The 144,179-nt window shown below is 31.8% G+C and overlaps 2 protein-coding genes and 1 pseudogene across 2 annotated transcripts; 2 read left to right on the forward strand and 1 right to left on the reverse strand.

Moving 5' to 3' along the window:
• Positions 1-14,529: 14,529 nt before the first annotated feature.
• Positions 14,530-15,660, reverse strand: LOC113560125 (annotated as a pseudogene).
• Positions 15,661-24,842: 9,182 nt separating this feature from the next.
• On the forward strand, positions 24,843-27,010 carry LOC113560126 (52 kDa repressor of the inhibitor of the protein kinase-like). The gene is made up of 5 exons (XM_026965892.1): positions 24,843-24,912; positions 25,077-25,163; positions 25,303-25,704; positions 25,900-26,951; positions 27,005-27,010. Exons 1-5 carry the CDS (start codon positions 24,843-24,845, stop codon positions 27,008-27,010), a joined length of 1,617 nt encoding a protein of 538 aa, XP_026821693.1.
• A 12,569-nt stretch (positions 27,011-39,579) lies between these two features.
• On the forward strand, positions 39,580-107,385 carry LOC113559780 (AF4/FMR2 family member 4-like). The gene is made up of 4 exons (XM_026965532.1): positions 39,580-40,241; positions 89,510-90,236; positions 91,739-91,784; positions 102,862-107,385. Exons 1-4 carry the CDS (start codon positions 39,998-40,000, stop codon positions 104,182-104,184), a joined length of 2,340 nt encoding a protein of 779 aa, XP_026821333.1. The 5' UTR covers positions 39,580-39,997; the 3' UTR covers positions 104,185-107,385.
• Positions 107,386-144,179: the final 36,794 nt, after the last annotated feature.

Here is a 144,179-nt window from a genome sequence, read left to right on the forward strand (position 1 = left end):
ATATAAATATTATATTTGTACATAACAGTGATGTAGCTGAATGAAGGTCATGGATATATTGGAAAATTTTATTGGTGATGTTTTAATCACGGTCATAGCCTATATAGGTAATAAAATAATTGGAAAAAGTTAAATTCTTCATGATATTTTGTGGTGTCTTACAATTTTATTTATAAATAGCCTTAATAGCCCCTCCTCCTAGATTGAGCTCCAGCTCTGCCAGCTACTGGTTTATAATATTATAAGTGTAATAATAAAATATAAAAGGAGGATGACCTTAAAGAGACTTATAGATAATGTAAATAATATGACTATAACAGACTACATACGAGAAGTCAGTGAAAAATCCAAAATTTAAAATAACTAAATACAGTTGTTTTTTTAATAATAGCATTTACATTACTAACATTAATCTACTAACAAATCCTTGTTATTCATATAAAGTATAAACACTTTCATATGTATTTTTTCAAATCAGAAAAAGCATAGGTACTATTCAAAATATTTTAATTTTATCAACAAAGGACAAATTGCAAGGGACAGAGTAAAATAAAAGTTGGTCAACAACAAGAATTTTATGTTCAAACCAAATTTTACTCTAAACCCAGAACAGAGATAAGACTGCTCAACAATAAAATAATAACACAAAATGTTGTAAGTAGGTAGTTTAAGCATTATAAATATTTTCAACACACATTTAAAGTCAATTTCAGACAAAGTATAAATTACATGCTTAAGTATGATGTTTTTAATTTGAAATTAAGGAGGTACACATATTTAACAAGTCACAATAATTAAATATTACAATTAAATTATTCAGTGGATGATTTTATTCACATTACTCCAATAATATATAATTTTGTTTACAGTCAGTTTATAATAATTATGGTTAACTGTAGCCGTTGAATCAAGAAAATAAAATAACATAACATAATTAATTGAATTCGATTTTATAGCAGGCTTAGTTATCGAACAAAATGGTTTTACTCACCAATTCCACTCGTACGGACGGGCTTGAACATGACGATCCGCAAATCTCCTTTAAAGTTCTACAATCACAGTAGTCAACCGCGAACGACAATATTTATTACGGTGGGTAAAATATTATTTTATAAAATAGGTAACAAGTTTCACTGTTGTGTTAAATCACTGACAAAAATTAACTTTTCTAAAATAATATAGTTGTTACTAGTTTAATGTTTATCTGGTTATCTCACACGTATCGTCCTATTTAAATCCACTGTCACACGTAAACTCAATGCTGTATGGATATATAGGTACTTTAGTATACCACTACCACCTGGAGCGCTAACTACCCGATGAGGGCTCAAACATACTAAAGTTTGTATGGCACGTATTATATACATAATGCATTTTAGCATTTATTCTTACTTTAAGCTCATGTCTTCTGCAGTTTTATTCCCTACTGTTTATATATTTTATTTTGTTTCGATAACTCAGAATTACACCAAAGCACAAAACACTTAAAAGAGGCGCATAGGTACCTACTACCTAATACTTATATAAAAAAAAAAAAATAAATATCACACTACATTTGTACAAAAAGAGTATGTTGTGGTTGTGTTGGTACTTAAATTAATAACTATACTGCAAAAATGAAAAGAGTACACTAGGATAATACGATGTAAATACTGTTATTGTACACATAAATTTGATATTTCCATAGAGTAAATTGTAATAATATTTTAAATATAAATAATAGTGTTTTCAATATAATGCTATTCTTAGAATAAGTTCGTGCCTTGACACCGTAGAAGCCACACGCTATCCGCGCACCGTTTTTAATAGCTACCGATAGCAGTAATAGCAGCAATTACGTCGCAATGGTAATGTACAATATCAATATCTTAGGTATAAAGTCTACTAGATAATTACCGTATCGTAAATTAACCCGCGCCTACGGGCGATAAACCCGCTACTTACATTCAATAACTACACACACACTAACAAAATGATTCCAACAAATTCTAAACATGAACGCAAAATACCTCCTATAACTATCAGAAAAAATAAAATAATACGCTCAGATACTGACAATTCTGAACCTCCGACTCCCAACTCCGATACTGAATTTAGATCACCAAGACATACGTCAAAAGCCTTCGACCTGCCAACCTAAAGCCCCATCAAACCCACGCCAAATCGCTATGCTATACTAGTCGAAAACACCGTAATAAATGATCAAGAAATGGCCAACTGCAACAACGATAACACACACACCTCACAAACAGATAATCAAAGCAATTATAACATTCAACCACAAACAAACGATAGCACTCTTAAAAGAACACCACTGCTATTCATAGCTAATATAACAAAATTCACACAGTTTCGACTTGAAATATCAGAAGTCATTATTAATGATTTTACCACCTCGTCCAAGAACGATAAAATAAAAGTTAATGTAGAAACCATAGACGACTTCCACACCTTAACCAAATTCCTCGATGATAAAAAATATGAATACTATACATACAGATTAAAAAACGAAAAAGACATTTCCGCAATAATTAGAAACTTACCCACATCAATAACCGAGTTTGAAATTATGGAAGAACTAAGAAGACTAAATTTTCCCGTTAAATCCGTCTTAAGACTAAACAACAAAAATTATACACCAACCCCACTAATGGCATTACAGCTGGAAAACAACCCTTTATCACAAGACATTTTTAAACTAAAAAAATTGCTAAATTGCATAATAATCACCGAACCACGCCGGAAATCAAAAGATCCTCCACAGTGCACAAACTGTCAGAGATATGGTCACATTCACAAATCGTGCAAACTTCAGTCTCGTTGCGTAAAATGTAACGAACCACACCACTACTCTAACTGTGAAAAATCATCAAATACACCTACCTGTGTCAACTGCAACGAAATGCACCCGGCAAACTATAAAAGCTGTGCCTACTTCAAAACAATCAAAAGCAAAAATCCAAACAACTCCCAAAAACATCCACAAATTGAAAGCCAACCCATAACAAACCCAGCAAGAAACGACAATGCAATTAACTCCACCACAAGAACCCCAAACCCCACATCATATGCAGATATAACTAAAGGGAAAATAAACAGAACAAATTTATTTAATTTAGAACAATTACCAAATGTCCCACTAAACGATAACCTACAAAACACAATTACAGAATTTATTGAAAACATTCTCCAAAATATCCAAAATATCATAAGCTCAATCCTTAACTCGATAACAAATAATGTATCTCTTCAAAACTTAAATGTCTGTAATTAACTTAAATGACATTAATTTAGTTAACTGGAACGCCAACGGCATCAAATCAAAAAAATCATCACTTATAGAATTCTATATAAAAATCATCTCGGCCTACAACCCACCTAACAAAAAAATCCAAAAAGAAGACATTTCAAAAATATTTGATAACCACCCAACAATACTTCTAGGTGATCTAAACTCTAAAAACCAAATATGGGGATGTTTAAAAATAAACCCAAATGGAATTAAACTTCTTCAAATCTCATCCGAACTTAGAATACTAATATCCCCACCATCTAAACCAACCTTCCAACGATCTGGAAGAGTCCCAGACATACTTGATATTGCATTAATATCAAACCAGCCCACCACTCTTCATCACCAAGTCATAAACGAGCTCGACTCCGATCACGTTCCAGTCATCACTACTCTTAATGAGCCTTTAATAATGAACCAGTGCATCCCAAAACTAATAACTGCACCAATTAATTGGCAAACGTTCAGAAAAAAACTAAACACAAACCTAAGCTGCACCAGACAATATGAAAATCCAGAAGACATTAACACTAGCATAGAATACTTAACGAACACAATAAAAGAGTCAATCAACCAAGCAATGATCAAAAATAACAAAACCATCAACCACCCACCCGCAGACTCTCTCCCAACCTCGATCCAAAATTTTATAAAACAAAAACATAAAACGAGAAGAATTTGACAGAATACTAGAAACCTTGCAGTCAAACGAAGGCTCAACCAACTCATCAGAAGAGTTAAATGGGAATTGGACAACCTTAGATACAACTCTTATGGTGCATATCTTAAAAAAATAAATCCTAATGACTCGAGTCTCTGGCTAGCCACCAAACGTCTACTTAAACAACATAACATAATTCCTCCTCTGAAAAACGGACCAGCCAAATTCGAAACAAATGCTGAAAAGACCGAAGTTCTCGCAAACCATTTCGCATCCTGCTTCACCTCCACAGATGAAGATGCCGTCTATAACGATCAAAACACCACGAACCCTGATATTTACCATTTACTACCAAATGATTTCAACGTCGATTCAAATGGCAGCATTTCCCCAACATCTCCCATTGAAATACAAAAAATAATTGTCAAACTAGTAAATAAAAAAAGCCCAGGCCATGACTTAATTACCAACAAAATCTTAAAAAACGTAACACCCAAAGTACTATCCTACCTAGCTAGCCTTTACAATTCAGCCACGCGTTTCGGAACATTCCCGTCATCTTGGAAACATGCCATTATAATTCCAATACATAAACCACTGAAACTGGCCCACTCTCCATCAAGTTTATAATGATAGCCACTCTTCACAGCTAGCTAATACAAGAAGAGTGTCATCATTATGTCCCTCAATATAATATATTATATTATAAAATTGTATAATACGGTCACACAGATGTTTATATTATAATATAAACATCTGTGGTCTTTTATAGTTATGTCCTTACTCCTTTTTTTCACAAGAACCATTAAAAATCTGTGCTCGGATGATACCCTTTGACAACCGGCCAGATCCCCAGAGCTTCACTCTCTCCGCGTTCGCCCTTAGAGGCAGTCTTACTTAATAAATTATATTTTACGTTTTAAATAATAAATATTTCAAAGATATAAGTTGTGTTGTTGATTAAAAATAAATCCAAAGTATTTCAACATTAAGCCCATTTTTTCTTCCTTCGTCCATCTAATATCAAGCGGGTCTCCAATCAAATTAAGGTAAGTCAATTTACTATATAATTAAACCTTATATATATATATATATATATATATCGACAAAGGTGGATATATATACATAAAAGAAGGTAGTAACTTGAGGTGTGTGGTTGTGTGCGCAATATATGCAAATAACGAGTCTTAATTAATAAAGAAAAGGTAAACGCATATATTGCGCGCATAGTCTGATTTATCACTTTACTACAAGTTACAGACCAATTAGCCTTCTTCCTTCTTTATCAAAACTCTACGAAAGGATACTGCTCAATAGACTAAAATCATTCACACAAATCATACCGAAACATCAATTTGGATTCAAAACGCACCACTCGACATGCCATCAAATTCAACGAATCTCGGAGATAATCGAAAGTGGCTTTGAAAACAAACTATATACAACGGCTGTCTTCCTCGATGTAACGCAAGCCTTCGACAAAGTATGGCACCATGGACTTGAACAAAAATTGAATTTTCTAGCTCTTCCCAAATATTTTTTAAAAACCATAATATCTTTCATATCGGATCGAACGTTCCAAGTTAGAATTGGAACATAACTCTCTCAACCTCAAAAAATACAAGCAGGAGTCCCCTAAGGCTCAGTTCTAGGTCCAACCTTATTCAACATCTACTGCCATGACATACCAACTCCTCCAAATTCACAGCTGGCGATGTTTGTGGATGATACAACAATTATAACCCAAAGCAACTCCCTAGAATCTTCAATTCAAAATCTTCAAACAGCCCTAAACACAGTGACCTCCTGGTTCAAAACATGGAAACTAAACCTCAACCCAACAAAAAGCGCAGCAAAAATATTTTCTTTAAAACGATACAAAGATCCCCAACTCATTTATATTGACAACCAACCAATACAATGGAACAAGAAAGATGACTCCGTCAAGTACCTTGGAGTATTCTTAGACGAAAAATTAACATGGAAAATTCATATAAACAAAAAACTCACCCAAGGCTATGCAAGAATGAACACCCTTTATCCTCTAGTTAACTTCAAATCAACCCTCCAAATGAAATCGTCCATCTTACTATACACCTCAATAATCCGGCCATTAGTCACTTATGCCTGCCCAACATGGGCAGCAGCTTCCTCTACAAAAATCAAAAAAATCCAAATTCTTCAAAACAAATTTCTTAGAATATGTCTCAAAGCCCCATGGTTTATGAGAAATAAGCAAATTCATAATGACACAGGAATTCCTCTTCTCCAAGACTGGATAAAAATACAATATAAAAACTTTCACGCAAACCTCAAGACATCCGATGGCGCGCGCTTCTACAACCTGGAAACAAAAACAAAAAATCGGCGTCTAAAACCACGACTACCCCAAGATGTTCTCCTATCACAATCAAGCGAAGACGAGGACCAAATTTAATTTAATTTACCATTAAAAAACAAACATTAACTAACATTCGCATGTATACTTCATATCACTATAACACTAACATATAATATTAGTATTTCGTAATTTGTCATTAATTAAAAACTGTTAACAAACTTGTAATAGCATATACAATATGCTGAAACATTTTAAATTTTGAAAAAATAAAAAAATTCTTAGAATAACTACAATATGTATTTACAAAAATAAACATAATATTATCATGACAAGCAAAAGTTACAAATCAAGGAAATAATTGTGTTTGAACCGGGAACATACAATGATAGGCCGTGCGCCCAGTCACCGAAATACTTCTTCGCGTTACACACCGACCAACCTGTGTATGTTGTGTGCATATCTGTGTGTGTGTGTAAGCTAACTATCGACACATAGGTAATTCTTATAAAAATGGTAACTCATTGTATGTTGTACCAATGGTAAATAATAATTTACGGCCCTTTTGGCCTAACAAATAAAAATGTAAATAATATAATAAGTTGCCGGTTCGGTACGAATAATAATAAATTTAATTGAAATAATAATATAAAAAAATGATAATAATCAGCTATTAGAGCAGTATATAAAAGGGTATGTTGCATTTCTGGCCCAATAGTAAATACAGTAACAATAATATAAATAATAAAATAAATAATTGAAAAAAAGGACACAATTTTGTCAGTGCACGGCTGGCCAATTGCTACCTAACTATGACTAAATTGACTATATTACAAATCGAGACACAAAGCACTAAATGAATATTGTAAAAATGTGGCGATTTGCGAATAGAAGATAATAATGAAAATGTAATAACAAACAGACGGTACCGTTACTGTTCGAACGCGGATCCTCTCGGCGCGCTACGAACGGACCAAAGGTCACGGCGGCGCTAGTGACAGTCTGGGCGTTATAAAGTTATTTTTCCCCCTTCCGGGTGATCATGCTGTGATCGCCGCCGACGTCCCGATCAGTCGGATCGTCGATTTGTGTCGCGTCGTGGTCGTGCCGTTGAAAGTGCATCGGTACCGTTGTCGCCGCCGCGCCGTACCTTTTTGCCCGGTGTGCGCATATCTACCGTATGAAACCACGTGTTTTCGGGCCAAGTCCGTGTCAACATCGTAAGCCGCCGCTATATTATCCTACTGTCGGTTGAATGATATTATATGTATGTCTCTCATGTAATATATTATTTTGTCTAATACATGTATATATGAAAGTGTGTGGTGTATGTGTGTAGATACGCATACGCCTGTATAGACAATATTATATTCGTTACTCGTGTAGCGTGCGAACTCCCGTACTTGTGCGTTATAGTCACCGCACGATCACGTTCAGAGTCTTATTATCGGCCTTTTATTCAGTGTATAGCGTGTCATTTTCTGTTGCATTAACACATAACGCAACCGCGGCGGACGTGTGTTCTATACACAATGTATTTACCGCTACGGGCACTACGTCGACGAGCACGGCCTATTCCGTCAGTATTTTCAATTTGGACCAGTGAACTTACGTTGATACGACCAACCGGAGATCAGGTCTCTCACATTCTCACATTTTATATTATATAATTACCTTTAGCGTTATTTATTGTGAAAACACTTCTGTCTATGTTTTTTTTTTCCTTTTTGTATTATTATTCTGGAGCCCCTTGTTAGCAAGTATACTATTATATTGTATCAGTTTTTGTACATATGCGACAACTGTCGAACTATTATTATGTATATATATTATTGAGGTCAGTGGCTCTCGTATTTTATAATGTTGTACTATTAATTTATATTGAAATATTTATATACCGGGTAACCATCATATCACAGTTATCGGACAAGATAACCGCGAATTCCAGAAGTAGGATTAATTAGTTATTTAATAGCTAAGTGTTTATAATTTTAAAGCCTGGTACATGAGTTTTTATTTTAAAATATATAAAAATATAAATTATTCGTATATATCATTTGGTTTTATATAATCATTATACCTTGATTTTTAATCAAGTAAGTATGGTAATTGAAATGAAAAAAGTCTGAATTTTTAAAACTTCAAGAATTTGTGCTAAATAGGAAAATGATAAAAATATAACTCAATTATAATGTAGCATGAACACTAAAAATTTCTATTTTTTAACTTTTCCAAAACTATATAGGAATTTAGTAGATACAAAATGTGAGATTAAAAATTTTCAAAAAAAATTATTTAATTTTTCACTGTTAAATAAAATAGTTATTTTTTGCTAGATTTTCATTTAGCGTGATGGATTACCGAAACTGGAGAATGGATTTTGTTATTTGGGGTCTTGTTAGATTCACATTGGCTAGGAGAGGTGCAATGAAGATTTTTCAGAACTTTATCTTCAATCATTAACTTGCTACACAGTTATAAAGCTGAAATACATATAAAAAACACGCCTAATAAAATGTATTGATTTTACAATGATGTATGTTTTATTTTTTTTTTTTTTTTTGTGTGTGTATGATGTCATACACTTTTTGTGTCATCACGATTTGGAGTAGAAATAATGCTTTGATTTTTGACTTCAGCCTCTCTTTGAAAAGGAAAATTCAACTATTTGGTTCTTTGGGAGGGGGAGGGGATCAAAAGTAAAAAAATTCCAGCAGTTTTCAAAAGTGTAAGGAAAAAACCTAAAAAAGTAATGAAAAATCAGGAATTTTTACGCATAATCAGTTTTTGACAAAATCGATTTTTTTATTTTACTGTGACTTAAAAATGAATCTTTGTTAAACACTTGAAATTTTCACCAAATGTTTATGTAAGCTAATTACGATTAAAATTTCAAAATATTTTGACTTTTTTAAGCTATTTGCAGGCAATTAAAATTTTTGATTTTTCAACAATAGTTTTCTTGAAATTACAATTTAAATATAGATAATAATATAATATATCCTAGACTGACAAATCCCCTCTATTCAGAATTGTTTTTCATGTACAATGATACCTGTCATTGCATTCAAATTTAACACATCCATTATAGCTATAGGACTTACTCAGTACTCTCGTTTTCTACCACTATACAGTAGAGCGATACTCACTTGCTTGCCCCTTTTTTTTATTCTTATTATATGTTTTTATAAGAGAGAATATAAGACCCCAAACAACAAATTCCGATTTCGGAGATCTATCTCACAAAATGAAAATAAAATACATTATACATACATATTGCATACAATTAATAAGTTTTTAAAAATTGAAAATCGAGAAAGTTCACATGCTGATCTCTGACTTTGCAAGCATTTTTTCGTTAAAGATTAATAATTTATTAGGTTAAAAAATGACTAAGGATTATTAATTTAATGCCCAATACCACATAAGTTACGGCTTTAAAAATGTATAAAAATATTTATTTTAAGTTAGTGACATTTTATTTAAAATAAACATTTGGGTCTATTATATTCCAATGCCATTGTTTTTATCGTTGAATATCTGATCAATCTAGTTCATCCTTGTGATTGCGCCATGTTATACTTAGGTATTATTATTATATTAAATACACTAAGTATAAACAATAAAGAAAACATTCATTATCTTTAAATAATACACATTCATTGGAATTATTTCTTTTTTCACTAACTCTTCTAGCTTTAATTTCAACTTTTCTTTAATTTTTATTTTTTATGGGTACCTAGCTACACTAGCTTTTAGCGTTATTCCTTCTTTCAATTTAAGAATACATACATCAGGAAAACAATCTATACCTTCAAATACATCATTGTTTTTTTTAATGAAAAAGTTTTTATATAACTCAATGTTACTTTTTGTTGTTATTTGATCAACCTTTTTTTAATAATTTAAATTCTGTGAGAATTGGTAGTCCTAAAATTTATCTACTTTTATAAGCCTCATTTATAACAATAAACTCGTGTTTCTATACTTTTATTATCTAACGTTACTATAATTTTAACTTGTCCCATAGGTTTCATTTTAAATCCACCAAACACTTCTAATGTAACTTTTGTATCTTAAATTAAATTGTGCATACCCAAATATTTACGATCTTCTGATAATCTCTTTATATCAGCTCCACTATCTAATTTAAACTCAATTTTTTATTTTTTATTTCGAAAGTTTTATACCATAACTTATGTACAGACTTTAATAAGTGTTTGAATATAACCTGCAAATGTCATATAAACATAATATATTACTGATACTAATCTATTACAATAACATTTATATATTGTTTTTTAAAAAAATTAAACAAAAATCATGAAAACTTAAATTTTTTTATAGTGAAAAATTAATAAATTACTGGATTTGAATAGCTAAGAGTCGTTAATTTAATGCCTGGTCATATATAAGTTTATCTGTTATAAATATAAAAATAAATTATAATTTATTAATTTCATTTTATTTAAAAAATAATATTTATACATTGATTTTTTTTTTTAGTTACTAAATTATCAGTTATAAAGTTATCAATATATAATGTTACATGTTTTAAGATTTTAAGCATATTAATGCATATTACATTAATAATGAATCATTGATTTAAATAATTTAATAATAAAGATCCGTATTTTAATTTATAGACATTTGAGGTCCTATTATTTTAATGTATTTTTTTTATTTGTCTAGATACACCCACAGAAGATAATTTAGAGTCAAAAAACAGGATAAACGACAAATCATTATTGTAAGTATAAATTATATTTGTTTTCTTTCTACTATTATTGGTCTATTATAAATTAGAATTTTTTTTATATTATAGAAAATTATTATAAATATTATAAAACTTGACAATAACACAATGATTTTATGTTACAGTGACAATATTAAATTTATCATTGCGGATTTTGAATTCACAATGATAAATCGAAAAGACCTGCTTCTCGTATCAGGGTCTATGACAAGTAATGAAGAAGAATGTATTGCAATAAAACTAGCAGGGACCCCACTAGTTTTAACAACGGATAATAAAATTCAAATTTTAAAAAGTCGTGAAGTTGCTCCACTAGTTAAAAATCTAAACAGAATTTTTAAGAATAAACCAAAAATTTTAAATCCAATATTAGAGCAACTACAATCAAGTTTAACAATTAATGAGGGGTCTAACCTTTCGTCAACGTTTATTAATAATTATCTGCACTCTGATGATAGGGAACCTATTATTGTATTATGGAACGGTACAACAGATAAAGAAATAATAAATCGGTTAAAATTAAGTTCGAAGAAAATATTTAATATCACGTCCTATAGTGATAACAATGATTGTTATTTTAATTTAAAATTACTGGACATGACAGAAAAAACTAATAAATTATTATATTCTTCGAGCATTGGGTACCACATAAAGAATGGGCGAATGTTCAATTTGATGGAAACTCATGACACAATATTGTCGTATAAAACATAAAATAACACATGGTCATGATCTGGTAACGGGTGTTATAGTAACAGAATGTATTTTTAATTATATTATAAAAAAAATGGGCCTTATACAATTATACAAAGCGTGCCAAACAAGTTTATTTTTTTTTTTTCTTTGGCCTTTAAGACCATCCCATCTCTCTGCCCAACATTAGATTTATCCAGTATACATCATCTGCCAGCTGTTTTACATCTTTCAGCTTATATTTTTTATTATCTCAAACATCACATTGAACAAAATCAGCAATAGTGAATCGCCTTGTCTAAGTCCCAAATTCACTGTAATCAGGGCTATAATTGAATTTCTTACTTGAACTTTCACCATAGTCTCCATAATACTGATTGAAATTAGATTAATCAGTTTATGTTGAAATTGAAATTCTTTCAAAATATTCATTTTAAAATTGTTTTGCATATCTTATAAACTTGTATTGGTGCCATTTTACCAATAATGTGATTAAATATACATTTTGATATAATTATGACTGCTACTAGATCATGGTTATGTATTATTTTATGGTCTGTTTTGTATATAATTTGTATGTTTCCATAAGGTTAAGCATTTGCTCATTTGTTTTGTGGTAACCTGTTCCTACAGAGTATAACAATTTATTCTTTTTTTCTGTAACATCGTAAACTTTTAAGTTGAAATTATTGTCATTTTTATCACTATAAAGCGTGATTCTGAACATTGAGTTGATGTAAAAATGTAATCTATTTATTATTCCTTTTTCTACTGTTCCGTTCTGGAACACTATAATATATAATTATGTACATTTTTGTGAACTATTTTTGTAATTATAATTAATATATTGTGAATATTGTGTTTACTATTCTGTATATTATATTAAATTTTGTTAAAAATTTGATCATTTTATTAATAAAATCTTCTTATATATTTTTATACATATGAGCCAGTGGACAAAATGAACATTATAATAATTATAAAATTTTCATTTTTTTTTATTTGATCAGTTTGAAACCTATTCCATAAACATCAGCAGGTTAATTTCAGTAAGCATAACTATACATTGTACAGAATTTAGAAACTAGTGCATCTCAAAATTAACTCTGAAAAATATTAATTTTATTAGGGCATGAAGTCCATAGCCTTTGTAATTCCTAAATATAGTAAATATTAAGCAAAATTAAATGTTAGTATGCATTATGTGCCATACAAACTGTAGTATTTTTGAGCCCTCATCATGTGGTCAGCGCTTCCGGTGGCAGTTACAAGTGGTATACTTTTTTCCGGCCGCTATCATAATGGTACAATATAGAAAGTGTTACACCTCTATATATCCACCTTGGGTATACCCACTGTGATAGATAACAACTAGTTGTTACCTAATGATAGTGCAAATATACAAATTACTTTTTGTAAACCTACGGGTCATTTATTATATATTATTACAATGTAGTGAGATTGTGTGAATAAATATTGTATAAAAAAAAATGGACAATAGAGTAAATAATTTTTAAAAAAAGACCGTTTATGTAGATAAGATAATAGATAAATTATCTAACACTGATCACAGCTATAAAGGTTTACCTAGTGGTGTAAACGAATACTTACGTCCATTTATTAATAAGCTAAATATTCTTTTAAATCTGGTATTAAAATTTAAAATTAATGATAAGCAAATATACTTCAAAGTAGCTCATATTGTAGCTGATGCATCAGCTAAGGCTTTTTTATTAAATGTAAAAAATTTTAATGGCTATTTTAGTTGTAGTTCTTGTGAAGTTGAGATTAAATTGATTATAAAGTTTGCTTTTTAGATTTTTCTGTACCACTAAGAACAAATTATTCATTTAGATTATAACTCCATAAAGTACCATAAATATGGATTTAGTCCATTAGATGATCTTCCAATCGATATAATAAAATGTGTGGTCTAAGATTACTACATGCATTGTGTATGTCAAGGTGTGATGAAAAGATTATTGGAATTGCGGATTAAAGGGAAAAAGCCAGTAACAATTTTGGAAGAAAAAAAAATTCCATTTTTTTAGCCCTTTTTAATTTGAGAAAATTGGTACCGTTTGCTACTGAATTCCCTTTAGTCAAGTTTTGTTATACATAGGAAAATATAAATAATATAATCATTTTCTTCTCCTATTTGTATCTATTAGAATTCTGTGTTCAGGTGAATTTTGTAATAAATGTTAATGATTTGGCCTCAAAATTGTTAAGAGAATTTGTTCAAAATTATTCATCTATACAGTGTGTAAACGGTAATCGAGAACACTCAATATCTTTGCGTAGAGACCTGCTATTTGAATTCTGTTTTTTTGGCAGTTGTTATGACATAAAAATACACATTTTTATGGTCTTTGAATTTTTTTTTACTTAACTAGTCACGCGCATGCGCATGTCAACTTTTTTTTTTAAATGGCAACCCCCTGCCTTAACCACAAATTAATTTTTGCCTATTTTTTTAATGAATTTTGGTAATTGAGTCAACTTTCTAAGTCCAAAATTGACCAAGTTTGACAAGATTGACATTTTTATAACTATTTATTACGGTGATATTCATACGTTATTTTAACTTCAATTACTGAATAATTTTCTCTTTAATCTGTGTAATAAATCATAACTTATTATAGCAGAAAAAACGTAAATTAGTATGTTGTTTATTTCTTTACATTTAATGGATCTATTAGAACGTATTAATAATTAATAACAAATTCAATTCTTATTTAAGTTACCAATTTATTTAATTAATAAAAATCTAAAAATAAAAAAAAAATCTAACGAATAAATTGTTCAAACTGTTCTCCGCCGTGAACAAAACATGCTTCAGCGCGCCGCATAAATTCTTTATTTGTTGCAGCAGTAATTTGTTCATCAGTCAGTCGATTGCATGTTTCTGTTATCTTATCTTTTAAATTTTGAAGATTTATAGGAGGATCAGCATTGTTTTCAAGTGTCCCCATAAAAAAAAATCTAGTGGCGTAAGGTCAGGTGATCGTGGTGGCCACTCAATGGGTCCGTAAGTTCCTAGCCATCGATTTTGAAATTGTGCATTTAAATAGTCGCGAACTATGTGAGCATTGTGAGCTGGAGCACCGTCGTGTTAAAAAATAATATTACCTCTTAGAGCTAAAGGAATATCATCAAGCATCATTGGTAATTCATTTAGTAAAAAATTATAATATCGTCTACCATTGAGTGTTCCATCGTAAAAAAATGGACCAAGCAATTTACCACCAATTAAACCACACCAAACGTTTGTTCCCCAAAAAGTTTGATTGTTGGTTTCAAATGTCCAATGTGGATTTTGATCGTCCCAGTAACGGTTATTCTGCTTATTAATTACACCATTATTAGTAAATTTGGATTCATCTGTCCATAATATTGAGTTTAAAATAAATGGATTTTCGTCTAAACTGGTCATCAACCACGCAACAAAAGCTAGTCTACGAGGTGCATCACCCTGACGCAAATGCTGAACTAAATCTGGTCGATATGGATGCATTTTATATTTTTTTAATATCTTACAAACTGTGGTATGAGATATTCCAAGCTCTCTACCAACGTGCCGTGTTGAACTTCTGGGATTTGCTCGAACATAGGCTAATAGGTTTTCCTCGACCTCTTCACCTAAAGCATCACCTCGTCTTTGTTGTAAATTATTTACCCTTTTAGAAAATGATCCATAGGTTCTTAGATTCCTTTCTAAGTTATAAAAAAAACTATGGACAGGATGTTCTCTATCTGAAGTAAATAAAAATAACGAAACTAACTTAGAAGATTATCTAAAGAAAAATAAAGACAATTATACCTGGGTAACGTTGTGCATATGTTTGTGCCGCAAGACGTGAATTTTTTTGACACTCCCAATAAATAAACAACATATCAACTTTATCTGAATGAGACATATTTGTCACGGAGTAACGCACGGTTTGAACGATGAAAAATATCGAAATGTTCAGTTATTTCATTTATCTCATCGTATTTAATTTTATATCAAATTGTCATACAGATAAAAGTTTACTATAAGGTAAACCTAATGTTTAATCTTATTAATGACCGAAAAATACGATAAGTATTAGATTAGCAGAGGTAATTACCTAATTAATTTGAACAATTTATAAATACATTTATAATTTAACGTTCTAATTGAAAATTATTCAGTAATTGAAGTTAAAATAACGTATGAATATCACCGTAATAAATAGTTATAAAAATGTCAATCTTTAACAATCCTATAATAATTATTTTCAGAGTTACAATCAAAAAGCTGAAAATCGAGTGCATTTATTTTCTATTTTTTTTTTTTTTTTTTAATTGCTGTAACTTGGTCAATTTTGGACTTAGAAAGTTGACTCAACTACCAAAATTCATTAAAAAAATAGGCAAAAATTAATTTGTGGTTAAGGCAGGGGGTTGCCATTTAAAAAAAAAAGTTGACATGCGCATGCGCGTGACTAGTTAAGTAAAAAAAAATTCAAAGACCATAAAAATGTGTATTTTTATGTCATAACAACTGCCAAAAAAACAGAATTCAAATAGCAGGTCTCTACGCAAAGATATTGAGTGTTCTCGATTACCGTTTACACACTGTATATGGACCTCAGTTCATTAATTACAATGTGCACAGTTTAATTCATCTACCTTTTTTTGTTAGTTTATATGGTCCATTGGGCAAATTCAGTGCTTTCAAGTATGAAAATTATCTTCAAACTCTAAAAAAGTCAATTAAATGTTGTAGATATCCACTTTCTGAAATAAAAAATAAAATAATAGCATTTGAATGCGAAGAATTGAAAACTACCACAACAAATAAATGTATTTTAAACTCTTTTAAAATAGATGAAAATCTTTCAAACTTTAAATTTACATTTTACCATCAAATTATTTTTAATTCTAACAACTATATTCTTTGCTGTAAAAATAATAAAAACCAATTTTGTATACTAGAAAATTATGATATAGTGATGAATGATAATTAAACAAATTTATAAAATTAATACAGATAATATGATCAAATGATCAATTTTAAAATTATTAAATAAGTATAAGTGTTCGCCAAAAGGGCTCTTAATATACAGTTAGCCCCAATGACTCGCACTATAAGATGTGGTAATATGTAGATAATATAAAAAGAAAAGAATTTTGTCGAATTATTGTTTTAGTTATATTAAATAATAACAATATTAATAATAATTATAATAAAGGTGGACGTCTCCACAGATTACAATATATAAATAATAAAAGGTTCATACATAACCGTCCAAAAGGACTAGGGTAATAAAATAATAATAATAATAATAATAGTAATACGACCGTGATAGCGTCGACGACGTGATACGACTGTTATCATGATGATGATTGGCCATCGGGTCCGACACCTGGCACGACGACGGCGATTTATCGGCACAGCCGGAGGTCAATGACCGTAAGTGCGACACGGCAAAACGTCGAAATAATCGGGCAGCGAAAACCACGCGGTATATAAATAACAGCGGGCGAACAACACACGTACTGACCGAAAGCAGGTGGCACAACGAACACAGTTCGCAATTCGAAAGGAGGCTCTTCGGTCTGAGTACCACGAGACTCAGGATCCGTAAAATGCGGCGCACGCAAACCGACACGGTCGCTCACAGAGCAAAAAAAACCAAAGGCCGCAAAATGCCAGACGTACGGCGGAGCAACAACTGATGACCACACCAAAGCACGGCGGGCGGCTTGCTCGACGTTAGATAGCCAGACGGACATCGTCGGCTATCGCCGATTATCATCGTTAACGACAATAATAGCACCGATAAATATTAGGCCGTGTGTGAGTCGCGAACAAATTGTATATTCCAGAGTACTATAAATGGAATATAAACGTAACGTACAGTACATACTACATTTATGGTTTATTTACTGTTTCAAACAACATATTGCGTTATCGGATTGATTTTAGAACTCTAATGGAAGTTCCGTTGGAATATTCCTTTTATATAATTGTAACTGTATTTTGCACGGTTGGATATCGTATACGAAAAACGATTCTGAAGGGAGATGATTTTTTTGACAGTCTGGCCAGGTCATCTAGACTCTAGGACAATATGAGTAGGATTATATTATTAGAATATTAACTATATATTTAAATTGTAATATATCGTTATTCTTATTTTACACAATTTCGTAATAAATTAAATTTCATACGCTAATAAAATTTTTTCTTTATTGATGCTAGAATTTTTTTTTATAATTTTATGAAGAACCTTGTGTTGGGTTTTTTAACCTTAGGTATAAATCACAAAAATGTTATGAATTTTAATCGCGATTTTTACATATTTCGTAAACATTTGAACTTTTAATGTTTATAAACAAAAATTGTGAATAACGATTTTTGATTTTTTTTTTTTACTACAATAAGTACAACTTATAATAAACCTTGTATTAAATTTAAAAAAAAAATTTGGATTGCTAAATTTTTTTTATCAGCATTTCAAAAAAAAAAACTTGGAAAAATCGAAAATGTAAATTGCCCATAAATAGCTTTAAAGAAGTCAAAATATTTTAAAAGTTTAATCATAAATAAATAATGCTCAAATAAACATTTGGTTAAAATTTCAAGTATTTACAAGTATTTGTTTTTGAGGTGCAGCAAAATAAAAAAATCTATTTTGTCGAAAACTGATTATGCGTAAAAATTTCTGTTTTTCCGATATTTTTTTAGGGTTTTTCTTGACGCTTTTGAAAACTACTGAACATTTTTTTACTATCGATCCTACTTGGAAAGTACCAACAAGATTCATTTTCCTTTTCAAAAAAGGGCTGAAGTCAAAAATCAAAGCTCTATTTAGACAATAGACGAATTACTACTCCAAAACGTGATGACGGACACAAAAAAAAAATTACTATAAAGCGGCGTGTTGTATAGGCAATTTGCATCATAACACATCCATAGATGTGCCATTAGATTCAGCGATTAATTTTCAGTAAGCATGACTGTACATAATGTTGTGTTTAAGGAAATTGAATAGTCATAAATTTAAAACATCACACATATACTGTTATACGTATGGATCGTAGAACAAAATGTGCATCATAACACAAATAAAACATTTAATTTTTAACTGATGATTTTGAAACCTATTTTACTAGATTGACCGTGTAATTTTCAGTAAGTAGAACTGCTCATAATGTCGAGTTGATCCAAATTGGAATTATTATGAACTTAAAACCTAACATATACTGTAATACATAATATGGGTTATTGGAACGAATCACAACACACATGAAACGTTAAAATGATGCAGCAGTCCAAATTCACGTTTGAAATTATCACTTTCCTTTTCAACAGTGTGTGTTGGTCTAATGAAGGATAGTTATTAAAATCATTTTTTAACGTCAAAATAACCATAATACGGCGCTTAGTATAGGCAATTTAACTAAAAAAGTTTTTAGCCATCTAAATTCACGTAGGAAACAATCACTTGGATTTATTACGGTATGAGTGTGTGTGTGTGTGTGTGTGTGTGTGTGTGTGTGTGTTTGATACACTGAGGTACGTTTTCAAAAAATTATTAATGTAAAAAAATAAAAATTACTATAAAGCGGCGTAGTGTATAGGCAATTCGACTCAGAATTGTAGTTGAACAATTTTTGCATTACACATATAGAACATTCAATATTAATCTGATCAGTTTGAAATCTATATTATTAGATTCAGCATATTATTTTCAGTAAGTTCGACTGCTCATAATGTCGATTCGGTCCAAATTGAAATTATTATAAAAAAGGCTGGGCATTAAAGAGTTAAAAGTTAAAATTAAGTTAATTAACTCGTTATATTTTTTTTTCAAATTAACTATTAATTTAATAAGTATCCTTTTTTCTTAGATTAACATGTTAACTTCAAGTTAATTTTATTCGAAAGTATCTAAATAAAGTAATTTTTGTCTGAAAAATAATGTTAGAATAATTTAAAATTGTAGGGTTTATTTTAGAAAATTGGGGTTTTTGATAGCTAATTGGTACAAAAATGTATCATTTTAAATTTTTCTGGTAATTTTCTTAATCGTATAGAAAAACTATGTAATTAACAAGATCATTTGTCTAGAATTTCTTATTTATGCAAATTAGAAAATTTTAACTTTAAACTAAATAACTTTTTTTTTAAGTTATCTTTTAATTTAATGAGTTACCGAAAAAAATATGAGTAACTTTTAACTTAATTTAACTTGATTTTTTTTAAAATAACTTAGCTTAACGAGTTAAAAAAAATCATTAACTTGACTAGCCTTGATTATAAATATAAAACCTCTCATAAACTGTAATACACACGAGTTGTAGGACAATATTTGCATCATAACACATCTATAGTACATTCATTATTTATCTGATCAGGTTCAAACCTAAACCACCAGATTCAGCAGGTAGTTTTCAGTAAGTATGGTTGCACATAATGTTGAGTTATTTCAAATTGGGTTTATTATAAATTAAAAACCTCACATATACTGTAGTCTGCAATACATATGGGTCATAGGACAAAATCTGCATTATAATATACATATAAAATTCAATTTTTATCTGATCAATTTGAAACTTATGCCATTAGATTTAGCAAGTAATTTTCAGTAAGTATAACTTGTACATAATGTTGAGTTTGTAGAAATTTGGATTAATTAAAACCAAAAACCTCTCAAATACTGTGATACGTATAGGTCATAGGACAAAATTTGCATTATAACACATCTATAAAACATTTAATATTTATCTATTAGATTAAAACTTAAACCACAAGATTCAGCAGCAATGGCGAGGCGTGAGTTTTTGTTTGGGAAGACATTAAAAACAATGACACTAATACGCTTGGATTCACCCCCTTTTTATTTTATATTTTTTTCGTATGAATAATTAATAATTCCATCGTTCAAAATGTTATTAATTAAATCATCATCCATGAGGATTACTTTTTTAGGGTTTTTCCTGACGGTTTTGTAAACTATTGATAACATTTGATCTTACTTGGAAAATACCAACAAGATTCATTTTCCTTTTCAAAGAAAGGCTGAAGTCAAAAATCAAAGCACCAATACTACTCCAAAACTTGATGACAAACATAAAAAAAACACATCATTTTAAAATCAATACATTAATCACTCCGTTCAGAATCTAAAATTACTATAAACCGGCGTGTTGTATAGACAATAGACAATTTTACTCATACTTGTAATTGGACAAAACTTGCATCATAACACATATGAAACATAAAAAAAAATGTGAAGCGGGCCAAATTCACATTTCAAGTAATCACTTTGGTTTTTTGTGTGTGAGTTAATTTTAATTGATTAATTTCCTTGTATTGGATTATTTACATACATAATAAATTTACTTAATCGATCATTATCAAAGATTTCAGTTCCATTGTCAAGAGCATAAATATTACATTCTTACATTCTCAATGAAATACTATTTGAATATGCGAATGAAGCAGTGGTTAAGGAATGAAAACCGGGAAACTATCAAAACAAATGCTAAAAAAAAAAAACTGTCCAAATTGTATACTTCGTAAATTCTGATAAGACTAATTTTATTTTATAACTATATCTTGCTAGGTATAACAATTTTTATTTTACAATTTTATCTATATTATATACAAAAGTATTTAGTAACTAGTAAGTATTAAACTTAAAAATAATTTAAATAGAAATTAAGTACCTACAAGCTACAAATTATTTATATATTATATTTACATTATATATCTACTTGTTATTATTTATTACTAGTTTAAGACCACGCGATTTATAATATAATATGAATTACAATTGATGTGCTTAGTGTGTCATCTAGTTTAGTACAATAAATATATAAGCGAGAGTTGGGTTTAATATTGAATCACTAGAGCGCAGCAAAACGCTAGATCCGGATTTTTAGTGTGATGTCGACTACAGTTTTTTATATAGATAACTCATGAGTTGCATAGAGTTGGACACTTGGACTCAAGGTTTCATCTTATGCCACAGATACATAGAATTATTCTATATAGCCGTGTCCTATGCTACCAGCTGTGTAACGTTTGATCAATATCCATTCTGATTGTCATATTCTGTGATAGTAGATAGAGTAGATAAGTAGATAATATTCTTCAATTAAGAGGGCGTCACACCAATATGTGTGTTTCTGTCTTACAAGTACGTAACATGTCAAATGTATACTCAGCAGATCACGTTTAGCTCCATCAGTTTAAAAATTAGGGTGAATCGATCTATTATGAAACTTGATGGTTAGAAAATTATCTGTATTTGTATGTTGGTTTTTTACGATAGTTCAATTTTTTAGCACGTTATGCGTATATAACATATCGTAAATTCAAAATGCTCATAACTCACTTAAAAACTTAATAATCGTAAAAAACCTACATACAAACACAGATAATGTTTTTACCATCAAGTTCATAATAGGTCAATTCACTCTAATTTTTAAATGGAGCTAAACGTGATCCGTTGAACATAAATTTGCCATGTTACGTACTTGTAAGACGGAGACGACACATGCGGGTGTTACAGCTTCTTAAGAGGACACCATACCCGCATGCGTTGTTTCTGCCTTACTAACGTACATTATAACAAATTTTCGTTCAGCAGAATACATTTTGTGATGTTAGTTTTAATATTAAAGTAAATTTAACTATTATCAAATTTAAAGGTAAGAATACTATCTAAACAATGACATATATACTTTTAATGATATTATTTTAAAGTGAGTTACACCTATGTAAAATATAACAACTTTAAAGTGTTCATAACTCACTTTAAAATGATAATATCAATAAAATCATATGTCATTGTCTAGATAATATTCTCACCTATAATTTGATAATAGGTAAATCTATTCTAATATTAAAATTAAAGTTAACATCACAAAATGTATTCTTCTGAACGAAAATTTGTTATGTGTACGTTAGTAAGACAGAGACAACACATACGGGGCGTCCTCTTAATGTGAAATTTCCAAGTAATGTGAAAACCACAGATATATTATGGCCGACTTCCTATAACAATAAATTCGAATATTAAAGTCAGGAAAACTGCCGACCTTCATATCAAAAATCCCCTTTACATATTTCTGGCTGATAAAGTTTAAATTATAAATTAAAATTTGAAAATGACAAATGACAATAAGTATGATAATATACTAAAACATTAATCCATAGTCTAGTTAATTTATAGATCTGTGGTAAAAACAGTCCAGCCTTCTTGTGGTGATTTAAACCGAAAAAAGTGAATAATATCCAAGTTGTATAGATAAGTTAGGACAGGTAGGACTAACTCAGTAATCTGAAAAACAACATACTTAAGATTTAATAAAATAACAAAATTATATTTTATTTATATTATTTATTATGGACATTAAGTCCAACTACTAATTCAGTATTATATACTAAGTTTATACCTAAAAGTTCCAACAAATAGAAATAAAAGAAAAATTATAACATAGCAAGCTTAAAAATAATAATAAAAACATACCAACAATTGAATTAAAAAATAATATGAATTAAGAAAAAAAATCAAAATCATTATAAATAGATTTACCATTTTGTAATAGATTTATTACAAAAGGGAGTTAAAAATGTAATTAAAGGAAGAATGAGTTATAATAAATAAGCATAAAATAACTTTAATTGATTTACATTTCAAATACATATGGTTATTTCTTTTACTTTTAGGTTTCTAAGTTACCTTTGTATGAATATACCTACTAATATATTATGATTTATGACATTCAAATTGTAAAAATGATTTTCTTATCATTAGAATAACAAGTAGGTATATTCATAATAATGACAATACTAACAGACAAAAATAAAAATATAAGCTTATGTAATTAAATAAACTTACTTGACATTTTGTAATACTAGTTTTAAAGAATGGCAATTGCATTTGTTTACTGGGAGTATTTGAACCTTCAACATGTTGTGATGTCTTTTTGAATAATTTTTTACTGTCTTTAATTTTAGATAGCATTGATGCATGTTTAAACTAAAAATAATATTAATTTCATTAAGAAATAAGTAATGATTTTATAAGTTATTAATAAAAACTTTAGAATTTATTGCATTAATATCTACATATTTAATCAAACCCTAATCTACAGTAAAAAATATTAAATATATAAGTTATTAAGTTAATTTAATTAATTAGATAGATACAACATACCTTAACAAGGGCGCCCATATGGGGGGGCAAGGGAGGGACATGTCCCCCCCCCCTGGAAAATGTAGAAAATATTGGAAAATTGTTTACTATGGTCAGAATCTATTTATTTAGAAAAAAATTAATTAAATATTAAAATATATGAAAATCTATAATTAATTGTTTATGGAAAATAGGTTTATTTACTGTGGCAAATCAAGTTATCAGCTATAAATAACAACAATAAATAAACAATGTTCATTAGATATTATTATAATATATATTTTGTCATGAGTTCGGACGGTTTTACTGCTCGCGAAATAAACATTCATGTTTAAATTTAGACGCGCTATACGTACTGGTTTCACTGTTCGTCGCCGTCGTCGTGTACCGCTTCATGAATTTACTTATAATACTGTAGTGTGGCCCGACCCTTACATTTTATAGTAAAAAATAGAAAAGTGAAAACTATTCAGTATTTCAGTCGTTACACTTTTGTTGTGTCAAGTGTTATATTACTTAAATATATTTAATAATAAAATAATGAGTACTATTAATAAATTAAAAAAGTATGTATTTACTCCGAAACGTCAAAACCCAGAGCCAGAAACAAGTTCTTCACCCATGTATGAAAGTAAGTTTTCAAAAGTAATCCTTATTAGTTATTATAATAATATGTAAGATATATTAGATATTAGATGGATCTAGACAGATTACGTATTTTAATAGTAATTAGTAGCATAGATTTAATATAATTTATTATTTATTAATCAATACTAAATAATTGGAAACTATAATTGAATACCAAATGGTATATGATATCTGGTTTAATTTTATCTCATTACTGTTCTATTTTTTTAGATGATGAAAAAAACTGTAAAAAATCGAAAATTTTAGATTATTTTAAAACAAAAACTGCAAAAATGGACAACAAAATTGTAGAGAAAAATTGTAATAATTCAACCATTTCTGTAGTAGATGTGTTAACTCCGTGTGAGTATACAAATGTTTTAATGTTTTAATATTTAATTACTTACCTATTAGATTTTTTTTTTTTTAATCCATGCAAATAAACATATAAATACAATGATTTAAATAATTATAAATAAAAAAATAACAAAGCTACATTTATTATATAAATTAATATATTTATATAGGTAATGCACAAGTCACATCTACTAATAGTAATACATGTGTCAGTACCATGATTGATCCAGACATATCTGAAGTAGTATCAACACCTTGTAAGTATAGGATTTATTTTATTCATTTAAACATTTTTATTAGAACATATCATATATGTAGGATTAAATATTTATTATAATTAAATATTTTATTTTTTCAATTTTTCTATATAATTATGTAAATTCAATTACTTTTCAGGTGTAAGTAACGATACTAACATTATAATATATAATTCGTCAGATGTTGGAGATTTTATTAATATTCATCCAATACCAGAAGATAAAAAGTACAGTCTACTAACTAATCCATACAAACCAACTATAAATTATAATTTTAAAAATGACATGGCATCAAATTCTAAACGTGCATTTAATTTGAAGTACTTAGAAATGTATGATTGGATGATTTATTCACCTAAACATAAAGGGGTTTTTTGTAAATTTTGTGTTTTGTTCAAAGCTAATGTACACAGAGGTAAACAAGGTTCTTTTATTATTACACCATTCACAAAATTTTATCAGATAATTGAAGAGTCAAAAAAACATGAAAAAACACAGTGGCATAATGATTCAAAAGTTACAGCAAAATTGTTTTTAGACAGTATGAATTCAAAAAAAATAAATGTTATTGAGCAAATTAATGCTACAGTACACAAAGAAGTTGAAAATAATAGAAAAAAATTAAGACCAATTATAAAATCAATATTGTTTTGTGGACAACATGACATTGCCCTTAGAGGAAACACTGCTGATAGAGGTAATTTTGTTGATTTATTAAAATTTCGAGTTGGTTCAGGTGATAATATTTTATCGAACCATTTTGACACGGCCTCTGGGAAATCCAAATATATATCACATAGAATTCAAAATGAAATTATTCAAATTTGTGGTCAAGTAATTCGTAATGATATTGTATCCCAAGTCAATAATTCAGTTGCATTTTCTTTACTGGCTGATGAAACAGCAGATATTGCAGGAAAAGAACAATTATCTATTGGTGTAAAATATATTGATATTAATTATGTAGTGCATGAGGAATTTATTGGATTTAGTGAAATACATATTTTAAATGCAGAAGGTGTATCAAGAAGTATATTAGAATCGACAGAAAAATATGGTTTAAATATGTTGAAACTTGTTGGCTTAGGATTTGATGGTTGTTCAACCATGAGTGGCAAAGAAAATGGTGTACAGGCAATTATCCGAAAAATATATCCAACTGCTTGTTATTTTCATTGTGCTTCACATAAACTCAATTTAGTAGTTAACGATCAAAATTCAATTCCTGAAATCAGAAATACTATTGGTACTGTAAAGGAAATAATTAAGTTTTTTAGAGAAAGTATTTTGAGAAGAAAACTTATTCCAAATATTCCATTATTTTGTGAGACACGTTGGTCAGAAAAGTACAAATGTATACGGTTATTTGATAACAATTTTATTGAAATTAAAAATGTTCTTGAAAAGTTATCTATTAGTTCAGAAGCAAATACTGTTACAAGAAATCGTGCGTTCCAACTTTCATCAGCCACATCAAATAGTACTTTTTTGATTAGTTTAAAAGTAATTGCTTATTACTCTTCTGTTCTAGAACCAGTTGTGACCAAATTACAAGGTACAAGTGTTAATCTTCATTCTGTTCATAAATTTGTTAAAACAGAACTTCTTGGCAAATTGAATAAACATAGAGAAAACAGCATAGAGTATTTTAATACAATTTTTGAGGAAATCACTAAAGCAGCAAATAGCTTAGATTTTGTACTTAAAATACCTCGAAGAACAAATCATCATAGTCAACGATCAAATCATAATTGTTCATCAAATGATTCTATCAAAGATTATTACAGAGTATCCATATATATACCATATTTAGACTCTATTATTAGTTCGTTAAATAATAGATCTAATGAAAACAATGAGACTCCATTTAAATTATGTTGGTTGCTTCCAAATGAAATGATTAAACTACAAAAAAATGAATATTTGAACATACTTCAAGATATTGAAAATCATTTTAAAATACCTAATATAAAAGTTAATGGTTTAATTTGGTATAATTATTGGCAATTAAAATCACAATCATTTATAAATGATACAATGGAAGATTATAAAAAAATATTGGTGGAGTGTGAATTTTTTCCTGCCGTCAAGAAGTGTATAATGATCTATATTACATTACCACCTACAACATGCACTGTAGAACGATCATTTAGTACGTTACGAAGAGTAAAAACATGGACGAGATCTACAATGAGTGAAGATAGACTTGACGGGTTATGTATGATAAGTGTACACAGGGAAAAAATTAATGATAAAAAGAATGAATATATAGAAGTAATAAACATATTTGGTATTAAAAAAAAAAAATTTACAATTTTTATTTGTAAATTAATATTTTAATAAATATAATTAATTGTTTTCAGTGTCCAATTTATGTTTTTAATTAAATAAAAATTCGATTAATGACTTTTATGGTTAATTGGTTAAATAATTATCATTTCATAATCTTCCAGTTTGATTTACATAATATAATGTAATAGCATAATAATTAGCAGTAGACCTCTTCCTATCTCCTATTCCTATTCCTATTTATAAATGTATTGATAAATTAAGATTTTGTCCCCCCCTTGAGAATTTACCTATGGGCGCCCTTGTACCTTAATGTGACTAAGAAAATTTCCTATTGAACCTTTTCGTCTTTGAATTATTTTTTGACATAATTGACATTACGCAGACATTTTTTTATCGGTATCGTTATAAGTTTTTATAATTTTAAAATATTTTCCGTTAAAAAGGTAACGTGGCTTATTATTTACATTTAGTTCGTCCGTGGTCATTATGATATTTTGATCATCGGGATCATTTTCACAATCCGACTGAATCGAATGAGTTAATTTCCATTTATTGCTTGAATTGCTTGAATTAACGGTTGGATATACCAAAAACTTATCCATTTTTATTAATATTAATAATAATATATTATTTATAACATTTAGTGTACTCGTTCGGTTAAAACTAAAACGATCACGTATCACGGCATCACGTTAAATTAATTGAAGAAATAATAAATGACAAAAGATAACGAGTGGGGAAAATTGATTAATTTAAAATATCATTTTTAACAATAAATCCCAAAATAAAACACGAACGCACACTAATATTATTACACTGAAAGATATTTAAGTATATTATGTAAACACTGTAAACAAAATAATGTTTAGTATTATCAGTTTTTATGTAATATGTACGTATTAAAAATCGTTTGCAGATAGACGATAGTTCTCATACAATTATAAGACCTAAAATATATTAATAGCATATCTAACGTGACCATATTTTTTTTTCTTCAAAGCGGGACACCTGTACATTTTAATAAGAAAATCATATCATTTTGCGAAAAATAACAATTTTTTTCGTCGTAAAGAACGTCAACTAACTCGAGGTACAGTACAGCGCGTGCCAAGGCAACGGAACTACTAAGATAAATAATATTCTGTGTAGGTATTCGGCCGTATTCCATTTATTTATTTTTATTTTTTTTTTTTTATCGCCGATTCCCGCAGTTGACGCAGTGGCAGCGACACTAACAATAAGATAGTTATTTTCGTACCATTTTTATCTATGGACTATGGACTATGGGTTTTAGTGTTTTACGTAATACATATATATATATATATTACGTAGTTATACTATACGTCTATACGACTATACAGTATAATAGTATAAATAATGTACGATTGTGATTTGTGATCAATAAACACTTACCACAAGTCGACTTTTCTTAAAGCGGGACATTTTTGGGTTCTTTGGGGACAGCGGGACACTTAGCTCGAAAGCGGGACGTATGGTCACGTTAAGCATATCATGTATTTACTCATCAGATTTATCATGAATACGATTTATTGAGAATTGTGAATAATTTTATACAATATATTTATTTCAGATAATCGTATAGTAAAAGAATAGACAGTTGGTTTATCTTATTTTTCAATAAATATTAAATAGTATTATTTTGTATGGTATACTTGGCGGCGATTATAACTTGTCGTCTGTTTCTATTATTCGTATTTTAATTATTGTTTAAAAATATTTATAAAATTACGGGAAATAACACCCGTCGCGTCAAACAACAGTAACATGGGAACCTTAATATAAATTAATCAGTATATATTTTATTTATATTTATAATTGAATACAGAATAATAATAAATAGGAACAATTCATAATCATAGTCTTTTCACAATAATAATATCATATATTTATAGCACATGATGTTATTTTACGTATAAGCTGCGCCGAGACAGAATTTTTATAAAAAAATTTCGGACAGATCTAGCCCATTTTCATCGAAAAATTTATCTTATGAATTTATCTAGATCGATGGAATTTTTAGCTAAAATAAATACTTAAATAACTTGTATTTATTAATCTAGATAAGACGAAAAATAAATAAATAATTATCTAGATAAGTCCTAACTCTGTTAACGGTCAACCTGTTAGTGCGCGATTTACACACGATTTTAAAATAAAAATTTAAATTATATCGTGGTACAGTACTACAGTCACTAAAACGTATACTGGGTGATGTACACTCGCATTTCAGTAGTGTGTAGTATCGTAGTAATAAGTCCATGAATTTGATGTCCTTGGAGAATAATATTATACCTATCATCAACGTTACCACTGCGACACGAACAACCCGCTCACCAACAAAAATTTAAATTTGATTTTTCGTCCGAGTTGTTCATTACAAGCCTTATTACGTGTTCTTACTAGTTTGCTGTGAATTTTAATATGTCGGCCGTGGAACATATTAAAATTTTAATATATATTATTAAATGTAATATATAATATGGGTTTGTTCGAATCATTGTGACGTGAGAAAAATACGCCACACTCGCAGACGATTGACAGCCGTGGGAAATAATTAATGGGTTTTTTTTTTAAATTATGATAATTATATACTGTGACATCGGCAGAGATATAAGACAGTGTAAAGTTAGCAATTGACTTAACTATTATTAGAAATGTGTACGATGCCTATAAAAGTTCCAAAATACCACCTTCACATATTTATACTAATTATAATAAATAAACAAAATATTGATTAATTTGAACTTCAAAAAGCAATGCTTGTGCTTTGTGGTTAGGTAAATGAGTTAAAATAGAAAGATGAAAAGAAAAAGAAAATTATACATGTAAAACGTATAGATAGTTGATAAAACTATAGATTCTAATTTAAAAATTAATACAATAAATAAAAATTAATAGAATCATAAAAAACTCATCTTTACTTAATTGTTTATTTATTATTTTTTTGTTAATCATTGCTCGAGTAATTCAATTACTAATAGTCCGGAGTATCGTTTTTTATATTATTGCTATAATTTATCAAATTTTGACTCACTAGCCAAATTAAAAGATATATATTTTTTTTGTGTTTATATAATAGTAGTTAGTTTTAAGTTTATACTACTTGTATAATTTTGTCTGTACTTATTATCCCTTGGGGGTTAAAAATTTAATAAATACAATTATGTATATTATAGTTAATTTAATAACCAAATTTTAATGAACTTTTTAATACATACATACCTATATTACTATATTTTAAAGCGGCACAATCAACAATATAATTCTGTAGAGGTAATAAGTTTTAGTTAATTGGACCTAGGTATTAAGCAAATCTCTTTCCAAACTATCTATTTGTGTACCGTACACAATTCTCGATTTAAATTTAAAAACTATAAATATTTTTATTTTATTTTATTTGAAATGAGGATAGTGTAATATATTATAAAATAATATTAATATTTTTTTTATATGACCGTGATAAGTTGAATTAAAATTAAAATTAATTCCACACTATGTCAAGAGAAATAATAAAATATTAGTGTAATATTACTGCTATTGTATAAGAATCAATTACAATTTGTAAATTTTAATAATGTAATATTAATAATTATTATTTAATGAAACCTCATCTAAATACTAGGTCGCTGAAATGTTGTTCAATATTCAGAGTTCAAGTTCGTGGAAAGTTTGTAGCTTGTTCTCAAAAAATCTCCGTTTTTATAAATGTTCGTAAGGGAGGTTACTGTACTATAGTATATTATTAGGTTTAGACACAATAAATAGAAAAGCCAGAAAAGGTTATTTTTGATTTTTAAATTATTGTACAGTTTTGTGCGAAATTCAAACGAGTTACAGATAATATACATTATAATAAATAATAATTTTGTTATTTGCTGTTTAATTGAATCGACTAAGATACATTCGTTAACAGTAAATTGTGTAAATTGTGGCTATGGTATATATTGCGAAATGCTTCCTTCACCGCACTCTACAACAAGGAATTGGAAATTAATATTGCTGTGACGTATAGGTACACTATCGTTCAATACTTCAATTACAAATAAATTTACCAGATCTCTATTTTGTCATCATAAAAATTCAATATTACGACGGCGGCACGAGATCTTTTATCACTGCGGGTCAGCGATCGCCCGCTGCGACCGAAAGAGTGAACGACGATTACCATGTGGATAGCCTATTAATGATTACACACACCACCAACACCGCTTTCCCATCGAACCGCTTGTAACCACTATGACCATCGGCCCTATCGACTGAACCCTACCGCGGCCTATTAAAATGTATAAAAAACCACAAATAATTGTTATTAATCGTGCTTGTTTACATTAATATGAACGCATAATATTATTAATAGGTATTATTTATATTAATGTCTTTACTAAACGCGACGGGTGTGTGTGTAATAATCACATGCGTGGGTGCGTGCGTGTAATTATTAATTAATGTGCATATTATGCCGCTATAGGCTGGTTATTTCAATTATTTGTAAAAATGTTATTACTCATAGCTATTGTCGTTGTAGACTTGTTGGTAAAATTTAAGTACTTAATAATGAAATAGAGTATTTTGCTATCTGTTGTATATTTTGTAAATTTAACTCGTTTTATATGTTAGCTATAGGATAATTGTCAGAGCCGAAGAGAGGGTGGGACAGGAAGGGCTAGCTCCGAGTGGGCCCATGACACTTTTTTTACAAAATTATTTTTTGATTATTTGTCGTAGCATAAGATAATATTTTAGAATATTGTATCTATTTAATTTTAAATTAATCTATTGTAGGCGATCAAATACTATCTCAAGAATAATTTAAGGATATAATTATTTTTATTTTTGTTTACATGTGTTTAACGTTTCGCGTCAATGCTGTTGACTATTTTGTATTTATGTCACTTGCGTAATTTGAAATTTGAATATGATAAGCCCACGCTTGCTTGTGTGTTACAAGTTAATTATTAATTGAAGCTTCTGTTCCCTAACACTCTAACTGCCATGTCAGTCATCTATGACTGACTCTTAGTTATCTACTAGGATTCTCGAATATTTTCCTAATTCGTATCCTCGCGCTTTGTCAGTCATATGTGACTGACATGGATATTAGCATTGTGGCCACGTCAGTCATTTATAACTGACAATCTTTTTTTTTATTTTCAATTTTTTTTATTGATAATTATTCATTTTGAATACTTTTTTTGCCCAAAAATATTCTTGAGAACATTTTAATTCATAATATAATCATTTTCAATGTGTACATACATTATTATGCATGATACAAAAATTGCAAAAAAAATAAATATTAAAATTGGAATATATATAAAATTAAATTTTAAGAAACTTTTTCCTTAGCCATTTTTTTGTTAAAACAATATTTCTCTGACAAAAATTGATTTGAAATATAGATATTTGAGCCAACCGGAAATGATTTATCATTTTATTTTTCATAGCATATATTTATCAAATTAAAATAAACTTAATACAGTTACCCTTACTGAAATAGTTTAAACAAATTGTATGATATATAAAATTTAAAACTTCACAAGCTCATAGTTAAAAATATTCATATTAACAATTTTTATAATATTCAAACAAAACAAATAGTAAGTAAATCTTTTTAGTTCTTACTAAAATAAAGTTCAACAAAGTGAATAGAATATTAAAAACAAAAAAGGTCATTAAAACATTAAAAAGATTATTATTTATGTTTTGAAATGTGACACTCAAAACACATTGTTGGTTTTTTGGACATCCATTGCAAAATGTTTTGACTTTTTTAACCCTTTTCCTTGCTTCATTCCTGCTTAATTTTTTTAATTTTGTTAAGTTTTCATAACATAAAACACACTGTTTTCGATCACTTGTACCACCACCGGTTCTTGACTGAAGAATATGAATCATTGGTTTTGTTGGAGGAAGTCTAGTTTGAGTTTCTATTTGTTTCATTTGTAATGATTTACAAACTTCACGTCGAAAAGAAGCTATAGTTATTTTGGACTTAGTTAATTCTTTAAAAATAATACAAGCGTTTACCATAGCCATTCCAGTAATCAGTTCTAATGCAACTTTTCTGTACCATTTTATGCCTCTTCTATTTACACAAGCATATGAAGCCATTTGATCAGATTTGTCGATACCACATTTTCCTGTATTGTAATCAATGATTACTTTGGGCTTCATTCTTGGAGTTAATGTTATGGAAATACATGAACTATAAAAGCTCTTTTACAACATGGTTCTTATTTAAAAAACTATCAGTAATAATTTAATAATAATAATAATGGTTTATACTTTATTGCTGTTTAACAGTGGCGTACGCAGGGGTAGGGTTCTAGCCCCCCCCCCCCCCCCGAAATTTCTTTCTCCTCTTAATATTTCTTATTTGTTAAATAATATGTCTATTGCCTATGGACCATGGTTTTTGAACAAACAACTTGCCAACTCCAAATTATCACTGAAGTACGTCTGTCATTTGTGACACTTGGCAATGTTTACACCAATACACCACGGTTGTAGATATAACTGATAGAAGGTCTAGGCCTACAACCGGGGCGGACGTTTATACCATAGACGATAAACCTTAGATCATATACTAGTATAAGTGATAAACCTATTAACAATGTTTTTATTTTTATGTTATCAGCGCGACACCGTGTCATAATATTTATATTATCAATTATCATTATTCAAATATTTGATTAGATATTGATAATAAATTATAGTTCAAACTTTGAATTTATTTTGAAAGAATTATTCTGTGTTATGAAATGTTGGTGATGCTTGTTATTTACTAGTTCAGCTATAGTTCGGGGGGGAAGCCCCCCACATGTCTCTAATCAACCTATAGTGAAAACCCTACCCGAACTAAAATCTTGCGTACGCTACTGCCGTTTAATATAACGTTATAAATATAAAATATTATATAATATTTTAATTTATAGTCATAAATATAATAAATGCATATACAAATTAAACAAATTAATATATTAATCAATAAATTTGATATAAATATATGTATATTTTTAATTTTGATGGTTTTAATTTTAAACCATTTCATGCTACAAATTTGGATAAATATTATTTTACTTATTTTTTTATTTCCAACGAGGCTCTTGATTTTTTAATGTATTTGTGTTTATGAGAAGTATTAAATAATGGGTAATACTAAAAAAAAAAAAACTCGCCAAAAAGTTTGATACAAAAATGTATCTATGAGTATAGTTAATATAACTATTGCAACAAAGAATATACCGTACACCCGATACACCGTAAACTAACAGCCTATAATTTAAAAAAATTGTCTCACCATTTTTCCAAGTGTGTTTTCGTCTATTAAATATTTAAATTGAATACCTTGGTATTCTCTGATAATTAACCTAAGAAAATAAATGTTATTATTTATAAGAGTATCACCCGAAAATTAATTTATTAAAAATTAGTTAAAAATGTATGCACATTTAAAATCATCAAAATATGTAGATAATAATATGACTTTATTAAATATATATATCGAATAAAATGGAAGGGGCAAAGTCCCCTTAGCCACCTTAAGATTTGCGCCTATGGTTATCCTCCATGTCTATCGTCCACGAGTCCATTGAATTTTTGGCAAAACAATTTATATATTTATTTAAAATTCGTATGCAATGTAAGATATACTTAGGGAGATTCTTGGGACCGTGTACTGTATAGATATAATTATCGTATCTGTAATCTGTATATGTATATAGATAGATATAAGGATATTGAATTTATTTAAATAACCAGGATTCAACTACAGTCTACAGGTCAGTTATTATTAAGTATAGATTTTATTGTCCATGTATTTATAAAGTATGTAACTTAAGTTGTACAGTAGTAGATTGCTGTATCGTAATCGTTGAAGTTCGGAAGTCTGTAAAGTGCTGATGTCAAATCTCTAATGTGTGTACAATGGCTTATAGCTCTTATACATAGTGTAAGTATATTAATAGCAACAGACCTTATATTAAAAAAAATTGTGATTTTTTTATTTTGAATTTGATCGAATACCAAGGTAAATTGTGATAATATAAAGGATAATGATCAATGTCTATAGCTAGTAACTATGATGATGGTCTTATCTGACCTATTTCGTAAATATTGTTGGCTGCTTTTGAAATTTTGTTGCAGTTAATTCCATTAAAAAGTATGGAAGTATAAAATCTTAACCACTCCTGCTGGCTCTCACACAAAAAAAATCGTTTACGTGTTTGATAATAAAATAATAATACGTATTTCCGTGTTGGTTACTTGGGTATATAATAATTTGTTAGACTAACTAATAATACTTATTAGTTTTTAGTTATTACGCACATAACTTATTAAATAAAGACCAAATTATACAGTTAAGCCGCACTATATTTACCTTATGCTGTATACCTGATACCCTATAAATTATAATATTATGCAGTATTATCTAAACTTGTGTACACCGTGACCATGACGAATTTAATAGATTTCTTGCCTAACTTGTAGAACCTTGCCAGATTTACTAGAATTTGGACAATAGCTGCTATATTTTACGATGCAGTAGATTGTAAATTATAATCGCATAACATATAGCGCAGCCCGCGGTATTGAGCGGATTACAACGCGATCGGTCAAGGAAGTCGATCCAATTAATTGTCTCAACGTGGAGTGAAAATAACACGATATACATATTTAGTCAACAATTAATTTTTATAGTTTATGATTATGATGATTTATGAATGGTTATAAATTCTCCTGTAGTATAAACACTTGTATATGTCGAGTAAAAAAAAAAAAAAATTATGTAGGTAAGTACGACCTCTATTACCTATTATGTTATAATATGCTGTACCTATGTTTTTTTGAAAATGTTTAATAATTAATGTTATATTGTTTGTAATACGTTACATTATGATTTATAAGCTCTACAAGACTACAGGTTAGTATTACTAGAAGTCTAGAAGTGCATTCGCGTAGTACGCGTGCTTAGCCTGCCGATAGGGTTCGGTATTTCGGTAATAATGTAATATAATACCCAAATCGATGTCTCGGATCTCCATTTTAATCTATACTCGTTCACTACACAGTATTCACAAACAATACTATGTCCGATACTATGATATTATGTATGGCATTAATGGGTCTGTTGGTAATTTATCATGATAATGTTTTGATAAACAAAAGGTAATAATGCAGTTTTATTACATACCTTTCGAGTTTATGATTTTTAATTTTTATTTCTTATGCCGTTAAGAATTATTCAATTAATGCGTCAATGGTAAGTAATATGTATATTAAATTAATATTATATATAATAGGTAATAACGTAATATGCATTTTTATTATTTATTTTATGAAAAATTTTAACAGTAATATCACTATATCGAGTTATTACTTCTACAAAACAATATAGGTAGTATGCACACTGTTGTTACACCGTTACATCACATTTAAAACTATATATAGGTATTAGGTACGTAAGTATTAGAAATTTGTTTAATTTTTAAGGAAAATACGTTGTTGTGCTCGTAGTTTTTATTTTTGACTATTGGTTATAGCATTATTAAATTTGTTTCTCTTGACAACATTAGTGGATTGGTGATTTTTTTCGGCCCGGGAAATATGGATTAAACCGGCCGCAAATGTAACTTCCCTCAAAATGGGCATAATTTTATTTAAATTTCAAATTTGTTTAGTTTCATCCCTAAATTATTAAAATAATTTATAATACTTATAATTATAGCTAACAGTTTTGAGTTAGTCAGATGAGGGTAACCTGTTCTAACTTGAACTTGAAGTTTGATCTTATTACATTTTTAAATATACACTGAAAATATCCTTAAATATTTTGTAACTAATTGACATTCAATTCAAACTTTCATTTTAATGTTCTAATCCTTTTATATAAATATTAATACATTTTATTATTTCTCTAACTGTTCTTCATATATTTGCTTGTCTTAACTAATTTACTATATAAAAATAATTGACAATTTTCTCCACAATTATCAATTTTTAGTTTCTTAATTATATGATTAAATTAATAGTAATTACATTTCTAAAACATAAATATATTTTAATTCAAATTAATAATCAGTCATTATTAAGTAGGTACATACACCTTAGTCCTTAATAACTAAGTTCTATAAAAAGCAATTTATTCTTGTTTTTCAATAATTCAATTACTTGGTCACAGGGGTTTGTGTAATGAATAATGATAATAATATAATATTATTATTATTGCAGTACACAAATATTATTTTTTAAATAATATAATTATAACATTAAAACTATGCTATTAGCATTTGATATTAGTATCTTTATTAATGCTATTAGTAAAGTTACACGAAATAATAAAAATAAAGATAACTATACCGTTCTGGATAGAGATACAATTAAAAATATTTTAGGGAAGACAATACATAAAATAATATCTTGATTTATTATCAAAACAGTTTTGCGCCTTTCGTAAACTTACAATACAAAAACTTACCCAATGGGCAAAACCACTCACGACTCGATCTATTTTTATTTATAGCGCTAAATAACATTTTAATTACTTTAGTAAAATATGTTGGTATATTACAGACAAATATGATCGATCATTTTACAGCTTGTATTAATAATATGTGAAAAAATTATTTTATTGTCGATAAGAAAAAATGTAAGATACTATAATAGATAATATATCAATATTCTAACCAGTTTTTTGGTTTAATATACAATAATTGTAAGCTGCATATATTTTAAATATTATACAAACATATTTTACATTTGTTTTTGTCTATAAATTATTAACAATATTAATTGTTTTTTGTAAGAGTATTATTGCCACTAATATACCGTGGCATAAATCGCAAAATCCATAATTTCGCGTATTTTATGAAAAAATCATAATGACAAAAATGACAGTTTATAAGTAAAATTATCTTTCACTTTTATTGTTAATTCGATTTTATCTGATATAAAAAATGAAATAAGCGATCATAATATCTGGATAGTGGATTGCTGTCGATAAGATAATAGATAGGTGGCGAATTTATTGATCGAATTTTCTAGCTCGTTATTTCCTCTTAACAATTATAAGTATGAAGTAGCTCGATTTGTTAATGATGGTTCAAACAGTGATTATAATCAATGATTAAAATTACCGTGGCGCTTGGATGAAAATAATGAAAAATTGTTGTTAATAATGCTTTCGGATGCTGCTCTATATATGTTGAAGACTGGACTGCAGACATTAAAAGTTTTTTTTATCCCAATTTAATTCACGTTACTGACTTACCGTGTAGAAGTCAGAAAAATGTATTATTCAGACGTAAATAAATTATCTAGTAATATAAAAAAAAAGTATTTATAAAAGCTCCGTACCATGTCCAAGTACATATAATATATAAAATATTGCCTGATATTCTATATTTTTTTTTTAAATATTATTTAATTAAATAAAATGTACAACTGTTTTTTTTTTCGAATGACATTATATATTATTATACAGTTAATTCCCGTCAAACGAATACCAATACAACGAAAAAAAAATTCGGTCCCCCGGAGTTCGTTGTAATGGGATTTTATTGTATTCCTATTTATATCAATTTCTTTTTTATTTTGTATTTTTTTTTTTGTTTATAAAAACATATTTTGAATTATTGTTTATAATTACATAATTATATTTACGTGAAAGCATAGTTTTTGCATATTTTACTGCTATTATTAAAGAATCTTGGAAAATTATTTTCAATCCTTTAATACAATATCAGCGTTTTGTTTAGGCTATTCTAAGAGAATATTAATCTAGTCTCTAATTATAATATTATTAATATTTATTATATAGGAGGAATCTTGTAGTCGCCAACGATTGGTCGGTCGGCGTCGCTCCTCCTCCAGACAGACACCATGGTTACCGCCACTGCTACGAGACGTCGACGCTACCACCACTACCGCCTACAACCATGTAACAGCGCAACTACCATGTTGTGACCATGTACCATTAATTGTATACCTTCTCCGGCAGCAGCAGGTTGCTGTGGTTGTGTATACTAATTATTATTATTATTATTACGCGCTCGTGCACGGTGCTTGCTCGCGCAGTAGTGCAGTACAGCGGCAGCAACGGCGACGGTAGTGCGTGCGTATCTCGCTCGTGGCGTACAGTGATTTTTGTAATAATACATCGCGTTATGTAATATTATTTTCATTATACTATAACTGTACTATAACTATATTGTTATTTATTCATAACGTGAATAAAACAGTTTTACACGCATGAGTTAATTGATTTTGCGTAAGTCCGATTTTAATTTAAAAAAATTCTTATCGAACATCTTAGTTTCGGCCGGCTGAAAGCGCCGGAAAGAAAAACTTGTAATTATTTCTTTGCGGTCTGCGTCTCTCGATACCTTTAATATATTGAATACGAATAAAAGTATCAAAAACAGTTTTTGTATACAATCGCGTGCGTTATTTGTGTCGGCGTCGTGCCCGCCATAAATGTCATCGGCACCGTCCGTGTCTACACCATCAGCACCGTCAACGCGATGATTGCTTCGGAGACCCGTAACCACTGCGCCGCCGTAGTCATGGATTTGAGCACGCGGGCCAGTTCCGGCGGTGGAGGCGATTCCAACGACGGCGGCAATCACGGTCGCCGGCGCAGCGGCAGCGGTAGACCGGCCAAGTCGGTGTTTTCCATCAGAAGTTTGGTAGGCGAGGACACCGTTCGCGGCCGTTGCGACCGGGACGTCGACGGCAGCGGCGATGAAGATGACAGAGACGATCACGGTTAGTGTATACCTATTTCAATATTCAATTGATATAATGATATATCTATGATGTATTATCTAATACATCTACCTTTATATTGTGTATTATGTGATGTTCACGTACGCTTGTAAGATATGAATTGTCAACTGTTGGTATATATATATATAATATTATAGTTGGCATTTCCAAATGACACCTATACGTATAAGACTACATTCATTAACCAATTTAACCTGACTAAGAGTATGTAAATGATTTTTTATTCTTCATTATTTTGTATCAATTAAACTACCTATAGATTTTCTCATACAACATGTATATGCGTCATTTCACATCATTCCATTAAATGTTTTTTACATACCTCTATAAACCATTACCATCCAAAATCCCGTAACTTATTCGCTTCGAAAATAATGACGTTTACGTATTTTATATAGTGTATTAGCTATAAGGAGTGTATAAATTAAGTTTTATATCATTTAGGTTACAAATGCAACAGTATAATGACACCTGTGTTGTGTGTATACTGTATGCCTATGTGAATAAATTCGATAAATATATCATGCAGTTTGTTGGTACATTATATTATAATTAATGCGTGAATCGATTAACTGAATAATCTGGTGGTATATTCTTTAATTATGTAAGAAAAAAATTCGCATAAATTATGGTCATATCTCTTGTATATATATATATAAAACGTAAGTAGTGATATGGCAGCAACAGCAATTTCTGCTGCTGCTACGACGATAAGGGCACGAGAGATTGATCGAGAAGGCTAATAAAATAAACCTACAAAAAAAAAAAAATTGAAAACCTCCAAAAAATGTGTTAACAACATCTGCAACTGCAAACAGACGTTGTATATTGACAACAAAAATAAAATGTGTGCGCACGTGGTTGATTCACAGTTTGTTAGTGAAACCTAGATAAAATATTGAGGTATAATTGTATAAATCATTGTTATATGTTATTATGCTTCTTCATTTATAATTTTTTTTATCTTGATCGATTTAGAAAAAAAAATTTAAAAAAATTGAAGGTTAATTTTTGTTAAACACAAAGTCCTATCTATTAAAATTGTATTATTAACAAAATAAGTTAAATAAGTTAAATAAGTTTTACGGTTAACTGTATATAATATACATATGTGTCTTGGTTATTCTGTAGTGTTTATATGCTATGAATCTATAAAGGTTCTGTATATATAGGCGACTAGTATACCTGCATAGTGCATACAATCTATGATGGTAACTATACGTGATTTATGCAATATGTGGTTGAAATCAATAAATTTGTAATATTTTAATTAAACTTTAAAGAGTATAAACATATATCATTACATCAATATAGCTAATAATAATATAATAATAATATCGGTATAATTGTTGTTACGTGATCAACTGACAGATTTTCATTGTTACGTGTGATTATATTATTAATATTATTGGTTGTTATTTGTTAATATTGTATGAAATGCTTATTTTAAAATAAAACATAATTTATTTTAGAATTAATTTTATTTCATTTCAAACATGTATATAGTTAGGACGAACCCGTCAAGACCGCAATAATTATAGACACTGTTCTTATCTTACTCCCCATGCTCGTTACAGTATACTATAATATGTGTTCGACGGGCGACGATGTCCTGAGTCGGGCTGACCTATGGACGACAATAATCGTTGAACGCAGATTAGATTCGTAATGGTTTTAAAATAAACTACAATAATGTTTATTTTAATTATTTTGTATAACAAAAAAATCGAATTTTGTCGATATGTTTATTAATTATTATAATACAACCATAGGTCTTTAACACAATTTCTATAATTTCTGATATTGTTATCATTTTCTAGAACTCTGTTTTTAAATTATAAGTGTCCTCGATTATACTTCGTTTTTTCTGGTATAAAGATTCGTCAATAAATACTATTAATCCAGGATCTCCCATTTTATTTTTTTTAGAAAATGTATCAACAGCCAAATCTCGTCATAAATTAAACCAATATACCATCACATGGATACTACAACTGGTACGAGTACTTGTTTGTTTAGCTGGAATAAAATAACTTCAATATCAAATCAATTCAACTATTTTGGTTAGCGAAGGATTAGGTACTGTGATATTTACCATTGAGATTTGATAGGTATTAATATATGAGAAAAAATTATTGTCAGTGCGCAATAATCGATAATTTGGCAGTCTATTTAAATACATCTTAAAGTCATTATGACCTTATATTCTTGCATCTAAATCTCGTTTTTCCCTTTCAACAAGTTTTATTTCTATTTCCTCTGCAAACAACGTCTTTTGTGTTTATACATCTCATGTTACTTATTTTAGAATTCAAATGGGGAATAATTCTTAAATTTTTAAATAACTTGTACATTTAATTCTGTCACTTATAAATCTTATAATATTTCTGTACAAAAGAGTAATAGAGTTACCCATTATAAAAAACACATTACAAAGAAAACAAAAAATGTAAATAGAAAAATAATAGCGCACGTAACACTAACAATGAGTGAGCAACTGCAGATAATATTGTGATAGTATAACTTTTGAATTTTGGTATATTTTTGTCTAATTGTTTTGATCGATGATTAAATTGTATCAAAGCTTATTCATCTTAATTATACTATAATATTATTTATTAAATAATAATTATATCACCCCTAAATATATTTTTAAAAACAAGTTTTGGTCGAACACCACTACCATCTAATAGCAATGAATAATGATCATAAAAAAAATCATAAATTATAAATAGGTTTATAAGAAAGTTTATTGTTTCAGAGCGTTTTTATACATAATATAATCCCGTATTTATCTGTGAATAGGGGTTTATTACAATAAAATAAGGATTCGTATTCATATACATTCAAATATTATCAAATTTTATAGTAATCATTGATTTTAAAGCGAATTTCACAACAACCCCTAAGTACTCGCATTCACGTTGGTTTTTATCCATTATGAAACTACATCTATCACTCGGTTAAACAAACTTTCTGCTATACCAACTGATCAGAATTTTATAAGCATGTGCTTTATTAGTACTGCGGGGAATGACACATTTGATGTGTAACCATTTCATAATAGGTATTGTATATTAGTGTATGTTTGTATTTATATTATATGCAGTTAGCAGATAGTTGTAGTCAAGTTAGTTATAACTTATAATTTAAATATATTTAATAAATACATAAATATTAAATAGATGATTTATTATATAATAGGTATTTTGTAAATTACAACAAATACACAATTATAATATTGTGAAAGTTAACTATTTATTATAGTGCTGTATTCTATAGTACGTACTCTATGCTTTATTTATGAGAAAAAGAAGACTTAAACGCTTGCATTTTTCGCACTATGCGATACAATAATATAAGTAATATAATAATAAAATAGTTACATGTATATTGTATATGTGTCACATTGTAACTGCAAACACGGAATGGTATCTTTCGGGTTTTTTCAGGTACAACAAAAGTTGTCCCAGTAGTTTTTTGTGTGTTAGAAAATTGTGTCAAGATAAAAAAGTAAGTTTTAGGTACCAAAAGTTGTGTGTCAAGAAACTGAAATCGAGAAATTTGACCTTTATATATTACATAGACTTAACGTAAAATAAAAGATGTTTTGTCATATTTATAATTATAATATATTATATTTATATTTATAATTAGCTAAGAAAAATTTAAATTAAAAAAAAATTACATTTTGAGCAAAAATTCAATTTAAACTATTTTTAAAATTAATTTTTCTTCTGGACATAACTGGTATACCCCTCTTTTTTTAATAAACAATTGGTATACAAATCATTAACTGCGAATGCAGTGGTTTATCCCAAGATAAGTTATTGTGAAAAATAAAATAAAAGCCTCGTTTACAATGGTAAACTTATATCAAAATTGTATAAATAAGAATTTATTTTCTAAAATATTAAAATCTTATGCAAATTAGTAGTTATAGTATCTACTTCTATTTTTTTTAAATTTGAATTATATGTAAAATAAAATTGAATTAGGTTTCTATTACTTACATATCACGAGTAAATCTGGTAGTAATTTTGTTTGCTTGCCTTTTTTTTGTGAAATTATTAATACTTTTTGATTTTTTAATAAATGTACCATCATATTGATAGATCTTTTCCGATAATTAGCATTTCTTGTTTATTTGTACCTACTACCTACAGTTGCGTCATTTGGGGAATGGGTGGGGGCAACTTGGGCATTTGCCCTAATTTAACATTTACATCAACCTTAAGTCGGCACATTTAAAAATTATAAGAAGTCTTATTTTTAACTACTAAAGGCCATTCTTATAAATCATAATATTTAATATTGATATTTTATAAGTAAAGATTTCTCGTTAATTTTTTTGTTATATTTTTTTAAAGAAGTATAAGTATATTGTATTATTAATCAAGATGTTTAGTATTTACATTATGTGACTGTAAATACTGCTAATTACTTGTAAATCTGCAGTATTAAAAGGTACCTATTGGCTGATTTATTTACACATTACTCGATTATTCTATATTTGACTTTTTAATTCTAATAAATATTTGACAAAATTGTTTGTATTTAATACTTTAAAATCCTATATGTGACGTCATATACCTGAAAATTTACCCCCCCCATCAACTATGGCACTATTCTATGTGAACTGCGTGGAAAAAATTTTGAGTCGGCAAATCAGTAGTTGCTCTAGTCAAACAAAAACTGAAATGACGCCACTGACTACCTACCTATTAAATTTGTTTTCAAATACTAGAAACTTTGATTTTCAAAATTCGAACTTCAAAAACATAATTTTTATATTTAATCCATCACTTTGTCTTTAGCAAAAGCCAATATATAATAATTTATATAATTGTATAATATACATATACCTATAGGATACCTAGGTACTTACTTTACCTATTGTTTTCTATATGTTTCCTATGTAACAATTTATGATGGGTAATATCAATGTTTTTTTTTAAATTAAGAACTTTATTTAGTAATTTAGTTATTTCAAATTTTCCACCTATAGGTTATAATTCAATTAAATAGCCCTTCTAGTTACAACAACGTTATTCCTTCTATCTAGGGAGGAGGACTAGATTGTTGTACACCATAAAATATCGTGAGGAATCAGGCTATAATCGTCATTAAAATATCACCAATAAAAAATTTCAAGTGAGGCACCCATGGACTCTCCCTCTGCTACGCTACTGCACCTCGGTCCATATTATAGGTATATTATATATTCGAAGTAGAGATGTATGGACATAAATAAAATATAATGCGGTTTGCCCGTTTATATATATATATATATAAAAATTATAGTTGCGGCAGCGTTGATAGTACTTAATATGTTATTGTGCTCAAATGTGTTCACAGATCAACGTCTGTGTCTGAAATTTTGTGAAAAAACAATTTTTCCGCATTTGCTAATTTGTACATAAACTATACAAGAAATACATTAGTGTTTAAACTGCGTAAAAAAAATATTACAGTGCTAATATCTCAGTCCACTTATTTTTTACATAGGTTTGGACGAACGATTTTTTAATAGTTTGTAATATTATTATTTCTAATCTTGTTTTCGATTTGTCATTTCCTTGAACACTAATAACCGTATAATAATACTTTCTTATTATAAATACTTTATAAATAAATAAATTTACCCTAAATTAAATGTTTTTCTGGGAAAAAATTTACAAAACTACAAGACTTACTGTATATCATTACTTATTTTCTAATACCATCATTCTTTATAATAAAATGAATAGGTTGCCCTTTCTACTTTTTGTTACTGATAAATGTTTTTATGTTGTGTTTTTGAAATAACTATACAGGTAGACTTCCTCATTTGTTTTTGTTTAGTATTCTCCGTTTTCAACAATAGATACGGTGGAGTACTTTTTTTTAAAGATCATTAGTTTCTCCATAATATCAGTAATATCACCTTTTGTTACCGACCACGTTTTGCATCCGTAAGATTTTTCGTATGTATAATTAAGCTTTGAACACGTATTAAATCGATCCATTATAGCCTATACAATGAGGAGAGGTACACACTTAAAACCTACTATGCAACAAAACCAAATTTTGATTTTTTTCTTAATAACATTTTATTTTTTTATTTTATTTATTAAAAAATCGTTCTTTTTATTATGTTAATTTTTAAGTGAATTATTTTTTTGATTGACGCATTTAAGTTTCTGATTTATTAAACTTCAGCAGTTGAACATTAGTACATTATGATGTTACGATGTATCCACATATTGTGTTATCTTACTGCAGTGCAAATTAGCAGTCTGATTGAAACGGACGTCCCGGACTGCAACATGTGGCATTTACAATATTAAAAATAATATGATTTATTGTATACTAATTATTAAGTATCATATTTTTATATTATATATTTACGAACAAGACTAAAATTTCAATCACTAATGATTTATTATTAGTTATTACCATGGTCAATAAAAAGCTGCTTGTCCCTTGCTATTTGCTCTCATATATCGATACATATGGTATGCGCTATTAATTTTAGCCTGTTATGCATATACATATACCTATAGCGGCTATAGTATAGCCCTATAGTGAAATTTGAAAATTTCAAATTATTCTTTTGGGATTAGTATAACACTAAATAATATAATAACAGTTATGTTGAATTTTGTTGTCTAATCACAGAACATAAAAGAAAATTTTAAACACCTGCAGTGGTGCACTAGTGCTAAACGTAAATACGAGTTTTAATCAAATGCGATTTAAAACACAATGTGTAGATAGATTATCAACATCTTGTCAATTTTTTATCGATACCATATAATTATGCAACCTAACAGTTGTCATTTAGCTCCGTGTAAATTCACTATGAATCCTGTATCCAAATGTGTTGCTAATAGCCATAAAATATAATATACGAATATAGTGTAATAACTGTTAGTATATATTACACCTAATAATACGAGTACATTAATATACGTATTAAGTACATTAAAACCGGTGTATATATTTTTATGTGAGTATAATGAGACACCGACACGATTTCGTGTACGTTAAAATCACCAAAATATTCGAAGATATTGTATACCTATATCAACTGTTCTTCGCCACTATATATATATATAATATATAATATGACAACGATGACGTTATAACCGGAGCGACGTCGGTCGGCAGACCAATAATGCTCGTGCGAGCGTTTGTTATCTTAATTACTATTACACGTATATGTCGTGTATATGTGTGCGTTCATTATATATGTATATATTATATTATAAATTATACGACAGTCTCGCCTTTGTGGTCGTCGTGGTGGCGGACGCCTAGTAATCTGGGGTGGTCGACCGCCGCCGAATTCCATCGCGATGACGGCTATAAATTCACTAATAACTATAATAAAACAACAATAATAACATTCATAACAATATATTATTATTATATATTTATTATTTGTTATTATTAAAGCTATTGTAAAATATGATACAGATGTTGCTTCGACAACAAGACAAACGCTAGTCAACAGTCATATTGTAGGTACCAGGTACCTACCGTACGATTTGTACGTATGTTATACGTGAGGTGCATATTATAAAAAGTGCTTGGACGGTTTAATGATGAACACAACAATTAATCCAGTTCTGGGGCATCTAATTAACCTATCCATCGATTGTTATAGGACATTTTTTGACTACTGTAGAATTTTGAAGGGCTGAAGTTTTGAAATTAATTATTGACGGTATATTTATATACGTAGGTACAGTGTGTTAACGGCGTTAACGCTAAGAAGTAAGTGGTACCATTAAATATTTCAATTGGATCTTGGATGATTTTAACATAATATGTTTTCGGGCATTGAAAGAGAGTGCCGAAATACACATTTCCATACAAATTTCAATTTTTTAACCTTTTCAGTAACATGCGTGCACAATACAACTTATCTTTTTTTTAAATACTTTTTTTATAAATTATTATTTTAGCCATTTATAAATATTAGAAATACATAGGCCTAATTTTTATTTATAACCATTTGAAGTTATTAGATTTGTACAAAATCACTAAAATTTATAAATGATTTTGTTATTAAAATTTAATTTAATTTAAAATTTTTATAATATAAATATTAACTTAGTAATATAGGCTGATAAATTGTCTTCATAAAGAATCATTTTTCGTATACAACGATTTATTACAGTGTACTTCTTGATTTGTATTCATTTTACATCTAATATAGATCAAAACAGTTTTCTACTTTCCCCTTTTTTATTTTGCATATTTTGTTTCATGTAACATATATCATAAATGCAAATTATTAAATATTTTAACTATAAGTACGAAAATGCGTGTTTTATGATACATTTGAATTTTAAACGAAATTAGTGTCAGACTAGAAGCCGCGTTGTATTTTTAATTGATATTAGTTTTCAAAAATTGATATTATAACGTTTCATATTATACTTCTTATTTCATTTTCTTAAAATCAATTATGTTGTCTTTGACGAAAACAAATTTAAAATTATATGAATTTAGGTATTTTCTACGATTTATTTTAATACGAAGCCAAATAATGATTATGATTAAATAAAAAGTAACTTAATTTAATCTATTTTGAAATTATAAGATACTTCTCTTTTAAAATAATTAGTAAGCCATTGTATATTTTATTATATTTTTATTGCATATTTTAAGAAAATAAATAAATAAAAGTTATAAATCTTAATTTATAACTTCTAAAGAATAATATAGATCAGCGGTTCTTAACCTGTGGTCCGCAGCCCCCTGGGGGTCCGTGATACTCATGTTGGGGGTCCACGGCAGCTTTAAGAATATTAAAAATAAAATAATTTATATTACAGTTTTATGAAAAATTAAGTTTAATAAAAATAATTATAAATATGTATGTTTTGTTATGTCTACATTATATAATTTGTAATATAAAATAATTATTATAATATTAGTTATGATAACATTCGATGTTTTGTAAAAAAAAAAAGGTTATTCAACAAAAAATTGGTAGGGGGTACACGATTTCTAAAAATCTTTCATTGGGGGTCCGTGTTCTACAAAAGTTTAAGAACCGCTGATATGGATAGTATATAGTAGAACGTTTTAGAACGTAGAACTAGAACAGAAAGTCAAATAAATTGCTAGGAACTTTACTTAAAAATTGAAAAAATGTATGGTTTTTAAAATGTAGTTGAAGATGGTTTGGAGATCTTAAAAACGTTAAACATGGTAAGGACCTTTTAAATTATCAAAATATCAATAAAAACTAAATATATGTATATATTATTATATCTATATAATCGTTATAATATCACTGGTAGACTACCGCGACGCGACGTCTACGTAATACCGGATGCCAGGTCACGACAATCCAGAACTATCATTTATAACAACTTTATAAGTCCCTTTTAAAACTCCTGTTGCTCTAATGCCTATTTATATATTTATTGGTTTGGTTAAGAGTAAAGTAGAATACAACTGTCATTCTTGCAATAATCGGCCGTCGGCCGGTGCACGGTGGATATACATACATTTACATTTGTACGTTATTAATTATTATTTCCACACGTCGGACAAAAGCGACATTCGTACCGTCGTCCATATACCGAAAATGTATAATAATAATAATATTATGTACAACAAAGATGACGACGACTAACGTTTGGGGCGTGTGGTCGCGAACCTAATAGCACACACACGACATAACATTATAATATATATTATATACAGACACACACACACACACATATATATATATATATATATATATGTATTACAAGCAGACGCGTACGACGAATATAATAATTATATATCACACGCGGAGAGAAAAAAAACATTAGGTATATTATATACGTATAATAATATTGTTAATATGTATAGAAATACCCGAACACGCGATAGAGAGACTAAGACAGCGACTGCAGTCGGGTATACTACGGACAACGACAACGATGACGGCGACGACCCGAAAAAAATGTAATCTATTAACGCGCGCGCGTTCGTGTGTCTGCCAGTTTGTGTATAGGTAATCTCACTAATGTCCGTACGTGTAATTCGACGACGAGGACGACCCCGAAAAATATAAATTAATGTATGTTTTAATGCGTGTAATGATGTTAACGCATATAAGACGACCCGGGCAATTAATCGATACGAATGTGATACGTATACAGTCGCGTCGCTTATACGTATATGGTATAGTACGCTATAATAATATAATATGTAGCGTGTATACTTGTTGTACTGCTATCACTACTACTACTTCTACTACTACTACTACTACTACTACTACTACTACTACTACTACTCCTAATAATAATAATACTAAATACTAATACTACTTACTACTACTACTACTACACGTATTATTATTATTATATTAATATTATTATAGTAAAATGCTCTCGGCGGCGAAACCAGTTTATCCATTACCACAGTGTATTGTGCTATACGCACGTACACACGGGTCTTGCCCGTACTACAACTCGGCGGCGACAATCTTGGCCGTCGCGTACGATAAAAAACTTTTAAAAAAACTGGTCGCACCGCCGCCGCCGCCCTTATCAGTCTACGAATGCTGCTATTACTTACGAGCCGGTCGCCGGACGCCGACGATACCGAAAAGCCCATGTCACGCTTTGTAATATAATTATTGTGCTCCTCGGAAACGATAACGGTGAAAAAAAAACGAACACCCTATAATGATATGACACAAGACGAACTACAGTCGTTGGAATTGTTTTTACCACGAAAACGTTTACAGTTAACTTGGCACAACGGCAGCGGCGGCGTTTTCCCATTTTAAATAATTATTGACATAACGCCGATTTTAAAATTTAGTAAATAATAATAATAATAATTGTAAATAACATTGAATACGGAGAACCACTGGTTTTAGTTGTTCGCGTAGCCGCCGCCGTCGCGCCAAGTTATTTGCCATCGACAGATGACAATAAGAATAAGAACACGAGAATAGTTTTGCGAATACTTTTTTTTTATAATAACCAAATTATTGGAAATAAAAGGAAGCGTACAACACGACCGATTAGTCACATACATTAGCCATTATTATTATCAACTGTGGCACTGAATACGCGATTTATATTCCGGTCGACACCAACAGTTGACTATGAGTAGGTAATAATTACCTTTTACAATTATTATAGGCTCTCTATGGGTAAAATCAACCCGGGGTCAATAAATTTTTTTGAAAAATTCAAACTTATCTTCATACAAAAAATCGGAAAAAGGCTTAATTCAATAAAAGTGATGACATGTACCAAATTATCAGCATATAAAAATAAATTTTGGCTTTCTTTCAGAAAAAAAAATGATGATAACAATAATATAAAATATTATGATTCATGAAGACATGAACAATATGGTTGTTATTTAATAAGTTTTATAAAAATAATGTACCATGCCATGTGGTTAATGTGGACATCGGCAGCGAACGTCATCGTCGTTTCGAGGTCGAAATATAAAATTAACAGACTTTTTCTGTACTTGTTACAACTTTTATATAAAATAATAATATATTTTTAACCTTTGTGCAACACCGTTGCGCCGAGTTGAAAATAAAAAATTATTAACTTTTCTAACTTCAACGATTCCCGATAAATAAAGTTAATAGAACATTTTATTTTTAAAAATCAGGTCAAATCATGTCCTGAGTACGCTATTATTAGTCGTTCAGACTAAACTAATCTCGGACTAGCCCAAATCTCAATACTTGGAAAGACACCACAAAATTAGTGTAATGCCATTCTTCATTCAATTCAAAATCTGTATTAAAATTAAGCTATTCAACCGGCGCATTTTTAAACAGCGCGATACCTCCGTTTTTATTATCAAAAATTACACGTTAATACTTAATGCATATATTTTATTTTGTAGAGTTGTATTTAATTAAATTCACAATTTCAACCGTACACTTGGCCATAATAAATATACTACTGTATAAATTATTCATGGTATACTACTATACAAAATTACTAATTGATAAACATATTTTTTTAATAAACAGAATTAATTAAATTAAAAACTCCATATATAAATGCAATAATTTTGATTTAAAAATTAACGGCACTCCGTTCATAGTGTCAAAGGATCATTGGATCAAACTTACGTATGTCATCACTGATCAAAATATTTTTCTCTTGCAGTGGATTAGTGTATATTTTGTTAGTTATAACTTATTAGTGTGTAACGTTATATTTTTAATAGCTATATTAGGAACTAGTTACTAGTATGAAACTAGCCTAAACAATTGTGAAACCACCGGTGGTAATCGGATGGTACTTGGGTCGTTTAGCCCTTCTCAAAAAAAAAGAGTAAAAATACTCGTTACCAGAATCTCTAAGACCTCAAAGCGTTTATTTTTTAGTTTTTGTTAAAAGTTTTGAATAATATACATTATCATGCGATTTTCATTCAACGAGTGTATAATTTCCCACGATAGTTAGGTTAGGTTAGTATATAGTATTATATTAAATTCGGGGGTGCGCAGCCCCCGGCGGGCCACTATATCCAGTAATATACTATACCCCTCACCTCCGCAGATTTCTTGTACCTAGGTATATCAAATCTGCGTATGCCGAAACCAGAATTATGTTTGTACTCGTACCAGACGGGTAATAACCAGTAATCGTCGTATACCTGCCGATAAACAAAGTGTGGTGTAATATCGTGTCGAGGCTGTCGTACGCGGTGCAATAGCGTGTACACAGCCGCAGCGTGTCGTTGGACACGATTATAATATTGTTTATCAACACGAGACGACACGACTGCAGCAGCCAGCCGCGATGACGGTCGGCGGAGATCCGACGATCCCATCGAAATCGAATAGCAAACGAACCGGATCGCTAGCGACGACGAAATGCCTGGCAGTGTGTATATACGTATACTGTACACACACACAATGTATAAACCCGCTGTAATACATAATATTATCCGCGTGCATTCCCACTCGTCGGCGGAGGGCGGAAGTAATTACCACTCGCCCGTCCGCCCAGCGAGTCGGTGCGGTGCGCCCGCGCGCTGTACACTAACCAACTTTAACGGGCCACCGGGTGGACGGAAAACCCGCGGCACGGTTCATTAGGGAAAAACCCGTGCGCGCGCGTGTGCGACAAGCGCGCAGCCGCCGTCGTTTCACAGCGCTGCATTGTATTATACACGTATATACGAATATATTTTAATAATAATCCACTGCGTTATTATATTGTATACAACAACAGCGTACAGCTAACATAGCCGACGCGCCGAGCCGATGAACCGCGGCGGACTCTGCTGTGCACCGGTTTAATAATAAATATACACCGTCGCGTCGTGGTGTGCGTGCGTTTGGTGTGTAAACCGGGCGGGCGGGCGGGCGGTCGGTCGGTCGGTCGGTCGGTCGCGCGCGCGCGCGCCAAGCGTAAAATATGTAATTATTGTCGTTCGGCGCAACACACGCACACGGGCGCGCAATACACGCCGCCGCCGACTGACTAACCGACTGAGTGACGCTACTCATTTCCTATATTTAATAATATAATTTCGTCGCACACCTGCCGCCGCCGCAGGGTTTGCGCTCCGTCGCTCGTCGCGCCGCGTTTTTTTTTTCACAATTTTATTGTTATTATTGTACACAGACGTCGTCGGCGCTCGGTGCGCGCAGGAAATCCTCGTTACGCCGCCGATCAGTGTTGTTGTTATTATTAGATTCGTCGATACACACAACGCGGCGACGTCGTTACGCCTATTAATAATAGCGCATGACAATAATATCGTAGGTATTAGATACAACTCTGGAACTCCGCCGAAGCCCCGTTTCTGTTCATTTCTTCGCACCATATTGATGATAATACCGACAGATTGAAAATAATCTGACTGATCGACTAAGGTGTGCCCCCGTGTTAAGCGCAACTAGACCTCTAAAACTGTTGATAGTTTACCAATTGACGGTATTTCATTAAAATAATAATAGTTGGGTATAAAAAACAAGAGGTGCTAATTTAAACTTGAGGGTGCTAAAGACGTTTTTTGCACCCTCAAGTTGCGCCACTGGTTAAGCTTTCTTCGTGCGTCGAGTATAACCCGCGATGACATAAAATATTTTATTATGTACACGAACAGGATGTAGAGTGGAGCTAAACTTGTTGTGAATGTGGGGAAAGTTGTGATATATTTATAGTTTATGTACAAATTTACTTACCAAGCTAATAAAAAGTATATTTAAATTTGAAGGCGTGGGTTAAAAGATAGTTGATAAATAATTATAGAATAATGAAAGTAATAATGAATGGCAAATAAGATCTAGTCTGGTGATGGTGAACTGATATTATAATTTTAAACAGCAGTAGAACCAATCTGGAAGTTTTGATGTAAAGGTTATGGTTTATGTCAATGGCTTTTCTGACTTTAAGAAGGAGATAAAATGTAAACACCACCCTCTTTCTATCATTAAAATGTAATTATAGACTGTATAATGTGGATAGATCAATGTATTAATCAATACTCAAATTAATGCTGTTTTACGGAATGTCTGTGATTTGAATTTTAACGTATATTATGTTACGGAGTATTGTTCCACGTAAATATTTTGTTGACCAGAATTAAAGGTGTACATTTTGAACTCGAATAAAGTCTAATATATGTTTTTACAATTTTATCTACGTAATTACGTCATGTTTTGCAATATATACTAATAATTAGTGATGTTACAATTTAATCATGTCATAATAGGAAAATAAAAAATAAAGGCGCGGCTTCAGCCTCTCTAAATACATTTACTAAGTTCCGCTTATCGACGGACGGCATAGTTTTGGCCACGGATTGTCGTCGAGTGTCACTACTGATTAGTGTGAAAGTGTACCATGGATACTATTTATCGATGTAAAAATAATACCACCACGTTCTACATGCTATACCCAAGTCCAAACTAAAACGTATATAAGCGTTTAATCAATGGCTCTAGTTCTGGTATTTCCGATTGTAATGAAAGTAATAAAACACAAAATTTATGTAGATAATAATATGAAATCGTCATGTCTTGCCAAACCATCGAACACAATGACTTAACTCAAAATCCACTGAATGTTTCAATGCTCATCGGTTCAAGCGCATTATCGCGCGGCGTTTAACTATATATACATATTCGGAAATCACGATCTGTCCTATACTCGTCCGTTCTGGCCCACAGTATAGGTCAAATAGAGGGTCAGATATACATAATATTATTATTATGCATATACGAGAACTTGTCGTGGTGCGCCCGCGTGCAATACTCACACATTACACACACGTAATAACGATAATAAGAGTGACGTGATTTTCTTTCGCGCCGGGCGTTGTCCGTCTTAACCACGGCCTGCGCACGAATCGTGTCCGCGCGAGACGCCCAAAAAATAAAAATCGTACATCTCCGCTAAACATTAATAATCGTGCGGCGGCGGTGTCGGTCGTGCTGCGGCCGTCGGTCGTACCGTATAATATACGCACTACGCGCACTTATGATATTATTGTAATCCGGCGAGATGTCGACCCGAGGCAGCGACCGATTGCGGTTATTCCTACGGGCTATAATATTATATTAATATACGCAGATAGATAGGTAAGTGTAGGTGCGCACTAGAACGGACCGTCGCCCCTAATGGCCGTGTTGTGGACTACGTGTTTTCCGACCAAAAACAAACACTCTCGACCGCAGCGACACCGTCTTGGCGAACGATTTCCATTTAAGCTGCGCCGTTAAACACACACGCGCGCTGCATAGGTACCGATCACGGGTTATAGGTGTCATTATCGCGGTCGCTGTCCCATAGAGCCGTCGTTATTATAATAACGATCTCGTGTTTCTCGTTTCTTCTCGTCATCGGAAATCAGAAAAACAAATATACACACGATAATAATGACCGCGCGATCACGACGCGACGCACACCACAATGATATGATATTATGTACCCGGTAAATTATAAACCGGAGGTCTCTAGCTCGCGTTATCGGATGTAATGATATATTATAACATCATTGTTGCGTACGGGCACACAGCATATTGTACGCTCTGAAGTCTCGTAATAAATAATAATGAACGCGTTCGGGCACCACGATGCGCCGCGCGCGTACACCTCCCGACGAATTAGTGGTCCGCGATCGTGTGTGTAATAATCGACGTCGACGAGTGTCATTGTTTTCTCTGTATCGTGTATGTTATCCTATATTATTATTATTAAGCTAATAACCACCCGACGACGACGGACGGAGTGATAGTCAGTCAGTCAGACGCAGAGAGAGAGAGAGAGATAGAGAGTGAGTGGAAGAAGATTGGAAGAAAAAAATGGGATTGCGTGCCCGTGACGTGTTATGGTCTGCGGGACGTCGAGGTGGTATCCTCGTGTGTTGGAGACGCACGTGCGGTGTGTGCGGTGTAATCGTCGCTGTGGTTTGGAAATCTGTCGCCGACGACAAGACGGTTTGCACCCATTATAACAATGTATACGCCTATTATAATATTATTATTGTAAAATATTATTGACGACAAGCGGCTCCGTACATATCATTATTTTGAGATGTATACGCCTCCGATTATGTACAATATGATATTATTTAGTATAAGCAACGACCGACTTAATTTCTGTTCCTCTCCGCCAAGCCCGGATTAAGAATTTTGAGACTTCAATACGGAATAAAATAAAATTGTCTATAATTGTATTTTTTATTTTATAAAACATAAACATAAAATACAAACACGTATGATTATTTGATTAAAATTTGTTCTATCTTTTACCGAAGCTAAATTGTAAAAGTATCAAGTGTTCTATTTTCAAAATTAAAGTTTTTTTTTAAAATAAATATTTGTTTGTATAATATACTATAAGAATTACAACTTACAAGTATTTGGTATTTTCTGTTATACGTAATATTTAAAAGTAATAATTATGAAATATGAATATATGTTGTAAAATTAGAGACTTCAAAAAATCTCGCTTTGTAGACCAAGGGTCATCATCCCCCTCCCCTTAATCCGGGCTTGCTGTTTTCGTGTGTAACATATTTAGTATGACCAAACGTCTCACTTGGAGGATTCGCTTCTCCCTTTTAATAAATAATTCCACATTCAGGAAAATAGCAAATATTAATTTTTTTTATGATAAGAACAAAATTTTATTATCTATGGTCTACGGTTTTAGTCATGATGTAGAAAACTTTTTCTCTTTATTAATATCTTCATTTTACCGCAATTTTACTTTTTAGTTATAACATTGATACCATAGAAGTATATTGATCACTATCATTATCTAATCACCAATAATATTATCATGGTATAGAAATATCATCACGGTAGTCATTACGGTATTTCACATATCACGCCATGATTTTATTTTATATTTTTTTTAATTTTATTGTTATTATTTTTATCCTTAAGATACAAATAGTCTACACTCTACAAGTATATTATAATGTAACTTCTCTTTTGTTAATATCTAAATGTTTGATGTTATAATATATAATGTACTATGTACAACATTAATAGATTCTTACTTATATACTTGACAAAAAATTAACGCAGTATTCAAATTTTATAAATACAATACTACTTATTCACATTATATTAAATAATATTAAAGTAAAATTAATTAAATCATAATAATTTAATAATTGAAAGTAGGTATCGATAGTTCTCAATATTTTTTTAGAAAGTATTTGCGATTGGACAGGAAAATCATAACCACAATTAATATGTTGTATATCTACGTAAAATAAAACTAATTGTTGTATAAATGTGCGTATTTGATGATCGAGGTTAAGTATCTTTCGTCGCCAATTACGAATAAGTTTTTTTTCAATTACTTTATTAGTGTTTTTACTTATTACTTTGTTCCACTTAGGTACTAACAACGTAACCAAATAATGACAGAATGATTCGTCTGCCGTGTCATAATAATAATAATAATATTATAGCAAGATAGACATGTTTATTTATCAACGATAACTATATACACATGGGTCTTGTCGAGTAGCTTTTTCCCCACATTACGTCCCAATAATTGTATTATCCTATCGTATTATTTGTCGATACGACGATACCGATCGTTGACGTGGACTCGTTCTGTATGGGTTTATAATGATAATGATGATAGATATTATATTATACAAACGATGTATTATAGTGTAACAATAATGTGCGATGGTGAACCAAAATAAAAATGTATATAATATTATAATAATAATTAGATTGGAGGTTAGGTCGGTCGCGGTTGGATGCGAAAATAAAATAAAACACGTAGGTAAATACAAACGACAGCGACGACGATTGCTGGCAATAATAACCAATTACCGTCGTAGCTGTTACGACGGCGATAATAATAATCGTCGCGGTTTTCCGCCGCCGTGTTCATCATTACGACGATAATAATAATCCGGAAAACCGAAAAAACCAACAAGACCGCCACCGCCGCCGTCGCCCGCCCGCCACATCGCGAAGAACGGCCCCGTCGACCGGTGCGGTAAACGGCGATGACGAGGAGCTCGTGCTGTGTACCGCCGCACCGCCGCCGCCACCTAGCGCGAACGCAAACAAACACGACTAATTGCGGCTTAAAAGGGGCACACTACCGCCACCACCACTACTGCCGCCGTCGTCTGTATTATAATAATACCAATAATACAATGCCCCGGGGTACGTGGATATTATAATATTTATTATTATATATCATAATGTGTGTGTGTGTGTGTGTGCACGTATGGAATGTGTAATATCGTTTTTATTGTAACCGCGCGCGCGTGTTCGGTACACGTTATTATTTATACCCACAACAAACCGAAACGCGATATTATATTATAATGACGCGACTGTGACTTTAGGGTTAAGCCGCAGAGATGACCGTGTAAACTGTTTTTTTTCTATCCAAAGTCGTTCCGTGCAGATGAACCGCTAATCGTCGTTTGAGCACTACTTACTATACTTTTACAAATGGATTATAAAACTCGAACATGATAATCAGATAATATTATACCATTACACGGTCCTAGTTTATAATATTCTATAATGCATTGATCTAGCGGGATCGAGCTCGACTAGCAAGCTCGCCAAGCTGTCGAAGGATAAAAAATAAGTACCTATTACTTCTGTTATTGACAATAGATTCGAGACATTACGGTTCAAAATAAATCATATCACTCCCCACAAAACTTTTCGAACACCGTTTAAGGAAATAATTTATTTTTGAATAAATGGCTCCTTATAGCAACGAGGTAATGGGTCCTTATCAAATCTAAGAAGGTGTTGCACTGTTGACTGTGGCATCGTACACCAATACACCATTCCTTTCGATGTTTATGTGGTAACATAATATTCTGCATAGTCTTTACAAAACAATACTAAACATTATAAATTTATAAATCACTTATCAGTAGTTGTTCTTAACACTTAAGTGTTGTAACTGTATATAAATAGACAATATTATTTATGACAATTGTTTTGACCGAATAATAAGTTAAATAAATCTTATTTTCAAATTATAAATATAATTTCAGCTTTATACACATTATTATATTTGTTTGATTAATACTATTTTTAGTATTAATTTAATTTATTGTTATTAGAAAATTGTATTACCCTACCCATTTCTGTAATAATTAGTTTATGAGTTTATAGTTACAATATGTTTAAGCATTGATTATTTATATCAATGGTTTAAGTAATTTTTGTTTGTTATGTTTTGTTAGAACTTATCAAATAGAGGACAAAATTATACAGACTTATTTTTCAATTTAGATAGAAGTTAAAAATAAATTGTTTGTATTATATTAAACTATATTATAATATAGTCCATTAAGATTTAAGAATTATAATTTGAAAATATTAGATTTTTTCTAAAATATGTTATTATAATTACAATTACTTTAAACAACGTAATTGTAGTCTATTTTGTTTTCCAAAAGCAATTGGCTGAGGTTATGAGCGGTCCGGGTTATAAAAAAATATAGTAAATTGGACTATCGAGTTTTAACTATGTGATGGTTGTCATTACTTTCAAATAATTGAAAACATTAATACAATATAGTGGATTCCCCTCCTAGAGTGTACATGATATATGAGTGACAGTTGATGTGTAAACTGTTCGAAACAGTGACCACCTACCTAATGAGTAGACACGACTAATTGCAGCTAGAGCATTGCCTAGTGGCTATTTCATAATGATGATAATAATAACAAAAATAATTTATAATTTATAACATTAATAATACCAACAATATAATAGGAATTTATTATGTATCGTAATAATGTCATTTTATTGTAATCGTACTCGAGCGTGCAGAATATAATAAAAATAATAATAATGTATATGTACAGTGTTTCGTTTTACCCATTGCAATATCTCCCAAAATAATAAAGATATCATGATTTTGATTTTTTAATAAGTTTCACAGGGACAAAAACTACAAATATTACACGTTTTAATTTATTTTATGTTTTGGTAAATAAGTTAAAAAATATATATTTTTTATTTAATTATTTTCAAAAAAAAAAAAAAAAATGGAAAATAGCCATTTTGTAGAGTTCATTTTTCTGAAAATATTGACGTTTCAACATTTTAATTTCATTAATTTCCTGATTTGGCTGATTTTTAATATTTTTTCTAGTTTCGAGAAAAACTGTGAATTACACTGAAAGCGTTCGCCGGCCGTACGAGCACGCGAGCCACATGCTTAATACATTGATACCACTATCGTATTAAATATTTAATTTGTATTTTATTTCGATTTTAGAAAAAAATATTGTCTCAGAGTCTATATAAAATTGGGGCTATTCCATTGTTCCATAGCCTTTATTATATTAATTTGAAAAAAAATACTGTAATATTTTTATTTTACAATATCTTTATAAAAACACTTAGGAGTTGGAATATTGTTAGTGGAAGTGGTAAATGTTTATAGATTAAGATAAAAATCCTCCTTTTTGCTATTTTTAAAATAAAGTATCTGAAATTGTGTGTATATTTTTTTTTTTGAAATTTAATTTTAAAATGTCAGCCTGATTGACTTACAAGTACCTATAGTACTTATTTTTAGGTATACTGTCTTTTAATCTATACATTATAATGATATTATTATTATTAATTTATTTTTCTATTAGTACCTACTACCTATATTATAGTATGTTGGACAAATTTTTGTCATTAACATCGAAAATATATTTATCTATTATTTTAATACGATACATACTTACTATATTAAAATATTATACATTATTGTTACAATACAAGTAGGATAACGTAGAACGTTGTGAATTAATTCTTGGTAAAAATAGCTTATAAGTTATTTTAATCTAAATATTTAAAAGAAAATCATCGTGTATAACAAATATTAAACTGTTTATAAAGTAACAAACTGTCCCCACGAATAATTAATTTTGGATTACAATAAAATAACTAAAATCCTTATTTTTTGTTAAAATATAAATTTTTTCAACTTTTGAACTTGAAAATTGTATATATTTTGTATTGGTTAGATATGCAATTTACGAAGAACCTTGTATTACATTTTAATGATTTTTTACTCTAAAACAAAAATTGTATTATATATAAATAGAAAAAATAAAAAAGTTTATAATTTCATAGATCTATAAATCTCAGTTTCTCTAATATTCTTCATAATTGAATATTGAAGCATTGTTTTTGTTATAAAAGATAATGACAAACATAAAAAAATCTTGTGTAAACAAATATTATAAATCGCTGTTAAGCCATTAAAATAATATATAAGTATATCGCTCCGTTCAGATTCTAAAATTTAAATAATAAATATTAAAGTTCATCCTAATTAGGACTATATAACAATTAGTTGACTGTCACGATGGATAGAATCTTTTTGGGTATATTATTACAGATATGCCGTTATTTTTAAGCTCATGATACTCGTATGATAATATTCCTTGGTAATTTTATTAACATCGCAATGAAGACGACGTTTGAGTGCACATTATAATTTAAATAATACTATATTATATTGTAGGTACGGCTGCTATAATTATTAGTGTGATTATAATATAGAGAGGAGTCGCTCCGACCAAGACTGTCGACGACAATTACACAACCACATGGGTATGCACGTCGTCACTACGAATTCGTGGTGATGACTCCGTACTCGGAGTACTCCGATTGTCGGACCACTTGCCGAGATAGAATCAGTCACAACCGTTGGGTTTGACTAAAATTTACATTTTTTCTTAACATTATATTTTTATCATATAACTAAATATAATAAATTATTAATATTTTTTTTATTATTCACCAAAATAATCATGATAGTTACTAATATTTAAATTTATAGCTATATAAAAATAATATATACTCCACTATATGTTTAGGTCTCTCAAATTGCCTGTTCGGGTAAGTACTGAAGCTCTCTCCCTAGTGGCCTAGCCGTTCACACTAGGTACATTTTGTTGTTTCCGACTATATCATTAAAGGCATGTCGATATAAAAATAATTATTCTTATACAAATATTTTTTTAACATTTACAATTGCTCACCATCAATGAATAAGTGAATGTATTATGTAATCATATAGTTGTAAAGTTGTTCATGATTATTTCATTATAACATGATGTATAGGTACTTAAAAAAATATAATCTGAGTTATTGAATCCTTTCAAATAGATATAATTGCCTTCAAATTTATTTTTTTTAATATAAAATTAATATAATATGCAAAAAATAAAAATATATATTAAGTTTTTAATTATACACATCACACATACGTATTATACATATTAAACGTACAAAAAAATTTCATGGAATGCTGACCTAATAAAACCAATAGAATAGATAATTATTGCAATAATATGTATTTATAATCATAATAGTTGATTTTTATGTCTGAATATTTATTTTATATTTTGGAATAATTTTAAGTTAACTGGTTCAATTAGGCAGTGTTTCGTATTATTTTTTATCCGTTTAAAATATATGCATATACCATTTATGTATTATTTATATTAATCATATTATATATATTTTATTATGTGCAGCCTAATTAATAAAATAAAAACTATATGAACATGCAAATTATATGATATGTTTTATTATTTTAACAACAAGTAAAAATCAAACTAATTCACTAACATTAAATTGAATAATGATTATTTAGATTTAATTTGGAAAAATAGTAAAATTGCTGTATTGTTAATCATTGCTATTTGTTATAGTCAATGTCATCATAAAAATAAATTATATAGCAGGTATAAAGATTTCATCTGTGTTTTTTAAACTTTTCAAAAATATTTTTTTCTAAATATATTTTAGATTTATATAAATTATACCACCGGGTTATGATCAAATTCTAGACATGTCAGTGCGTTTATATTTTTATGGTTTTTTTTAACGTTTTTATATAAATGTGTGTGTAATTCACTAATGTAATTCACTAATCTACAAGTAATTGCAGTAAACGCTGTAAGCAGTAAAATTAGGAGTAGCGATAATACGTGTGTAATGTACCTAATCAAATTAGACAAGTGTCTATATTATACGAGTCATATGACTATAGAGTGTATATCTTGTACTTAAGTATATATAAATCGGGCGATTTCACGCATTTGCGGCAGTTGTGTTGTTATAATAGTAACGAACTAACAACTAACAAGACGTGTAACCTATAGTTATATAGTACCTAGTCCGGTTAGTCAGCACGAGTAAGTAGATTCCAAATATAATATTATTTTGATTATTATTGTTAAAATTATATAGCAGTGAGTTGAAACAAATTTTATTATTATTATAAAAGCAGTCACTTTAAAATTTGAGATAAACGAAAACTACATTCTTTTTAACGTACGGTTGCTGCCAGAAATCATAATATGCGGTCAATAGGGCGAAAGAATGCCAAATTAGTTGTTTCTGTCTCAGTTGTATTATCCATCTATCCATTTGTCATTTTGTGTATAAAACGGCGAGACGTCAGTTTTACTGTTGTTTCGTCATTTCAACGCAAATTTTCCAAGATAAATTTGATTAGAGGTCTATAATTTATATAACAGATTTGTCATTGGTATAATACATACCTACTCAACTATCAATTTTCCAATAATGACATATGATGTTCAATATTATTGGGAGTCGGTGGGGCGTGTGATGGTCCAGAAGTCCAGAAAATAAATCTCGAGAAATGCCTTTACCTATATAGGACATGGAACGAAGACGGTCTTGGCGCTCTGTAGCGTTGTAATTATCACGGTAATAATCATTTACAATCTGCTTGCTACGGTTGGTCACAATAGTCGACGGAACCGTAAAAGAAGCGGTTCGGGTATGGAAAATGTTGGTGTAGGGAGGGTGTTTATTTGCTAAAAAGTGCCGTGCCGGTCCCGGTGTTTTCCTGGTGGTATGTTGTAACTATTACTTAATCATTAATTATCATCATATCAAGCCAACGCCACAATGTATTGAACGAGTGCGTATCAATTACTGCCGTCGAACTGTCGTGTTTTATTCTATATCCTCTGCACTTTCGTGTTGTTGTCATTGCATTGGCCTTCGCGCCACGATATGATAATAACAGGGGACGCAGCCGCTACAATTATTATACAGGTATGATAATAATATAATATATTTGTTTCCTGTGTGCGCGTCCGATTATCGCCCATCGGCGTTTGCATTATAGGTAACGTATAATAGTGGTTAGGCGTACAGTTGTTCTAGTTGGTAATAATAACAATAATAATATAGCGATAATAATGTTATAATTTTTTTTTTTTTTTGTAATAATTTTTTAATTTGGATGAACACAGTGAGGAGTATTACATGTATTGTACACACTACATACATACGGTGGTGGTGGCGGATAGCGGAGAGGGGCCGGCGGCGGCGGCGTAATGCGATTTAATATAATTATATTACTTTTGGGTGGGGTGGTACGCGGGTTTGACGAAAGGAAGGGCGGTGGCGGTGGCCGTAAATATAATTAGGTTATGTACAAGACTACAGCACAACACTGAAACAACTATACACAAAAACGATAGAGGTGATTATATTATTATTATTTTTATAACTATACGTATTGGTGTGTGTGTGTGTGTAGCTATTACCCCACCAGCGTGCGTCCGCAAACAGCGCCGACTTGGTAATATACTCATATTATTATTATTATATAAAAACTCCGACCGATATATACACCGGAAACGGACTCGCGAGCACTAACAACAGTAGATACGTATTATTGTAGTGCACATAGGCTGTTGTTGTTATAATTGCACACAACACAACAATTCGAAATAATATTTTCGGGTTTTTTTTTTTCGTTTATTTCCCTATACATAAGACATGGGTATAGTACTCTGTAAAACTGCAGTCATATACTATGTGCTCACACACGTATGTATTGTAGTGCCATAATATAATTAAATAACGTCGGCGGCGTAAGTTATAACTAATAATGATAGGGTACACGCCACACGCGCGCCTTTTTTCCCTCAATTTTTTTCCCGCTTGCCAATTTCACGAGTCGCCGCCTCGTTCGCACTGCTGTTGCCGTCATCACTGCGCGCCGCCCCATTTTATGACCGTGTCTTGCGATTTTCCCGCGACCTGATAGCTCGTCTTTTTCATTTCGTTTCCGATTTGTAATGAACAATTTTTTTCCAAAATAATTATCTAATCGTAGCGAATGAACAGTCCTTCAAACCCAAATTTGAATACTTAGTTCTTGTATAAAAATATTATAGTTAGAATATATTAAACTTTTGCTCTGTTGATATTAATATACTGATTATAAGATATTATATTATGCTATAAGTTATAAGTTATAAAACTTGTAAATTTGATGAAAAATTTAAATAAAAATATTAATTAAAGATTATACTAAAAAAAGTTGTCCAACTGAAAATTAATTAAAAAATATATATTCTACAATTCTAAATTTTAATTTACCTATCAGAATATTTTTTGGACATTCTATACTCGAAATATCAGTTGTGTACTTTTATCGCAATTTGTTTAATAATTTAAGTATATTAATATTCAATATGAAGTGTAATCGCACGTCAAATAAACACAAATGTCCAGGGTTTGGAAAACTTGAGGAAGTGTAGACTCCAAATTTAGTATTTCTATGATTTTTCAATGAAGTATATCTTAAATATAATGTAGGCGACAATCATTTTTTAATAAAATTAGAATAGATTAAAGAAAACTGACTTATTTTAATACATATTATTCTAGTATGTTCTTTAATAATGATATTATTTTTATAATATTTGATCATGTTATTTTTTGTATGAAAAAAAACATCCACAGGTAGGTACGCTCCAGGATAAATTCTGTCAAGAATCATAACTTATTAATGAAACTGTATTTTCCAATAATTTTATATTTAATTTATACACTGCAAGCTGCAGCCACCAAACATCGATGAAATAACTATTTTAGTATAGTCTGCGAACAAATGTTACCATTTCCTTAGTGCATTGGTCTTTTGTGGGTCTACTCTATAATCAACTAAACAATTAAATAAATTCAGGGAGAGGGGTAACAATAGTAATAAGTAATCATAATAACTAATAATTAAAAAAGATATGTATGGTAAGAAAAACTTATACTATTATTATATTCTATACTTTATGGAAAACTCATTAGAATTGTATAAACATTATTATTTTATGGGTATAGTAGTTATTCAAAATGTTAATTTTTCGTAAAAAGTAAATGTAAATTAATATTATAGTTATTAATTATAAATTGTAACTTATGACTAATTATTTAATAGTTCTTATTATAGTTCCCCTTATAGCTTATTTTAATTGGACGTTAGGATTAAAAAATTACTTAAATATTCCCAGTACAACGCTAAAAATATAATAATATGCATGATATTCAAAACAAAATTTATTATAATATATTTGAATTAAAAATTTGTCTCATAAGAAACTAAGAACCCTTAGGATTTGTTTTAATTCAAATTTTAAATAATTTTAATTAATTGCATTATTTATATAATTTTTTAATCATAAAAAAATTTTCCGTTAACATATAGCTGGTAAGATGATAAATGCAAGACGATAAAAATATTAATTAATCAAGACTTTTTAATTAATGTATCTATATATGTATTTATTGCGATTTGAGATCGATGAGTTCGTATAGTTGTGGTTCTATCGTGCATATAACATTTGAGCATAACATTTTTGTACATCAAACGTTTAAATTTAAGTTTTACAAGTGTAATACACAATATAACTTACGTAGTAGGCCCATACTCTACTGTATGTCTGTATACGTAACATTTAGTGTACTATAAACAGCTACAATACACGATGTATATAATAATTATTATGGTCCATTATGTAATAAAATAACGTACCGAACATTTTATTATGACTTTCGGTGATAAACATGATAATTGATTACAGGACATTTATTTTATTTTATAGTATAGGTAGATATACCATGAGATTGCTGTAAATAGTGTATTCATTGATTTCAGTATACATCAACAAAAAAATTATCGCGACGTAATTATTAAAAAAAATGTAAGTATTTCATCATCCAGTACTGGTAATTACCGCGATATACCTTAAACAACCAGAAATACTACACTAACGCATATTAGGTATATTATGATATAACTAAGTATAGTATATTGTAACGTCGCCGCACCGCTTTGTCTCTGCTTCGTCGACAAGGGTGGTCGGCGACGGCTGTGATTGTCGTGTTGGCGCCGCCACTGTCGGCGCGGCGCGCCCTTTAATAAAACAACACGACGAGTAAAACACACACAAACATAAACACAATAAACAAACGTGGCCGTAGTATGATATAGTAAACAGTATAAAGCTTAAAAGGTAATTTTGAAAATATTCATTGAAAATCCCTTAGAAATAATTGCCTATACATATACATATTATTATGTTGGCAGTTCCTACAAAATCTAGTCCATATAATTTCGTAATTATATTATAAATTCACATTTTTAGAGAGCTGGGGAGCAACGGGCATTCAAATCTCGTTTCGTAGATTTTATTGCTGTATTAAACTATCGGTCAGTGCGCGTTAATATCGTATTATTAATACAATATAATGTGACGAAAATCTATTTGTTTGGCAAATAAAAAACATACACAGATCCATATTTTAATAGAAAAAACGATAGGACGATTTACAAGTTTGGAGCGCGAAAAACACCCCTATAATAATTTAACGTTAATATTAAATATTATATTATATTGGGTTAATGTTGAGCTGAATATTGCCATATTATCTCTCCTTCATAACCCAAACCCATGGTTTGGAATTTGAATCATAATATATAGTACCTATAAGGTACTTATATTTAATACTTATTACAGAGTAAATTTATACTAATCAAACTGATAATTTTTTTTTTATTATTATAACACGAAAAAATTGAAAAAATATATTTGAACAAATTATTTTAATGATATTGTACAAAAGTTAATACCTAACATCCGCCTAATTAATTCATGAGTTATGCATAACTGATCTACTCGCAAGTTGCGAGTGCGTTATTAAAGTTATTAATTATTACTTACTACTTAGCAATGTGTCGCTACTATATTATTTAATCATATAATTAAAATATAGTAAATTATATATTTTGTTCATTGCTTATATTATCTATTTATCTATAACTTATTGTGTACCTGTGTAATATACATATTCTCTTTTAGATTATCTATAAGCAAATTGAACAATTAAGCAGTTCTACAAACGTGTTTTATCATGCGATCAGATCCTATATTATTATCAAAAATAATTTTATTTTCTATTGTAGTGTATCTTAAGTGGACGCTATACCCGTATGTGTTGTCTCTGTTTTATACACGCGTAACTTAGCTAAAACCTGTTTAGCGTGGGACTACTTTACTCTCTCGATATTTTAATCAAAACAATCAAAATTATAAATCCCATTGGGAAGAACTTTACCTGTAACGTAGCGTTATATTTTTTTTTATAACATGAATGTAATTAAAGTTATCGGTTTGAGAACTTAAGGTATTTTTCATTTAATTATTAAAAATTATTGGTAACCACTATCAAAAAAATTAAAACAGTACGTCACAGGTAAAGTTCTTCCCAATGGGATTTATAATTTTGGTAATTTTGATATAAATATCCAGGGAGTAAAGTTGTCCCACGCAAAACAGTTTTTAACTATGTTACGCGTGTATAAGACAGAGACAACACATGCGGGTATAGCATCCTCTTAATATAAATATATAACTATTGCTAAAATACTTCTATTGGCTATGTAGTCTTGCTCTCCTAGATATATTAAATATTTACATTATTTATTATTTTAGTTAGACCACTTAGACGTTATCGCGTGTACGATCTCAATGTATATCATGCATTCATTCCTATAATGTATAACATTTCATTTAGGAATAGATATGACATAACTAACACATAATATTATAAATTACCGTATTAAAAAATTGGTATTAAAGAGTAGTATATTATCACCCATTCGCTCACGGTGTATCTTAAAAAGTATACATATTTTAGTGTAGCATTGCAGTTTCTGTATCTTTTATGTACATACCTGTGTATACCTATATGGCAAAATAACTAACGGATCAGATGTCTTTTTTCGTAGTTCGTGGTGGTGAAATCTTAATTATAAAACTACAATAACACTAAAATATAAACTTTATCCTGAGGTCTGGATTCTGAGGTCTAAAATTTAAATTTTCTGCGTGGAAAATGATCCTGCTGTGTATATATTTTATTATGTATTGTGCTTCAGTAAGTATAGGTGGTTTAGTTTAACTGTACATCTGAATTTTATATAGTGCTCGAGTACCAGTGTTTTTAAGACAAATCGAATCAAATAATATAAAAAAAGTAGACGGAATTAGAGTATTAAAAACTAAACCGAATAATAAAATCTAATGCGGATAGTGAAAAAAATTTAAAAATACAGAATAGGTATTTCATGAATAATAAATACTGTTATAGAAGGATACAAATTACAAATAGATATAGAATAATTGTTGTAGTAAAAAAATTGATTTCTAAATTCCTATATATTAAATACAAATACAAATTGAATTAAGTGCAACAACATTTAATGTTTTATTTTTTTTTCATCGATTTTTAATCGGTTTGAACTCATTACTCAAACCTTATTACTACCTTCATCAACAATTTGACGCCGTTCTTAACGCCATTGCTCTCATTTATTCATATCTAATCATCATTATTGTATTTTTTTTTATACAATCATGATCAGAGCTGCTTCGTTATTCGTTTAATTTGAACATTTTCAGATAATTGCTGAGCTAAATCATTTCAACATTAAAAACTATTTAAAAAAAAACCGACATGGTTAGATCGATATAAATTGTTGTATTTTATCCGCATAGAAACCAGTATGTTCGTCATGTAATGTATAAGACGTATGGTCGTATATTAGGGAACGTTTTTTTTTTACATATTAAATCGATAATTTTAAGAATAATAATAATGCGTGTAATATATAAACATAATATTATAATAGGGGCTTGGAAGTGAAGTATAGTGTATAGGTACACGTGTGCGTGTGTCATCCTCGGCGATGACTTTGGTGCACAATAATATAGTCACACCGCGCATATATCGACGTTGGGTCACGAGATATATTATATGATATAGGGTTGAACGGAGGTCAAATTACGACAATAATTAGTATAAAGTGGTGGCTATATATATATATATATATATTGTCTAAGCGTTGGAATAACGTCCCGCCGTCGAAATCAGGACTACGTTTTTATCACGATATACCCTTAATTTGTACATCAGGTATATTAATATATACAGCGCGTTTGGCGGTGTTCTGTCCATTGCCCAATGTAATGTGACCCCGTGATCCGAGCACATATAACACGAATGGAAAAAAACGATAAAAATAACTTTGCGACCCACTCTGTACAACGCAATTTGTTAGTAATATATAGCCGACGCACAATTAGTGGTATAGAGGGTAAACCACCACTGGGTTGCGCCGGATCCCTCCCACATCCGTCGGTAAACCCACTTTGGTCTTCTCTTATCCTCTGCAGCCTTATACGCGTCGCCGTAATTCGATTAACTCTCTGCACAGCTCATACAGGTATATAATGTCTATACTATGTAGTATACCTATATAATGTTTAGGTGCCTGCACCTCCTATTTACACACACACGCACATTATATTATTATTGTTATTATTATATTACACGGCGTATTATATGTATAATGACTGCGGCGCGGTTGGGGGTACGCGACTGACGAATGACTAGGTCGGTGGCAGCGGCCAGGCTCTAATATGTGATTTTATTTTTATTTTTATTTTATACACATCTTTTTTTCCCGCCGTTTCCGTTCCGTTTGGTTCATCCAAAGACGTCTCTAATGTCTATTACTATATTATACATATTATTATACACGACTGCCGCGGACGTGTACGTATTATACATGCGCGCCCAACTATATCATTATTCCGATTACGTGATTATACCACGACTGTTACAATAAAAAAAAATACACGTATAGGAAATTATATATACAATAATAATGATAATAATAATAATATCATACGATCTGGGGCAGCATCGAAAGTGTATTATAATACGGGCGGCGAGGCGTCGTGGACCAAATTTGTGTGTGTGTGTGTGTGAGCGCTGCAGTGTAATAAACGTGTCGTAATCGTTCCACCGCCGTAGTAAACCGCAAAAAGTAATTTCAAAACGTGTATAATATATTTAATATATATGTGTGTGTGTGTAGGTAATGTACGTGCTAGTATGCGTCGAGTTATGGTTGGGGGAGGGGTGGCGGTCAAGGGGTGGTGTACGAAGGTATAACTATTATTTTTTGTTATTAGATTAAAAATAAATTCCCGCGAGCGACGACGGAGATCGCGAGAATGATTATTACGTTATTATTTTATTTTGTTCTTTCGTTATTAGATTAACGAAATTCTCTCCGCGGCCGCGACGACCGTGAACTTTTTTTTTTTAGCTCCACGAAACTCACTGCAGTTATAATATGATTGTTATTATACATTTATACGTCATATAGTTTGTATCTCATAACCAGGTAGTTACCATGTAAGAGCGTATAACGTTGTATATAGTACATTCGGTTTTTTTTTTCATTACAGTACACACTGTATATGTTAGAGCTTGGATTATTGATTTTGGCGTGTACACCGCAGACGGATAGTTAGTATGGTTAGATATAAGAAATCGTTTTTTTCCAATATCGATGAAATCAAGTTTAAAAATAAATTTAATGAATGACTTTAATTTTATTGGTTATAGAATATTGATATAAATTCACAAAACAACATGTAATGTACTTTGAATTTCATTTCTAATCTGAATAATCAGAATAATCAAAACGAACAAAGTTGATGACTTGCGAATCCTTGCATATCAATTTATCTGCTCGAAAGAGCATTTTCAGCTCTATTGGTTATAAATTATAACTCATAAAAAACAATATCGATCCAGGTTAAATGTATAGGTATACGCAGATACGCAGTCTAAAATATAAAACCTATTACATTAAAACAATATAATGTTTATAAGATACAAGCGCAAGTCGCTCGCATCAAATATGAACAAATAATAAGTTTATCATAATTTTCTTACTTTTATAACTTAAATCGGCGTATCATTCAACATTCTGTTTTGTTTTATTTTAAATTTAAATATTTTGTATGTAAATTGTATTACGACCTATAAAAGTTAATACCTATTTGTTGTCGTGATGAATTTAATTAAATATTACATTTTGACTTGTGGGTTTATTATAAGTTTATGCTCACACGAATTAAACAACACATGTTGAATGCATATATTATAATATTAATTTAATTCTCTCGTTGAAATGTACAAATCTGGTTGTCACGGTTCAAAAAAGGTTGCGCGTCACTGAAGAGGTACCTAATATAATATGTACACGCCGATTAGTGCCCGGGCGTGCTTTTATCTCTCGGCTTGGATTTGATTCACAATATAATATTATTATTTACCATCGTGCGAAATTCTTACCGTGTGAATGTCCGCGTTTGTCATAATAGTAATTATAATGATAATAAAAATATTAAATAATAATAACAATATTCGAAGTAGTCCTCGTCGTCGTCGTCGTTGTCGTCGCGCCGCTGTCTTCCGGTGCGTGTAGCAACGGAGCGCACACGGCGCTGCACACCTGTGCACTTATAATTACAAAAAATTACGCACACTCGTATAAGTGGTATGTGTACGTAAGTCGTACATATGTGTATTAAAAATGCACTTAAGTAAATTACACTTCCCGTCGTCATTATTAATTAATTCGATTATACCGATGAGCATAACTTAATCGCAGTTTACGTTGTATAATAACACCGTGCTAAATACACATATTATATCTGGTGTCGTGTCTTGTACACGTTGAGTGCGTCGTTGTAATTAGTGTATTCCTAGTGCATGCATTGTGTATATGGGGATCAAAATTCCAAGACCATTTCAAGAAATATCAATGTTTTAAAATTTTTATTGATATCGAAAACAATAAACTTATTTTTAAAATATATTCTTAATAATTAATGTCGCCGGGTCAACTCCTCTATCTCCAATCAGTCGTCAGATATGCCACTGCGTCGTGCCATAATACTATGTCTGCGACATGGTTCATGCATGCACGCACACAAATACGCAGCAGACCCTATTATCGTCTTTTCCGTATATACAGCAGAGGTCACCATACAGCGGGCCGCTATTTGGTTTCAATTGATTTTTTGATTTTGTGTTTATTTTCTTCGCATTTTTATAGTCCCGAGAACTTCTCTTATTATCAATGTAACCGTTCAAAAAAATTAATTGGTGACTCCTAGTATACTGGTTTTCCCTTAATGGGCTATCCGATTAATAAATAGCGTGATATATGTAAAAAGAAAAACTCCGTATTATTTATGGTTCACTCTGTATATATTAAGGGTTTACACTTATACCTAATATACAACAGTATGCGACTTTTTCTTTGTTTTTGTCTTGGTTTTTTTTTTCTTTAATTATACAATTGCCTTGTAATAATTAATATGTAAAATAACAGCGTTAGGTACACGACGATACACTTTACCCGACGACGATAATTATAATATATTAAACGGTAACAACTGCACACACGGCGGTCCGCAGTTCTGTACACATAGTGGTGTCATCCTATACATATATAGTTGGCGGTACTTATATATATATATAGTCCTGTGCTATAGTAATGGTTCAGTCGGCGGTGGACAACGACAAGTGTTTGCACTTAAAAACAAACATCGTATTTAAACAATACGGCGCTTCTCCTAGCACACGAAAACACATAAACACGGTATAATATTCGTTAAATTTGCCGGTCGCTGCCTCAATAGTAGTGTTATACTTTTATTGCTTCAGTATAACAATTGAGACGTTATACTATATAATTACATATTATTTTTCGACTTTTGCTTAGTCATGGCAAGGCAAGCCTATATCAAAAAGAAGAGCTAATTTTATTTATATACCCGTCTAACGCCTTATGCGATATCTCATGTTATTCTATATAATAATGAGATGCTACGGAGTCCAAAAAAAAAAAAAAAACATTTTTAGCTGTACACTTATCGAAAATCATATACGAATATATTAACTCGTATAACTAGATTTAAAACCTTTTATACATATTGCTGTTGAATATTGATTATATATTATTATAAATGCAATATATTAAAACTTTTCGACAATATATTACTTGTTGATACCTTTCAATGGAATTTTTGGACAAATTTCGATGTTAATAATATGTACATTACTTATCAACACCTTATTAATTATATAAGTATTATTTTTTCTATTTGGAAATTTGACGCATATATTATTATGTAATGGAATTTTAGCGGATTTCAAATAATTAAATCACAGCTTATAAGACATTTATGGTTTATGTGAAATGTAATCCACCGTGCACTAGAGGTTTCAAATACTCAAGCAACTTACATTTTATGTTAAATAATAGTAATATTTTATAATAATACGTGTACAAATACAATGTATCTGTTCTGTTTTATTAAAACAAAAATTTAAGATACGTGCCGGAGATATTTTTAGTAGCTCAGAGACAGTCAGATTATAGATTTTATAATGTCATAAATTATACGTCGCATGGTTGTTCTATTAATGTGCTTAAAAAATGAATTGTTCCATTTGAAACTTTCCAGAAACAAAAAAATCTATGTTTTAGTTTTTTACAAAAATACTATTTTAAATATTTTGAGTATTCTATAAAATATATACTCGTTCGAATTTACCTATAGCTGTATATATTACACACATTTAACAAATTAGCGTGAACGTGTTTTGTAAATGTTGAGCGTAAGTTGAAAAATCAATTAATTAAATAGTTTTTGATAAATCGAATAGGTTTAATTGGTTCATGAATGAATTATTTACTATAATATAACTAATTTATAAGTATTCTAAAATTAGTCACATTAAAAATACAACTACTATAGAATTAGCTATGCAAAATACTTGTATATAGGGTATACTTATAAAACATTTTAATCAATAATGTGCTCGGTCAAAATGTTGATATTATATTTTATAACACATATTATACTTATGAATAACAATTAAATAACTTATAAAAATTAATCATAATATTTAAAAAATACCTATATTATTGTATTAACGATTAAACTACTTGTTTGTAATTTATTCTTCTTAAAAAATACACTTGCAAACACATTAATCCTGAAGTCTATTATACCTGCAGATTAATAAGATTATATATACAAGTCATCATATAAATAATAATAACCCGAACGAAGGCCGCAGAAATACCTGCACAATACGCTCACAACTCGACATATTAGCCGTTGTTCCATCAAATCAAAAGTTAAAATAAGTGGATATTTTAGGCTACTTTTTTTAATTTAATTAATATATTTTTAATGCATATCCCACAAACGGGTCATATCCTCTGTACTCTGTAGCTTGTATTTTGTTTATTATAATTCATTATATTATCTACATTTTTTTTTATTATCATAGTTGAAATCACTTTTCAACTAAAATATTATTCATTAGCTGAAGTTGGAGTGTTAGATTTTAAATTTTGAAATAATAAAGGCAGATAAATAATAATATTTAATAAAGATATTAAAATCCAAAGATTTATGCAATCATTTTTTATTCTAAATAATTTTGTACCATTTGGGATGGCATTGATATATATTTTACAGTGTTGTGATTATTATATATTAATTATTAATTATTAAAATAATTAAAATTTTAAATAGTGATAACACTGAAAACTGATTACCGTAAATTGGATTACATAATATTATATTGTGTTCATCATAAAATAATGCTGTAACACGTTGCTATTGTGATATTATATATATATATTTCCTGTTTATTACATTTTATCGGTTTTATGGTAATTAATAATTATCCTCCACTGATTAGTAATATTAAAAAAATTTAACCGTTAATAATCAACTTCAATATAAATATTAAATAATAGATATATTACGTCCTGTTTATATGATAATTTATAATCCATATCTGTGTAATACAAATCTTAATTAAGCATGGATATATTTTATAGATTCTGATTTCTAAGCGAATCGAGAAATTTCCCTGTGGGTTTCAGTGTTTGTTACAATGATGATATGTGTTTTTTTTTCCTAATTTTTTTTCGTGTGTCATTATGATGAACTTTATATTATACATTTATACATAATATATAAATATGTCTTCAGAATATTTTATAAATTTATATTTACATAAAATAGTAATACATGTTTAAAAAAAGTCTGGGAACTCGCTCTGCTGTATACATAAAAAATAAAAATAAATATATATATGTATGTATTAGGTATTAAATGTATAATATACCATCTCATTGAGTAGGTCACTGTAATGGCTGTGTTAAATTTGTCGAATTAAATGATAAAGCATTGCATACAAAAACCAATTCTGAGCATATACTATATTTATGTCAGTCTATATTACTAAGCATATTTTATTAAATATTCATATTGCTATTAATAATATACGGTAGATCGAATTCAGTTTTGCTGAAAATATCGCATTTATTATAATAAAATATTCGTGATTTTGTCAAAATTTGAACTTCAAATTTTTATACGAAATTGTGTTTATATTTTTGATGTATTTAAATAACTATAAAATTATTGTATGTAGGAAATTTTTATTATATTTTTAAGGTTTTTGATTAGAATAGATAAACATTTTTATTAATACTTAAAAACTATTAAATCATTTCAAATGCCAAAAAGTAGCATATAAATTAATTTAATTTTAATGTTTTGAAAATGTTATTGTATTTACTGTATAATACAGAAAATAATAATTTAAATATTTGCGATATATTTTAAGTTTCTACTATAGTGCTATGAATATTTTTTGAATGATCACAAAATAACTCAAATTGTTATTATATAAGTACTTTATAATAGTTTAAATATGTTTGAACTTCAGTCTCCCACATCCGTTTGAGCTAGTAATCTAGTTACGATTTATACATTTGGGTATATATACCTTAATAATTATCAAAATAAAAAAACATTATTTTTGTTTTCTTTTTATTAACAGATTATGTCATAAATATTTTTCTATTTTAGTCTTTAAAACTAAAATTTAATAAATTAGAAACACTTAAAGATGATACTTTATAATATCGATGATCATGTACCTACATTTTCATAATATATAAATATATATAATAAATATAAATAAATAAATATATAATATCGCGCAATGTCTCTATATCAATATTGAATTTCGTTGCCTTGTTGATAAATATGAGAATAATATTTGTGATGTCACCTATAAACGTAAGTTTTTTTTTAATACTTTAGTATTAAATAGTGGGTACAAATTAAAAATACACATATATTTAATGTGTACTTTCTGTATTAGTTATGTGATGACCACCATATATCTGAACTCGTAACGGTCCTAGCCTAATGGTCAAATAAACCAAATAACACTACTTTATCAGGCTACTAAATATCCACACATTATTTCATTTATTATAGGGTTATTAAAAAACAATAATTTAGAAAATATGAAACTATACAATTTATGTTTTGGTGGTCTGGTTGAGACGCATTAAAAAAAAATTATAGTTTTAATTTTAAATACTACTTTGGGGTTTTTCTATGTCTAATTTCGTTCCGTCTGACCAAAATATGGTTTTTCAAATGATTAGTTATATCACTTATATGTCTTAAAAATATATATATAACTAAATGGTTCTTTTAAAATCTATTTATAAGTATCATAATATACTTTCTTTGTAGTTTATACGTATAATAAATTGTATAACTAGAAGAACATCAATTATTTTGTAATTCTGGATTTTTTTTTAATTGACTAACAATTTGAACCTTGGTAGCAATAAGACATTTGTATACACTGAGTTGTTTAAATAGCTGCTTTAAATAATTGAATAAAAGGAATGGATGGCAAACATACCCTTGACTACGCCACTATAGACCTAAAATAAAATACAACCAACGTAATGTTGGAATAAATTATTGAATTAGTCGTAATGGTGACATTGAGATATAATTTTCTTTTTTACTTTATAGTTTATTAGAATAAAATAATTTTTGCGTTTTAAAACGTGTAATATTACTAATATTGTGTTTGCTATGGAGACGGAGCTGGGTTAACTGATCCGTTTGCAGCTTTACTATGCAAATTATGATAATTTTTCTGATAATAGAACATTACGAAGAAAGCCTAAATCTATATTGTTAATAACTATCAAACGCTATAGATACATATTGATAAAATAATAAATTTTAATATTTATATTTTATGGATAATGCATACGTGAAGCCTTGTCAATTTTATGTATATAAAAGTATTATATACTACCTATATTTTTTTATATAATAATCGTAAAACTATTACTATATAGTACATACGCTTGTTTTTTTTTTTTTTTTTTTTTTTTTATTACGGAACCGATAAATCGATTTAATTAAAAATTATTTCAACATTTTTTTAACAGTTTTAATTTTCTAGACATACAACGGTGATTATTTTTAAATTGACTTTAAAGTGTATACTGCGTGATACTGTGAGTGATGCGGATAAACAACAACGGTTTTGTATCAAACCAATTTAACAGCAGCTCCAACCGTAATAATAACATAATATAATATTATTGTACATACTAACAAGGTACTATGCGGTAGTATGTGTTAGTGGTATCGTAAATCTCTAATAATTTATTTATGAATAAATCCATAGTATGGACGGCGATATTATATTGTTGTTGGCTTGTCTGTATTAATTACGAATTACATGAAGGAATTCAATAATTTTACATAATGATACATTATGAGTTATGACTTATAATAAGTAATACGGGAAAATCAACAAAGCTGCGCAATTGTCGTGATAAATTGATTTTTCTACAACTTATATTAGATATACAGACCGTTGTGTTACAGTACCTTCGTTGTAAATTAATTACAGTATGTAAGTACATTGAATAACGAAAAGAAAAATAATAACGGCCCGCTATGTACTTATACTGACTTGTGTCCGGGGGCGCGGTGTGTTTTGTACGGAACCGTTTTTCGTCGACGAGTACATTATAACAGACACTATCATACTGCAGAGAACCAAATTTTTCTAACATATGTAACTTTATGATATGTATGTATGTGCGTACCACACTCGTGTTCACTAATATACTTTTTACGTTTCGTATCGCGCAATGACCACGTTAACTGCTGTGCAGTGACGACGACTTGACATCGCAGACGGGAAATTATGAGCCGGCCAATAATTACGGTCACCTGCTCGGGTCCTCTCACACCCAAACTCTGCCGTCGGAATTATGTTAGGCGTATTAGCGTTATTACATACGATTCGCCCTCGTGTATGTGTAGCGCGCTTTGTTTCCGGTTCCGTTGCGGGTCGTCACGGTATAAAGTCGTCGAGTATAATATGTTATCGGGACGATATATCGGTGCAGTGATGGCAACTATATAGCGGATACGTACACCTCGCGCACGCATGTGTGTGTGTGTGTGTGTGTGTGTGTGTGTAAACGACGAAATGACAGTGCCCCTCGAGCTGTCACGTTTCCACACCCATTTCTACAGAGTCGTCATCTCGCGTACGTACGGTCTCGTCGGGGATGACGGTCGAGGGGGGTGTAAATTGGACGGTTAGGACGTCATATACGCGGTATCATCCGCAACGCTGGTAGGTATACAATATAATCGTAATGTAGGTAATTACATATACATATATATATGTGTTGGTGTAGGACGACGACTGTGATGTCGACGATGGTGAATTGTTATTCTCTGCCGTGTCATAAACGCACATGCGTCGTTTAGACGGTATTCTGTTTCGCTTCCCGTCCGACAACGGAGTCTCTGCGGGGCCGGTAGTCGGGTCGGGCGTTTGCAGTGGTGTCCTTTGCGCGGGACGACCGTATTATCGTACGCGTCGATTTGTCGTCAAAACAATAAAATATTTATATTTTCGCGTCGCGTCGATAACGTTGCACGTGTTGTTTTTGGTAACCGCGCCGGTATGGCGCCAGTCGTACTTAATGTTATACACTCACACACACGCACAGTAAAGACACGACCGACCGGTACAGGTATGGTATTAGTATATACACGTATAATGCATATAAATGCACCTATATGCGTGTGTATATTGGCCCGGCGCCGATTGTGTTAATTAAATGTCATATACATGTTGCCTCGTAGACAATAATAATTGTAATATAATTGTCGCGCCGATGCAGACGCGTATTATACGTTTATACCGCGCCCATATACAAGTGCATATTATTATAATGTATAACAATAACATAATACACGACCGTACTCGGTATAAAAGAAAACACTCGATATCTTTTATTATGTCGACGACTCCGACCTAGCCGTTGTTCCATTCGGTTTATTTAATAAAACACTCTCCTGGCTCCTGATCCTATTAGTTATAATCCGCTTCGGGTTTAGAAATGTTTTTTCGAAACGCCATCTCCTCGCGCTTTGACAGGCGTGTGTAACTGACATTAAAATCGTCATTACGTCCGCGATGTCACTCATTTGTTGTGTTTTTACTTTTTTAGATAGAGATTAATACGTATATAATAATATGTAGTCGAGCGGCAATGTATTAATACGCTTAAAGCAGTGCTCAAACACTTTATGAGTGTAGTCCATGCGTGTCTTGGCCCCGTTGGCCGCGGCGCTTTGAGATAAATTATTTTCAGTCACATTTTACTGACATATAGCGGATGCAAATAATAATTTGACTGGCAGTACGAGAGCCAAGTTGACACTTTTTCAGAAGTACAAGAAGTTGTAGTCGAATTATACAAAAAGTTTACTTTTTTTCTTACTACACAATTTAGATAACTGATATGAAAATTGTTAATTATCTATATTTTTACTCTATAGGTATAGGTATGATGTAGGTATTTAGTGTATATCGTAAACCTTCTTATCCTATAATTATATATATTAAAAAAAATAAAACATTTAATATTTATTCATTGAAAATATTTTATTATTGTATACCCAACAGGTTAGGTACCCAACAGTAAAATCATTAGTATTTCTCTATGGCATCACAATCCGACAGACCTATAAAATATTTAAATACCGCTGCCGCCTTGTAATTGGATTTATGTTGATTTTAAGTGCTTGTACGCCAATTGGTAAATTTATTGCCTCGATACAAATGGTTTACATTTGTTACGTATTATATTCTATACCATGCGGGATTCGTATACGTATGACGGCGCGCACACGTGTAGGACAACGTATATACATAATATAATTTCGGGAATTGGCAAAAAACCGCATTATTTTTCTCACATATTTTGTCGGACACTATATAATTCCCAACATTGATTTTTATTTTAAATCGATGTTACATGGTTGGTCCCATACACGTGTGCAATAGGCGTTTGATATATTAGTGTGGTACGAACTATATATTATGTATATACGAATGAAAGAAAAAAACAAATGTAAGTATATTATACGCGTCATGTACGTATGGCCAAGACGTTTAATAAAATACACCTATTCTCAGAAATTTTAAGCTAATAAAAAAAAGAAAATAATAAAACCCATCACAAACAGTATTTGTGTAGAGATCGCACAAACTCAAAGGATATGGGTTCATAATATCGTTTAAAGACATTAATTTACATTATAATGTAGTGACATGGAAGTAAGTACAGTGCGTCGTGTTAGTGCGTTTATAGGTTAGAATGGCAATAATTTTTATATCCGTATGTAAAATAAAAAATATTGATTGTTTTTTTTTTTTTGCCCAGCGTTACCAATATATAAATTTAATAATTAAAAAAATAACAAACATCTTGTCGCTTAAAATAGCCGAAAATAGTTAATTAAACAGTATAAATTAATTTCAACAAACTCGGTTTACCAAATTATCTACGTGTATCTTGAGAAGCGTTATTCATGTGCCACGGGTTCCCAAAAACGTCATCATTGCGGCAAGTGAATATATTAAATTTTTAGTAATTATTCCAGACATTTTATGTATTTTTGGCAAAGGCTCGTCATAACGACTTTTCATCGTTTTACTAAAATATTATTGTATTCGTATATATTAAATTATAGATGTATAATCTATTTACTTGTTATTAACCGAGAAATACATACCGTGTATTACTCTCTTCTCGACGTCTCGTCGGACTTTTGTGTCCACCGCGTGTATGACATTACTATTATATAATATTATAATAATACAAACATACATAGGTAGGTACATCGTTATTTATATACACAAGAAAATTCGTTTAACGAATAACAGGATTTCTTTCGAACGGTTTGACACTTATTTTATTACATTTTCAATGTGTACAAATCCAGCGAGACCGTTATTGCTTTAATAAGCATATCTCCATAGATCTACCCAGTGTTCGGAGTCGTAGAACCGGAGGCTGTAAGGTATCCACGAGTGGGGATAGACTTATTAATTTTAATAACGCGATTACTACAGCCGCAGCCGTGTACTGTAAGCAGCCAGGGACCAGAACAGAGAGAGGTATAATATTTGGGTATATTATGCAGTCGAAATCCGTGTAAGAAAGAATTTTTTTTTATATCATGATTTTTATATTATTAACTATTATCTTATTATCTGTTTCTTCTCTTTCGTTTCGTCTAAAGCCAATTCTTTTGCCCGTGCGACCATAAAATAGATCATTTCCGTTCAATAGACGGATTTCCGTTCAATACTGCCGCTATATCCGTTCTATATTGAGATAATACTATAACGCGTTACTGTAATACGTTATGTACGTACACCGGTGTTTGGTAACTCAACTAAAATATATTTTTATTCGTAAAAAAATCATTGATTTCTTATTATTTTAACTATTTTAAATAATAAATAAATACATCATAATACATGATAAATTGTATTAGAAATTGATCACGCGTATTATCTAACAAATAAAAAGTTACATTCATATTATATTATGGATTTATGAACATTTTATATTTAAATAATGTATATGCGCGTATTACTATGCCTGAACTCTAAAATGATTGTTAGTAATTGTATCAGCGTATACCAGAAATCCTGTTAAAAAATATTTTTTTCCACGTATACTGTCATAACACCGTTGCATGTTGATAAGCAATGACATTAATTAAAGAAGTATTTTTCAATTACGTATATAATTGCATAATACATTTTAATTTTCTGGTTTATCAGAACTCGAAAATATAAAAATTAAAATCGTCGTTTTTGTGTGCTCTTAAAATCTAACAATAATTAAGAGTCGAATAATTTATTTTCATTATAAGTTTTTAAATGTATTCGATTATGGAATGATGAGAGTTTTTAAGTCGCAGGAAGTGATTATTTATAAATATTATAGTACATGCAGGGTTGGGCAAGATACTTAAAAAAAAGTATCATGATACATACATTTAGTGTATTTAGATCAAGATACATCGTGAATGTAGAAAATATACAAGATACACGATACTTTTATATTTCTAATTGAATTATATTATCTATATAAACGTTTCTATGCACTAAACCATCACATAGAATACATAATAGTATAATGTAATTATTGTAATAGCTTATCTGTACCTAATTTTGATTTGATTTTCAATTTTATGTGCAGTAAAGGCCTACACGGCTACACTCATATCTAGGTAACGGATTTATATTTTATGAGAACGAAAATTCCAGTTTAGTGCTATCTGTATAACTGTAGAAGTGTAGATAGGTATACGCAGATAACGGACATGTGAACACCATAATGTAATTTTTATGTTTTTCAAATTATAAGATTGTGCAGTATAGGTAATTTTGATTGTTATTGTTAGTTTCGTCTTGATTGCAACTGGACAATTTTTCGTAAAAATATTCAGTTCAGGTATCTGCGGTAAAATTATTTATAACACAATATTAATAATATATACACAAAAAGAATTACCGCAATTATTGTTACATTCGTTTTAAGTTTTGAGTGTCCTGCAAATCGAATTTTTGGTATTATTCAATACAAGTTATACTGTTTACAATGTTTACATTAATAGTATCTTGTGTATCTTTTGGAAAAATAAGATACATGATACAATTGTATTTTTAACATACTGACCAACCCTGAATACACGTGTGATGGCTTGGCAGACAGGACTTACACGAGTGTGCGTTAATCCCGCGCTTTCAGAATGACTATTGTGACATAATACTAGTGGATTCGACATTTCGACATCTTCTATACGTAACACTGTTCTTCGACTTTACGTAAAGGCAAACGTTTTCTTTCGAGTGTTATAATATATATATAATATCATATTAAATTGCGTGTAGGTGTTTTATTCAACGTGTTCTGTGTAGGTATATGATAATATATAAAATAAAATTCGACCTATTCGACTGCGGTGGCTTCATAATACTGTAGCAGATATAATCGTCGGCTTTTGAGCCCCTCCTCCGGCGCACCCGTATTCAAAGCCGCCGTTGCCGTCCTCCAGACACCCGCCACATCCGCAGCCGCAGTCGTACACCACGCGGATCCGACCGGACTGGACCAACCGCGCCAGACACCGGCGGTACGCTCGCGACGCCTGGCGGTCCGCCCACACGCAGTAGCACCCTTCCCGCTGGACCCGCGCGGCCATCGTCTCGTCCCCGGCCAACCTGTACTGTACCGTGTCCATGACCACGTCCGCGTGCACCGGAAGGCCGTCGCCAAAGTGTTCCAACAGTATGACCGTGATCAGCGCTGCCGCGGTTTCGTCTTCCGGTTCGTGTAGGTCTTTCGCCGAGCTGTCGTCATTCGCGGGTTTGGGTTTCCGCGCCATCCGGATACGGTGCTTTTAAATCGCGCGCTAATACTCCGTTACGCCCTAACCCATAAACGTGTCTATCATATTTTGACGAATGCGATTTGTATTATCATGTTATAAAGCGGTGTTTATGTTATGTAACTACGTCGCAGATGATCGATTGATCACTATGGAAACGGTCACGTGCGCGATCTAACAATGTACAGGTGTTCGCGGCAAAATAATAGGCATACACCCATATGTTATTATAGCTTATGTGTTTCTATATCTATATGAACAATATTATACGACGATAGGGAAAGTAGAAAGTTTGGATTTTTAACAGAAGGTGTAGAAACTTTTAAAAATTAATAAAGTCCTTAATATTCCTTCTTAACAAACTATTTTAGAAATTTTATTACAATATGATCGATATAATATTATCACAAATACAGTATTCGCGTTACGATATTTACTTCATTTTAAAAACCATAAACCTGCAGTTTGGTACCTTCTATAATATGTAGATATATACTTAAGAATCGTTTTCACTGCAGATGCGACTTTCGTTTCTCTGAAGCAAATATAATATAGTTAAAGTTATAGGAATCGGTCGACTTCATTGTTGCATTAATTTTCTTAAGCGTTTTTTTACATATTCGATTTATTGTGAAGTACCTAAGCTATATATAACAATGCACACGACCCTTAAGTTCTATGGAATTTTAATTTATTTAAAGAGTACATTTCGTACTTGCAGATAATTAGTAAAATTCTCGTAATAATATAATGTATTTATGTGAATATCGATAACTGTAAATAAAAAAATTAAAATATTATGGCCGTGAAGCGAAAACCTTGGCCAATAAAGTACCTATATTCAAGCCCATGTTTATTTTTATTTATTAGAATAAATGCCAACCGGTGTTTATATACGTTTAAATATGGATATATAACTATACAAGTATGTATGCGTATATGATTGAAAGGTATGATTAGGTATATAATAACTACAATAATATAAAACATAAGTAGTGCATATTAGACCGTGTAAGTAAATAAAACAGTGCCGTATGGGCATATATATATATATATATATAATTAAAATAAGTAAAATGATAAATGGAACAACTCCGCGATGGAGCGTTTAATTAGCCGAAGGTCGGACTAGACGGTTTGCGGTGCAGTCGAAACGTATAAAAAATGCTGATCCTAGACAATTCTAAATCGTTTAATGTGTACACTATTATGCCTATCACGCCTGCGTATATTACACGTACACTATTGTACAGCTTGGCCGCGCGCGCGTGGACGTCGTAATACGCGGTCACGGGGCACATGAACAACGAGGAATATTATGATGTATCATTAGGTCTGCGGACGATAATATAGGCGGGCTTTTCGTCGTCGGGGGAAAGTCGTGCGCACCACCCGTCTGCCGCGGTACGATACGCGGTCGCGGTGGGGACGCGGTCTCCGCGCAGTGTGGCGTGTCTCCCAACGCCGCCGCGCGTTTGCGTGCGCGTCTAGACGACGAGGACAATATAGAAATAATAATAATAATAATAATAATAATATGATAATGATGGCGGCCGCCATCGCGGCCGAACCGTAATTACGGCGAAATTACAATCTGTTATTGAATATTAAAAAATACGTGATGGATTTAAATGTTTTCTCGGCCAATAAATTATTTTATCTTATTATCTATCCGTACACTGCGATGGTAATGCATAAAATGTGTGATACATTTCTGTAGCGCAGGTAGGTGCGTACACGATCGGGATGACCGCGTACTCGGATCGCTTTCGCGTGCGTGCCTACCTATACGCATGCGCGCGTGCAGTGTATCGCGTTGTGCACATAATAATAATATAACAATATACACGCGTATACGTCGTGTCGGTAAATTAAAATGGGTAGTCGTACCGTCGTCGATCGACGGTATAATAAATAATGATATGCGTGCGGTGCGCTCGTTGATCGATCGAAATTATATTATTGTTGCAATAACATATATTTTAATATGTAGGCGCATACAAGGTGCCTGCCTATTATCTCGTGTATATATATATATAATATAATGTATACATGGGATAATATAGGACGGAGTTATAATGTCATATATCACGTATATAGGTACCGATATTTGCACGTACGCGGTGCATACCTGAATAGGTAGGTATATATTATGATATGTCGAAAAAATAATCGCATTTTATCGTGCAATGTACACGACGCTAATAAACAACAACAACAACAACTCGCGTCGTCGTTAAATCTATGTATAATTATTATAGTGCGAGCGCATTGTATATTATTCACTATTTCATTATGTACAATATACTGCACGCTGCACTGAACAACGATAATACGCGTGCACACATCTGCAAATATTTACGCGTATAATGTGTTATTATAACAACATAATAATATTCATACGATTCGTATTGGTACGTCGGTTAGATTGTTATATCAATTATATACCCGCGTGATGTATATCCTATTCCTACATAGATGTGCACCTATACGTGTACAGGATCTGGAGTTATGTATATATATATATATATGTAGGTAAATTAATAATGTAATAACACCATGGCAGAATACACTGCTGCAGTATAATGTGTGTTATAGATACGCGCTGCACAACACTGCACTCGTCCTATATTATGCACGCGCAATATTATTACACTAATTATTACACACTGCTCCACTGCGCCGACGATTTACCTTCACGAGTAGTTCAATACATACGCGTTTTTACCTCGTCGTGTAACATATCATCATGTATTTATTTATTTTAATTAACAGACGTCCCAATTTATATGAAGGTACACGATAATAATATTGTACACATAATATGACGTGTGCCCATATTATACCTCGGACTATCATAATATTATTTCTCGTTATAAACACTCGAAGTCCTTCCCTCGTGATTATAATATATATATATTTATTCAATATGGGTGTGTGTGTACGCAAATTTTATAAATTATATACAAATCTTAACGATTCTCAAGCTGATCACTTGATTGCGTTTTCCTACCCTTTTTACCAAACGTCTAAACCCAATACCGAACTTGTGTCTAGACATGAACCGACCGCCATCTTTTTAATTGATATATTGATTTAAAATAAACGCCCCCCCTCCCCTCTTACGTTGGATAATGTATATGTATAATAAATATATAATACGCAATCTCAATGTCTCCCTCTCCTTTTATTTCTATCTGACTCAAAACCTCTTGTGTACTGTGCCCGTTTCGAATACTGCGTAAATCTTCTCGGACAGATCTATTTATATATATATATATATTAAAACAATCTCGATTGGAATTTTTTTCCATTATTGACTTGCTCAATACTATACGAAATACAGCATAGGTTCTCGACTATTGATTGTTTAATAATTCAATAAACTATATTTAGAAATAGTTTTTTGTAAACACTTCCTTGATTGCTTGTTTATTATAAGTCTGTGGCTTAGGTCTAAAAGGATCAATTTCACTTTTCACACAACTCACAAAAATAATAAATCCTAATTATCAGAATGCACCATTTTAGAAGACGTGATGATAATATAATTAAAACGATAGCGATTCATGCATTGTGGATGTCTTTGTACGTCTATGTATTTTATACATATATTATAATGAGTTTGTCAAATTTCACGGTACACCACAAAGCTGCCATCACAACAGACAATATGTAATACATATAATTAAAACAAATTCGCATCGACCGAATAAGTGTAACTAAATAATAGTTATTTTTCAAACTTATAAAAAAACTTATAAACTTTTTGCGTTTTACTACACGCTCGTCCCAGGCCTCGTCGCGTGTAGTGTGTATCGTAACTATACGATAAAGATAAAAGTTTGCTATTTCCGTATACTGATTTCGTGTGTATGTTATGTTTCAACAGCAGCGGCGGCGGCGGCAGTATCGGCGGTAGCCATATCGGCGTCGGGAGTGGCCGCAGTAGCGTCGGCCGACGAAAGCCATGGACTTCAGAAAGACCATCAGTCGCAGTCGGGAGAGTGTGCGCTGACGCACGCGACGGTGCCGTTCGACGATCAGCGACGCACGGCCGCGGCCACCGCGGTGGCCATGGCTGCAGCCGCGACCATGATGCGAGAGAGGTCAGCCGTCGTAGCGGCGGCTATGGCGGTCCAACAACAACAACACAAACAGCAACAACAACAACAACAACAGCAGCAGCAGCAGCAACACCACCAAATGCAACAGCAGCAGCAGCAGCAGCAACAACAACAGCAACACTGTAGGTCTTTAATGGCCGGCAGTGGTGGCCGTGGTCCCGGTTACGATTACTATTCGTCCCCGCCGCCCGGTTACTACGGCAGCGGCGGCGGCGCCGTGGACGACGATAACGGCGCGGACGACGACGTGGAAAACGGCGGATGCGACGACCACGACGGCGACGGCAGAGACGGGATCGTGGACATGAGCGGTGCCGGTGCCGGCCACGACGCTTCGGCGGACAACGATGACGATTGCTACGGCGGTCCGCCGTCGGCGGGCGGCACAAACAAGAGGAAACAGCGCCGGTACCGGACCACGTTCACCAGCTACCAGCTGGACGAGCTGGAGAAGGCGTTCGGCCGGACTCACTACCCGGACGTGTTCACCAGGTGAGTTTTCACAATACTCACAATACGCGCTCAAGTCTTAAAGCCCATTGATCCGTAAACGTATTACATATACGATACAGTGGAACCTCATTATACACGAATCGGTTGGGGGCGAAAATAAAATTCGACTTATAGAGGTTCAAGTTATCATAAATTGAAATGCAGGGCATATTCCTTCGAGTTATCGAGGTTCCACTGTTTATGCATCCTTGTGCATCAGTTTTATAAATAAAGCGTGTCCTGTTGGCGTGTTTAGACGTCTATGTGCACTTAAAATTCTGATTTGAACATGGTAAAATATTTAGTTATGGTTTCAAACGTTTAGGTTTTTTAATTCTTATTATATATCCGTAATAAACAAAATGTACGCAGTAAAAAATGTATGGGTCCGCATACGCCTAACCTACTTGAAGCTTAACGTTTCGTTTGTATTAATTAAAAAAAAAAAAAACGCAAAAACATCACAAATTCATAAAATATGCGTATTATTGATATGTGAAGTAAAAAAAAAAATCGTTACATTTAATTCTGTAGAGCATGAATGGAATTCGTATGTATAATAATATCGTATCTAGGTTATCATTAAATCGAATTACTATATAGAAAAAACATGCTATTTCATAAACATCTAAACCCTAATTATTATTATATTTACGAAGTATTAAATTGCAATATATATATATATATGTACTTGCAAATTCCAAATGACAGTATATCAGTCAGTATGCAGAATGCAGAGTAATCGGGATTATTAGGTTAAGATATGGGCGGAGATATTCGATTATATTTATGTATGCATTTAAAATCGTGTATATGTATGTACCTACCTCTTTATCTTTTATACGTCCTTGAATAGTTAGTTATACCTAACTGACTACTCGTAATATATTTTCAAGTTTGTTTGTCGGTACATAAATGTATAAATCTAACAATATTACCAATAATTATAAAAAATTATACGTTATATATAGTGACCCATAAGTTAAGGAGTATATTAATATACTATACATTATTATATACATACACTGTGTTCGTTTATGTGTAATATGTTTTCCGATGAATTGGATACTATTTATCATATCATTTCTGTCATACTATGTACATTATATATAAACACAAGAATGTTTATTTATTTCAATTTTTTTTTTCACTGCTGAATTTAGTTTACTGCAAATCTTATTTACTTGAATATTTAATTTTCAATTATTTTCTATCATCGATTTTGGAAGATTTGTTATCTCTAAAATTCCTTGCCCTTTTTTGAAAAAACTTATTTGGGTTTATTTGTTTTCTTTTGTCCAATGATTTTAATTGTCTCAACTAAAATTAAATTAAATTTCATCATAAATAAAATAAAGAAACAACAATATTTACGTATACGTATGGGGGTTCGAAATACGAACACCGCGGCTTGAGTAAAATATACCCACACATATCCATTTACATACTGAAAGTTAAATATGTAACATTAATTTTTTAACGAGCTTGTACGTCTGTTGCAGAGAGGAACTGGCGTCGAAAATAGGACTGACCGAAGCCAGAATACAGGTAATTTATATTGTGTATTACCATTTAGTATTTTAGCATATTAAATATAGTTAATTTACATTATACATAATAACATAATATAGTATGTTGATATAAATTATTCATATTATTTAATAAAAAAATATTATCATTAACATTTATAAATATATAATATACTGAGTTGTAATGTCTTGTATATGTATTCGGTGTGATTGAATAATAATAAGACTTGTTTATACATTTTGCATTAATTGTTTGTAAGATTGTAGAGACATTTCTTAACTTAATTTACTATTTTTATACCTCTACTTCTACTATGTAGCTATAGTAACACCTAATAAACGCGAATTAATGCATTTACAATAATTCAAATCGTATTTTGTCTTATAAAGCAATAATATGGCATTAATGCTGCAAAGTTTATATATTATTTAAAATAACTTCATTACAACTAATTTTCTTATAAATTCAAATTTTTTCTTTTAATAAGTCAAAAATGTCTTACATTTATGTAGGTTTTTTTTAGATAAAATAATTTTTTTTATTTGAAAATATATTTACAATTTATTCAAAAGTATAGTAAGACAATCAGATGACTATAAGGTTTATAACAGTTGAAAATTAACTTGAATTCTTGAATGGAAAGACAACCAGCATTGTGAGTCACAATTTGTGACGTATGGATTTTTCTATGGAATCACTTTAGAGGAAGTCATTGTCTTTGAGTATTCTTAGGATATTTTTAGGAAAAGATATGGATATATATTGTTTAATTTATAAATTTTTTTTGAATGTAAAGTTTTGAATGAAATATGGCTATATAATCCATTATAATCGTTTTATATACTTATATTCGTATAGTAAGGCAAACTTTTTCAATCATTATACTTCAAACATTTGTATTCAACATTTTTATTGATTTTATTATTTTTAATACTGTTGATAATGGGATAATATTTTCAAGATTTCATCTTGTATATATTTCGAAATATTTCAAATGTGTTAAGACTGTAAAGATATGGTATTTTAATCTTCAAAAAAATATACTAATTTAAAAAAATTACAATCTATACGAATACAGCACTAAAATATATTTATTTATTCAAATATACCATTGTGACGAATGACATGAAAGTTAATTATCATCATAGTTGATACTCTTATGGCTAATAATGTAGTTTTATTGATAGCGGTACCAGTTCCGTTCGAGTTGTCTGAGTGGGATTCCCCGGAAATGTGTTCCAGGTTAGTTATTAGATGAATTAATTGGGAATTTGAATTAAGTTTTGCTTGGAAGCATTTATAAAAAAATTGTTCTCGTTGATAAAATATGGTTTTTAAGATCAGATTGAAGGGTTTCGTTTGATACATAATATGCCTGTGTGTTCATGTATGTAATGGCGTCAGAACGAATCATAAGGAAGTCAGATATTCTGGGAAGCTTGAAAATATATATACTTTTTTTTAATTTGTTTTTATAATAGCTATTTCCCGCGTCTGAATTCTATCATCGTCACGTGTCAATAATTTGACAACAGTTTTTGGTATCTAATAGATCGTTTTTTCTTTCTAGGGTTGAAGTCGGGTACACGTCTATCATCAATAAATGTTTTTTTTTCTGGGCTTTCAGTAGTATACGAATACCAGAACCGTCTACATGTAACGTAATTATATTACACGCGTGCATATTATCATCGTAATATTGTATTGTAAAGAACATAATATGAATATAGAAACGACATACATGCAGGTATACATCATAGCGCCGGATCGCCGCGGGCCGTTTGTTTTTTTAACGTTTCCAATTATAATATTATTATTATTATTATTATTATCATCGCCGTCGACGGTAATTTATTTGTATTTATTATTTCGTCGTCGTTTATTTGTTTTTAATATTATTTTAAATTAACCACGGCGCGCGCGGTTGATGCGCCGCGCCGACTCGCAACCCGACGGCAGCGCACGTATGATTTATATCATACAGAGTGATGGTGATATTTTTTTTTTATACGTCGTGATCCGAGCAACGCGTCACATCCCCCGGCATCTCGTGACCGACTATAATATTATACTTTATGATATTTTGCCGATTTACTCTTTTGATGGGGGGGGGGGGGCGTGGTGGTAATGCACTTTATACATTATATTTTATTTGTATACTTCTATACGGTTTTTCGCAGATATTTTACACGCCGTTTTAAAAGTTAAGAGCAAAATGTCGTCGAAGTACGTCGCGGCAAAACGAAAAATTCACCCTGTATAGTACAGCGTTATGTTAATATAGTGTGCACGTATATTGACCGCGCGCCGGTATTTATTATTATTTATATTATAATAATATATTATTGAAAAGCCGGCGGCGGCTGCGGGGCAACATCGCCGGCGTCCCGTCGCGACTATATTACATTTAGTATATTATGGTACATAATATTATTATTATTATAATGTTTTATATTCTATACGCGCGCGTTGTCGTATATTAAACGGATTATCCTATATAATATTATTATTATTGCATCGTACAGTCGTCAATGATATTAAAACATTTATATAGCGCTAACGAGCCGCCGCTGGATATTTAATAATAATAACGAGATAACGAGCGGCCGACGTCGTTATTTACATATTATTATTATTATTATTATTATTATTATTATTATAAGAATATTAACAATGTGTACACACCAGTATAGAATACTCGGTGCATGTGTATCCGACTCGTGTTGCATATGCGAGCGTGTGTCAGAAGTTGATCCTAAGCTCATTAACGGATGAGTTGATTTAAAGCTTATCCCATAGCGCCTTACGAAAATGAAAAATGGTTTATTTACAATGGGAGATTTTTAATACACGAGGTTCGTGTATTCCTTGAAAGTATAGCCGGTAAACGCAGAAAACATCATTTTATTTCGTTTTAACGAATCAAGGGAAATATGGTTTAAAATATCTCCTCTTTGCAAAAGATTTTCAATAATAGTCGTACAACACGTCAACACAGTATAATATCTATGATTATCCTATAACGACTATGACTATGCAAGTATGCATAAATACCTCGTGACAACTGTATGAACATTTAAAATTTTTTGTATTTCCTTGCCTTTCAATATAATTTTCGATAACTACTTTTTTTTAGAAAATATATTTATTGAATATTTATAATTTATGATTTTAAAATAAAACTTTGGCATACCTATAACTTGTAAAAAGATTCTGCAAAGTCATACTCATATCCTTACATCACTTGGCTTAAGTTATTTATATTTGAGTTGTACATACTATATAAGTATGTCACTGCATAAGCCGGCTCGTTTGAGATACATTTTCCGGAAGTGTTTTGGTCTTTGTAAACTATACATATAGCTGATAGATAAGGAGATTAGTGTTTGATTGTGGTTTGAATTGATGAGACGTTTTCTAGAACTTGTTAGTTATCACACTGATGATTTTAATTTGAAATCATCGAGAAGTTGTATATTTATTAAATATAAATACCAAATATACCTATATTACCAATTACGATATACTCAATGAAACTTAAATTTTAAATCGCCAGAAACTACGTCCTACATAATAAATCATAATATTAATTGGTCACCGCATGTCCATTATTCACGAAATAATATTATAATAATATAATTACACGGAAATCGAATGATTGATTATTTAGTTATAAACTTATAACTTATAACCATTTTTATATCTAATAATAATTGATACAGATGTATCTACTAAATAAATCTTATCAGATAAATATGTATCAACAGCACTAACGATAAAAAAAATTTTCCTCAATACAAAAATCCACAATATACATATTAATTGTAACTAGTCATGAAACAAAAAATCAACGGAAGTATATAATAAATTCAAAATTGTCACATCGAGGACGCCGCCACCCACATAATACTTATAGCAAATTTGTGTTCAGAGTTCAGCTTGAATCGATGTTATATTGTTATAATATTTTAATGAATTGACCGAATTAAAAATTATCGAACTCTAAGGTACCTATGAACATTATTCTGTGTCAGTTTTTACGGTGTTATACGTATATAAAATATTTCGATTTAAAATGCTCATAACTCGTTAAAAAATTAAATTATTGTTAAAAACAACGTATACGTTATGCGTATCTTCTTTAATTTTGATAAAACATTACATATGTTTTCAGGATTTTTTTGCGATTGCTAGGATATAGTCAATACAATTGTCATTAGAAATACAAGATAGGTACATGACTTACAGTCATATAGTTGCATTTTGGTAGAAGAAACAGTCGGGATCGTATCCTCTTATAATCTACAAATTAAATTACTATATAAAACATCTTTTCCACTACGAGATAAATGATAATAATAATTTAGATAATATTTTAGTGCAGTTTAGTAAAAAATGACGACGGAAAAGTAAACATAAAGTGTACATTAATTATTATATGGTCTGTGGATCTTTATCTGGCCCACAGACCAGAAATTATTTATTTTTACGGTGAACTAAATAAGATTTTTATTAAATTGATATGATTTCGTAATATTTTTCCTTTAATCTCTTTTAATGAATACTTATATAAAATGAGTATTGAATTTCGAATTTCAGAAGGTAGGCATTGATTTTCTCCTAAAATTATTTTTTTTAGTTGCTTCGGTTTCTTCGGGGTTTCATAAATACTTCAAAATACATCTATATTTCGTTCATAAATTATAGGTTTTTTTCCCACTATAATTCTTCTTACCTTTCATTATACCATCGCATACAAAATATTATGTGCATGTGTGCACATTCAAGGGGTCATAGATAATCTATAAATTATAGACCTTGATGAATATTATGTAATCGAAATCAGAAAAATCAACCATTCAACCATGTTTGTAATATATATATATATATAGGTAGATATACCACATTCATATAATTCAATTTACTCATTTCCGAAATAACTATAATACGAGTGTAAAGTACAATATAAACTAATTTTGAAAATAAATTAAAAACATATCCATACCGCAAACGTGTAGATCAGTGTTAATACTTAACGTATTACATTCTCGAGTAGGAATACCTATATATAGTATACCTATCTTGTTATATTATATATATACACAACTCACTATCGCCATATTTTGACGCCTTCCCAAGTTTTGCGCAAACGTGCGATTTTGCAATGTTTGTATAATATATTTGAAATTTGAAATCAAGGTTTCCCGTTTTGATTTTCAATTATATATTATTACAATGTAAAGATTCTTAACATAGAAAACAATATTAATATTTTGCTTGTGAATACTTTTTTGAGCAACATCGTAAAACCTCTAATAGTAATAAATTATGTATACCTACAACGTTATGTAATTTCAATATCTAAATCCTAAATGGAATTCTGAAGGATTCGTTTTTTTGAAATACTGGAGCGCAGTATTTTCGATCATAAACTCGTCGTAGACGAGATTGGACGATCACGTTGTAAAACATTTTTCATGAGAAATCTCAATAAGTGCCGTTTCAACTGACAGCAGTTCAGCATGTCTATCGTCTATGTACCTATATAATACTGTACTGGCGTATAAATTGCCTATTAGTTTATTATCATTGATTCCAATGCAATTATAAAAAAAAATCATCAAATATTATAATAGCATATTATATTATGTTATATATATATTATTATTTTATATACTGTCGACGGGAAATCGATTTTCGTATAATAGCCCCATTCATGGAACATGACGACTCATTCGCGGGAGAGAAGCCGTTTTCGCATCATGTAAAATAATATATACATAATTTAACAAGTCACCCGCAGAACAAGGCGTATTATTAACCGAAAACTTCCGAGAATTCTTAAAAATGTTCTTGGTGTATATAAAGTATAATGTAATATATTTAGAGTGACGTCCATGTGCGCTTTCCAATCTATTATTATATTGTTAGACGAATGATGGGACATGCTCGTGAATCGAAATTGATCGCGTTATACTCTCGGTTAGGTTTTGTATAAATACGAGTATGATACATATACATCATTACACGCACTAGAGAGACGTCTTTATATTTTTCTACCTATAATATTGTATTATAATATTTGCAACTTCATAATATATAATAAATGTTCGTGTAGTGTATTGTATATGTACTATGTATATATCGTATATACCTAATATATATTATACAGCTGATGGTTACATATAATTAGAAATTACTGTGTAATGCGGTGGTACACGATGCAACTATGCAAGTAAGACCTGATGGTGCAGTATATAGTGCGCCTATAATAATATACTAATCGTGACCGAGCGTAATGAGTAAGCCATATTATGCATAGTAGGTACTATAATATTATATACATTTGTATTAGGCCTTTCAAATTGCGTAGATTCTATATTCTGAAGTCTCGATTGTTTCGATTACATTTTAAGTATTTTGTGATTGGAAATACAAATTATATTTATTATTCTCATTTATCATCTATGTACAGTCTACCTACATATTATGATCTCTCTCTTTCTCTATATATATGTACTTACCTGGAAGAGAATTGTCACATGAAACTATCGTATGTTACGATAGTTTCTCTATGCATTTCACCAAAGCCACCCTCATATTATATGATAGAGCGTATGCCAGCGTTTCACAAAGTGTGAATCGCGAACAATTTTTTGAATTATGATGTCAATGCTGTTATTAAACATAACATAAAACAAGCATACATTTCGCATACACCTCATTATTAAAAGTACATTTATAAAAATAAATTGATTATAAACCTATAAAATACTAAATATATATTACAAATTTATACATATTTATATAATACAAATTTTGTTTTTTATAACTACTTTTTGAAAAGTGAAACAATGTGGGTCGCGAAAGATTTATCAAGGTAAATTTGGGCCGTGGTACTAAAAAGGTTGCACAACATGTCATTGTGTTAAATAAAATAATTTGTTCTAACGATTAACGTATAAAAACATGTTTGACAAAATTACTAAAATGATTAGATTTTAATTCTTTGGGATATTTGAACTCGTTGCCATAAATTTTGCGTAGAAGTAGATTTTTGAATAACTGCATGTTTTATTAAAAAAAAAAATAATAATAAAATGAATTATCCGAGTATGTACCTACTCAAAATGTAATAAATAATAAATTTATGAATCTGAAATAAAATTTTTTTTTTAAATTTAAATTAAATTAATTTGCTTATTTAGGTTTCATTATTTTGTAGTCACGGTTTTACATCTAAATCATGAAATAAATTCGCTACTTCCAAGGTTCCAACCACAATATAATATTATGCACAATACCACAGTATATTGTATAGGTTTGGTAAAAATATAACAATTCACAATATTATTATTATTATTTATTGTATTTCGCAAAGAATAGTTGTATTTCGGTAGTTTATTCTGTATCACTAGCAGTGGCTCCAATATATATATACATATTTACCAATGACAATTAATTAGGAAATCACCTTTGTCATTGAGTGTGTAAATTTACATTAACCTTACCTAGGTGGGTGTTAAAATTTTATATTTTAATAATTATAATTGTATTGTATAATATTATTGTCTAAATTTCAAACAAAAATTATGAATATAAAAACCGCATACTCAATGTGAGGAATTGATTTAAAAAACTGATTTGAGAAGACTACGTATACCCCTATTTGTGTCAAATAACAGAGGCGCCAGGTTTTATAAATGTCATGGGCCTCAATGGGGGCTCACTATTTTATAAACACGTGTACAGTTTTACCTAAATAATTACTAAACATTCATAAACAATACTAAACTAATCGTTAAACAATTACTAAAATATAGTTATTTGTTGTTTTGTATATTATAACATTTTAATAGTATTAGCAATTTCAATTTTAGGGGACTGAGCTCCACCTTATTGAGCTCATGGGGGGTTGCAGCTCCCCGAGCCCCCTGTACTCGGCGACCCTGTCAAATAATATACTATATTTGTGTTGGTTTTTTGGTGAGCGAGAGCGACTTGTTTTTAATTTTACTAATTAGCTTTTGGCCGTTTTATGGCTTCTGACCGTTTGACATTTATTATTTATTTGCAATATAAAAATAATCTATGCACATCCATCGCCATATAATAATAGTAATATAGTATATCCTCATAAACTCCTCGACCGGTTCTGATGACACGTCGTCCGAATACGACGATCCTGAATTCCTCCGGGAAAACGCTTATACAGAAATATCGCGCGCGTATATACAATTTGTTTATCATCTAAATTCAACAAAATCGTAACACGTGCAAATATCACTGTATAATGATATCCGTCGTCGAGCCTCCTTCAGCGGACACTCTCTCTCTCTCTCTCTCTCTCTCTCTCAATTTGGCGTACAAATTGTATATATCAAAAAACATCGCGGTCATCTATTTAATTATACGGACGAAATATTTATATGACGCGCGCGTGATGTGTCTGTGTGAAAATTTTCACACATGTTATATACACATTATCGTCACAACATTATGCTCTATTATTCGGCCAATATATTATTATCATCATCATCATCATCATCATACTATAGTACACTAGCGCGAACGGCAGCACAAAAACCGCGTCGTCGCGCCTAAACAACCGTAGATATTATTATAATATTGTGTTGGCATTTTATTATCGCGTACGTGTATGTATAACGCGCGTTAAACGGTACTCGTTCGCGAATTCATCTCACACACGTGAGTCTTACAATATAATAATATAATATGGCCGCCGCAGTCCATTGTCCATTGACGACACATCACGATATTATATTATAATAAATAATAATAACGCGTACCGCCTATACGTCATATTATAAATATCGTACACCTCGTATCATTATTATTATTTTTTTTTTAACACACCGCATTAAATTTTTTTATATTTTTTAATATACCGTGTTATATTGTTATAATGTAATATAGTACTCGACACATATCGCTAGTGTGAGTGTATGTATGTGTGTATCGTGTATGTATTATATTATTATTATAAATCTTTCCACGGTTTTTAACACACGCACGCGCATTTCATAATGTATTATCGTCGTCGTCGTCGTCGTCGTCGTCATTGCGATACGTTAATACGATTTATAATATATATTACGTTATTATAATGTTGGGTATTATTATTATATTATACATACCTACTGCACCGCGCTGGAGAGGCCTCGTTTAAATTGGTTACCGATGACTGGGCGTTTTTATCTATTTTTTTAATTTTTTTTTCTACATTCTCACACCGCGCCGGCCGATATTTTGTATTAATGTTATTTATTATATTATTATTGTTATTACATATCGCCGCGGTTAACCCGGCGTAACGATGATATCAATAAATATAAATATATATATATATATTATAACATGTCTATGTGTGTTGTAGTCAACAGCGCTCCTGTGTGCATGAGTGGTGTACGCGCACATTTTTTTTCCGCCGAGACAATACAAAATTGATATCATAATAAATATATATATATATATATATAGGTATATATACGCATCATCTAACCTTACGTGTTCCTATATTAGATTAGATTAGATTAGACGTGGTGTATTGCCGTGCTGCTGCTGTGTACCACCACCGTTATATTACATAACAGGCGATGATGCGACGATTTTCTGTGTTACGCATTATTATACCCAACCTGTACGCCTATGGTATATTGAATATTATATATTTAATATTATTATTATTATTATTATCATCGTCATTATTAGGTACGCGCGTTGTTAATAAGCGTGAGATTTCCACGCGCCGGTTTAATTAACAACGCGGCGACGACGATAATGCGCGTTATTATATTATAGGTATCTTGTGTAGTGTGTATGTTTATATACATTATAAAATATAGACTGTATAGAGAGGATGTCGGCGCGCCATTTTATTGTTTTCTCTCTCTGATCCGCGCGCTGAAACATGACTGCAGTGAATTCGCGTTCAACAGATCCAATTTTGTTTTTGTGTTGTTGCTATGCGATACATACAAAAGAATTAATCGACTTATAAGCTATACGTTATGACTTTATGTGGTAAGAATGTAATCGCCTTGAAAACAGAATGATCTTTTAGGATTTTATCGATATCTTGTAAATTTATAAGTATTTTATGCAAGTATGCAACTATGTAAAATATTACAGTTTTAAAACGTCCATGACGCGATTTCAAATTAAAATATCTGCAATAATTTACACTGGACAATATTCTTACCTCAAGTTTGACAATAATATAATAATATTATAGCTATAACGACAAAAAATTCTATGTATTTACATGTTGCGCGTGGGTTAAAGTGAGATGAATTGAATTGAGAGCCAGTGCGATTCGGATTCTTGTATAGGTATGACTGTATAGACGCGTATTAATATACTGATGATATGTAGAAGTGAAATTAAAAATACATAATGGAGTGTGGAAGATGACATTAACAGAATATTAATAATTTAGTCACAATCATCTGCAATTACAAAATATCGATTTATATGGCTACAAAAAAGGTTTATCACAAAATAAATAGTTTTGGTATTAGTGGTGAGGCGAAATAGAATAAATCGCGGATTTATTATAATTGTACACGTACAAATATAACAAATGGTGGATCAAGAGCTTTTACGGTATACGCCCCTCCTTTAAATACGCCTCTGATACCGCGTGACGCTAAGAGCGAACAACCGTTTAACGCGGAACGCGTTCATTTTTCATGGAGATTTGTTTTTTTTTTTTATTTATATCGTAATATATTATGCTAGATGATTAAACAGCAAACAACAGCATCCCCTATTATCTCTTATAATGCATCAATTAATAAAATTGTGGTATATTATTAATAGTTTAGCGACATAAATATTTTCAAATGCTTGCAAAACAAACTCATTTTTCAATTAATGACCTTTAAACACAAGTATAAAATGTCTATGAAGTGCGTTAGAATTATAACTTCTTGTATATGAATAATATACACGCAGTGTGACGTATCAGTCAGAAATTATTTAAAAACATACATATTTTTTTTAAGCCAACGAGTAGATTAACACGATATATTTCTATACGGTTTTCTAAAATGTTTTCCACGCCGTGTTGCAGGTATGGTTCCAAAACCGACGGGCGAAATGGCGCAAACAGGAGAAAGTCGGTCCACAGGCTCACCCGTACAGCGGCGGCGGCGGCGGCAACCCGTACTTGGGCGTGCCCAATTCCATGTCGGCCGGCCGCCACAGCCCGTCCGGGGCCGCGCTCAGTCCGCTGCCGGCCAACCCGCCGTTCATGATGACAGGCGGCATGGGCTTGGGCGGCGGTGGCCCGTTGGGAATGGGCAACATCGGTCTGGGCAGTCACCATTTACTGCACGCCGGCCACCATCATCATCACCATCACCAGCAGCAGTTGCAGGCCGCGGCTGCCATGGCCGCCGCGTTGCGCGGCCACCACCACCAGCACCATCACTCGGGCAACGGTGCGGCGGGCAGATCGTCGCCACTGCCGCCGACCTCGCAAGCCCTGTCGACCGTCGCCGCGGCCGCCATGGAACTGCAACTCCAGCAACAGCAACAGCACCAACGTAGCAACGGGGCCGCCGCGGCCGCGGCCGCCGTCGCAGCGGCTGCAGCCACCTTCCGCGGTTATCCGTCTCAGCTACAGCAGAGATCGCCGCCCGGAAACGACAGCGCCCCGACCACTCCGCCCGCACCGAACAGCAACTCATCGCCGCCGCCGCCCACAATTCCGCTGCAGCCGACGCTCTACCATCCGGCGCCGGTGCAGGCCGCGCCGCCGGCCGTGCCGTCTCCGCACCATCTCCACCACCACCACCACCACCATCCCTACGCCGCCGCTTATCATCAACACCTCCGCGGTGGCGTCGGCGGCCAGGGATACCAACATCACCACCAACAGCAACAGCAGCAACAACACTTCAACAGTCTGCTGGCCAACATGGCCATGGCCGCGGCCGCGATGCGACCGTCCGCCGGTGTCGGCGGTGGCGGCGCTCGGTCGCCACCGCTTTCGCTGGCGCAGCCGACGCCGTCGGCCATACTGCACCCGCCACCCCCGCCACCGCCACCGGGTCTGCTCGCCGTACCGCCGCCGCCCGCGCGGTCCGACACGTCGACCACTTCACCGCCGGCCGCCGTGGTCCGCGGAGGCGGCAGTCGGAGCTGCAGCGACAGGAGCAGCCCGGCCGGGTCGGACGGCGGCGACGCGTCCCCGGCGGACCCGCTGGCCGCAGCCGCGGCCGCCGAACTGAACCGCCGGTCGTCCAGCATCGCGGCGCTCCGCATGAAGGCCAGACGTCACCGGGACGAGATCCGCTTGCGCGGCGGTAGCAACGCCGGCGACGACGCGGCGACCACCAACGGCGGCCGCTGTTCTTCGTCGTCGTCGCTCTCGTCGTCCACCTCGTCTTAATCGCTCTCCCCCACCCCCACCAAACACCTCCCCGTCAGCTGTCGCCCGTCTCCGATGGCCGCGTGTACTTTCCGCGGTACACATGTGACGTCGGTGCCGCGTCGTTTCGCGTTTTCGAATTTAACTTTACAATATGCACGTCATTTATACGTAATAGAAATAAAAAAAATGTTTAATATATTATATTCAATCCTACAAGTGTCTGCCGGCGTACGGCTGAATGCTTATAACAGTGGAAAACAGTCTTTGCCGACGGTGTTCACCCGCAGTTGTCAGTTACATCGCATACATATTTTTAAGGTTTAATTCCGCGGACATGGCGTACCGCGTATATATTTCCGTTTCGAAGTGTGTGTGCGTGTGCGCAAGTACGCGGCTATATAATTTACAGCGACTGTGTATAAGTAGGTATGTGCTACTGCGGGCCGTCGACGTATTTTCATCATATTTTTATTACAATATAATTTTTATACCGTTCTGGTACGGGCCGCCGGCGGTGGCCATCATCAGCCAATAACACATGTAATAATAGGTATACGCGGTCGTATGATGCGACGATAATATTATTATTACCCGCGTCCGGAGAGTATTATACACGAATCGCTCCCGTATAAAATAATTAAATCTAATAACGATTAGGTCGGTTTTTCATTTCTTTCGTTCCGTGTTACGACGATGAATCGGGAGGCGGAGAAATCGGCCCCGTCCGCTGCGCATCCCGTCTCCCCTCCCCGGCGGCGCGGTCATAACGGTGGCACAACCCGTACGACGGGCCGCCGACGGACGGTTTCTGCCGCCCGCAGCAGTCGTCGCCGTCGTCTTCGTCGTCGACAGATCGATAATAAAGCCACTCGACGAGGACCGCGACGACGACGGCGTTCTACGCGATATAATAATATATAATATACCCGGCCGTACACGCACGGGGTATACAATGATAACGATATATATATATATATATACTAATAACAACGCGCGTTTTCCCGAAACATAATAATATAATGTAATGACGACGAGACAGGTAATTGGTATTTTAACGAACCGAACGTGACGTTGCTCAAAAGCGAGCGCGGCGGCGCAAAACGAATCGAAAACGAAATCGAATTAAAAACCATAAACGAATCCCATCTGCTTTTAAAAAACCCTCACCGCCCACACGAATCCACTATGTGCACAAGCTGCCGTGTGACGTCGGCGGTCGAGTAAATCGTATTATATATTGTGGGGCACGCTCTTCGTAGAAAATCTGTATTGCTGTACCGCGATCGTCGTTTCGCCATCAATCATTTCCCGATGGAATTTCGGAAAACAGAGAAATACATTTCGAGCGGGTGCACTGTGTTAATCGTTATCGCCGCGTGCACATAGGCCGTGCGTACCGGACATTTAATATTATATTATAATTTCTTATTTATATGGGCACAGTGCGTATATATTATATAATACATGCGCGTGTGTGCGCGCGCGTGACTAATTAAAAGAAACATTTTTGTTATCAATCAATTTACACACGGACAACGATAACGCGTGAAAACAGAACGACGTTAATATGTGGGTCGACTTATCGTGACCTAACGTATACTATCGTACACACGTACCACGCAACCCGTTATCACATAGGCCTGTTTTTCCGACGTTACGCGTCGCGAGCCCAGACACGGGGCGGTCGTCTAGTGACCTAACGCAATTATTATCACCGACACCCTCGGATATCTCGAATCATATCTCTATAAATTCACGGGACCGGTCTATTATGATGGGCAACGTGGTGCGACGTGAGCGCTACAGTAGCCTGACCGGGGAAAAGTCGGTAAAATTCGACCGTTGTGCGTACAAATCGTATATCATATACGTTTTCATTTTTTTTTTTTTTTCGAAAATTATTATACCTAGTAGGCAGTGGTATCTCTGCTATTAGGTTAGCTCGCGCTAATCGAAACTTCTTGTAATTACACGGTAAACCGACGGCGGCGGCGGCGGCGACGACGACGACGACGACCATATTATCGTGTTTATACGTAGGGTCTGTAACTAGCAGGTAGTAGTCGTATATATATATATATATATATATAGTGTATAGTATAGTAGTAATAATCGTAATGTAATTATCTTACTATCGTATTTTCGCGATTAATATGTATATATACCTATAATATAATTATACATTTTACTGTAGTCCGTATGTACGGTATGTTTGTGCAACGCGAAATTAAATAAAAAATTGTAAAAACCAAGTAGTTGCTGCAGCCGTATACTATGTTTTCGCGGATACGTGCCGCGGCCGTGGTAATAATAGTATATGAGACTGTATATGTAGGTAATATACTATTATAATATTATACACCACTATTACAGCTATTATACGCGGGACCGATGTATCTGCTGTAAACGTGTAATGTATGATAATATGGTATGGGTTAAGGGGAAAATATGTATATTATATAGGCGAGCCCAGTGATCCAATTATCGTCGGCTCGAGCACAAAATATGACACGTGTAATCAATCGCGTGTTCTCGCATAATACTATTCGTTTTATTTCTCAAACTGTTAGTTGTACATACTATTAGGCACATAACACGAACGCGCGGTACGTTTCAAATACGACTTGCCAAAGCTCTGCAGTAGTCGTCGTCGCGAATATTGTACGTGCATTATTGTAAACGACGTACCTGCGTACAATATTACGACCACGATGAATGTACGTCTCTTATCGTACGAGCGTAAGTTCGTTGTAAGTTAGGTATATTGTTAATTCGTATTATTTTATTTTATTTATCTTACAATAATGTATGTATACTTAATCCTATTTATTGTTACGCGTGAATATAGTATAATACACGTTTTATGTATAAGTGAACAAAAGTGTACGATAAAAACATTTTGTAATAATTACATTGTAAATCTTGTTACGATTACGATTATTGTGTTAATCGAATTCATATATTATTTACATTTTATACTTTATTTTATTTTTTTATATCATAAATTGTACATTTCAAACATACCTATATACATGAATGTACATACAAATATTATTAGCAGAGCCGCGTGAACAATTTTGCGTAAATGTGTTAATTATTAACATTCAATAAACACGTATATTATGTATATTTACTTTATAATGCTATACTATATAGTATAATCTGCCTTGCAACGAGCTGGCGACTTTAACGACGTGTATGATTGTTTACGGCAGGTGCGCACGATTGTTTTGCGTGCTCGCCAAATATTATAATATTATTATTATTATTATTATTATTATTATTATTATTATTATTATTATCATCATCATACCTATTATTTTGTGTATGTATATATATATTTTTTTTGGTTTTAAAAAAACAACAATAATAATACATAAGGTGCGCGCGCTGTAAACGACGCATATATTTGTACTGTGAATATTTATGTTTTTATTTATTTCTATCTTTTTTCCTCTCCACGACAACCATGATATAACAACAGCGGTGTCGGTGTGTGACACAGATGACAGATACACGTGATATTACCAAGTACCTTTAATAATACATAGGTAAATATCAGTGTCGTTGCTCATTAGTCGTTACACCGTTGCAGTACAAAATCTGTACGTACAGAACAAATTTCAATTTAAACCCAACATCAAGGGCGGATCCAGGGAGGGGGGGGACACTGGGTGCAAGTGCCTCCCCCGTTAGAAAAAAATAATACATATTAACAAACATAAATTTTTATCATATTGTTTTTTCTTGTGGGGGGGGGGCTATATCTATATTATATAATTTTTCTCATAAAGCGCCCCGACCGTAAATATACATGCTGGATCCGCCCTTGCCCAACATGGGCAATGATGGTGAATATACTTTAAATTTGTCAGTATACAACGTACACATATATACTATATATAAACACGTATCATATAACAGCGCAGTGGTACACTGATACGTATTAATATAATATCACGGCGTAAGTATTATATTTATGTATATCGTGGATAGTGTATGTGTATACTATACATATACCTACCATATACGCATAATTGTAGCCTCGAGGGTTTCCAATAGCATCTATACATCAGGTACAGCAATAGTTATGTACAGTGACTCGACACTTGAAGGTCAAAAATACACGAATCTACAGCCATCGTGTGCCCTGGCTAAATAGATATACTGCTATTGCACCGCCGTCTTTTGTTGACAAAAGTACGTCTACAATCGAAACAAGTATAACTTATAAGTTATAATTTATAACTAAAAAATGGACGTGTGTACAATTAACGATTACGGCACCAAAATATTGAACTATTAGGGGTTGCCTAACGCTTTGGAGATCAATACATCCATAGGAATTTGCAGGTGTCGGTTATTTCGATTGATATAATATATTTATTTATACGCAGGGCAGGATTTACTTAAAAGGCGCCCCTATGCTAATAAAAAACTACTCCTCGGTACATCATTTATTCAATAAGAGCTGAAAGTCCCCCTCCTTATTAATTTACCAATTTTGTGGTTATACAAAAATGTATAATGGATTAAATTGAAATTTTACGGTCAACAATACAAATGAACAATATAATTGATATTTTCGACTAACCAATAGAGTTTTTGTACTGGTAAACGACACTATATACTTCGTTACTTTGTGTACATGTTTTAAAAATGAAATCCAAATTTTACGAACATCTGAACAAAGTCATCGAAACGAATATAAATTCTGCAACACTTTTAGTGCAGGTCATAGATATAATTGATTTTTTACGACTAAAAATAAACCTAAAATCTCTTATACTGAATGATGGTCTGAATATTTTCGTGATGTCTTTTTTTATTAAAATAATGTCAGCTCACTATTTGTTTTCTCTCTCAGACCCATCGAGCGTAACATGGAAAATTCGCGTTCAGAAAAAATGCAAAACCAATACCTATTGTGCTGTAAGATTTTTGCGTTAAAGTAAACACTTTGCAATTTGGTTGTTTTACAATATTTTAATTTTAAAGCGAGATTACCTATGAGCATTTTTATATATTTAAGTATTGTTATCATACATTATGAGTATAATTGATAATCATTGTAATGGATCTAGAAGAACGACGAGGAACCTCAAAGTATAATAATTAATAAGTAAACAAGTAGAGACGAATCACACTTATTGCTCAAAGAAACCGATTCCAAAATGTAAATCTACGCCTATATATATATATATATACGCTAAACCAGCACGTTTTCAACCGTGGTATATCATGACTGGCGATGCACACCAGGAATTGTTGATTGTGGGCTATTGATTTTTCTTAACAACTCGTCATAATCGCCACAATTAGCACTTCTTAAAACGCCTACTATAAACGGTCTATAACGTTACTATAAAAATTCGAATAAAAACATGTACGATTAGCCGTGTTATTTGTTTGCAATTCGTCGTTCGAACGATTATTGTTTATTAGTACACTAATCGATTGCGTGACGATGGTCATCAAACACACCGTTGCGATTTTCAGTCGAGACTCGAGAGCACGGACGGGGTTATAGACTATAGTTATTATTACCATCAGGGCTCGGGATTTAAAGCGTTTGATTATTTTTATGGATTAACTTAAAATGTAGCACAACGCTATGGTAGAGCGTATGTCATGTTACAACACGTTCAATTATAAAATTTGAAAGTGCTTTTTTTGCTTTTTTCAAAGTTTTTTTTTTAAAAGATTCTCATCTCCAGTTTTTCTGATTAATTTTTACTTTTTGACCAGTTTTTTTTGCTTTTTACAGTTTTTTCAGAAAATCCCTCGAAAAATCTATAAACAATAAGGCAAAACGCCATGAAAGTGAAGTTTGATTTTTTTTATAATATAAAAGATTTATTTATTTTTTGTGATTTTTTGTAATATTTAATTATATTATTTTTAACACAGTTAGAAATTATGGTATCTATACTTTGTCACGTAAAAAAAATGTTTTTGCTCAAATTTAAGTTTTTTAAACGATTATTTGAATGGTTATAATGATGTTTTTAAGTGCTTTATGCCCTGAGCCCTAGTTGTTACACACTAAATTGGTCATGGGTAATAATATGTGCGGTCGCGAGGCGGAGAGGTGATCGCGCGAGAAACGGTAAAGTAAACGCGCGCGATCGAACGGCGTCTGGACCGGATCACGAACGAACGACATCGTCGCGCGCGGCCCACCCAACGTCGTCGGCATTACGACACTCGCCCGTACCAATAGCGAAACGAGAAAGAAACAAAAGAACATCACAGACGTCCAAACGCGTTTTTCCCACACGGCGGCGGAGCGGACAGACCGAAATACATTTATCGTTGTTGTACGGCGTCGCGTCATCCGCACGACGGCCGAGTGCAGCGGGTCCAAGCCGAAATGGAGTCGCATCGTCGTCGGCCGAACGGAATCGCCGGCGGCGGCGGCGGCGGCGCGCGTGCGTTTTTCAGTCGCCGGGCGGCGGCGTACAAAGCGGAAAGCGGGCGCCACCGCCGGGCGCGTCTCAAAAAGTCGTCGCAGCAACCCGTGCGCAGCCGTCGTTACGACGATAGAAATTATCGTCGCTGGCCGGTTAGGTTTCGGATTTTTATTTATTGCGTTCACCTCTCTCGTCTCATCGTCGTTTTCCTCATTCCGACGAATTAAAACAAAAATACATTTCGTTTTTCGATACGTCGTGCCGCGCACTCACACCGCGTATATACATATCCACACACATATACATATATATATATATGTAAACTCGGGATTAATTTTTAATTTATTGCCCGTCCGTCTGTCCGTTTGTTTTGTCGTAGGGCGCGCGGCTAATTGGCTTTCTCGGCCCGCCGCCGCCGCCGCCGCTGACCGCCCCCCCGCGCGGCGTAATAATTGTTATATTATAATAATATTGTGACGCGTCTTACCGGTAATGTTATTACCGTATTATTACAACGTAACGATAACGTTTACGTACGTAACAATGTGCATAGGTAATACACCGAGACGATAAATCACATCGGCAATGTGTGTGTGTGTGTGTGCGTGTTTTATGAGCGAGCCCGCGCGGCGTATAGGTTTATTTGTCGGCGCGGCCGTCGTCTCCGCTCTCGCGGTGCGGTTTAATCGGCGGCGCCGCGCACCGCCTGTGCGAGTCCGCCGTCGCCCGTTACATCATATCGTGATGGGCAATAGGTGTGCTGGACGACACGACCGTTGCCGACGACAGTGAACACTCGTTACGAAGAAAAGTGTCGACGATTTAAAATTTTCTTTTTACATTATTTCGAGTCTATACGGTGCTGTGTATGCGATTTGGCGAGCGAGACTTTTGAAAAGCGCGAGTGGATTTACCCATCGTCGTCTATAGCAGTAATTGTTTTTCACACGACGGCCGTACGTTTGTTGTTTCATACACTCTCGAGCAGAATATTGTCGAGAACACTGCGATCTATAGACAAATCGACAATTTTGAACAAGTATAAGTGTTAATTACTCACAAACATAGGCGTGTCTACGGGTCCTGCCTGTGCCGGCACCTTATTTTTTCTCGGTTTCCGATTTCATACATTCTTTTTTTCAATTTTCATCATTTCGACTTGTAGCGTTTATATTTGTAAGACTATAAAAATTGATAATTCTGGTGCTGTAAACCCATCCTCCCGGATGTGCCACAGTTGTGCGCGACCTGCGAATGAGGCATAGACACGCCTGCGCTTTAAAATTCGTGCGCGAATAGAATATATGCATATTAGTATATACTTAGGACCCGGGGTATTCGATCCGCGGCCTTCCTGTTGTTATAATTGCCCGCGATCACATTTGAAAATTACCATGTATCATTTCTATTTTTTTTCTATAAAAATATAAAATGCATGTTTTTACTACGAATGCGACTCACAAGACTTAAAAAGAACAATACGCAGCCCGTCCATAAAAAGATTGCAGACCCCTGATATACATGTATAAAGACTATGGACATTTGTTGGAAACTCGATTTGGTATTTCCTTACAACTAATGAATTCAAATGACATAAAAAAAAAATGTTGAGAATTGCTTGTCATAGAGATATTTAAGAAGCACTTTATGATATATATGTATATATCTATCGACTCGACGTCCACTTAAAGGTAACGTATAATTAGTTGGCACTGTTGGGAGTTTGCGGGGTTACCTCGACAGATAAATCGTATTTCCCCATTGGGGGGTCGCAATCGCTATACAAAAAGAAAACAAAATGTACATGTTTGACGAATATTATTTTAAATTAGTTTGTCGTATCATGTTATTTTCTATGAATCGAATTCCGTACACTACCTACCTACACAACCTATAAGTTGTTTTATTTTCGCCTTTTGGAGTTTAACTCTGGTAATGGAAATCTTTAAAAAAAAAATTAGTAGCGGACACGTGAACACACTACTCGCGTAATGTCTAAAAATATAATATTGTAATATTTGTTGTATTATTATGACATTGTTATTAGACGAACAGGTGTTTGGTCGGCGGAGGGATGAGGAGGGGGCGTGGGGGTGCTCCGAGTTGGACTCGCGCGCAGTAAATTATTGTAATAAATATTCGGCGGCCGACCGAGTCGTTCGTAGAGAGACGACCCGCGACGTGGGTTATAATAATAACTGTTGTATTCTCGTGTGCACATTATATTATACATACTGTACATGCAATAATATTACGAGCGCTGCGGGTGTGTATGTATATACCTACGCGGTGTAACCGCCGCCGCCGCCGCCGCCGCAGCGTTTATGAATAATATATTTTTATAATATTTATTATAATTGTGTTCGTTCGACGCGCGCGGCGGGTGTGTGTGTAAATATTATTACAATTCTTATAATTGTGTTTGCGTGAAAACAAACATCGGCGGCCGCATAAATCTGTCGGCGGGCTGGCGGGCGGGTCGCATCCGTTGTCCGCCGTCCGCCGCACGATATATTATTATTGATAATTGTATTGTGTGCCGGCGAAAAAAACCGATCCGGAGTTATAGGTATCATTATAATAAACATCGTATTATGTTGTTATAATATCATCGTTGTTGCCGTGCCCGGGGCCGCGCCTACCTCGGGGACAGGCGTCGTTCGGGCTCGTAAACAAAAAAAAAAACAAATAAACAAACCGCGAAACGGACGGTTCCGCGAAGGGGATCTTATTTGGACGGCGCGCGGCGATTCCGAGAAGAGACGACGTCCGCGAGCGTGTTTTTTTTTAATTTCGCCGTCGTCGTCGTACCCGTACGGTATAACAATACGTGCGCCCGCCCTGCCGCGGACCGGGTCGGTGTTGCGGACACGGGTCACCGCCGCCGCTTGGGACGGAGACCATAACGACAACGGTACAAGGCTGGTAAATGGTAGTAGATACTCGTGATAATAACGATTGTCACTTGTGTTATTGTTTTTTCAGGTGCGGCGGAACTGCGATAGACCGCGATGTATTATTATTACTGTTGTACGCGTTTCTTACACCCGCGGGAACCCGGGCCCGGGTTGAACCGGCAGACAATATCATCATACATATTGTGCTGAAAAGACCGTGTGAAGGTGTCCGCGATGGAGGCTCATATCCGATAATATGTAATTTCGAATTTGTGTGCGGCTGCCGCAGGCTGAAAGCCCCGTGTCAAAAAGACAGTGTAAGATATAGGGGAGAAGGGCAAAGGGAGAAAGAATTTGTCCCGGAGCGTCTCGGATTGGTAACATTTCGGGACGGCCGTCACATAACAATATTACCCATGTGGGGGGGGGGGGCTATGCGTGATGTAACAATCGATAAAATAAATTTTGACGAAATCTGAAATTATAATTTATCACTGCGTACAATATACATACACCATATACAATACGTATATCACAATCCGCAGCATAATAGGCGTGCGCGGCCTCCGGTTTCAGGGGCAGCAAGAGATTGATTCGGCCCGTTCTTCAAATTCGCCATTGAAACCGGCCCATAGTTGTACTTTTTTTCACTATTGAGTATAAACTGCTGAGTAGACTATTGGGTAAGGTGCTAACTAATGCGCCACTAAAGTGTACGTTACCACAAGCCTATAGTCAATATTTATTATTTATAATATAATAAATATTTACGATTAAAAATCATGGCTGTTTCTTTTTATAGCAGACAGGTCTATTGATTGTATACTGGTAAATTCTATAACCATAAAATGTTTATCTATACTTTATCACAAAAAAAAAAAAAAATCTTTTGTGTAAATATAATTTCACCGAGCACTATTATTTATTGTTCGCCGGCCCCGGTAGCCCTAAAGAAAGTCCAGGGGCAGTATATGCTGCCCCTGCTGCCTCCGTGCGCACGCCTAACAATGTATGAGGACCTTCAGTCTGAAATGGCTGAATAAGTGTTTTTTTAGTCGGGGAAACTCATCGCGTCTCCTAAACTAGATATAAATTAATTATATATTTATGTCTCACTATATATATATATACATTGGTTAAATATTAGATTGTTTACGTTTTTGTGGGTTTTCCGTGGTATATCTTATATTTAGGAGGGTTGCAAATATTATAATTAGGTACGCAATTACTTATTTTTGTATCTGTATATATATAATAATTTTCTATTATATACTTAATATTATATTCTTTTTACTATATCTATCTGTTTATGTACTATGAATTATAATATACACTACTTACGTACAAAAAGAGATTATTTGCAAATAAATATAAATATTATTATTATTATTATGTCTTGAATTAATAACCAAAAATAATTTTGATCAAATACACATTTGATGATTAGAACGTCTATATCTTAAGACTGTCATCGAGGTTTAATGGATTTCATTATAATAAATCGACATCGTTAATCAACATATTGTATCAATCTATATAATCTATCATTACGATAGATGTGTCGTGCGGATTATTTAAAATGTAAAATATATTCTAACCCAATATAATATTATATCTTATTCAAATAGTTCATATTATGTTGAAATATTATTGTTTTTTTATTTTTTATTATCATTAGTAAAATTTCGATGATTGAAGGAGTACATGTAAACAATATTACAATTTATAAATGTTCATAAGGTGCTTCAAAATTAAAATATCGAAAAAACAATACCAAGTGCCAACAAAACATAGAGTATGCTGATATAATTGAGTTCTATAATATAGGTAAATGTACTTCCATATTAAAACTAACTAACCTAAATAAGGCTTTTTAAACGTAAATTTGTTATGATTTACATGTTTATTGCAATTCAAAATGGAGGTCGGAGAAAGAGACGTCCTCATTATACAATAAACTTAAACGAGTTAAATGTCGATCGTGTATGATACGAAGCGATATCGGATTGACTAAGACTGATGTCAGTCACCTTCACCTCTGGATAAGAATATCACTCATGGTGTTAGACTTTGGTTACAAATTTTAGTTATGCTGTTACAAATTATTACAAAAAATAACTATAAATTAATTTTCCATAACACGGTTTGAAGTAGAAATTTTCTATTTAAAGTGCCAAACTGACGGACCTCAATGTATACAGTATTGAAGTCTAACCACATCGTCTGGATATATCATACCATAGTATGCAGTATATACTTATTCATATTTAATTTGTCGATAGTATAGATATTATTTTAGTGAAGTATGATATATAGTACTATGATATTAAATTATTTAATGTATGTACTGAGTTTTGGCGTGGATTTAAAAAGGACTTTGTTATAGTAATTACCCGTATTATAATAACTTTATTGCAAAAATAAAAATATCAATACATTTTTCAAATAAATATACATATTAAAGTAATCAATTTTGCGGTGCCCTCTATTACCTATAAAGCTTGTGCCGGGAGATCAGTTCTTATTGACCAACTTTATATACATACCATAATAATATTATATGCATATTTATGCAAAGTGCAGACGCACCTTTTCTGATTAGCAAGAACAACTAACTCGTGTACAATAACGGCCAGTAGCGGGTGTCGGGTATGATTATCATTATAACTACTTATGAATGGTAGAACGATCTTGCATATTGTATGGGTATTTTATAACATGAGTCATACTGTACTCCTCTCGTGTGTCGTATTATTTTAGTCTTATATAATTTGAAAAAATCATAATCACTACATATTTTTTTTTATATTAGATATACATAGCATGTGATACAGGTAATGCATTAATGCTCCGAGTGTCGTGATGAAGAAAATATTCATTAATAAATGAGTACACTATACCTATCTCGTTTTGTTATTTTGTAAAAAGAAAAATTCCACAATTGACAATATTATTTACAAAGTAAAGTGGGAAAAAAATCTATTTTTTTTTTTTTTTATTATTATTCTGTCCATTCGTTCAATTTATATTTTCACCATTTTCGTGACACGAAATGTACGCCTACTAATTATTGTGTATCGTCGTCGTATTATTATTGGGTGTATAATATTATAATCGTTAATGGTCAGCCGGATATACGTATCGATGCGTCTATAATATCATAACCTATATCGGTACCGGTCGTCGTTTAAGTTTACACGTACACAACGCGTCGAGTGTTACGTGCCTAAAACAGCTGGCTCCCATCAGTCCTGTCCGTAAATAATTTTAATAACGATTAATAATTATATTAATATATATATATATATGTAGCTCGTAGTTTCCGCCCGTCGGGGGGAGATTCGCAGACAAAACCCGCGTCCGTTAAAAAACGCGCCTTCGCCGGTCGTTAATTAGGTGCGCATACCGTCTATGATGGGTGTCCGAGACCATATTATACATACTTGCATGATAATAATATTATGGGTAACGTAAATTATATTATTATTTTAACCCGTAGTCAATGGAATGATGTAAAAACGCGGGGCGAGTATGTGGACGATGACGAGGCGCCCCCTCCGTCATATGATATAATAACACTTTTGCTGCAACAGTCCGTAGATATAATATATACAATATACACGTCTATGTAGGTATTATACGTAATATTATCATTATGTACCTACATATTTATTGTATATAATATAGAAATATGTAAAAACGTTATTTCCGTACGCGTCGAACACGTTATTAAAATAATAATAATAATAATAATAATAATATTGTTACGACGATACGAAGAGATATGACTAAGTGTGTATATATATATAATATATATATATATATACCTATGTGTATAATATTCCGTGTGTGTGTATGTGTACGCGTATACGACGACGAGATAAAGTCAATTAAAAATAAAAATAAAATTCATCGGCGTTGGCGTGAGAGATTACGCCGGGCGCACGCGGGTTATAACTTATAATATAGTTTAATTAAATTTACCATAATATTGTAATAATCGCTGTGCCCGTACCACGGACACTGCTGCGATATACCCTACCTACCTGCCTGCCTGTGTATAAAATATTTTTTTTATAATATATGTACACGTAGGCAATATCGTTAGGATACGACGGGCTCGATGAGATTATGCGCACGCCGCGCGCCGTCGTCGGTCGGGTTGTTTTAATTAAATTTACCGTGTTATTATCGCGTATTTTAATATAATTATAATTATTTTTTATTTTTATTATTAATATTATTATTATTATTATTATTATTATTATTATTTTTCTCCGCGTTACGTGTAGGTACGCGTTAGGTACAAGTCTGCCAGTGCACTGCACATCCGACCGACTACGCCACCGGTAGTTGCGGCGCACTCATCCGCTACTCCAGTTCGTTTCTCATTTTTCGAATTATGAATATATACCTATATACATATCGTTATTCTGTTATATTGTACACTACTTTTATTGTACAGGGTGAATTTGTCGATCACGCGAAATGTTGTCCCAACTCGTACGAGTCGAACTATTATTGCAGGGTTTAAGATACTTGATTTTTGTTTATTTTTACTCTTACGGACATACGGTAGATATGATATGGTTTTCGTTGTACGACTATTTTGTTTTTCAATTACAAATCTAAAAAATACATATGTGTATCATTAAAATGTACCGGCGAGGACTCTAGTGTGTTTTCATAACGACGATTATTGTTTGTGAACATTTATACGCAGTGCAACACGTAATAGGACTGGAGATCCACACTCCCTCGAGCTATATAATATTCATATTTTGATTTCGGGTTGTGGCTTGTGCTAAGACGGATTTATTTAGATAAAAAACCTGCCGGGCGTTAATTTATGGTTCTATTTATCTCCGAACTGTAATAATTACCATATGGATCATGCTTAGTCTTTCAATATTATCCTCATTGTCTACTTACTTAATTTTTGTAATGTTGATTCAATTCATTTTATATTGTGTTATTTAATTTTGTTTAGTTTCTTATTAATATTTATTTCGTGTTTAATTTTATTCTCTGCAATCTGTTGTGTTGGCATGTTGCTCTATAACTTGTCATACGAGTATATATATATATATATTTCAATAATACATAAGAATTAAGAACATTAATAAAACAATAACACAATAAGAACGTAATATGACAAAGTTATCAATTTTATAAATAATTAATAATGATCTTGGCGATTTAGCCGCCCGTCAATCAGATAATAAATATGTTCGAAAATATTATAATAAAGATTAAGCCGATTAGGTAATAAACTCTGTAATATCACTTTAAATGTATTTTAATTTTGTAGTAAACTGTTACATAATGAATATTTTCGTGTTATTAGTTGAATACAAGATTGAGAATGTTTATGTCTATGCACTGGCCAGTCACTGGGGATTGCGCCAGACCTTTTGAGCTCGTTAAAAATGTACAACGATAATATTTAATTTATATATAAATTCAATATACAGGTATACACCACAGATGGTCGGATGGACATAATTCACTATTAATATTTTATATCGTACAAGAGATATCATAACACTCGATTAATTTCTTGTGTGTACACAGTGCCTACCTACACTTATATACAGACTTGTGCATCACACACGTGCGGCGGTGCCTTTTATAGGTTAGATAAATAGGTACCTCGATTAAGTCCATCTTATATGGATAAGCGTACGCGTGTGCTCTGTCTGTGTATACTTGATTAATTTTCTATTCATCAGAAACGATTTACCATCACGAGATTCTGGTCGGCGTACTATACATACTCTGCTGCTCGACGGCGGGGAAATATCGCCCGGTCGGTCGGTAAAATATTGTAATACAGAAATACAACAGCAGTACGTTATACATCTAAGTGAGAGACCTTGTTCGGCGCGTCCAGTCGGAAAAACTGTTCCAAATCTGTCGGACTTCCGGCACGATGTACTCGTAGGTGGGTATCGGATGCACGCAGCACGGGAATCCTTGAAAATCGTATACGATCGCTGTAACAATATTGACGGTCGTCTTCGCTGTCGTCGTCGTCGTCGTCGTCGTCGTCGGCAGTTCCGTACAGTCGGATAGTAATTAGTCAATTAATTAATTACGATTTTCGTCCGACCAGAGAATATATAATGTATATATAGTGGAAAAAAAAATACCCGACGACGTTTCGGCGGCGGCCTTGAGCGCTCCACAATGACGCCGCGATGCGTCGCCTCGCCTCGCCTTCGTCGGATAATTTCCCTAACCGAGTGCACACACACACACACACACACACACAGACGCGCGCGCGTACTGCAGGAATACAGTTTGCACGCTATATTACAATAATAATGATACCAGCAAAATTAAACATTTTTTTTTTTAAATTAAATTAATTACCATCTAGAATTTAAATTAATTACATTATATCTATCACGTCTCGTTGACGTCATTGTTCGTCTTTGTTTCTCCCACCCACATCATCACTGTGCTTCCTCCGCCGAGCGCATATTATTGCAGGACTACCCATATATGTATATTCCGTATTCTCGTAGGTATGCATATAGTTGTGCGTGTACTACGATATTGCCTACACCTCTCCACTCCCCGCGTCATAAACTTACGCGTTCCGATGACTCGACTACACAATGGGTTTAAGAACAAAAATTTAAATCGATCATTTTTCCCGCCCTTCGTCGTTTTACAATCGCAGTGTGTATATATAATATATTGTAAGATCCCCGTTGATACTCGTGTACATACGTCAATTTACGCCCTGAAAAACAATGCGCACTTTATTACAATTGCTTGTATTACTATATAACCACTATAATTATATCAACAAATATATTATGATATTATTCTATGTACATTGCGTACAACAAATCTTTAAAATTCAACATGTTTTGTACATACAAATATATTATTTTAATGATTTATCATGACGGTAAAGGTATAATAAAATGTTTATTTCAGTGATCTGAAACACGTATCCGTGAACTACGAAGGTGTAGGTTACCTGTTAGCCCGTATCATAACTTTTTTAGTTTTATGGAATTTCAAATGCATTACTGCAGTTTTATTTATAATATTATTATTTATTACACAGTTGATTATCATAACTATTAATTGTAGTTTATTTTTGCTTTAAATGTAAATACATTTAAACAGTGGCGGGATTAAGGAAAAAAGCCCTAGCGGCGTTTTATATAAAGGCCTCAATAATTTTGAATTGTCGTGAATACTAACTCGTGAAGAACTTTACCCCCACCTTCCCTCAGATCTTAAAAAACTATTAAACTGTTAAAGTTAGGTAATAAAACAATATAAATAAAAATAGTTATAATGATACCGGTGTGTAGATTTGACTGTACATAGGTAATACGTACGAGTACGAATATATTACACAGTATTATTGTTATCCCAATTATTACTTGATGTGTTACAATCCAAAACTTCAAAAACTTAAAAAATAACTAATTATATTTGACAATTTTTGTTGAAATGAAAATAAGTGAGGTCTGAGGACTGGGACGCTGGATACGGGGGGCCTTATCGTGTAGGGGTCCAGGCGGCAAATGCCCATATTTTCCCCGTTAAATCCGCCACTGCATATAAAATGCATAAATATTAACAACAGTATGTTTTGTTACCGTATGATTTATACTTTAATGTGCTTTTTTGAATTATTATGAAAATATAGGTGCGAGTATTTTACTAAAATAAATGTACACGTGTTTCATAACTATAGACTATTCTACGTTTTGCTAACTTAAACATACATTTAAAAATTTTAAAAAAATGCTAATAGTACATAGGTATAGTCCAGAAAATAAGATTACAACATTTAAAATAGATCGAAATGTGCATATTTATGGTTTAATATGAATCATCGGATATAATATTACACATTTACACATATTCGTCGTTGGTTGTTGCTGCTAGAGTTAATGAAAGTCGAAGTCTTTTATAACTTGTATTTTTTTAATATCACATTGATCAGTAAATGTAATCACAATGTGTAGGTTTATTTTTAATGTTAATAAATTAGAAAATGGCTGATTATTTTTTAAAGAAAATGTAGGCGTAGTTTAATCGTTAATTACATTGATGTTAATAGTTGTTCCATTTAAGTAAATACCTACATAAACGTATTAACTTGATATACTTCTTAATTAGTTATTTTAGTAAGGTAAATAAATTCAAAAACCTAATAATTAATAGGTACCTTCCTATATATCTACCTAAACGCCTTAATCGGACCACTGATTGAGTGTGATTATAAATTATAATATTAGTAATATTACCATATAAATAGTCCTACTAATGAAAATGAAATGATAATGCTTAGCGGCATTTCTTTGCTATGTATTAAAATAGATAAACATACTGCAGTATTACATGCTATATAAAATATACAGTATTGACTAACTAACCATTAAATTGCTTACAATCTACGCATTTGTTGTTGTCATCGATTTAATTTAATTACATACGTTATTCTGATTCATAATTAATTTATGATTAAATGCTTTTACTGATTTTTTTTTATATATATAGGCAATGCTTACCGTTACCAGTGTAGTGACACCAGATACTCACACTTTGCTTAATAAAAACTTCTAAGAACGCTTGTCGGTCTCACGTCGAAATACTTGTACAATTTATGAACAGATGAATGAAATAACTCTGTAAACAACAAGCGGAAAAATTAGGGGACGGCCCAACAACCTACTAATTTTGGCCGTACGCCCGTACCCTATATCGAGACCTGTCTGTTCTGATATACTGAGTTTCGGCTGGACGGATACACGCGGTAGAGACATTAAGTGGTGGATCAAAAGCAGCAAAAAATGTGTCGATGTAGGAAGTCCTTCGGTTTAATTATTTATGGCACAACATTTTACAACATGTGATGTTGCTCGCTTCAGATGATTTCTTGAAATCGCTAGAATATGCTTTTGAATGTTATTTAGGTAATAAATAATATATTATTATATTCATATAAAATCATATATGATGTCCACTTCTAGGTTATTGGCAACTAATAAAAGTAATAGAAAAAATACGTTATGCCGTTATGTAATTTGGCGATATTGATAAGATCGGTCACCAGATGGACGATGATAGTATATAGGGCCTAGGGACTTATTCTTTAGAGCTTTTACAGGTCCTAAGGAGGCTTAATACTCTCATCAATATTATATGATGTTTTTACTAATTACTCGTAATATTTGTTCTTGTTTTTTATTTGAATTATAGCCACGTCAGATGTTGTTCAACGATTTCTTTTTTGAAAATATAATGTAGATTACCTGTAATATCACGACTAGTATTATATTTTCTAATCGATAATTAATAAATATTAACATTTATCATTATTATATTGTGTATACTACGGCAATGAAAATTCATCGCGTCTCAGTTGCATATGACTGGTTTTACATATTTTACATTTGTATAGGTACTTATAAAATTGAATTAAAATTAAAATCACATACCTATTAAGAAAAGTTAAAACGTGTTTATATTTTTGCAATTAACTGCTCTCGCAAAAGAAATAAAAAAGTTACACAATACAGCCATACAGGTCAGTGATATTATACTTTTCAATATTTATTTTTGAATATTTTATATATGATACCTGACAAGTGAGTTCGTGATCCCGGATATTATATATTAACATTAAACAGTTTAGATTGTCTAGACTCTAGATAGCTTCACTCTATTACAGTATTACAAGTTATAACTCAAATAAATCTTTGAAATTTATTAATTAGATAATTATCCAACAGGTGACTAGCATATTTTATGTTTTCAATGGGTACCTATACTTTATTAAATTATATACAAATTTGTGTTCATTAATCTTAATTATAAACAATAAACATGTACGTATTATATTTTAAGTATTTAAATTATTAGATCTTAGCTCACGTGATCACACATTTATGATTATGATTTCTGGTTCAGAGTACATATTTTGATTTCTTATAATTAAATCTAGATTTAACTGAACATTCATAAAAACAATGCAAATTATATAATAATGAAATCATGTCTACCATCTCATTCGAAGATATTAAATTTCAACGTCATCAGAATTTAATGACTAACTAAAAATGACTAATTTGTTCATATATTTATGTATTGAAAAATTTAATTTAATTCAATTATTATTGTAAAAACAAAATGTAATATGTATAATATAATTTTAAAAAAATATTTATATTCTTTGTTGCAATAAACAGCACCTAAATAAAAATTAAAGAAATAAATAATGAATAAGAAATAAGGCGCATGGAGAAATAAATACAATATACATACTGTAGTGTACAAAGGATGTGTTTGATAAAATGACATTATTGTTAAATTTTGTATACATTAGCATTAGTTAATTAGTAATTATTTCATTAGTATAAGGATCGCTGAGTTTATGAATTAAAAACCATTTAACATGAAAAAAAAAAAAAATTGCGCAAAATAAAACTAACAAAACTATACTATACTAAAAGTTTTAATTAAAATTAAACAGACAGTGATAAAACTAATATGAATTAGGTATTTAGAAAAATGATTAAGTTAAAGGTTCTATCCGCTTTTTAAGCGTTCACACTCACAATGATGACATGCCTGTATCTCGTTATATTTCAATAATTTTATCATAAGACGAAATGTGATTATGGTTTTTAATATACTCGTAATTAAAAAAAACTGAGATTACGATTGTTATCGAAATTGAAGAAACTTTGAAGATAGGTCTTTTTGAGATCAATTATAGAGTTACTTTACTCAATATTTTTTCAGTGTATATACGTGGTTGTTGTTTAAATGTTTAATTAATTTTACAATTAAAAAAAGGTAAAATACAACAATTAACTAGTTATTGTAATTATATTAAAAAGTAAAATATTGTATTAATTAAGGTCTCAAGTTCAATTTGACTATTAAAGTACTCATAATTACATTAATAATAAATACGAATTGTAATAACTTGTTGCTGTTTACCTGCAAGAACAGAGTTGGGAAAAAAATAATTTTTTTTAAATAATACAGAACAAACGTTTTAAACTCGTGTTTAAAATACATTCCATACCCTGCGGCCAAGAGCTATCATCGACCCCTACTAATATGTGATAGACCGTCGAAAAATAACACAGATAATGACCGTAATGATTAATATATACTTATTGATTGTATAGACGCTCCGAGTTCATTATAAATATAGATAATATTAAATTTGTTACTCGTTAAATCTATTCGGTTTTCTACAATACAAAAAAAAAATACTATAGTTTCTATATTAGTATATTATAAAGTTATAGAATTTGGATGTTTAATCGCGCCAGTTTCAAAAACTACCAATCCGATTTGAAAAAAATCTTTTCCCAATAGCCCGTTGCTTATAAAAAAAAGTTGTAGCGGCTATACAACCTTCCTATGTATAGCTTAAAATAGAGTATAAAATATCATGGAATTCCAACCCTAAAAATTGTAAATTTTGTAAATTTTATTTATATTCAATGTTTTTTTTGTCGATTTATTATATTATGTTGCCATTGATTTCAGAAAATAAAATTGATAATGATTGTGTATAATTTTTATTTTATAGAAAATATTGTACGGAAGTTTAAGTTGATAGGTAATACGTGTACTCAAACACCGTATAATATGGACTACATAAAATTAAACTTAAAATAATAATAGAATAGCTGATTCGGGATTTCCAGGCAAATACTATCAAACTACCTAAGAACTGCGTGTTGTGCAAAATAAATATTTGTATATGCAAGAGTTGAAGAGTGTATATATTTGTGGATTGCGGATGTGTGTTTCATACAATAAAAATTGGTATCAAGATATTCTGGTAATAAATTTAGTTTTATAGTAATTATTAAATTTCTAAAATATTATTTTGAATAAAAATAATTCACTAGTAAAAACGATATGATCTAATCCTGGTCCAGCAGCATAATAATTTTAATAAAATAATTGTATATTTGGCACAACCAGTGTATACAATGTGTAAAATGTAAATACTGTAAATAATTTTAAGTCACTATGGAGTACATGTATATTATTCTACAATTCTTGGAAAATTAATTCTTTTGCAATTATTTACGATCTTATTTTCAAATATTTTTTTTATTATTTATTTATCTTGCATATCACTAATGCAAAATATTTTAATTTTATACGCTGTGATGTAAGCGTGTACGATTAAATGTAATATTGCATAAAACACGCACATGTGGCTGTTTGTTTGAGCGGGCGGGAAAGACTTCGAAACGGATTAACCAATTTTGACTGGGTTTTCACAGGTATTGTATTCTTATTATATATTTATATACAATGTGTAAATTATAAAAAGGAAAAACGGACAGTGATAGATAGATACATTTTAACTAGATGTCTCTGTTTCACTTGAATCCGTGAATTTTTTTATTGATACACGCGTTTAGTATTACACGTGCATTTTATTTTTAAATACATTCCGTATATTCTAATGGTTTTAGATTGTTACACAGCGGCGACTGGCACAGTTATTTGTTTGAACCAAAAGCATATGCATCGCTAACTGCAGCAAGGTGACAAGTCCACTTTTCCTAATTTTTCAGGAATGATAAAAACTGAATGTTCCCTTTCTGTAGTAAACTGAAATTTCCAAACATTATATTTAGTGATTGGATAGTCGGATTTGATTTCTTTCTGCAGTAAACGATGCATTTACGTGTGCTTAATATGAAATGATAATAAAATCAAAACTGTTATAAATGGACTTGTCACGTTTCTGCAGTTCGCGATTCAATTGCTCTTTCCGTCTTGCCTTTTTGCGATGGCTTATGAAAAATTTATTTTTATAATAGTCGGTGTAGATATTTTTAATTTTTTGGTTTTCACCGCGATTATTACCATATATTTGTTATGAAATTGCATTATAATTTAATATGTACATTTGATAATTGTAATGTTTAAATACATGTAAAATAAGTTTATTTATGAATTAGATTTACGGATTTTTTAAATTTCAATTCACGTTAAAATCTGCGAGCTCTAATTTAACCCGAGTGTCAGTATATTATTTAAAGCTTAGTTTCAAAAAGTATTGATAGATTTTAATGAAAATATTTGTTTTTAGATTTATCAGGAAATCTTATAGTGTAGTTTGAACCACATTCGAAAATACACCGATTATTGTTGTATCTAACTCGACACGGCGGATTGTCCATCCCAAGCGAAATACGAACGCCGATTTGTGTCGTTAATTGACGTAGGTATTTTTCCCGAATCCTGAGACAGTGAGCTGTGCGTGACATGAGATACACCAGGTATAACTAAGTAGCACCGTATTTATTCTGTTCGTTTTTTTACCGGCTGAAGTATAGACATAATATACAGCTTATGGTCAGTGCTTGAATTGGGATAAAATTAGAAGAACTGCAGAGCGGTATTATCGGATTAAAACAGTGGCCGGCAACATTCTGGACTCTCAGCCACATTCACGAATTAAAAAGTTCACGAGCCGGATAAAAATAAAAAATTTATAAAGATACTTAAATCATTTAGTATAAAAAAAAAACTGTCTAAAATTTCAAAATAATGCAATGTATAAAAAAAAAATTTTCGGTTGCCGACCACCAGATTAAAACATAACTAGGAGCTACGGGGGGGGGGGGGGTGTACCGCAACAACAAATATTTAAAAAAAAAAAAGATATCCTCCCCCCAAATTCAGTCGCGAGTGCCGCCCTATAGTATCTCATACACATTTATATCGATAGGTAAAAAATACAAAACGTTATTAGCATATTGAAACTTTCAATACCGTTCGGTCAATAATACGCGATCGTAATGGGAACGGCAACAAATTCATAATGAGTAATAACCGAATCAATGTAAACAATAATAAGGAATAATAATATTTTGTGTCACGAATGTATAACATATTACGAGACGTATTTTGACGTATCTACTACGTACCAGACGGACCGCGCTTTGATCGGCCGTCGTGCAGTAATGTTATTATAATATATTATTATAAATTATGATCTACAGTAGTTGTTTTTTCCGTTGTGCAGCCGTATATTAATAAACTACACACACACACACACACACACACATGTACGCGGTCGCACGCACGCGCACTCAAACGTCTCGCGCGCAGTCGGCGGTTATTAAATATTAATCGAATTTAATAATATTTTATTTTTTCTCGCGGGCCGCCGCCGCCGATCGCTCCAGCAGCCTCACACACACACACACACACACACACAATATATATAGTATATGCGCTATCGCGTCCGCGTTATAACGTCCGTGTACAATGTACACACACGCACGCACACACACGCGCGTCGTAATATCACGTATGCGCCGGGCCCGTACGTGTGTAATTTATATTTAATGCCGCCGCCGCCGCCGCCGCTGGACCAGAGAGTTAATAACTATTATACTATTATTATTATTATTATGTACGACGATAAGCGCGCGCGCGCGTTCCGCGGTATCAGCAGCGGCAGCGATATTATCATTATCATCATCATTATTATTATTATTATTGTACGACGGACGGATCGGTTGCAGCGGCAGCTCTCTCGCGCGCGGCGCGCTAATCGATTCAGTTTGCCGGTTAGTTAGCCTCCCTCTCACTCGCGGGGCCGTCTTCGGGTCTGCGTCCGTCCGTCCGCGCGCCGCCGCCGCCGCCGATCGCTCGCACGTCGCGCGTTCTCTATTCGTGTCGATCCGTCACTCGCCGACCCCTCGGCCCGCCCGCCGTCCCGTGTGGTCGGCCGAGATACGTCCCGCGGTCCGTCCGTCCGTCCGTTGTCCATCATCGTCGGATCTACATAAGACGCGCGCGGGTACACGATATTATTGTAACCGCCGCGGGCCAATGTAATTTAGACGATGATTAATAATAATAACGACGACGACGACGACGACGAAAATACCGCGTGCGCAGTATATACGTAAATAGTAGTGGATAATCATAATTCATACGAAATACATATTATAATAGTATATGCGCGCGCGCGGGCCTTCTATTGCTAACGACGCTAATTATTATTATTGTATGCGATACGGACTCGACCACGACTGTACAGCTGCAGCATACGTCGTACACGGTACCCCGAGTACAATAAATATTCAATTATTGTTGTTGTAATGTTGTATGCCTGCGCCGCCGACCCGCTCGCTAACCGCATACGCGTTCTCATCGATACAATAATATTATAATGTTATTTATAGGTAATACCCGATAAAAATGTGGAATTTTAAGCCGCAAAGGAACTATCGTAAACAGACGCACGAGTCATATACTATACAGACCATACGACTTTAATATATCTAAAAAAAATATTTTTGAATGTTTTCCGATTATGACTTTTATATAATTTTACGTACATAAAAATTTAAAAAATTTAAAATATGTAAAAATATGCTAAAACTTGTTCAAATATGCAAATTTCAACTTAGTATTTACTTTCGCCATTTCATAAAACAAATTTATAACTCATCTAGATTAATCTATGATCACTACAAAAAATATGCAAATACAAAAGTCCCGAACCCTATCTATCAGTACCCACTATAATTGGAAAGCTACTTATTAGTTTATTTGAACGTAAAGTTAAATCTTCATACGCATTGACGCAACTTGGGGGACTCAGGGCTTAGTCCCCTTAAAATGTATTTTAGCCCCACAATTTTTTTTTTGTTTGATTATTTAAGATTTAATAATTATTTAAGCATGAGATAGTGAGATATTATATCTGATGCAATATGACGTAGATAATTATTGTAACAGAATTATTCAAAAGTAAATCGTATAAATATAAGTTAAAATATAGATTTAAAGTGTTTATTTTAAAATATTATGTAATTTAATGATTGCGGCGGCCACTGCCCAATATTTTAATTTTATTTCGGTGATTAAAAATAGACAAAAGAAACTTATTTATTATTTTTAATATACCAAGCAAAGACACAAAGTGATAGTCGTACACTTAGAGTTGTCAGTTTCTTTTTCTTACTATTAAAATTGAAAACAACTATAAGACGATTCGTCTATAAATTTTGGAAAGTATGAAAGTAAGTAAATTAAATTAGGTATTTATTTGTGGGGCTGCAGCCCCCACTTATTTTAGACCTAGTTGTGCTAATTATACGCTTTTCTTTTACAGATGTCCAGTAAGTTTAAATTTTCTTCAGTTTCCTGATCATGAGTATGAATGTCTTTAATTTCGGTTAACTTCGTTTTTGAATTATTGATTTTGACATAATGTACTATGATTTTTTCTATAAGTACAACGCCAACTTATATCTCCGGAAACAGATTTTTTACTCGCATGATATTTATAATAACGAAAAACTAAACAAAGTTTTAATTTTACTTGAACTGGTTCTATTGATTCCGTTATATAGTAGTACTAACTACTATAATAAAATATTATTTCATATACGGAGCGGGAGTCAACAAACGCCGATTCAACAAAAATTAATAATTAAATTGTCAACACTCAACGGCGACGACCAGAACGGAGCGATCGGGCAGTCGTGGTGTTACGGATGACAACTGTTTTATTTTAATATCTTTAATTATTTCGTTGTGCTATTATATATTTATTTTATTTCGATTAATATAACTATTTATTTTTATTCTCATATCGAGGTACGCGCCAAAGCGATTGTGGCGAGGAAACACTTTAATAGAAAATAGCAAGACACTATAACACTTTATTTCTCTTCCAGTACTCGTTATCGTGGTCACCAAAGGTTGTTGAGTAAGCGTTGGGTATCGATACTACTTGTTTTATGGTTTGGGAATCGGATACCGAGATACCTATTCTATACCTTAAACCAACGTATACGACAATGTGCTGACGTAACTGACTCATAAAAATATAAAATAAAACTGATAAATGCATTTTGATGAATATCTTTATCGATTTGGATTTAATTTCGACAGATCTATTGAATTGACTTTCAAACACAGATAATCTATATTTTTACACATTTAATTGGCTCTCAAAGTCTCAAGATGTATTTATTAAGTTGCCTACTCGACACATATTTTATAAATCCATTAGTTATCAAAATTATTCGAAAATAAATTCAACTATACATTAAAATAATTTAGAATACGAATATTACATTTTTTAGTCAATTTTGTTATTACAAATTCTTAAATAAGCTTTTAGTACCTTTGAATCGTTTAAACGCGTTATGGAAAAGCTTATGATGGCTATATTTAAACTTATTTACTATTAATACTATTAAAATGTATTCTCCTCTTTCACTGCTCATGAACTGCGACGGATCGCGACGAATTGCGAGTACTGCATTCAATGATATCACTGAAATCTATTATAAAGTATGTAGTTAAATTGTATAAATACGACAATAATAATTGTGAGTTGTAACCCTTTAATATGCGTTATCAGGTTAATTATTAGATAATAATTTCAAGTTGTTATCTGGCACTGTATGCTAAAAATATTTAAGGACGTCATACTCACATGTGTTTTCTCCGTCTTACACACGTACGACATGGAAAAACTCATTTACGCAGTCTGAGAAGAACTCGCTCAATTTTGGTTCTGATTGCAAATACGATTTTTCATCAAATAATTTAATTTTAGTTTTGTTTTTTTGTAATTAAATCACTAATAGCCCGAGAATTCGAAACATTTTAGTGTTGCTTAAATTTGTAATTTCTATACTCAATGAAATTTTTAAAATATCTAAAGCCCAATTTATGCTATTAAAAACAAACAAATATTTGATTTTTTTTTTAATTTTTTTATTATTGTGGATAATAATTTGTAGGCTTGGTCTAAAACCTTTATAATTTCCTATTCCATCATATTTTTTTTTTAAATAAGCATTTCAAGTTCAAATTATTTTGACAAAACCCTTAAAAATCACGAATATTTATATATTATTTTGTAGTTTAAAAAATGTTGAATTTTCAAAATTAAGTCTTGAAAATTTTATAACGAATGCTATAATATAAAATTACCCATACGTAGTTTGTATACAATATTATAATATACAGTAAGTCCTCGTTTAACGCGGAGGTTAAGTTCTTAGAAAACTAGTTACCGAGTGAACGTTAAGTGAAACAATTTTTACACATACATTATAATAATGATATTCATATTGTCGTATATTGCAGACAGTTGTCGATTTAACATAATTTAATATTTATTTAGTATGCGTAATATAGATGGGAAATAATTTTAGTAATTTAGATATTAAGATAGATCAGGCCTGGGAAGCAAAATGTGCTGAGGTGACTTAAAATATTTTATATAAGACCGCCATATGCGCAGGCACGGGGTAGTCCCGTTGTCGCTAACTGATTCGGCGAGAACGTAGGCACAGCGATCGTGCATTTAAAGTGTTTTCAAATTAGTGTAAATTTTATGTTTGTTTTACACCTGAATAAAAAAGTTTCCGACCTGTAAAAGTTATATGTTTTGTTTGAGTAGCAACACAACTCTACATACTCCTTGAATCTGATCTGTAACCAACCGGTTGATTTATGGTCGTTGAAGATTGAAAGTAAACGGTAAGGTAGTGATATGGATTTCTAGAGAGTTAAATTGTAACCAGTAATTTATGGTATTTTAGTAACTCAAGTGTCGATATAAGTATATCACCGGAAGGTGCATATACTAAAATATCAATAAATAACAATGTATTAGATTTGTATTTTAGATTTATTATTTATATGACAAAAAATTGTGCGATTTAATTGTTTCCGGTTCGGTCACCGTTTATAAAATCAGTTTGAAACTTATTTTGTTTTCAATATAATATAATTATTTTAAACGAAGATACAAAACAATACTAGCTTGTAACATTGTGTTGACAAATAATCTAATTTTCAGTATATTAAATTGTAAAAACGTTATTTGAAACATTCGTGTTCTCGTACCAGTTGGCATGTAACTTAATAAGTTAACCTGTGATTGTTAAATTATTTAGTACAATTCTGAAAATACGTGTGACGATATCTTGTATGCGACATGATCTCTAATCAGAACAGTCATCTAATTATTCGTGGACGAACAGGAACGAGAGAGAAACTCTATCTGAGCGACGATTGTAACGCAAGGTGTGCCACTAACAGCGAATTGGCGGTACACCAGCGGACGCACACAGGATAAAACCGTACTCATGTTCCGTGTGTAATAAGAATATGGTAAATATATCCTATACGGCTGTATGTGCATACATGTCACTCAAATTTGTTTTTAAAACGAAGCAATGAACTGTAGGTTTTACCGCGTAAAGCACATGTCTTTATACATAATATCATAGTCATCGCCGTCGTATCAATCCTAAAAGTGTCCAATTATCATCATTCATCGTTGCTGCGAGCGGGGCGACCGGAACTACAACACGGCAAAGGATTTCTCAATACAGTTCTACATATAGCGACGTTGCGCCGTATATTATAATATAATAGCCAAAGGTGATCAGCGGTCTATAGTAATAGTTGTAGGTGGTCTATTATGCATTTCGTCCGTGGATGATCAGTAAAGATTTAGAATCCAACGGTGGTTAATCGCTCGTGTGTAATGTATACACGTGCGCTACCCGTTAGCCTACGGTACAACGACCGCCGCCACCGTCACTTTATAATTAATCATAATATTTACAACTAGACCAATAGCGCAGGCGTAAGAGAGGTCCATGCAGCTACACGAAAACTCAATAATCATCAAGTTGGATATTTTTATATTGCACGAAAGTTGCCAAGAAAAAGTACACATAATTTGCAAGTTTGTTATACCTGTAATATATAATACGAGTAAGTACTACGTCTATAGTATTTTCGTTTTGACTTTTAAAGCGACAATGGTCAACACGAAACTAATGTATGCAATAAAAAATTTTTTCGAATAGTGAAATCAAACACTACAACTTTATAGAATTTTGGAAAAAAAATGATAAAATCTATCAAAGAAAACACGTTATAACTTACAAATCCCTATAGGTATGTCATGATAATAACAATATTGTATGGTTGAAAAAATTATAATGTGCGGTTTATTTTTGTAAATTGTATTATTTCATACTGATACTATACATCGTGCAATACACATTTTGTTTATTATTTTTTACATGTTTTTATTAGTCATATTATGGCAATTAATTTTAGTAGGTTTATATACTGTATAGTTAAAAATGAGGTCGGTATACTCGGTAACCATTGACGCGGATGAATAAAATTATACTGTGTATTTAAGTCAATATTTGTTCAGTGCGTAGTGATTATATCGCGATGTATGACATGATTCGTGACATGTGAATGCGATTTTATGACATGTTGACGTGTACCTATAAATATATCTATATAAACTGCGGTTAACTGTTCTATACGTGCCCTACTATAGCGAGCTACAGCACTGCACAACTCTGGCAGTAGATCATATAGCAGGCCATTACTAATAACTTATTAGAAATAATAAATAATAAGGTACAGTCGGTGGTTGGCGGTCGTTTATTTATTTATTATGCACCGCGCACACACACGCTGTCCCGAGTCCTAGCATAGTATTATCGTATACAAGTCAAATAATTTTATTTTACCTGTTATTTATATAAATATATGTAAAAAATATTGTTAATACGGTACACAATTAGGCGTAGTGCGTGTGTATGATATATAATGAACGCAATAAAAGAACTCAAAACCAATATTAAGACCCGTGAGTCGCAATGCGCAATGCGAACGAACACACAAACGCGTGCGAGCGTGTAACGATTTGAATTCAATATACCTAACGATAATCGCGTGATTAGCCGACGTTGTCGGCCACGGTTTGTAGCCGTGTAGGTGTCTATACGTAATGACCAGTGGTGGGCAGTAGGGTTACCGGTCAATGGGGCCGAAGTTTCACGTACCGCGAGGTTTTTTTTTAATAATTGATATACATTTATGCGATATAGGTATACACGGTGAATGCAGTGTTCATTTTATGTAGGAAGGGGACAAGGAATTGTAACGTTGCCCTTCCTCTTCTGCTGCGGTTACGACTGGTCGGACCTTAGACTCTATTGGTAAAACTGTTGTGTGTTTTTTTTTTTTTTTTTTTACTGGAAACGTGTTTCACCATAAAAATTAGATTTAGATGTCAACAGTAATTTTATTGTGTTATTGACATGAATAACAGCTAGAACGGTACCTATGTATTTTGTAGAATTATTGTTCACCGCAGGTAATGGGTATTTCCGGCAATGGTTATGAACGTTATGATGTAAATGCCATAAATGATGGCTTATTAAAATAATTTCTATAGTCCATACTCCATAGTCCGTACGTATTTTCATTTCCGGTAAGAGTTTTTATCTGACATATTGCCAATTATTTTGGAAAACTTCCTGGCGTTTTGATATACGTGCTAGCCACATGGCATTAGAAACGACTATTATCAATGATGAGCGTATATTGTTGTATACGGTACACAATACAAGCGCACCGGTGTTTACGCTGTCTGTACATTCAAATCGCAGTGTAATCGCGTATACTGTCTGTCTGTTTATACATACGACGAATGTGTTGTGGAAAAGGTTTGCTTGCATAAATGTTATATTAGAATAGTTGTTCTACGAGAGCGATGTGGTATCGGTATAGACGATGAAAACCTACTACAGAGGCAGGGATCTAGGATTTTTTTACCGAGGGGGGTGGGTTCTAAGGTTAAGGTGTTGAATTCTGTAACTTCATCCTGAAGGCTAGACCTTTCTTTAGTCCTCAAAATGAATGTGTAAATGTTTAATATTCAAAACGATAAACATTAGAAAAAACTTTAATAACGTATTCCATTATTTAAAAAAAATTAAATTCTAATACATAGGTACTTCATCTATTATAATTTAAGTGAATAATAAAGATATGTAAAATTTGGTTATCAATTATCAGTGTAAGGCAAAAATTACTTGTCAATTTTGTGTAAAAATGTACCTAGCCTACTGGAAAATAAACTCATCTACACCGTAAAGTATTTGTTTTTCAGAAAGCAGCATCCCGAAGGGGAGGGGAACGAGGGACGTGATGGAAATTCTGCCTGCGTTTATCCGCGTCGTCCAGGCACTATCGCCACTATCCTTCCGAATAACAGCTACTGGAGAGGGTGCGCCGTACGTCTACAAACAAATAGATTTCTTCACGTCCACTTGTTCAAAAACAACGCGCTCCGCAGAGGGGTCACCTTTGCGTGTATCCACTCGCTCTCTCTCTCTCTCTCTCTCTCACTCTCTTCGATTTCCATATATAATAAAATATTATAATAATCCGTACGATAATTATAATTTTCAGTGATTAGTGGCGGCCCGTCGGCCGGACTGGCTATTCGTCCGGGCGAGGGTAATCTATATATATATACAACCGTACGCCGTGTATAGTGTGTATGCCCATTTTAGATACAATATATTATACATCTAAATAGCCGAATGTCCCGGTGCCGAGATTAAAATATTATATTACATTATATATATAGGTACATCGTGCCGATGATCGGCGGCGGACTACGCCCAATTTCGTACGCCGGAGAATTTCATTAACAAACCCACCGGTGGCGGTGGCGGGCGACGACGGGGTAATGACGACGACGAGAATAATAATGGAAAAATTAGTAGCGAACGAGTAGGCGGCGGAGGGGTGTACATAGGTAGGTACATAATATTATACACGAGCGGAAGAAAAAAAAATTAACCGTCTAATAGGTAATAACAGTAGGTAGTACCTATACCCCGGTACCTTATATATGTATATGCAATGCGATATAATATTATTTACGTATAATAACACATACTCGGAGAATAAACCTATGTATAGGTATATACATACATGTAATATTAATATATTAATGTACGATGCGCGCCGCGTAAAAACTAGTTATTCGTCCGTCGTCGTAGTCGTAGTCGACGTAGTCGTAGTCGTCGTCGTAGCCGTCGTCGTTGTCGTCACTGCCGCCGGCGTCCTTCATTACCATAATATAATAAACGAAATAATAATCATAATAATATCGCGCGCGCCGCCGCCGCCGCCCGGGTACGTTGTAATATTTTGTAATTTAATTATAATCACGGCGGTCGAGGCGCGGTCGCGGATACTCGTTAGCGTTTCCAACGAATTAACCGCCGCCGCCGCCGCTGACCTTGGCCCATAATTACTATACACACCACCGGGTTATGTTATTATAAGCGGTAGCGAGGCGGTGTGGGAAATTTAATTAAAAAAAATAACAATAAAAATCATCCGCGATCGTTTATTATTATGCATCGTCGTCTGTCGTTATTATTAGTCGGTTATAACTTATAAGTTTTTTTTCCACGTCGGACCGCCGAAGAGCCGCCAGGGGGACCGCGAGGGGGAAGGTGAGTTTTGGTGAGGCAACAACGACAAATTTCACGGTGATTGCTCCGCTTCGGTTTTTACGCACCTCGTGGGCCGTAACAAGGGGCTGTTTGTATACAGGTTATAATAATTCAAAGGTCATGGTAAAACGATGTATTTCGAATGGAAATAATAGGGGTTAAGTAGTGACCTCTTGTTACTACTTTTCAGGAGAGAAAAATAAAACATGTCCATATTATATGTTAGTTGGGTACTTAGTATCTCGTGCCTGATGTCGGTTGTTTTGAAAATTAAATATTTCGTTATTAAATTATCGGCAGATCATAAGCATATGCTTAAACTGTCCGTCTTATTATCCCATATAGTGAATACTCCACGTCACTAAGACTATAAGTATTATTGACCGTTTTTGCCTTTCACTAGTCGAATAACTTCAAAAGTCTACCATAACCTTATGTAATCGTGACGAGCCGATTGCACTGTTGCAGACGGGTTAGGTACAGTTCGAAAGAAAAATACTTATGTAAAAGAGGTTAGCGGACGCAACAAACTATATTATAAAGACAGGAACATATTGTTATTAACAAGCGTAGGAATACAACACAAATAAATTTGGTGTGAAAATATTTTCACTGTACCTCAGACTGTTTTCCTAGAAGTATTCAAGTACTTTTATATACTTAATAGAATATTTAAACATTATGACGGAATGCAATTGTTGTTATTCAGGTAGTAGTAATTGGTAAGAGGAACTAGAAAATTCCTTTTGTATTGTAGCTGCTACACACCTAAAGTAGTTGAAATGAATATATTTTGGGTATACTCAATAAATAAACGCCTAGAAATGAAAAATAAACATTTATGTCGTTATTTATATAATACCTACGTATTATTGCAATGTCGTCTTCTTTTGAGTGGTGTATTAGTAATATAGGTTCATGCACCCCTACAGGATAAAATTCACTTGTTCAAATTAGTATGTTTGATTAAGTTATTATGGTTTTCTCTCTGTCTCTCTCTCTCTTCTATAACATATACTATAGGTACTAATGATACATTTGTTTTATTTCAAAAATGTTTTATAAACTATATGACTTACGATAAACATGGTATTATAATGATATGGTCATATAAATACATGCATACGGTTAAAATATTTCCCGGGGGATAAACAGCCGCTTTCCTTATAGGGACACCAATGTACAGGCACGGGTAGAGAATATTTGCTACATTCCTGGGCCACGATTGATTCCACCGCTCCCTTTTTGGCAGTTAAGTCAGGCTGCGCGTAAATGTGCATAATGTATATTGCTCATCGCTATATAAAACTTGTAATTTACTTGCAAATCGCTTATTTTTCAACAAGTAAATCGATAACTGTCCAATCGAATTACAAATTACAATAAACACAATAGTACAATATACAGTATTTAAATTTTCTTGTGAAAAGAAATCAATGGTATATCGGAATGCTGCAGGTATATACAAACATAACATAACTGAAAATTAAAACAAAACCGAGATAGGTAATAATAACAATGTAACGACATTTTACAACAAAAGCACACGAAAACACGAGCTGTAACAAATTGGGTATGGTAAAAGCAAAAAAAAAAAACCAGTGGCGCGCAGGTGACGTCGTCGTCATGGTATAGGTACCTGCCCGTAGATATAGCAGGTGATTTACACTTAAACACATTTAAATAGTTTTAATACTGCGCGTACTACATGCTGTATATAATATATATATATATATATATATAGTTATTATATTATAGTTACGGTTGTCGATATTGTCCGCGCGTATAGTAAAATTATAATAGTTTGTATTGTTATACATGGCAAGTCATAACAGTAAATACCTAGGTAGTAAATAGCTGCAAATCACCACGCGCCGTCGCAATAAATAATCGTGAAAAAAAACCAAACCTAATACAGGCAATCGTCGCCGTTGGGTCGTTACGCACGGTGATTACAATAAATTAGTGCATAGACGTAATATTATTATGTACTCGTGGAATATGCTGGCGTTTATAATATAAATACCAGCATAATAATTAGTATTTTTTGTTTTTTTTTTTTTTTTTTTGATAATTACTAATTAATTAGTTATTTAAGTTATTAGTGTTATTACCTACGTCAATTATAGTCCGTAGTCGTTTCCTATACAGTGCGTAATAGCGTCGAATGACAATAATATTATTGTTAACAATATTTTTTACACGTGTGTTGTGTGGTATACCTACTTATAAATTTATAATTTTATCGCAACACGTCTTGAGCAATAAAAGCGACACTTGTCTCGTCAAATGTAATACAATAATAAAATGTATGCATTTGCGATGACCTATATACTTACCCATTAAAACTGGGTATAATGAAAGGATTGAAAGCTAATTATAATAATATATTACAGCCCATGGGCATTGATACAAGTAAAATTCAGTATAATATATTGTATTTTTAATTATTTTCGTTCGATTTATTGTTATACATAAATAGTAATTTATGTATACAAGAGTATATTTAATACATTAAAAGGTTAAGTGTATAATAATATATCATGTACACCTTGTAATTATTATAATTATGGTTTTGTAAAAAAAAAAAAAACCCAATAATTATTCAATAAGAATAAAAATAATATATAGATTAGCTACATAGATTATAGTATTTTTTAAATCCTGGATTTTCAAGTTAACCAATAATCAATATAACAAAGCTTTCTAGTCATAAATAATCGTAAAATATACTATGTTTACTATGTTCACAACATTTAAGGAATAGATAGATTGCTGTTTTTAATTGATTTCAAATATTCACTTTGATTTAATTAAGTAAAGTTTGCAAATATTTTCATCGTAATAAATAAATAAATAAATATATATTTGAAAGTACGTCATACATTCTAACAATATGAGAAAACATTTGAATTCTCAATACAAATACTGATTTGAAAGGCTAAAATTATAATGATTTTTAACGTCTTGACGATCTATAACAGGTAAATCATTTAAAATTAAATATGCCGAATGAAATTGAATCGTAGATAAGTTAAAAATTAAAATTAAAAATCAATAAATAATAAGAGTTAAAGGGTATATGAATTGATTAAAAATAAGTAAAATACTTCATATTCAAAAAATAATAAATTGGTATACAATCTTGAATTTTCAAACCTGTGTATAAATAATATGTAGAATATACATTTCAATATTAGCACATATTTTATATTGCTTTTTATTTCACTCTATATAGGAACTTAAAATTAATTTTTTATACCTTAGTTAATTATCTAGTACACATAATATATTATTATAAATTGCGTTAAAACGTACAGAGTTAACATAATAATTAATAACTTATTATCCAAAATTCAAATTTTAACTGTAATTCAAAATGCTGTAGACTGTGGGCTTAAGACTTCCAAAAAGCTTAATAGTGATATGAGTGATGACTAATGAGTGTTGACTGATTCATATGTATTTGGCACTCGTTTATATTGATATCTTTGTAAGAAAAAAAATATCACCGTACAAAATGAAACCAAACATTGGAATAATTTATGACATTACACAAACCGTGAACCTGAAAACTATAAAATTACTCTTGTACAAATCTATGATCAGACCAATTTGTACAAGTGGTATACAAATATTAGAAATTATGCCCAGCTAACCATTTAAACATCTACATTCTACATCGAATCCCAGGTTCCAAATATAAATCGCTCGGTGTTATATTATTAAAGTAGCCGACGGTATTTATCTAATATAACGTTACATAAAGATTAGCAAATTATAACTATTAATAAACTTGCCAAACTTAATTATAAACGTTTTTATTCCAAATGAATATCCATCATTAATGGTTTGATGAAAAATATGTCGTTCCTTTCTATTCATGATACCTATATAGTCAGGCTAGCCAGCTACTTAGCTACAACGCAATAGATATCACGATTTATAAATCTAATAATTATATAATTAAATGAAGTATTTGTGTAATACACTATTACCATTAATTATAAATACTAGTATTAATAATCAATGCTATTACCTTTATGGCCTACGAGTAATTATTTCACATTGCTGACGCCTTTTGATAAACAGAAATAATAAAGTCACAATTATTTATTGTACCAGTGACTACAGGACTTCGTACGACTGCGATAAGGTCATATAGTACAGAACATAATTATTGTGAGTATCGTTATTTATAAGTCTTTAATATATAATAAAGGTTAATAATAACTAAAACTGAATCCTATAGTTATTTACATTATATTTAAGATTCCGATATCTACTCCTGGCTACGGTAATTATATCTATAAAGTCCTACGACTCTCCCTATATATCTTATACTTAATTGGTCATTCCCCGACCACGTTACATACAGATACCAAGTTTGAAGTTCACCAAACCCAAAGTTTATGAAACGATTAATTTCGATTACTTTCTTACATTATATTGAATAATAGTTATAATTCGATCTATAATAGTCAAGTGCTAGAAGCTAATAATTACAATAAGAAAAAAAATAATATTTATAATAAATTAATAACCACAATAAAATTAAGCCTTAGCTTGAAAATGAAGTGCAAAATGCAAATGTGTATTGACAATATTTGGTGTTGTATATAATAACCATAGATTTATTTATATGCGTCAGGTAAGCTTTGAACATGTCAATAACTAACTGTTAACATCGAATACACAAAAGTCGAGGACAACAATAAATCTAAATATTTTGATATTCACAGTTTTTGATAGGACAGAAAGAAAATGTCTTCAGAAACGATAGAAATTTGACGAATATTGTGTTCGATGGCAATTTAGAAAATGTCGTCAAATTGTCTCTATTTTGTTTTCTAATTCGTCTCAGATTTGTCCGTAAATAGAATATTAATTGCCGTTTTGATGGCCTGGTGCAGTACAACTAATACAGTATGACGGTGGCAGCGTTGTCGACGAGCCTTCACCGCGTGTGAATAGAGTGAATAACAATAATATTACGTAATAGTAAAATTGTTCAATAAACTTATATAATTCATGATTTCAGAAACTAAATACAATTACTTCGAAAACCGGACGCCGTCGGCGGTATAACAGCCCCCGATTACGGCTGGGGAGAAGTGGGGGCGCTAGTCGATTAATTAACAACGTAAACTCGACTAATCGGCATTTAACCTCACGTCTGTCTCTCTCCCGCCCACTATACATTTTTCGAGTCCGAAGCCTAATTGCGCGTGTATATAATATAATAACATGAGGCCCGCCACGGTCGTTTAAAGAAATCACATACACACATACTCGAATATAAAACGATCGTTAACGACCGCACTAGATATTATATAATATAATATATTACAGTAATTTAGCTCGAATATATTAATTACACATCACTATTACGTTTCTACTTTGTGTATACATATTACCATTACATTTAATCATTTAATAATATAGACTATAGTCACTAGTTTATAGGTTAAGTACTATTCTGTATCTACTATATAGCGTATACTCGTATTATTGTATACCGAAACCGATCTCTTATATACATCGCGAGTTTGAAACATGGATTTTTATTCGTATAACACTATTCTGTGCAATCGATTTTATAGGTGGCGATGAGTGTAGGTATACCCAAATCGATAAAATGCATTGGTATATACGCTTTATTTCATTTCGTTTGCAGTCGAGAAACCTAAATAATATAAGAAAGCCGATATTCTGGAAGACTATTCATTTAAGTCATTTCTGGTGGCTCGGGGAAACTATGAATAATAATATTATTTCATTTAGAAAACAATTTTGTACGGATCTCAGTGGATTCGGTGTGTACTGTGTAGTATGACGTTTTTCAAATAGTACTTGACACTTGTAATTTCAAAATAACGATAAATGTACAGATAAGTATACAAACGTACCTACTATCAATTGGATTGTACATTTGCAGTTTTAATTAGATATAACACACGTTTTAATAAAAATAATATCTATGTATTGCAGGAGAAATTCCTCTATATTTTTATAACAAACTGAATAATTGAAAATTATACTGAGTTCTTCATACTAAAATACGTAATTTCAAAACAATAACATAGTAATATTGACCATAGGTTAGTAAAAGATGTTTACTGTTTTAATGTTGTTCATATAACTGCAGATTGACAGTTGATTGGTTGACACGCACATATTAAGTTTGAAAATGTACAGTCAACTAAATTTCTATTTTTAACGGATTATACATTTACGAAATCATTTTTGCAGTAATTTATGTATAGTACGTTAGTACCTACCTACCTAATGTAAGAGAAAATAAACAAAGATAATGCAAAACTGTCAAGGACGACGAAAACAAGTAGGAGTACTTTTGTATTTAATTCGGATTAATGAATAGGCACAACAAAGAAAAGTAAAAACATTTTAAACTTATTTCCGGTTGATACGAAATTACCGAGAAGTGCGTTGATTGTTGCGTCAAATTGAAAAAAATAATTAGAAATAGATGTTTTATATTTTAATTATATTAAAAAAAAATAAAAATGACAATATAATGCTACGATTTGAGTGCGCGTGTGTAACTTATATGTATACAAGCTGATTATTTTAAAAGCAAATCATTCAGTTTTTCAGAAGCCACAATAGTTATTGAAATTATTTATTTTAGGATAATTCGAAATAATTAAATAACAACTAAAAATATTTTTTTGCATAATTACAGACTATTTAGTTATTTTATTTCTTCGGATGAGAGTAGACACTAGACAGGTAGACAGCATACAAACTCCTAAACAGAATATTTTTTTTGCATACCTACACTTAGTTAATTATAGTTATAAGTTTATACGTTATAATTATAACTTATAAATATTATTAAAGTTAAAAGTATTAACTGATTACTCCTAACTATTTGAATATTATGATTATTAATTCTGTTTAATAAATTAAATACCCATTTTTATTAAAAAAGTAAAATATTATAAAAACGGTAAAAATAGTAATGATAATAATTTTTTTGATATTGTTTTGTTGTGGCTTTAACACTATGTAAGTATGAAAAAATAACATGTCCAAAAACGTTAATACTTTCCAGATAGCAAGTGTTACTTATTTTTAATAAAATAATCACCTCATATAAGGATCACAGTGTCGCTCTCTATGTTCGTCCTCATTTATATAAAACCCTATCCAGCTCACTAATTTGATCGTCCGTTCGACTCCTGCTCAAATCTAAAAAGCGTTACTCTCTGCTGACACAGTAAACATTTTACAAAATCGTTACTCGAAAATAAGTTTGAAAAGAAAATGAGTTGTGTTGTCGCCGTGACAAACTGCGTGCGGCGATGACT

The sequence above is a fragment of the Rhopalosiphum maidis genome, chromosome 3, assembly GCF_003676215.2.
Source record: "Rhopalosiphum maidis isolate BTI-1 chromosome 3, ASM367621v3, whole genome shotgun sequence".
NCBI lineage: Eukaryota > Metazoa > Arthropoda > Insecta > Hemiptera > Aphididae > Rhopalosiphum > Rhopalosiphum maidis.

What these genes read in the sequence shown, in the direction of transcription:
- LOC113559780 (XM_026965532.1), top strand. Translation starts at nt 39,998, where the DNA reads ATGATTGCTTCGGAGACCCGTAACCACTGCGCCGCCGTAGTCATGGAT. An exon ending in AGATGACAGAGACGATCACG is followed by an intron (nt 40,242 to 89,509) that starts GTTAGTGTATAC and finishes ATGTTTCAACAG; the next exon opens with CAGCGGCGGCGGCGGCAGTA. An exon ending in TGACCGAAGCCAGAATACAG is followed by an intron (nt 91,785 to 102,861) that starts GTAATTTATATT and finishes GCCGTGTTGCAG; the next exon opens with GTATGGTTCCAAAACCGACG.
- LOC113560126 (XM_026965892.1), top strand. Translation starts at nt 24,843, where the DNA reads ATGGACAACAAAATTGTAGAGAAAAATTGTAATAATTCAACCATTTCT. An exon ending in AGTAGATGTGTTAACTCCGT is followed by an intron (nt 24,913 to 25,076) that starts GTGAGTATACAA and finishes ATATTTATATAG; the next exon opens with GTAATGCACAAGTCACATCT. An exon ending in TGAAGTAGTATCAACACCTT is followed by an intron (nt 25,164 to 25,302) that starts GTAAGTATAGGA and finishes ATTACTTTTCAG; the next exon opens with GTGTAAGTAACGATACTAAC.